The 121,896-nt window shown below is 46.2% G+C and overlaps 1 protein-coding gene, 1 long non-coding RNA gene and 1 pseudogene across 3 annotated transcripts; 1 reads left to right on the top strand and 2 right to left on the bottom strand.

Annotated features, from left to right (window-relative positions):
* The first annotated feature begins 1,762 nt into the window (after positions 1 to 1,762).
* ITIH5 (inter-alpha-trypsin inhibitor heavy chain 5) lies at positions 1,763 to 87,539 on the top strand. The gene is made up of 14 exons (XM_004014177.6): positions 1,763 to 1,911; positions 13,903 to 13,947; positions 27,613 to 27,776; positions 29,000 to 29,101; positions 31,479 to 31,729; positions 48,132 to 48,301; positions 49,019 to 49,135; positions 66,175 to 66,343; positions 70,693 to 71,002; positions 71,812 to 72,377; positions 76,059 to 76,112; positions 78,110 to 78,226; positions 80,001 to 80,378; positions 82,683 to 87,539. Exons 1-14 carry the CDS (start codon positions 1,822 to 1,824, stop codon positions 82,970 to 82,972), a joined length of 2,823 nt encoding a protein of 940 aa, XP_004014226.3. The 5' UTR covers positions 1,763 to 1,821; the 3' UTR covers positions 82,973 to 87,539.
* On the bottom strand, positions 44,188 to 45,349 carry LOC105616774 (dynein light chain 1, cytoplasmic-like; annotated as a pseudogene).
* Positions 85,081 to 107,284, bottom strand: LOC114117549 (uncharacterized). Of its 2 annotated transcripts, XR_003591168.3 has the most exons (3): positions 101,643 to 107,284; positions 100,870 to 101,000; positions 85,081 to 98,111 (listed from the first exon to the last, which is right to left on the bottom strand). It is a non-coding gene; the product is annotated as an uncharacterized LOC114117549 (long non-coding RNA). The 2 variants fall into 2 exon arrangements; XR_009595900.1 differs by having other exon boundaries at positions 85,081 to 101,000.
* Between the last annotated feature and the right edge of the window lie 14,612 nt (positions 107,285 to 121,896).

Raw genomic sequence — 121,896 nt, 5'->3', positions numbered from 1 at the left:
CTCTTCTCATTCTTCCCTAGTTCTGATGTCCATTCATATGTATTTTTACCCAATTAAACTCATACTTTTGATATGGTTATGTGATCTGATTTTTCCTTTAAATTATGCTGTAAACATTTTTTCTGTTTCCATGCACTTTATGGTTGTTTTTTAACAGCTGTGTAATATTCCACAGGACTGATGTTCTGTCTTTTGAGTTAACCATTTCCGTTTTTGGCCACTGAGATAGATGCCAACTTATTACTCAGTGTATTAATTTAGAGGGAATTTTTACAGAGACATAAAAAAATGTCTTAAGGTGAAAAATTCAGGAGATGCATGATGGTAAAAGTTGCATGATAATGTGAACGTACTTAGTGTCACCAAATTGTACAGGTAAATAGGGTTAAAATAGTACTTTTAATTTTATGTGATTTTTATCACGACAAGGAGAAGGCAATGGCAACCCACTCCAGTACTCTTGCCTGGAAAATCCCATAGACGAAGGAGTCTGGTAGGCTGCAGTCCATGGAGTCTGGAAGAGTCAGACATGACTGAGCGACTTCACTTTCACTTTTCACTTTCATGCATTGAGAAGGAAATGGCAACCCACTCCAGTGTTCTTGCCTGGAGAATCCCAGCGATGGGGGAGCCTGGGGGGCTGCCGTCTATGGGGTCGCACAGAGTAGGACACGACTGAAGCAACTTTGCAGCAGCAGTATCACGACAAAAAACATTTTTAAGTGTCTTTGAGGTGATTGCCTTTTGGAAACAAGCAGCTCCAGATCACTGTGCGTCTGCCAGGTACAAAGATGGAGCCCAGACTCTAAAAGGTGGGTGAATGGTTGGCAGATTATTAATAGTTCTTCCTATGACAGGACAGAAATATGACCAATAGTCTGTAACTATAACAGTGACATTCATTTTTATGATTAATAACCAAAAAAATCGGAAGTACTACGGCGTGGTGCCAACTCTAGCTTCCTCTCCGTTCTCTTATGCCAGAGCCATATAAAAGCGGACCACGTTGCTGGTACTTTCCGCGTTAGACCACTTAGCATTCCCTCAACTGGGCTTGTAGGCATCAGTGCTGGATGTCACGGGGAACGCACTATTTCCCCAGAAGAAGGTCTCCTGATGCCTCAGGCGGCAGGTGTGGGAATGGTGGTGGTATATACCGGGTGGGAGGTGGTACGTATTGGAAGTGGGCTGGCGGTATACATGCAGCGCGGGAGCGAGGTCTGTATAGCAGGTGAAGGGGCGGACTGTATATGGAGGGTCAGGTTGGCCCTTACAGTGTCCTCCTGAGACAGGAATGGCGTGAGTTCACGAAGGAGCGGGAGAGGGGCATGCAGGTGGTAGCAGGTGCCCCCGGCGCAGGTTGGAGAAGGCGAGGGAGGGGCGGGGCAGGAGGGGGGTTGCTGAAGGTACTGGCGGGAAGGCGGCGAGCGATGGGGCGCGAACCGTGCGCTCTGGGCTGGGGGCACCCGTTGTGGATGCAGCGGACCGGGGGCGGGCCTCGCGGGAGTGAGGAGTCTGAACCCGCGAGGGGTGAGAAGCCGCGGCGGGGCGCCGCGGGCAGGGCCGGAGGGGCGCAGGGGCCGGAGGGGCGCGGGGGCGGGGCCGGAGGGGCTAAGGGGCGGGGCCGGAAGGAGCGGGGGGCGGGACCCGAGTAGGCTTGGGGGCGGGACCGGAGGGGCTGAGGGGCGGGGCCGGAGGGCTCAGGGGGCGGGGCGGAGCGCGAGGCAGGGCCGCGCGAGTCTGCAGTCCGGACCGCTGCCCTGAGTCCTGCGCTGTATCCGCGCGTCCCGCAGCGTCTTGGTGCAGCCGCCCGGCCTCACCATGCTCCCGCTGCTCGGGCTGTACTTTGCGCTGCCGCTCTGCGCCGGGTTGCTGGAAGAGGCGAGGAGCTGGGGAGACACATCGGATCAAGTAAGTGGAGTTCTAGGGGGCCCCGGGCGAGCCCCGGGCGCCGGCTGCAGTCTCTTACCACCGCCGCCTTCGGGCGCGTGGCTGCGGGACAGGCTACTGGACGCGAGGGCGGGTGGGATCACCCCCATGTCCTGGCACATCGTCCCCCCTTCACTTCTCCGTCCCCAGTGTTCTGCTTGGGAGCTTCCCCATCTGCTGTTCCGTCGAGGAGAGAGTCTGGCTGACAAAGTTTCTTGCAGAATTGTGTCTGCACTTCAAAGTCCTGCGGAACCAAACCTCTTCGGCTCCTGTTACCTGCGCGGTTTCTGCTGGTTTTGTTCATTTCTGAGCCAGAACCCTAAGCTAACTGCAAGGTTCTTTCAGATGCGCCTGTGGGGTAGTCTTGGCAGGTTGCTGTTGGCTTCCAGTTGTTCTAGAGAGAGAGCACGTCTAGGAAATGTTCTAAACTCGTGGAAGCCTCCGCTTTTCTCATCTGAAAACCGGGAGAACAGAGTTTTCATCTCTTATTGCTTTAGCAGCTTAAAGGTGGCCAAATGATGGGCGGAGGAGGAAGAACCAAAGGTCTCAGTTCCCCTGGTTAATACTCTGTGTATCTGTCAGGATTTTTTAAATGGCTTAACCTCACAAGTGAATGAAACCTGCAAATATGAACTCTCAATACAATGTCTTATGGATAGGAAGGCTCTTGAAAGAATATCAAACAGGTTCCCACAGATATCAATGCATAGACCTTATAGGGAGAAAGGGCTCTGTCCTGATTAACGAAGGCGGTGCATTTCTGCATCTCCTGGTGCTCTTTGCACACATGTATTTAAATTGTTTAGCCGAAAACATGCTTTTGCAGGATGAGAGGAAGAGATAAGCAGGTATACCTTCTGACCCCTTTCCCAGAGCCTTGGTTTGAAGGCAGATCTGGAAAACAGAATCTGCCTAAACATCCCATAGTTACTTTCACGTCAACTCTGCCTTAAGGATGTGCTTATCTACCAAATGGAACGATTCTTCTCTTGTAGGACTGCCATGAGGAATAACCCATAAAAATTCCAGGAGGCTGTGTGGTGGAGGAGGAATGTGCAAGCTTGGCATCCAGAGAGCGAGGCTGGTCTCCCCTTTGCTCTTTACTACTGTGTGGCCTGGACGAGCTCCCCTATGCCTCTCTGTGCCTCCCTTTCCTATCCCTCACAGCAGGGCACACACCTACTCTTGAGCATACTTGTAAGGATCCAGCTGCTAGTTTGTGTAAAGGACCTCATATACTGTGGTATATGAAATGGCAGATGTTTTGGTTAAGGATAGGGGTTTGATGCCTGCTACCGGGGCTCAATTCCAGATTCAGGCGCTTTTCAGCTCTGTGATGCTGAGCACAGTCCTGAGTGCTTCAATCTCCAATTTTGTACAAAGTGGGAAAGAACGGAGTAGTGAGGGTTGGGTAGGTAATACATCTAAAAGTGCTGGGGATGGTCAGCACTTGATGTTGGCGCCACTGAAGTGCTGAAGGAAGGAATTTAGGGTAAAGATCCAAAAACTTTTTAGAGGGCGGAGGGAGAAGATGTGGGAAGCACTGAAACAAAGATTCTGTTTATGAGCTAAGAGGCGGGATTAAAGCTCTGACATCTGCAAGTCCAAGTAGGCTTAACACTGAACTTCCCTGCTTGTAAGAACATGGGTTTGGCCCATGTTAGTGAGTGCTTGCTGTCGTCAGCCCATGGCACCGTTTATTCTTCTGGAAAATGACTAGATCAGGAAAAAACTCTGAATATAAAGTTTTGTGAAAATTTGTGATTTTACCTTTTTATCCCTACCCTCTTAAAATAAAATTTTGTGTGTATAAGATGTGGAATTGAGAGCACAGCCTCTAGAACCAGACTTCTGTGTTCGAATCCTGTCTCTGCACTTATTGGAGAGTTAGTTCACATCTGTGTGAGTGCTAAGTCGCTTCAGTCATGTCTGACTCTGCGACCCTATGCACCGTAGACCACCAGGCTTCTCAGTCCATGGGATTCTTCAGGTTTGCATAGTGGAGTGAGTTGCCATGCCATCCGACCCAGGGATCGAACCTGTGTCTCCTGCATTGTCAGGCAGTTTCTTTATCACTAATGCCACCTGGGAAGCCCTAATTCACATCTACGAGCCTCTATTTACCCATCTCGAGGATGGGGGTGACTAGATTACTTAATTAAAGGATTCTGAAGATTAATTAATATACTTTGAACAATGCCTGGCAATGCAGTTAATGCTGTGGTCTCAATAATTATGGCCTTCAAAATTATATGTGTACCATTTTTTACAATTTGTTTTTATTGAATTTTAGTTGAATTACAATACAGTTGTATTAGTTTCTGCTGTATAGCAAAGTGATTCAGTTATATATATGTACTTTCTTTTTTATTATATAATTTGATTGGGTCACTGTACTGTGACTTGTGTTTTACTTTTTTTTTTTTAAATCTTTTGGCCACACCACAAGGATCTTAGCTCCCCAACCAGGGGATCGAACCCACACCCCCTGCATTGGCAACACAGTCTTAACCTCTGGACTCGCAAGGAAGTCCCGTATTCTTTTCCCTTATGGTTTGTCACGGGGTGTTGAATATAGTTCCCTGTGCTATACAGTAAGACCCGTTGTGTATCCATTCTGTAGCTAATAGTTGGCATCTGCTAACCCCAAACTCCCAATCCAACCCTCTCCCACCCCCCTCCTCCTTGACAACCATCAGTCTATTCTCTATGTCCCTGACTCTGTTGGTGTTTCATATAGACAGGTTCATTTGTCATATTTTAATTCCACATGTGGTATTTGGTGAACAGCTTTCAGAGCTTTCCAGGTGGCTTGATGGTAAAGAATCTGCCTGCCAAAGTAGGAGATGCAGGAGACTCGGGTTCGATCCCTGAATTGGGAAGGTCCCCTGGAGTAGGAAATGGGGTAGGAATGGCAACCCATTCCAGTATTCTTGCCTGGAGAATCCCATGGACAGAGGAGCCTGTTGAGCTACAGTCCATGGGATTGCAGAGTCAGACATGACTGAGCAACTGAGCACAAACAATTTTTAGATGTCAGTGAACTTGTGAATTTTAATGTACCTGAATTTGCCTGTTAGCCTGCATTGTAATCCTATTACTTGTCTTTAACTGAAAATATTACTAATATATGCTAGATTCAAGATGCTTCTTCCGCCACACCTCATCTATAAACAGTATTACCCGTAGTGTAATAAACCCGCTATCTGCAGTGGTTTTCAAACTTCATCTTGCAGAAAGACACTCAGGGGCTCTTTAAGAATTCAGATTCCTAAGCCTTACTCCCATCAATTTCCATCCACTAGGTTTGGGTGGGACCCCGATGGTCCTGATGTGGGCAATGCATGGACCACATTGAGACTGATACAGCTTTGAAAGCATCTTTCAGGAAATTAATATTAAAAAGCAAGTCTTGGTCTTCCCTGGTGACTCAGTGGTAAAGGATCCACCTGCCGATGCTGGAGATGAGGGTTCCACCCCTGATCCGGGAAGATCGCACGTGCTTTGGGCCACAGCTACTGAGCCTGTGCGCCACAGCCCGAAAGTTACAAATACTGAGCCCATGTTCTGAAACTAGTGAAGCCCACACTCGCTAGAGCCCGTGCTCTACCACAAGGGAAGCCGACACAATGAGAAGCCTGCGTACTGCAACTAGAGTCGCCCCGCTTGCTGAAACTAGAGGAGGGAGCTTGTGCAGCAATGAAGACCCGGCGCAACCGTAAAAAAATAATTTTTTAAAATAAAAGTAACTGCATTTTAAAAAAAAGCAAATGTCTTATATAAAATCAGTCTGCTTTCAAATTGATATGCTTTCTTTAAATAAGGATGGAACTGCATCCCCATTATTGCAAAAACAGTTTTTAATTTACAGAGTAATAGTAGCTACCAGGTATTGAGTTTCACGGAGAGTTTTCTAGGAGCTCTATATAAAAATTATAAGAAGTAATAAAGTATATAGTTAACAACATTCCAAGTGGAACCAGGCTGCCTGGGTTCAAATCTGGATCCCACTGCCTACTGGCTGTGTGTACTTGGGCAAGTAACTTAACATCTCTGGGTCTCTTTCATCATCTGGAAGCTAGCATTGTTAATGGTTCCTACCTCATAGGCAGGGATGGATCTAAATTTTTGAGAGGGGAATCAAGTTTACATAATTGGCAAAGCCTTCTTGACAAAATTCTGTGTTAAAATGAACAGTTATTTATTTTTAAAAATTAATTAATTTGTTTTAATTGGAGGCTAATTACCTTACAGTATTGCAGTGGTTTTTGCCATCCACTGACATGAAGCAGCCATGGGTGTACATGTGTCCCCCATCCTTAACCCCCTCCCACCTCCCTCCCCATCCCATCCGTCAGGGTTGTCACAGTACACTGGCTTGGAGTGCCCTTGAACAGTTATTTAGAATGATAAATCACAACAAACGACACATTTTGACAGACTGACAAGCAACATACTTTTAGAATAACTGTTTTTTTCTCATACTTTTTTTTTTTTTGTAATTTATTTATTTATTTTCGGCTTCTCCAGGTCTTCACTGCTGCTCAGGATTTTCCCTAGCTTGGTGCAAGGGCTTCTCACTGTGGCGGCTTCTCTTGCAGAGCATGGGCCCCAGAGAACAGGCTCAGTAGCAGTGGCGAACCGGCTTAGTTGCCCTGTGGCATGTGGGATTTTCCTGGACCAGGGATCAATCCCGTGTTTCCTGCACTGGCAGGCGGATTCTTTACTACTGAGCCACTAAGGAAACCCAGTATCATCATTGTTAAGGGACTGTGCAAGTGAGGGATCCTGATGCTTACCTTTCATCAGCTTCTAAGTAATAATAAACTATTAAATAAAAAATAATCACCCCACTCTGTCAGGTAAAGCACTTACATGTAGTAAGACTCAGGTCTCATGAGACATTTTTATTATTTATGAACAGCCTGGTTGAATCCCTACCACTGCAAGGAAAGCCTCAGCAAGCTTCCTCTCCAAGGAGAACCTTGGAAATCCCCCCAGGGGCAGTGATGCGCCTAAGGGGATATTTCAGAGCCTGAATTAGAACCCAAGTGCCCTGACTACCAACCTGTGCTTTCAGTGACTCCTCCAAAGACGGCACCACTTTCGTATTTACAACTTGATGTGGTCTGTTTAAGGATGACTTTTAACTTTTATCTCCTGGCACACAGATAGTGTTGAGCCTCTGCTTCCAGTAACACATTTATTGTGGTGATCTGTTTGTAAGTCCCTGAACTGAGCATTTCTGCACTTTTAACTTTTGTAATCTACCACTTTGCATTTGGGAAAACAGAAAATCAAGACAATTTTTTTTAAATTCTTCGAAAAATAAAGTCAAGGCAAGATCTTGTGAGCCCCAGACCACTCAATCATATCTCCTTTATGTGCACGGCTGTGATTGTTTCAGTGGAGTTGTAAGGCTGGTTGGGGAAGAAGGATATTGTGGGAGAGATTCCAGAGATTGGCTCACTTCTGAACTAGCCGTGTCTGGTTTCTCTGGGGGTGGGATTGAGGAGAAGAGGGGGGAGTCCTAAGAGCTGAGTGATGAGTCCTGTGTGACCTTGTGTTTCTAACACACACTCCCCCAAAGTCCTGGATGCTCTAAGGTAAAGGAGCCCTGCCCACATGCTGTCAGAGGTCCAGCTGGGAGTCCTGCAAGCTTTCTCTTTTTTATTTTTTATTGACTTTATTACCATATTGCTTCTGTTTTATGTTTTGGTTTTTTGGCAACGAGGCACGTGGGATCTCAGCTCCCCAACCAGGGATTGAACCCACACCTCCTGCATTGGAGGTCTTAACTCCTGGACCACCAGGGAAGTCCCCTGCAAGCTTTCAGTATCTAAGGAACAGATGGTCGGTTTAGGAAGATGGAGCCATCGGATGGAGACCTGAGCTTTTTTTTGTTTCCTGCTGGGAGGGTCCCCGACCTCTTCATTATCTTCCCACAAGCCAGGTCCATGTCCCTTGTTTCTCACAGATTGAAAGCAACAGGGTGATTCACCTAAGGCTGGTTGGTTTGGGTTTTGTTACTGTTTTCCCGGCTGCCTGGAAATTGTTTGAAATTTCAACCCATCCAACCCCCCACCCAACCCCAGATAAAGTTTCTTCTCCCATTGCTGAGGTTATGGGTAGCCCACATGGCGCGCGGCACATAGCTGAACAACGTGCAGCCCCATTTCTCCGAAAGAAGACTTTTGTGTCAGTGATAGAGAATTCCCAGAATGAGGCTCTTCGAAGACTGAGTGTCCTCAGCCCAGGTGATGGGTGGCATCTCCCGTGCCGTCCAGCATGTCACCCTGGGGTCGGTGTCAGGTCCTGGCCAGGTCTCTGAGGCAGCTGAGTTCCTGGTCTTGGCTTCAGAATGTCCTTGGGAGATGCAGGCCAATGGGTAGATAAGGAGCTCATGTCTTCAGCCATTTGATGGTGTGTGGCTGAGACTGGCCTCAATGCAGCCACTCCTGGCTCTGTGATGGAACCTAGGGCGACAGAGCTGGTGGCAGAGCTCGGAAGGAATGAGGGCTTGAATCCGGCCTTTCTGTCTCTCATTCAGTGAACCCAGGTCATGAAAGCACCCATCCCTAAAGGGAATGTGTATACGGTGTGTATTTCGAATACCCCTCACTCCTCTCCTCCCTTCCCACGCTCTTCCCCATCTGTGGACTTTCTGGAATGCTTTCTCTTCCCTCCTGGTCCTGATCCAACCCTGTGATTGATCCTGGGGGGAAAATACCATCTCTTTTATCCAGATGATGAACATTAAGCTGTTTTTCACCTGCAGTTGGACCGTCTGATGGTGGGATAGATGGGGATTCCAGTCCCCCAGCTCTGATGGGGTTATTGCTACATTCTTGGTGCAAAGGCGGTCTTCAGCCACCCATGCTCGTTCTGGTGGTAAATGCTGCTTGGTCCATGTGAGTTGAAGAGGCAGATAATGAGTGATTTCTCGCATGGTTCTCATGTTGAACCTGATTCTCTTTAAATTTGTCTTCCCCCTTTATTCCACTCCAACCAACATCCTGCACACCGACTTCAAGCCATCCCTCCATCGTAGAGCCTCTCGTGGTCACTTGAGAGTGTAGTGAACTCTTCTTTTTCCCCCATTTTCTTTGTAACTTATAAGAATTACCTCATCTGGTAAGTTTTACTGAGTGTATTTTCTTTGACGTTAGGTAGTATGGTCTGTCCTTCATGGCAAAGATTGTGACTGATACTTCTTATTAAATACTGTGGTCTGCACATCTGTTCTGGCGCTGGAGAAGTAAGCTCAGCTTGGAAGGAGTAGAAATTCCTATCTGAGCCATCTCATAAACCTGTGATTTGGGGCCCATGCTCTGAGGTTATTTATTATTCAGAACACTCCTTGCCTTTAAGCTGGATTCGGTCACCTGTCCTTAACCTCCACTTCCAGGTTCTTATAGGGGAACAGGAAAGCTCTCAAACAATAAAAGGGGTCAGGAATTCCTAACTAAAAACAATGAAGATGACATTAGTGTCATTTCCACTTCTAATCCTAGCTGGCACCAGGAATCTCTGTGCACCAGGAAGTTTTGATTCTGGTTTGGTCTGTGTCTAAATCTGGACTCAAGTGTTGCCATGGTGATCGCCTGAGATATCAGATAGCCACCTCAAAAATGAAAAACCAACTTCTCTTGTTCTCCTGAACACTTGTTTATTTTCTTGGAAAACCTATTCTTCAAAGGAGGAGACTTCAAAGAGAATAGTTTAGATCAACCAGAGAACATAATACCTGAGCAGGGCCAGGCTTCCCTTCTGACCATGATTAGTTATTTTAAGTGGCCCCCAGCCGATTCCACAATTTTAGGAAGGGAGAGGCCTGAGACGAACCTGCAGAACTGGCGGACACCTTGCCCAGGACACTGATTCTGGTTTCCTTCGGACCGTTCAAATCATTCCACCTCATTTTAGAAGTAGAAAGCAGCAGCCTCCTGGTGACTGGTTCTCATTTGGCATCAGAGCACATGTCAACTGAAATCCTATACTAACTCTTCCTATTCCATGTTCTGTAGAATAGGAGACTCTACGATGGCTTACAATTGTAGTTTACAGTAGCACATATCTATTTTCAGAAGGGATCAGAGGAGGATCATGATTAAACCAGTTTTTTAGTTTACAGAATGGAAATCTCTTTATTGTTTTTTCTGTTTGCAAGTGATACAAAACTAAGGTACTACAAAAGAGTTTAAAGAAAAAAAATTCAGACATCCAGAGGGAATTGCCATTAAAATTTTGGGTGCATTCTGCACATACAGACATTTATACTTAAAAAATGAGATCAGTAAAGATAGCATTTTGTTACCTGATTCAATCATTCAAAGTGTGTCTGACTGTATCAGTGAGGACAGGCCAGGCTGAAACTGGGGTAAGAACCCCCAAACTGCAATAATTTAAATGACAAACATTTCCTTTTTAAAAAACTTTTTGTTTTATATTGGGATATAGCCGATTACGGAGAAGGCAATGCCACCCCACTCCAGTACTCTTGCCTGGAAAATCCCATGGATGGAGGAGCCTGGTAGGCTGCAGTCCATGGTGTTGTGAAGAGTCAGACACGACTGAGCGACTTCCCTTTCACTTTTCACTTTCATGCATTGGAGAAGGAAATGGCAACCCACTCCAGTGTTCTCACCTGGAGAACCCCAGGGATGGGGGAGCCTGGTGGGCTACTGTCTGTGGGGTCTACAGAGTCGGACACAACTGAAACGACTTAGCAGCAGCAGCAGCAGCATAGCCAATGAACAATGTTGTAATAGTTTCAGGTGGACAGCAAAGGGACTCAGCCATACATATACATGTATCTATCCTCCCCAAGAACCCCCTCCCGTCCAGGCTGCCACATGACATTGAGCAGAGTCCCCTGTGCTATACAGTAGGTCCTTGCTGGTTCTCCATTTTAAATACAGCAGTGTGTATATGTCCATCCCAAAGGCCCTAACCATCCCTTCCCTGCATCCTTCTCCCCACTACCTGGCAACCATAAATTAGATGAACGTTTCTTTCTTGCTTGTATGACGTCCATCTTGGGGTGTCATTGGAGCAAGTGAGACCTTAGGCTTGATGGAGCAGCAACCTCTCAAATGTTACTACTTACTGTGCAGGTGAGAAAAGGCAGTTCTGGAGAATCTCATACCTTCCATTGAGTCCTTGGTGGAGAAGTGACAAGGCCGCTTACATTTGTAAGTTATTGGCCAGAACCAGTCATGTGGCTGTCTTTCCACCAAGGGCCAGGAAATGCAATCCTTCCAGCAGGCAGCTAGAGAAATATTTGGTGAACAGCTCAGAAGTCCAGTAAAACTAACATTTGTCGTAAGTAAATATAGGCCCATACCATTATTTTTAATAGCCGTATTCTGATGAATCACTATATCGTAAAATATTTAACCAAACCACATTTAAATAATATGTTAAGCTATTTCCAGCAATCAAAAATTGTTTCAAAAGTTGCAAAGAAGTCTTTTCCTGCTTTCATTTTTTTTTGTATTGACATCCCCCCCCCCAAATTGATACATTTCTGAAAGTATGATTTCTAAATTAAAAGACATGCATACTGGTGGGAATGTAAAATGTTACAGCTACTTTGAAAACTGGTGTATCTATTTCTCAAAAGTTAAATTTACCATATGACCCAGGAATTCCACTTATAAAGGTAATAAACACAGAGACATCTATGTGAATATCCATGCAAGTTCCACAGTATAAATAATAGCCAAAAGGTGGAAGTAACGTTAGAGTCCAACAACTGGGAAGTGGATAAACACAATGTGATGTATCCACACAATAGACTATTATTCAGACATAAAAAAGAATGAAGTACTAATAAATACACAAGATTATGCTAAGTGGAAAGGGCCGGTAAAAAATGACCACACTAGTACAATAGTATGATTCTATTTATTTGAAATCCCCAGGATGAGTAAATCCATAGAGACAAAGTAGATTAAAGGGTTCCTAGGGCCTTATTTAACTTATATGCAGAGTACATCATGAGAAACGCCGGACTGGAAGAAACACAAGCTGGAATCAAGATTGCCGGGAGAAATATCAATAACCTCAGATATGCAGATGACACCACCCTTATGGCAGAAAGTGAAGAGGAACTCAAAAGCCTCTTGATGAAAGTGAAAGAGGAGAGTGAAAAGGTTGGCTTAAAGCTCAACATTCAGAAAACAAAGATCATGGCATCTGGTCCCATTACTTCGTGGGAAATAGATGGGGAAACAGTGGAAACAGTATCAGACTTTATTTTTTTGGGCTCCAAAATCACTGCAGATGGTGACTGCAGCCATGAAATTAAAAGACGCTTACTCCTTGGAAGAAAAGTTATGACCAACCTAGATAGCATATTGAAAAGTAGAGACATTACATTGCCTACAAACATCTGTCTAGTCAAGGCTATGGTTTTTCCTGTGGTCATGTATGGATGTGAGAGTTGGGCTGTGAAGAAGGCTGAGCGCCGAAGAATTGATGCTTTTGAACTGTGGTGTTGGAGAAGACTCTTGAGAGTCCTGTGGACTGCAAGGAGATCCAACCAGTCCATTCTGAAGGAGATCAGCCCTGAGATTTCTTTGGAAGGAATGATGCTGAAGCTGAAACTTCAGTACTTTGGCCACCTCATTCGAAGAGTTGACTCATTGGAAAAGACTCTGATGCTGGGAGGGATTGGGGGCAGGAGGAGAAGGGGACGACCGAGGATGAGATGGCTGGATGGCATCACTGACTTGATGGACGTAAGTTTGAGTAAACTTAAAGAGAGATGGTGATGGACAGGGAGGCCTGGCGTGCTGCGATTCATGGGGTCACAAAGAGTCGGATACGACTGAGCGACTGAACTGAACTGAACTGAACTGAGGGCCAGGGAAAAGCTGGAGTTTGGAAGTGACAGGTAAAGCAAGGTTTCTTTGGGGATAAAAATGTTCTGAATTGATTGTGGCGATGGTTTGCCCAGCTCTGTGAATATATTATAAAAAATTGAATTGTGCACGTTAAAAGAGCGAATTTTATTGTTTGTAAGTTATATCTTACAAAGCTGTTAAAAAAGGTTTATGCAAAGTCTAAGCATATTTTCCAAGGTTTTGATCGACATTGTCATACTGCCCTCCAGGAAGGCCAACTTATTACTCACAGCAGTGGAGTCCACACTTCTGTTCTTTAAACAGTGATTTATCTTGAGAAATGGTTGGCAACCAGCTGGGATTTCTGCATGAGTCCGGAGGGGCTGGTTAATTATTAGATGATTTTAAAAACTAAGGATGCTATCACTTCCCCGTGCCCCTCCTCTGCTGGTGGGAAAGTATAGCAAATCATCCAGAAAAAACACAGTAAGAAAGTTCAAGGCAAGTTCAGTTTTGCCTTCAGAACTTCCTGGGGTTTTGACCGGAATGAATGAACCCATCAGAGGCAAGTGGACATGTTTACTCATTGTAACAGACACAACAGCGAAGAGTTGATTTTCAAGCCAAAAATAAATGGAAACCAAATACAAGTACTTTTTTTTTTAAATAGATTTTTCTTTTGATGTGGACCATTTTTCAGGCCTTTGTTGAATTTGTTACAGTATTGTTTCTGATTTATGTTTTGCTTTTTTGGCTGCAAGGCATGTGGAACCCAGCTCCCCGACCCGGGATTGAACCCCAGCTCCCTGCATTGGAAGGTGAAGTCTTGCCCACTGGATGGCCAGGGAAGTCCCTGAATTCTGGTCATTTCATCTGCTCCCTTAATAGATGTAAGACCCCTCAGATGAGGAGGTGGTGTGATATTGTGGGTTAAGCAGCCAGCCAGGTCTGAGAAGCATGAATTCTAATCTTGTTCTGGGTGCTTCCTGATTCAAAGTCAAAACTGCTTTTCAGGTGGTGGATAACCCTTCGTGTGTCTTCATGGGCCTTAACCCTCTTCGTGTAACTAACTCACATGAGAATGACCTCACAATCGTATTTCATGTCTCTTTCTTCCTTCTAGGTTGGACTCAGGATCCCAAGGCAAGTCAGGCTGTTGCAAAGGCTGGTAGGTATATTCACATAAATTCTCTTAAAAGTCTGTACCCTTCACGAGTCTGTGTATTTGGAACCAAGTAACAGCTATGCTCGCAGCTACTCCAAACCTTACAGTTGCATGTAGAAGAAATTGAACATGAAACAGCATAGCTTTTTAAAAAATGTTTATTATGATGATATTGTCATGTTCTCTATTTTTTTTTTTGGCTTCACAACATGGGGGATCTTAGTTCTACAACCAGGGATCAAACCCTCACCCCTTGCATTGCAAGCATGGAGTCTTATCCAGTCGACCACCACGAAGTCCCCAGCATAGGTTTTATAAATCTTTCTTTGATAAACTTTTTCTTTAAGTAGACGTTTTTCGGAAAAGAGACCTGATTATTCCAGTAAAAGTATAAGGACCAAGTGTGAAATTTTCAAAGACCTTCTTAGAAAAAAGCTAACACCTAAGTGAACCTTTCCTTTTTTTAATAATGTTCTTACACAAGAAATAAAGATGGTGTTAGGAAGCAAACAGTGAAAGCAAGCAGAGGATTCCCACTTGTAGATTGAAGCTTCGTGTGATAGAAGTTGGGCCAGGCTCTCGGTGTATGCTGCAAGCTCCCAGATGGAACTTGGGAAGACGTTCAGGATTCTGTTTATTTGAAATGACCTCAGTCCTTCCTTCCCACGATGTGTACAGTGATGTATCCAAGTGTGGGGACACGCCTTCAGGCTCTGAGGCTACGGAATCCTCTGCACACCCTCAGGGATAAGCCATAAGCCCAAGCCGTTTACCCCCTGCTCCTGGCTGCTATCTGAATTCCTGCTGAATTGCTCATGACCAAGGTCACAATCATTCCCACCTTTTTTTGGACCTGGACTTTGTATTCTCCTCATTTTCTGCATGGCTTCCTCCTCCCCATCCACTCCCATCCTCCCAATCCTGTCGCCCCAAATGTATTACCCTCAGTCTTTTTCTGTTTTTCTGCATATTCACATAATCATAGACAGACATACGCTTAAGGTATAGTTCGGGCCGAGGCAGAAAAGAAGGAGAGACGACCTCAACGGAAGTAGGTTACCTTTATTCAGGCAAGGAGGGGCGACAGTCATCCTAACGACCAGGCTGAGTGCCAAGAGGCATCAGGGAGGCTCCATATTTATAAGGAGGTTTGTGGAAGCAATAATGGAAACGTTAATCAGGTGGGATGTTTTGGGTATTGGTGCTCAGATGGTAAAGCATCTGCCCGCAATGTGGGAGACCTGGGTTCGATCCCTGGGTTGGGAAGATCTCCTGGAGAAGGAAATAGCAACTCACTCCAGTACTCTTGCCTGGAGAATCCCATGGACAGAGGAGACTGGTAGGCTACAGTCCATGGGGTCGCAAAGAGTTGGACATGACTGAGCGACTTCGCTTTCACTTTCACTTAGTTGAGATGGCATTTGTAGTCGGGCAGGGGTGATAAGTCTTCTGAGCAGGTGTAGGGGGTGGGAGGTTTCTGGACAGGGGGTGATAAGTCCCAGATAGATGCAACTGGCCTGGAGCATCAGGGCAGGACCTAAAGTTCGGTTTTGTTTTCTCCAAAGTTAGATGATTCAAAGGCCTTTGAGACTGTTGTTTTCTTTTCTAGGCCCAAAGACTCCTTCAATATGTGAACATAAATGGCGGGGGCGGGGGGGGGGGTGCGTGCCACAACACCTACACACCTGATACCTGGTTGGTTTGACCACAAGAGGAGTACTGAATACTGAGGGGGTCGCCAACCTCTAGGATCTAATGTCTGATGATCTGAGGTGGAGCCGATATAATAATAATAGAAATAAACTGCACAATAAATATAACGCACTTGAGTCATCCTGAAACCATCCCTCAGCCTCCTGGTCCATGGAAGAACTGTCTGCCATGAAACAGGTTCCTGGTGCCTAAAAGGTTGGAGACTGCTGCGGTATAGCACAGGGAACTCTACTCAGTACTCTGTAATGACCTGTATGGGAATAGAATCTGAAAAGGAGTATGTATGTGTATAACAGCAGAAACTAGCACATCATTGTGAACCAAGCATACTTCAGTTCCATTCAGTCGCTCAGTCATGTCTGACTCTGCGACCCCATGGACTGCAGCACCCCAGGCTTCCCTGTCCATCACCAGCTCCTGGAACTTGCTCAAACTCATGTTCATCAAGTCGATGATGCCATCCAACCATCTCATCCCCTGTCGTCCCCTTCTCCTCCTGCCTTCAATCTTTCCCAGCATCAGGGTCTTTTCCAATGAGTCAGTTCTTCACATCAGGTGGCCAAAATATTGGAGCTTCAGCATCAGTTCTTCCAATGAATATTCAGGACTCATTTCCTTTAGGATTGACTGGTTGGATCTCCTTGCAGTCCAAGGGACTCTCAAGAGTCTTCTCTAATACCACAGTTCAAAGCATCAATTCTTCAGTAAAAATTCATAAAAAAGGGAGGAGCCCTTGCTCCCAGCAAGACATAGACGCACATATTCGTTCATTCAAGGATTTTGTTGAGTCCTCACTGTCTGCCCAGCACTGTTCAAGACATTGGGAATCCAGCAATGAACAAACAGGAAAAGACACTGTCTTTCATGGGCTTGAATTCTAAAGAGGGGCAGAGATAGGCAAAGTCTATAAATGAATGGTTAAATGTGTTAGGAATGGAGAAGATAAGTACCACTGAGGGAAAAAAAAAAAAAAAACAGCAGAGGAAGGTGGGGACCCTTGTATACATTTTGAGATTTTGAGATTTTTCATATTTGCTGTCAGACAGTGGGACTATGTAAATACAGCTGCTGTTCCCTGCATGCTGACCACAGGCCAGGTGTTGTCCTAAGTATCTCTTGTGTTCTAGCTCAGCCAAATACAGACACATTTTACAGACAAGAAAACAGTCACTTATCCAGGATTACACTTTCCATAAGAGGTGATAGAATAAGGGTTTTGAGTCCCAACAGCCTGGCTTCTGAGTTTGTGCTCATCACTAATACACCCAACTGCCTTCTCACCTGAATGTATTTCTTTCTTATTATTTTCTCTCAACAGTGCCTCAGCTGGCCTAAATCTGTCCCTTCTTCTAGGTGATTATAAATACACCATGTCGTTGGCACACCATAGTTTATCAAGCATTCTACTATTGAGCCTTCAGTATGGTTTCAATTTTTTGGCCTCTGTAAACGCTGCTGCAAAAACCTTTTTGCTTTTTTCTAGTAAGTGGATGCTTTTACTTTCAGTAGGAGGGTTGCTGGATCAAAGTGCACATACATTTTTAAAAAATGTGATAGATACAGTCAGACTAGTTTTTGAATACTCCTAGTCCTTTCTGTCTTAATTCCGTTCTATCTGCAATGATGACGATGCACATTTCCGCCAGCAACAGTGAAATAAGTCTCTTTGCTTTGTCAGTCTCTGAAATATACAGTGACATCAGTCCTTCAGTGTGTATTCCCCTGACTTCTGAGTTTGGACTTTTCTCCATGCAGAGGCGTTCCTCCGTGAATTGTTTTTCAGGTCCTGCAGCCATTTTTCAATTGTGATTTCTTTTCAGATTTTTCTTGTTGCTTAGTCATGTCCAATTCTCTGCGACCGCATGCACTGTAGCCCACCAGGCTCCTCTGTCCATGGGATTTCCTAGATAAGGATACTGGAATGGGTTGCAATTTCCTTCTCCAGGGGATCTTCTCGCCCAGGAATAGAACCCACGTCTCCTGCATTGGTAGGTGGATTCTTTATGGCTAACCCACCAGAGAATCCCTCTTTTGTGATTTTTATCTCCTGATTGTCAATATGGGCTTTCCAAGTGGTGTTAGTGGTAAAGAACCCATCTGCCAATGCAGGAGACAAAGAGAAATAGATTCGATCCTGGGTCGGGAAGATTCCCTGAAGGAGGACATGGCAACCCATTCCAATATTCTTGCCTGAGAAATCCTGTGGACAGAGGAAGGATCCTAGCAGGCTACAGTCCATAGAGTCGCAAAGAGTCGGACATGACTGAAATGACTTAGCATGCACGCATGCACTTATCAGTATGTGGGAAATCTCTGTGTGTTTTGGATACTCTGTATTCTGAATTGGAAGAGTTCTTCCCTAAATCTGTCATTTGTCTATTAACTTTGTTTATGAAATATTTGTCATTATAAAGGCTTTAAGTTCCTGAGTAATAAATTTATCTTTTCTTATTTTCATTCATAGTTACAAAGATTTTCTTGACCCTTTGACTGTTTCATATAATCTCAGATTTTTTTCTAGAAATCTAGGAATGTTGAAAGCCTCTCTTTAATAAGTATCATATAAATTTGTTAATGTTGACTTCATTTACCCATCCAGACAGTACCAGAATGATCTTTCCAGCATGGGTCTGGCGCATCATTCTCTTTTACAAATGTCTTCAGAGGCCTTGTGGCTTCCCTGGTTTGGCTCAGTGGTAAAGAAGCTGCCTGCCAATGCAGGAGACTTGGGTTTGATCCCCTGGGGCAGGAACATCCCCTGGAAGAGGAAATGACAACCCACTCCAGTATTCCTGCCTGGAAAATTCCATGGACGGAGGAGCCTGGCAGGCTACAGGCCATAGGCTTGCAAAACAGTTGGACACAACTTAGTGTCCAACTAAAAGGAAAGAAAGACTCAGTGACTTTGTATCACCTGTCAGATTAACTCTGAGGATGTCTAAGCCCACCCCCCACCCCACACCCGCTCCATGATCTGGCTCCTGCCTGCCTCTGTAGCCTTAGTTTACCCAAAGTTTCCTTGTATTTCACGTTCTAGCTGTACCACACTAATCTGAACGTTCTCTACTCTGATTAATGAAGAGGATATGGTGGCAACAGCTGAGATCTTCCTATCACTCCCAGCTCATGGACCCCCCGGGACATGCTTTGATTTTATTCTGAATTAATTAGATACCCTTTTAAGGAAGCGCTCTGCTATCACAGATACCAACAGTGTTTACCTTTTGAAAAGCAGGAGTATTTTTTTTGTCGGAGTCTCCCTGGTGCTTGACAACTACTGGCCCGGTTTTCCTAGAATAATTTGCTGTCATACTTTAACCTCCTGATGGCGGAGCCTCGTCTTGGCATCCCCTTTGTAGCCGAGATTCTAAGATTTGCAGCCAAGACTTGTTTTGAGCGGATGTGGTGAGGCACGAAGACACAGAAATGACCATCACGAAGGAGGAGGTTCACACGCACAGGTCCCCAGGGACGAGTGGCATGCAGGGCCACGTGCAGAAGCACCAGGTCAGAGGGGCAGCAGGGTCAGAGGGGAGAGCATGGCCAGGAGCCTTTATGGGAGTTTTTGCAGGAAGGAATTGATGAGTCAGGTTAGGTGTGCCGAGTAACCATAGGACGGGGTGGTGGTTTAGTCATTCAGTTGTGTCCAACTCTTTGTGACCCCGTGGGCTGTAGGACTGGATAGCTGAAATAGTCTTGGCAGGCTCTGGGCTACAGTGTCTGACCATGGAGTGATTTGGGGCAGGGGGAATATTGGCTGGTGTGCAAGGCCTTGGCAAAGTAGGCGGCTGGGATGGGGATGGTGCTGTTACTGACTGGTTCTATCTTGAAGCTGTGCTCACAGGACAACGTTTGCTCTCTCCAGGAATCAGCTGACCCTGGAAGGGGCAGAGCAGCCTCTCCAAGGTCAAATCCCCAGATGCCGGAGCATCAAGAATATAGAAAATACTATGACAACGTAAAATTCATGTCCTGTGAATTAGGCACACAATCCCTACTCCTACCCCAGAAGACAAATGGAAAGGACATACAAAGGACCCACCCCACCCCTACTGCCACCGGCATAACTCAATAACATACTCAGCAGAAACCTACCTCTTCTACTGTATCACGTTATTTTTTAAAAAACATTTATTTATTTGGCTGCATTGGCACCTGGGAGTTTTCATTGCAGTGCACCAGGCTCAGTTGCCCCTTGGCATGTGGGATCTTGGTTCCCTGACCAGGGACTGAACCCACATCCCCTGCGTTGGAAGGTGGATTCTTAACCACAGGACCACCGGGGAAGTCCCTGTCTTATTAATCTTTAAAATTACACTCAGCCTAAACATTCACTTTTTTTCTTTAGAAGGTAATGTCAATATAGGGCTTCCCTGATGGCTAAGTGGTAAGAATCTGCCTGCAGTACAGGCGATGTGAGTTTGATCCCTGGGCCAGCAAGATCCCCTGGAGAAGGAGATGGCAACCCACTCCAGTATTCTTGCCTGCAGAATCCCATGGACAGAGGAGCCTAGTGGGCTATAGTCAATGGGGTCGCAAAGAGTCAGACACAACTTACTGACTAAACAACAGCAACTCTGTCAGTATACTCTGTCAGCTAATAAAATGTAGTAACAAGCACTTTACAATCTATAAAAATGACCTATAGATTAATATTTGTATGCTGACTACAATCCCAGTTTTCAGTAATTTAATTTTTCTGTAGTATTTCTAAGTATTAAAACATGACTCTTTTTCTTGGTGCTAAGGAAAAGGGATATAGAGAAGAAGAAAATACAGTCAATTCAGCGGGTAGCATGGGGCTGGCACTGTTACTTCACTGAGAGCTAGTAATGTATGTATCTCCCTACTCCCAACATCTTGGCTCATCTTTAAATTTTTACTTTATTTTTTGGCCACAAAAAAGTGAGTGAGTCCTCTATGTTTTTAAACGACTCATGCAGGCGTGCAGGATCTTAGTCCCCCGATCAGGGACTGAACCCACATCCCCTGCACTGGAAGCTCAGAGTCTTAACCACCAGACCACCAGGAGAGTTCCATCATGGTTTATCTTAAGAGATAATAGGATTTTCTTTTTCTGAATATAGGTGATAATTGCCTGCTGTGTTTCCTCTCCAAACAAAATGAAATATCACGCCATAGAATGTATTACTGTAAATAGGCAACTCAGAGCTGATGACACCCTCTGTCTACAGAGGGGCAATTATTTCCCCAAGGTGGTAAATACAGTCCTCAGGGAGGTGCCATGTCTGGAGGGCTTCTGCTTCATGTAATAGCAGCATGAACTTTTTCTAGATAAGAAGAAGCATTAAAAAAAGAAGAAGCAGCACTGAGGTTTATTAATAGTTAAGGTCTCTGGACTTGGGGCTTCCCCGGTGGCTCAGATGGTAAAGCGTCTGCCTGCAGTGCTGGAGACCCAGATTCAATCCCTGGGCTGGGAAGATCCCCTGGAGAAGGAGATGGCAACCCACTCCAGTATTCTTGCCTGCAGAATTCCATGAACAGAGAGGCCTGATGGGCTATAGTCCATGGGGTCGAAAAGAGTCAAAAACAGCTGAGCAACCTCAGTTTCCTCTCTGGACTTGGAGCCAGCCAACTGCCAAGCTCCATCAAGTGGGGGAGCGGGTGAGGTGGTTTCTGAGGTTCTCTTCCACCTCTGAGATGATTTGTTCTAGTGGCTGAGGAACAATTGTTAGCCCAGAATAAAACAGCAGGAGGATAATCCTCTGGGAAGTGGCCTGGCTTCTGGCACTGCCCGTGGCAGACACTCCCGGTCACCTTTCCAGTTGGCATTGTGGGTGATTCGGGATGTCTTCTGTGTGGCTTGATCTTGAACGGCTCACATGAGTCACACGGAAACCTCTGATCGCTGACTAATTAAGACCCTCCCGGCCTCAAAACACTTTTCCATCTGTTTAGCTTTTGTAGGGAAAAATAATGAAGAAATAATTATGTCGCAGGAAGGCTTGGTTTCTCCCCACGTCCCTAAACAAAATACTGAGTCGAATACAAATATGGAAAGCATGTTGGATTTTTCAGCACTGTGCTCTGGCAGAGGTTGAGGCCACCGTTTTATATCCGTTCTTCTACGACACATTTTTGTCAACCTCTGCCATTCCAGGTTCTGAGCTTGTCCTTGGGGTGGTTCATCTCCTCACGATTTTATGTACCCGGCCAATATTCTTCACCCCACGCGCCCTCCTCTAACTAAACTGCTCTGTTCTCATGCCAGGAATGGGCTCTGGTTTATTCTTGTTTCTGTGTCTCTTATGTTTCTAGAATTTTGTTTTGTTCTCTTTCACTCCATACAAATTCTATCTCTTTAAAAAGCTTGTTCTTACTCCTACGGTCTTCGCTGTTTTTCTCTTCCTTCTGGACTGTGGGAAGTCTTCTAACCGGTAAATAAATACATATGCCTCCTTGTATCTGCCTGTGTTTTCTCCCTCTTTTTTTGCACTTTCTTCCCACCGCACCTTGAGAGAACAGATTGTATGTTAATGTTTCTTCCCAACCCATCCTAGAATGTAGAGTTGCACTTAACTAAATACTACTTATTACCATTTCCTTTTGGGGAGGATATATATTTTTCTTTAATTGGTCGAGATTCAGAAAACTCAGTTTTACAATTGGTTTTGATTTTGACTCCATGCTGAGAGCTGTGCATGAGAAAAAAAAATAAGTCACGAGCCCTCTTTTCCACGTGTTTGCAGTCCAAGAGGGGCACGGGAAGGGAGGGAAAGCTTTCGGGGATGGGGATACAGGAGTGCATAATTGATGTTAATAGATTTTCAGCAGACAGTGCCATCACGGCCAGACAAGGGGTGTTCGTGTCAATAACACAGCCTCCTGTGGGAAACCAGTAACAAGGCAGGCGCAGTAACACTGAAGTAGTTTCTTGAAACTTTTCTCAGCCCGTCTCTTGGGGCCATGAGCCATGAACTGTGCGTTGTCACATTTTAGTCGCAGTGAAATTCTAACTGATCATTATCTCATAAATGAGACCAAATCAGAGTGACATCAAAGATAGTCTCAAGGGTACCGAGTGTAGCCGATCTTTCATTACATCAGAAACAGTACAGGGCAGAGACCCTCTACAAAAGAAGCTCAGCTTTGTTCAGAATGCTAGAACTGTCCTCTCTGTTTATCAAAGATGTAAACTTAACAAGATTTTTTTCTACGTTAGTACTCAGCTTTTGTGTAAAGAAGTGATAAATTGATAAGAAAAAACTGGGGGGAAATGTCAGAAGATGACACCAGTGTAGAAAGCATTCACCTCCCTGCTTTGTCTGGAGTGTTCGTGATTTGATGGGGTGATAACTCTGAGGTTCACAGGTAACTTTTAAATCAGCGTTGTACTTAGGATGTTTTGGCAGCTTTGTATTTTACTGGCTGTCTAACAGTGACCGCTGTGAAAGCCTTGACCGGCCCGCTTCTGCAATCCTTTAACAAAGAGGCAGGATTGGAAGTTAGGGACTCCCGATTCTTACGCTGGGTCTTGTTTAAAGTATCGTTAAGACTTTGACTTTATTTTTTAGAGCAGCTTCAGGTTTAAACTGAAGTTGAGAGAAAAGTGCAGATTTCCTATATATTACCCTGACACAGGCATCACCTCTGCTATTGGCAACATCATTCTCTAGAATGGGCCATTTTATCCAAAGATGAACCTGTATTGGCCCATCATAATCACTCAAAGTTTATAGTTTACCTTAGGGTTCACTCTTGGTGGTGTACATTCTATGGGATTGAACAAGTGTTTAATGACATGTATCCATCATTATCGGAGCTTCCCAACTGGCACTAGTGGTAAAGAACCCACCTGCCCACGCAGGAGACGAGGGACATGTAGGTTCTATCCCCGGGTTGGGAGGATCCCCTGGAGGAGGGCATGGCAACCCACTCTGGTATTCTTGTCTGGAGTATCCCATGGACAGAGGAGCCTGGCGGTCTACAGTTGATAGGGTCGAACAGAGTCGGACACGACTGAAACGACTTGGCATGCATCCATCATTATCATATCAAAGGAGAAGGGGGCGGCAGAGGATGAGATGGTTAGATAGCATCGCTGACTCATGGACATGAATTTGATATTCCCTGGTGGCTCAGATGGTAAAGAATCCACCTGCAATGAAGGAGACCAGGGTTCGATCCCTGGCTTGGGAAGATTCCCTGGAGAAGGGAGTGGCTCCCCATTCCAGTATTCTTGCCTGGGGAGTTCCATGGACAGAGGAGACTGGTGGGCTATAATCCACGGGGTCACAAAGAGTTGGGACATGACTTAGCAACTAAACAACAACAACAAAACTGAGTATTTTCACTGCCCTAGAAATCCTGGGCTCAACGGTTCATAGACTGCCCCTCCCTGCAACAGCCGTACTTTTGCCCTTTCCAGAACGTTGTAGGGGTGGAGTCAGACAGTATGTAGCCTTTGCATATGGACTTCTTTCATTAGGAATATGCATTGTATGGTTCTTCCGTGTCTTATTATGGCTTGATAGCTCATTTCTTTTTACTCTGGATTTCTTAGCTCCCGCTGTGTGACTGGAGGCAAGTACCTTATCCTGATCTTACATTGGTTAAGCGACGGGATTGAACTTGAGTTTCTTTTTCTTCATGTTTGTCTTTGCAGCTTACACTAAAACTTCTTCATTTCAGGAATGTTTCTAATATGCAGAAGTCTAGTTCCCGAAACAAAACCAGTAAAATGTGTCATGATCAGACAGAGCGTAGAGTTTGGAATAATTAACCCAATATCTAAATGCAGCTCAAGGGCAACTCCCAACGAAAGCAGGGTTGTAAACTCAAACATCTAAAGAGACGAAGAGGGTGTGCAGTTTTTACTGTGTGTCAAATTCTCTCCAGACACCGTAGCGTCATGCAACAGGTTTTGCCCTAAAGAGACCAGATGTACATAAAGAATATTTTGTCGTCAGCTATTCCTGATTTCAGGAATAATTTCCTAAAATCCAAAGCTTTATTCCTTACTTTTGGCTTTGCTTTATATTCTTGGATCTCAAAAGAAGACATAACTTTGGTGATTTATTCAAGCCCTCTCTATTTATATTGTTATGTAGTTGCTAGGTCGTGTCCAACTCTTTGCAACCCCATGGACTATATATGGCCCACCAGGCTTCTCCGTCCATGGGATTTACCAGGCAAGAATACTGGAGTGGGTCACCATTTCCTTCTCCAGGGGATCTTCCCGACCCAGTGGTCAAACCTGTGTCTCATTCTTGACAGGCAGTTTCTTCACTACGGAGCAACCTGGGAAGCCCTCTCAATTTAGAGATATTATAAAGTGAGTGAAGTCACTCAGTCGTGTCCAACCCTCAACGACCCCATGGACTGCAGCCTTCCAGGCTCCTTCATCCATGAGATTTTCCAGGCAAGAGTACTGGAGTGGGGTGCCATTGCCTTCTCTGGATATTATAGGGCTATAGCAGAAATACATGAAGTGTCATCTAGTGATATTAATTTTAAAAAGTGTTTCTCAAACATCAGAGTCCCTTAGAGGGCATGTTGAAACATAGATTGCTGGCCTGGCTCCCTGAGATTCTTGCTCTGTGAGTTTGGGATGGAGTCCGAGAAACTACATTTCTTCTTCTAAAATATTTTATATTTTAATCAGAGGATAATTGCTTTACAGTGTTAGTTTCTGTTGTACAAGAATGTGAATCAGCTGTATGTATACATATATCCCCTCCCTCTTGAGACTCCCTCCCACCCTCCCCTCCCACCCTTCTAGTCATCACAGAGTACCAAACTGAGCATCCCGTGCTATTCAGCTGCTTCCCACTCGCTGTCTGTTTCATGCCTGGCAGTGTATATGTGCAGGCTAAGTCGCTTCAATCGTGTCCGACTCTTTGGGACCCTGTGGACTGTAGCCCATCAGGCTCTTCTGTCCATGGGGATTCTCCAGGCAAGAATACTGGAGTCAACTGCCATTTCCTCCTCCAAGGGATCTTCCCAACCCAGGGATCAAACTTGCTTCTCCTGAGTCTCCTGCATTGGCAGGCGGATTCTTGACAGCTGAGCCACCAGGGAAGCCCAGTACGGTATATAGGTCAATGCTAATCTCTCAGTTCGTCCCACCTTCCTCTTTACCCACTGTGTCTACAAGTCCCTTCTCTGTGTCTGCGTCTCCATTCCTGCCCTGCAGATAGATCATCAGTACCGTTTTTATAGATTCCACGTATATGTGTTAAAGTTTCTGCATTTTTAACAAAAGTTTCTGGGTGATACTGTTGTTGCTGATTTGTGGACCACATCTTGAGAACCATTGTTTTGAAATAATTCCTTCTCAGACCAAATGAGAGAACTTCTTTTCTTTTTAGGTGAAAATCTTCCAAATGCAGTTAGATTTTTTTTTTTTTCTACTTGAAGTTCAGCCACCGGATGGATAGTCTCTAAAACTCTGCCTTCAACCCCGCCCCTACTCTGGCTTGGCTCAATGCCTGTGATGAAGACACTTTGCTGAAATTACAATACAATGAGACAGAAGCATATACACATATTATGGATGCACAGAGAACAGTGAATAGTTTTAACCAGCTTTTAAATTTGCCCTTTCTAGCTACTGCCCTTTATCAGAAGCTTTAGGGATAAATGTAGTTAGCATACACTTTCCTTTTTGGGGGTTCTAATTCCCCAAATACTTTCTTGAGCTCAGTGTTGATTCTCATTGGATAATAGTGGGATTGTCATCTGGATGGAAAAACCCCACAGTATAGTTTCTCTAAGTGGATATTGAAATTAATTTGGAAGTATGAGAATTTCTTTAGGCATACTCTGATCTTGTGATCAATTCAGTGATCCTAGAAATGTGATCTAAAAATTTATAAAAGTGTTCTGTGCTTCACATACTTATAACATCCCAATAACTTATTAAATTCTTTAAGCAAAATTAACTCTGTTAAATTGGAAAACTTGCATGTGTCTGGTTTTTTTTTTTTTTTTTACAGTTAAAAAAATTTTTTTGAAGTAGATTTACAATGTTGTGTTAGTTACAGGTGTACAGCAAAGTGATTCAGTTATATCCATGCATATATCCATTCTTTCTCAGATTCTTTTCCCATATAGATTATTAGAGGGTATTGAGTAGAGTTCCCTGTACTCTACAGTAGGTCCTTGTTGATTATCTCTTATACGTGTGTGTGTGTGTGTGCTAAGTCTCTCAGTCGTGTCTGACTCTTTGTGATCCCATGGACTGTACCCCTTCAGATTCCTCTGTTCATGGGATTCTCTAGGCAAAAATACCAGAGTGGGTTGCATGCCCTCCTCCAAGAGAATCTTCCCGACCCCGGAATCAAACCCAGGTCTCCTGCATTGGCAGGCAGGTTTTTACCACTAGTGCCACCTGGGAATCCCTATTTTACACATAATAGTGTGTATGTGTTGGGTTTTGCTCAGCTGGTGAAGAATCTGCCTACAAAGCAGGAGACCTGGATTCGATCCGTGGCTTGGGAAGGTCCCCCTGGAGAAGGGAAAGGCTACCCACTTCAGTATTCTGCTCTGGAGAGTTTCATGGACTGTATCGTCCATGGGGTCACAAAGAGTCGGACACGGCTGAGCGCCTTTCACTTTCATTTTCATATATGTGTTAATCCCAGTCTCTAATGTGTCCGTCCCTGCTGCGTTCATTTCTTAAAGCTGGGCTAAGCAGGTTGTTCTCTGTCATGTACTTGTTCAGCTGTGGTTTTCTTACAAGTGAAAGGGAAGATCACAGGAACTCAGAACAAGACAAAGAAAGAAAACAATCACAAGTTCAAGGACTCCCACATTGAAGATGATTTTCTCTTACAGAAAATAAAGACCACCCCTAACCCCAAATGGTTGAATCATGCTTTTGTGGGCTGTGTGTGTGGAAAATACTGTTTTTTAAAAATTGAAAGTACAGTTGATTTACGGTGTTGTGATAGTTTCCAGTGCCCAGCATACTGTGTGTTTTGATTCCAACAGAAAGCCAAACCCTTGATGACGGAGTTCTTGGTGAAGTCTACCATCATCTCCCGTTACGCCTTCACCACAGTTGCGTGTAGGATGCTCAACAGAGGGTCTGGGGACCAGGAAGTCACGTTTCAGATGCAGATTCCAGCTGCAGCTTTCATCACCAACTTCACTGTGTAGGTGAACCCTGGAATGAAGATTTCTCTGTAGAGTGGTCAGGGGGAGCCTGAGATGCTGTGAGGACCACAGTCTTTGACCCTGAGAATATATACATTCTCAACCCACAGGACTGTCCCTGGGAAAGAAGGTGGATTCCCTCCCCTGTGCCTTCTTCTTTGCATCCCCATTTCCCCTTTCCTCCTTTTTATTGTCTCTTCTTTCGTCCCATTCCTCTCTTCTTTCCTTCCCTTCATTTCCTCTTTCTTTCCCTCCAACAGATGGCTCCCCACCCCAGGCCAGGCACACTTCAAGGTGATTGGTCTACTTCTTTGAAAAAGATGAGTGTTGCTCTGCTCTAGAAATTCCTCTGGGGAGAAACAAATAAGCAAACAGATGAATAATGAGATTGCCTTCAGACAGTAGTGAGTGCCATAGAGACGACAAGTAGGATTGAGGGGCTCTTTTAGGTCGGGGAGTTGGGGAGGTGGCTCAGGGGAGTCAGTGTTGAAGCTGACATCTGAAGGACCAGCCAGCATGATAAGCCTTTGATAACTAGATACCATACATTTCTTCTTTTCACCTGAACTAAGAGGTAAAGAGATGCAAAATAGGTGTGTGGGTTTAATGTTAGGTCTGGGCAGGATTCCAGTTGGTGCATCTTCTTGGAAGTTTGTTTGAGCAGGTCTTTTGTGTTCCTCCTGGAGAATCAGAGACACCATGGGTTGGCTCTTAACACGTGGACCTGTTGAAATTTGCCCCAGAACGAAATGAGTGATGCAAGGGTAGTGCCCTAGTCTGGAATGCATTCCCAGTGCATATCCAAGAGGCAAACAAAAATATTTTCTAGGGTTGTCATGGTTATGAGATCCGTGCTTGAGTTTGTCTTGGCAAGCTGGCAGCACAGCTGTCTCTCTTTTTTTCTTTTCAATTAAAGATTTTATTTTGTATTGTGGTATAGCTGGTTAACAATGCTGTGATAGTTTCAGGAGAACAGTGAAGGGACTCAGCCATATATATGCATGTATCCATTTTCCCCCAAACTTTCCTCGCATCCAGGCTGCAAAATAACGTTGAACAGAGTCCCCGGTGCTATACACTAGGTCCTTGTTGGTTATCCAGTTTTAATACAGCAGCATGTACATGTCCCCTCCAAACTCCCTAACTTCCTCCTCCCATCTCTCCCCCCCGACGTCTGTAAGTTCATTCTCTTAAGTCAACACAGCTGTCTCTTGTGTTTCAGGCTTATTGGAGACACTGTGTATCAGGGAGAAATTACAGAGAGAGAAAAGAGAAATGGTGATAAGGTAAAAGAGAAGAGGAATAAAACCATAGAAGATAATGGGTAAGTACCATTGAATTCCCTTGTGGCTCAGACGGTAAAGCGTCTGCCTACAATGCAGGAGACCCGGGCTCCAGTCCCTGGGTGGGGAAGATCCCCTGGAGAAGGCAATGGCACCCCACTCCAGTATTCTTGCCTGGAAAACCCCATGGACGGAGGAGCCTGGTGGGCTGCAGTCCAAGGGGTCGCAAAGAGTCGGACACGACTGAGCGACACATTTCACGTCACTTCACCACTGAATTCAGGAATTAAAAGTCCACTACAGCCAAGTGTCAAGTTTTCTACCTCTTCGACTTCTCATCTTGTTTTCACCCTGTTTCAAGGATTTATCTTTTTATTTTTACCATATTAATAATCTATAATATAACTGGTTAACAATACAGTAGCTAAGGGTTTATGATCAAAAGTCCACTCACCCCCATTCCGCAGTTCTCATGTCCTAGAAAGATCCACTTCTGATATTTCTGTAATTTTATGGTGGTTACCTCCCTTATTCTAAATATCATGGTTGTTGCTCTTGTTCAGTCACTTAAGTCATGTCCAACTCTTCGTGACCCCATGAACTTCAGCACACCAGGCTTCCCTGTCCTTCACTATCTCCCAGAGTTTGCTCAGACTCACGTTAATTGAGTCAGTAGTGCCGTTCAACTGTCTCATCCTCTGTTGCGCCCTTCTCCTCTTGCCCTCAATCTTTGCCAGCTTCAGGGTCTTTTCCAGTGAGTCAGCTCTTCTCATCAGGTGGCCAAAGTATTGGAGCTTTATCTTCAGCATCAGTCTTTCCAATGAATATTTCCTTTAGTATTGTCTGTTTTGATCTCCCTGCTCTCTGAGCGACTCTCAAAAGTCTTCCCCAGCACCACAATTTGAAAGCATCAATACTTCAGCACTCAGCCTTCTTTATGGCCCAACTTTCACATCTGTACATGACTGTTGGAAAAACCATAACTTTGACTATAGTCTTGCTTTTTAAAAATTTTCTTGATAAAAATCAGATGTTTATTGTTGATTCTCTGCTGTGAAGACAGAGGATTCAGCAGATTTATAATCCTCCCACTTCCTCTCTGCATTCCAAATTTTTGTATTATTTCTTTTTCTTCTTCAGTATAAGCAGAATTATACCATCCTGGATGAGCTCTGTTATCTTCAATGGTAGTATTCTCTCTCCTGCATGTCACCCGAGCTTTTCTTTTCCTACTTAATCTTTTACTTTTGTGTTGTCAGAATTATCAACATTTAAATTCAGATCTGTCATGGTATTTGAATTCTTTGTCTATAAACTGAATCCAAACATTGAAGACCAATAAGTCAATTCACTTTGAATGACTGTAAATAACATTAACTGCAGAGCCACCTAGTATACTGAGATTTGTTTCCTTCTCTGCTAGACCAGTTGAAAAAATTATCTGTTCCTTTTGAAGAAAAACGATCACAGGATCTAGAGAAAATGGTGTGGGCTTTATGAGGATTATTATTATTGTTTTTTACACTTCACAGATTGTTCAGAATCATGCCATGTTATGTTTAGTTGGATCACAGATTTATTTTGGCCACGCCTCGTGTGGTATGTGGGATCTCAGTTCCTGGACCAGGGATCAGACCGGCAGCCCTGCATTGGCAGTGCGGAGTATTAACCACTGGGCCGCCAGGGAAGGCCCTGTGTGTTTTTCTTTGAGGTCACCTGTGTCAGTCCTCTTCCCCTCTGCCCCCTCAGGTCTGCGTCAGGGAGAAAGAAATAGAAGAGTTCCATGGTCTTTGAAGTCTCTGCTCTTCAGGATTCATAGGACCCATGTAGCCTTCCTCTAGTGCAGGCGTTTGCTTCTCCTCCCAAAGCTAAATTCTAGTTTTTCTTTCTAATGTCGACTGAAAAAGTCATGCACAACCTGGAAGCTGAGGATTATGTTTTCTTGGAGGCATTTTTGAGGACTATAGCCCTGGAGACCATCTCTCAGGCAGCTCTGAGGGACTGTTCCAGAGAGATAAGGGAGGACTAGGATACGGAGGAGGTTCTACCGAAAAAATAAATGTAGTCGAACATCAGAACATGACTGCTAATCAGAAAAAAATCCAGATGTCTCAGGTGAATGGTTTTAGTGCTTTTCTGCGTATGGGAAGGTATGAGAGTCTGGGCTCATTGAAACGAGTCCTTAGGTATGCACCTTAAGTACCTAGAACTAGAACCTATAACTAACTATAGGTCAGGCTCCCATTTCCCTCCATCCTGAAGCCCCTCAGGGTGCATCGTGGGGACGGCTGCAGTGGCTGGTGGCTTGCTGGTAGGGAATGCTGAGGGTTCTCACTCACAGCACTTGGCTGGGACCGTCTTGGACTTGAGGGCACCTGGCTTTCTCCAATCCCCCGTCACCTTTTCTCTTCCTTCCAGGGAGAAGGGGACAGAGACATTCAGAGCTTCTGCGGTGCTTCCCAGCAAGGACAAGGCTGCCTTCCTCCTGAGTTACGAGGAGCTCCTGCAGAGACGGCTGGGGAAGTACGAGCACGTGGTCAGCGTGCGACCCCAGCAGCTGGTGGGGCGGCTGACGGTGGAGGTGACCGTGCTGGAGAGGTCAGGCATCGCGGAGCTGGAGGTGCTGGGGCTGCAGAACAGCCGGCAGAGGGGCAGTGGCCGGGGCCCAGGTGAGAGGTGCTGGCGGGTGCGCTCAGGTGTCCCGGCGTTAGAGCAGATGGTGCCCCCGCCGTCCAGGCCCAGGGTGAAGCAAGGGTCTGAAGGACAGCAGCCAAGCAGACACAGTGCCCTGTGCATTTTCAAAGACAATTTATTCCTTTGGCTGCATCGGGTCTTGATTGCAGTTCAGGGGATCTTTTGCGGTGGCACACAGACTCTCTAGTTGTCCTGAGGCATGTGGGATCTTAGTTTCCTGACCAGGGAGCAAACCCATGTCCTCTGCATTGCAAGGCAGATACTTTACCATTGGACCAGCAGTAAAGTCCCAATAATGCCTTTTTTTTAAGCCATGCTCTATCAGGAGATTTTACAATGTTCTAATCATCTCTCACGGTTGTGTCATTTCTGGGAATCTACCCTTGGTGAGACATCTAAAATGTTGGGATGGTTATATATACGAATGTGTTTGATAATGTTTGTAGTAGCAAAAGCATTCCTTCATCCTAAATATTCAAGTACATGGATGTGATTAGTAAATTGGGGTTGTAAAAATAATTCGTCATATAATAAGGAAAAAAGAGACACATTTGTGTGTACACTTTAATGTTAAATGGTAACTGTGAAGCTGGCCAAAGACCAGGAAGTCATATAAAATCATCATTTATGGGTGAGGGATGACGGGTCATTTTCTAATACTGTTTTATTTTACCTTATTTTTAAATACTGTATTATCAAATCAAACATTTAACATTAACATAAACATCTAAATAATGTGCTATATTCTTTCTAAAATTAGAGAAAAATATGTACTGGAAATTTGATTTAGACACAGACATTTGTGTTCATCAGCAGGATCTCTTAATTTGAGTTTTTCTTAGTTTTAATTTTTTAAAGTTAACTAATTAATTAATTTTGGACTGTGCTAGGTCTTCATTGCTTCGTGTGGGCTTTATCTAGTTGTGGTACTTGGATTTCTCTTGTAGATGGTAAACTCTAGGGTGAGCGGACTTCAGTAGTTGCTCCTTGAGGGTTTAGTTGCCCCAGGGAATGTAGAATCTTCATTCCGGGTCCAGGTATTGAACCCATGTCCTCTGGATTGGCAGGCGGGTTCTTAACCACTGGACCACCAGGGAAGTCCCCTCATATTTTAATTTTTTAAGTAGCACTCTTTGCTGAGATGATCATGAAAAATTCGATCTAATTTAATTGCTATATTAACGTCAACTAATAGTTCACTTGCATTTGGCCTCATCCTAAATATATCTGTAAGGTCTAATGTCAAGTTGGATAACGAAAGAGATGTGCCCCCCAAATTGCACCAGGGTTAAAATGACAAGACTTTGGGTACCTGTGATGCTGAGGTCAGGGAAAGGCTGAGTGATAAGAGATCACAGAAAACGCAGAACCTGAGTTCAACCTCTGTGACTGCAAGGAGGGTGCCGAGTCGCCCAAGAAGCCTTCTTGAACGAGAATATTTACGGGTGAGTTTGCAAGGAAGCAAGAGAAATGAGTTGACACAAGGAATGAGAGAATGTCGTTTATCTTACTTGAGGCGAAAATAGTGAAGACCTGGAGCTGTTGGTGGGAAGAGTAAACGGTATGGAACCTAGTTGTGCCCCCGGCACGCAGTTCAGTGAACGATTCTGGATGAGAGAGGTAGTTTGCTCTCAAAGACTGGAACATGGATGCAGGTCTTTGTTAGTCTGTCCAGATCTCATCAAAAAGTTAAAGATATTGTCAAGAGACCTGACATTCAGAAATGATATGAGATAAAAGACATCATTCTTAGATCATTGAGGTCACCATGGGTAGGGTTAATGGATTTGTGATCAGTTAAGAGTTAATATCCTTGAAAAAGATGCCTTGGGCCCTGTGAGACTCAGCTTACACATCTGTAAATAAGGATTATAACCGTCTCTCAGGGTCATTGAGAAGCTTTCGTGCCGAGTAAAATCTCAATCATCATCATTATTACAGTTCCCTTCTGTTTAGTTTTTCCTCTGCAAATCGTATCTCTCCTATTAGATCATAAATGATTTTGAAACAGGATTTTGTCAGATTAACCTTTGTCGCCTTGTAATAGTTTTTTAAAAAAATATTTATCATTTATTTATTTAGCTTCATCCAGTCTTAATTGTGGCATGTGGGATCTTAGTTCCCAGACCGGGGATGGAACCAAGGCCCCCTATATTGGAAGCATGGAGTCTTAGCCACTGGACCACCAGGAAAGTCCCTCCGTACTGTATTAAACACTATGCCTTTTAAAGAGTAGATAGCTGATTAGGTGTCTGCAAAGTAGAGAAGAAAGGGGAAAAAAGAAACGAAAAAAATACACACCTAAACTAATAACAAAGAATGTTTTAAAATTTCATTTTTTCCTAATCATAATTGATCAGGAAATTATCCCGCATGGGAAGGATGGTCATCTTGCTGTAGAAATGAAGTGCCTTGTGTCCTGCTGGGTTCAGAACCACCATGCCTCTTCCGAGATGTGTCTGTGTGGTGGTGTGTGGGTCGTCCTGTAAGGGGTAGGTCTGAATCCTGATGGTTGTTTGTAAAGTTTCTCACTGCTTATCAGCAGGGCCTGTGGGAATCTCTGCAGAATGTTTCCAGACCATTGATCTCCTGGGAATTTGTTTATTTTTAAGAAAATTGTTTTCCTGGCTCTTTGCACCAGACCAGATATCTGGCCTTACAGAGCAAGAGATCTCACAGGCCGTTCCCTGGGCCAGGTGCGGTGGACTGGGGCCCTTTTTGCTCCTCAGTCAGTCCAGAGCTCAGCTGCCTCTGTTCCTGCAAAATAGCCGCTTCAGGAAGGAGCCAGAGGCACAGGATACTGTGATTGTGCCTGGATGTTGTTGCGTGTGTTCTGAAAGCACCCGGGCAGAGACGCAGCTAGAATAGAACTGAGACCAGGACGTGGGCTGCAAGCGACTGGAGCCAGCACAGGCCTCTGAGGTCAGACTTCTGGATGCTCTCTGAGCAAACCTCTATCCACTGGACCTGCTGATATCGTTAGGGAAGCAGTTCTAGATAAGAATGACCGTGTGCTAGCTACTAGACTCAGCTTGTGCACACCAGACTTCTAGGACAGCCCTCCCTGGGAGCTTTTGTAAAATACTTAGGGTGTGAATTCAGATTCCATGTCTCCCCCTAGGTCCATAAAAAGAAGAAAAAGCCTAAAAGCTGTGGAACCTACTTTTGCCTCAGTTTCCCTGTCTGATGTGTTGGGCCCATGGCTATTGAACCATAAATGAATGAACTTTGTCTCAGTGTGAAAGCCAATGCTGTGAGATGTAATTTGCAAGTCTACTTTCTGGATTCTACTTTCTGGATTATTAAAGCAGTTAACTTGTGTGTGTGGTTCAAACTCTAACAGGTTACAAATTGGTGTTCCGTGCAAGACCACACTCTCTCTGTCTCCCGTCACCCTGCTTCCTGCTCTCTCAGTAACTTGATGATTTGGAGGCTCAATGGAACAGGAGTATTTCAAATTAATTCTTTTCTGGAACATCCCTGGATGTCTGACGATCTTAAGTTATAACCTGGATAAATATTCCACCTATGTGATTGGTTTAAAGCTGTTTACTTCACTCTCTAGGTTAAAATCTCAAACTTCTTGTGGTCCTATGGCACCTGAATCACTGCCCTTTCCATGATTAAAAAAAAAAAAAAAAACACCAAAAAAACAAAGCAAAACAAAAAACTAGTTGGAGCCATAAAATTTTCTTTTATGATCAGATCCCTGATGGCTCAGAGTAAAATAAAATGAGATAAACAATATTAGAAATAAGGTACCTTGCCTTTTTCACCTCCTTTAGCTTTATATCAGTGATGCTCAAATCTGGCTATACCCTAGAGTCTCCTGGAGAGGTTAAAAAAAAAAAAAAAAAAAACAGATGACTGAATCCTCACTCAAACACTTGAATTAGAATTTACCCGGGTTGAGGCCTTGATAACTGTATTTTGAGGTGTGATATTCTGAGTCTATTCTACGAGAAACTGAAAATTTTATGAATGCTTTTAAGTTATTTATTTGTAATGCTCGAGAATAATGCTCAGAATTTTTCCTACCACTAAACAGATGTGGCTCTGTGACTTGCATAGTCTATCCTTTATATTCTTTGCCTATTTCTTTTTAAAATTTTTGCTTATTTACTTTTGGCTTTGCTAAACCTTCATGGCTGTGTTTGGCTTTCTCTGGTTGTGGTGAATGGGGTCTAGTGGTGGTGTCCGGGTTTCTCGTTGCTGTGGCTTCTCTTGTTGTGGAGCATGGGCTTTAGGCATGCGGTTTGCAATAGCTGCGGCTCACCAGCTTAGTCGTTCCGGGGCATGTGGGATCTTCCCAGACCAGAGATTGCACCCTTGTTCCCTGCATTGGCAGGCAAATTCTTAACCACTGGACCACCAGGGAAGTCCTGTTCTTTGCTCTTTTAAAAAAGCAGTTTTATTGAGGCTGAGCATAAGATTGACTCATTTTAAGTCTTGTAACTCAGTGGTTTTTGTACACTTGCAAAGTTGCGCAACCATCAGCCCAATCCAAGTTTAGAACATTCCTATCACCCCGAAAAGATGTTTGTGCCTCTTTGCAGTCACTCCCTGTTCCAACCTCAGCCCCAGGCAACCACTAATCCACTTTCTGTCTCTCTTCAGACAGCTGCATTTTTCAAAGCACCCCAGGTGGTTTTGACAGTTGGTAAATGTTAGGAGCCTTACTTTGGGCCTCCCAGCAGAATGTATGGACATGAACTCTGTTAGGATCCTGACCTATAGAAGCAGCTTTTTTAGATGAATTACTGTTATTCATTAATTTTTAACCATTTAAAAAAGTTGGAGTATGGTTAATTTACCACGTTGTGTCACTCCGGTGCACAATGAAGTGACTCAGTTACACGCACACGTGTATCTATTTTTTCAGACCCTTTTCCCTTATGTACTGTGTGAGCTTAGCCGCTCAGTCGTGTCTGACTCTTTGCGACCCCACGGACTTTAGCCAGCCAGGCTCCTCTGTCCATTGAATTCTCCAGGAAATAACACTGGAATGGGTTGCCATTCCCTTCTCCAGGAGATCTTCCTGGCCCAGGGATCAAACTGGGGTCTCCTGTATTGCTGGCAAGTTTTTTACTGTCTGAGCCACCAGGGAAGCCCGTATATAGTAGTATATGTTAATCCCAGACTTCTAATTTATTTCTTCCTTTATGTCTTCTTACCCCACCTTTCCCCCTTTGGTAACCCTGAATTTGTTTTCCATGTCTGTGGGTATATTTCTGGTTTGTATGTAAGTTCACTTGTATCTTTTCTGGGGAAAAAAAAATGATGCTTTAGGTTTTTAGAACCCATACCCAAGCCCCCCCACCCCCACTCCCAGCCCCCACCGAGTGCTCTGCAAGCAGTGTGTGCTCTTTATCCTTTACCTGCCCAGGAACTCAGCCTACAGCTTGCTTTTTAATTGTATCACTCCTAGGTCAGCTTCCCATAAAATAATTCTAAGAACCAAGAAAGCGTCATTAGAAAGAAAAGAACCACTCAAAATACAGTTTCATTACCTTTGATGTTGGAAGATGAGATTGTTGACTCTGGCGGGGTCTTTGAGGATAAATTAATGACCAGTCTTGAGTCCTGCAAGCTCAAGTCACCTTTGACTGTCGGCTAGACTTGTATGTGTCTACAGTGTCTTGTGTATCCGTAGACACCAGTGAGGAGTTGGTTGAATCTGTTTAAAAATCAAATTTTTCTTTCCCTTTGTTTGGTCTGTTAACCTCCTGACCCTGCCGTTTGCTGTGATGGCTCTCAGGATTGAAATGGAGGCACCTAGCATGGTGCCTGCCATAGAATGGGTGCTCAGTAAGTATTTGTTAAAAGAATTTAAGAATAAATAACTGTTAGCCATGAAGATGCCACTGAGTTTTCAACACCTTCCTGGTTTGTTGTTGCTCAGTTGCTAAGTTGTGTCCGACTCTTTGCAACCCCCTGGACTGACTGTATGTAGCATGCCAAGCTTCTCTGTCCTTCACCACCTCTTGGAGATTGCTCAAACTCATGTTCCTTGAGTCAGTGATGCCATCCAACCACCTCATCCTCTGTTGCCCCCTTCCTGGTTTAAGTTGGTTAAGTTCTCCAGATCTTGGGTGTGGCTCTTATTCTGTTGTGAAGGAGGGATTCGGAGGCAGAGTTTGGTTCCAGAAGACTCGTTACAAGAATGTAGATCCCTCCCTTTTCCAGAATTGTCAGATGAAAGAGGGGATGCTGGGTTTAAATTTGAAACTCTAGGTAAACAATGTGTCCCATACAGTATCTGAGATATGCTTATCCTAGAAAGTCACTGCTGGTGTATCTGAAATTCAGATGTGACAGGGCATCCTTTTTCTTCGCTGAATCTGGCCACCCTGCGCTATTAAAGGCTGCATTGTGACTAACGGTTCACCCCCAGCTCCGGTTCCCCGCTGGTGTGTGTCCCTCCCCGGGACCCAGTCTCCAGGCTGCAGCTGGAAGGGTATGGCCCCGCGTGGCCTCTGCACCTTTGCCAGGAAGCAATCTGGCTGTTATGCGAGGGTTTCCAACATTGTTCAGTGCAGAAATCACTGACGTATGAATCATTTGGCTCCACAGAAGGATCTGTTTTGTTTTGTTTTTAATGCTAATAGGAGGGGACCCATACTGTCTCGTCTGTTTGGTTGTCGGCTGTAGCTGGGTGGGGGTCGGCTGTGAACAGGATGGCTCGGAGCCACCCAGGAGGGTGACCTTCTCTCTTTCACTTAATACTGGTGAGCATCCTCCTCTTCTTCAGGAAACCTCACTCTGCTTCTTCCTTTTCCCCGCTGTGTTAGTTTGCTAAACGAGGTGGGATGTTGTCCAGGCAAATGGCGCTGTCTGCCACAGGTGTGACTGAAACCAGAGGTGGAAGCATGTGCCCTGTTTCAGCTAGAGCACTGCCACACCCATCAAAACACTTCCAAGATGACCCTCTTGAAGGGTCCCTCCGTCCACCTGCCCGAGTATGTGCCGACCTGTTGAGCCATGTCCACGTTAAACGTTCCAAGAGCTCACAGGGAGTCCTCACCGTGTTCCTGCTCTGTGCTACAGATGTCCACCGCCATCGTCACTGCCCTGGGAGAACTTAGAGTGGGCAGTTTTTAACAATTGACAACAGTGTTTTTCTTTAATTGACATGTATTTGACTTGCACCTGTGTTAGTTTCAGGTGTACGACAGAGTGATTCAGTTTACATATACGCATATCTGTCCTTTCTCAGGGACTTGCCCCGTGGCTCAGTGGTAAAGAATCCACCTGTCATGCGGGAACCGTAGGAGATACGGGCTTGATCCCCGAGTCGGGAAGATCCCCTGGAGGAGGACATGGCAACCCACTCCGGTATTCCTGCCATGGACAGAGAAGCCTGGCGGGCTCCGGTCCACGGGGTCACAAAGAGTCGGACGTGACTGAAGTGACTTAGCACGCACACATGTTCTTTTCCAGATTTTTTTCCATATAGTTTATTATAGAATATTAAGTATAGAGATCCTTTTTGATGATTTATTATTTATATATTGTTTCTATTTAGTCATTAAGTTGCATTCAACTCTTTTGTAACCCTCTGGACTGCAGCCTGCCAGGCTCCTCTGTCTGTGGGATTTCCCAGGCAAGAATACTGGAGTGGGTTGCTATTTCCTCCTCCAGGGGAAGCTTCCTGAACCAGGGATCAAACTCACATCTCCTGCATTGCAAGCAAATTCTTTACTGTTGAGCCATCGGAGACACCCCATTTTATAGTATATGTGTTCATCTCAGACGCCTGATTTATCCCTCTCCCCTTTCCTTTTCGGTAACCATAAGTTTGTTTTCTGTGTCTGATTTGATATTTGTATATGACGCAAAATGATGATCGCAGTGAACCTAGGTGACATCCCTCACCATACACAGTTACAGAATGTGTGTGTGTGTGTGAGATGAGAACTTTTAAGATCGGCTCCCTTAGCAACTCTTAAATATGCACTACTGTATTATTAACCATAGTCGCCATGGTGTAATTATATCCCCATCACTTTTTCCGTTAACACTCTGTCGATTGGCCTGAATTTGTCTTTTTGTCGATGACAGGAGGGTAGTTGCCCAATTATTCATTCCCTCTGTTGAAGAAATCTCCCCACTGGAGCCCAGGTGAGCAGGTGACATAAACAAACACAGGCAGTTTAACCTCTTTTCCAAGGGGAAATGAGACAGTGTTTGGAAATGCTTTTGTAAAATCACCAGGTGTTGGCTGCTTTTCCCTGACAGTGGGCAAACCCAAGGCCCACAGGAAACAGAGGCCAGGAAATCCCCCATCAGTTGACCGAAAGGGGAGTAGCGTTCAGCTGATGACCTTGACTGTGGTTCTTTGCTCTTAAATTCTTTCACCTTTAGACACTGTACATAGCAACTGGCTTTCCTTTCCCCCCATGTGGTTGTCTAGGAGGGGAATGTTTGTCTGTAAATAACATCCTGTACTTTTCACCCTTTATGCAAAATAAACAATGTCTTATCATACAAGATAGAATCGATGGGGAAAATAGGAATTTTTAAAAATTATTTATTTGTTTATGTGGCTGTGCTAGGTTTTAGTTGTGGCACATGGAAGCTTTAGCTGCAGCTCTCAGACTATTAGCTGTAGCATGTGGGATCCAGTTCCCCAACCAGGACGCGAACCCCAGGCCCCATGCATTGGGAGTCTTTGTCCCTGGACCGCCAGGGAAGTCCCAAGGATAGGAGTTCTTCATAGCACTTGTGTGTGTGGTTCTTAACCTTAAGAGGCTCCTTGGAGAATCTGGCGAAAGCTACAGACATCTGTCCAGAGAAAAGTATGCATGTACGGTTTCATGCCAAATTCTGTATATAATTTCAGGGAACTCTTGAGGAAGAGTTGTTCCCTGTATGTGAAGTGAAAGTGAAGGTCGCTCAGTCGTGTCTGTGTCCATGGAATTTTCCAGGCCAGAATACTGGAGTGGGCGGCTTTTCTCTTCTCCAGAGGATCTTTCCAACCCAGGGGTCAAACCCAGATCTCCCGCATTGCAGGCAGATTCTTTACCAGCTGAGCCACAAGGGAAGCCCAAGAATACTGGAGTGGGAAGCCTATCCCTTCTCCAGGGGATCTTCCTGACCCAGGAATCGAACCCAGGGTCTCCTGCATTGCAGGCAGATTCTTTACCAACTGAGCCAGACATTGTTGGATTCCCTGTTATGAATGTTTTACACGATGTGCCTTTTTTCCCTCCCAATAATGAATATTTGTTTTTACTAAGTTTTCAGTGGTACAGAGAAACCTGCTACTTACTGGAAAATGTAAACTATATGTTAACAAATTGTCTTTGTTTTCTCATGAGTTGCCTTTCATCCTAGACAGAATAACAAGGTGCTTCTTGAGGGAAGGAAGCTGGGGGCTAGTACGTATTGAGCATTTATTGTGTGTCTGGTGAGACTTCCTTGGTGGCTCAGACAGTAAAGAATTCACCCGCAATGCAGGAGCCACGGGCTCGATCTGTGAGTCAGGAAGATCCCCTGGAGAAGGGAATGGCAACTCACTCCAGTATTCTTGCCTGGGAAACCCCATGGACAGAGGAGCCTGGCAGGCTACAGTCCAGGGGGTCGCAAAGAGTCTGACACGATTTAGCAACAGCACCATCCTTAGTTCCTTTTATATGTGATGTCATTTAATTCTGACCATGATTCTATGATGTGGATTTAAAAGACATGGAACTAAGGCTCAGAGATGTTAAGTCAGTCTTTTGAGTCTTATCAAACCCTGGAGCCCACTTCCCTTGATATTGTATGGGTTCTAAAAAACACGTATTTTCCAGTTAAAAAATATGGGACTTCAGACAGGAAGAAGGCCTTGTGGGGATGCTGATGATCTGAGAAGCAGGGCAGAGTGGGTGGAGACAGACCAGTCGGTGCATCTTCAGGGGTTGCCCTAGAGGCAGTCCTGTGCCCGTGAAGGTCATCTTGCAGGAGACCACTCTTGCTTGGGTGAAAACAGGGAGATGGCATGAAAAGACACAGCTTCCTCCAATTCAGAGGAATCATGAAGTTCACTGCTAGCCCTGACCAAGTGGGTGTGAAGCAGGGCAAGCCAGGATATGTGGGTTCTCCTTAGAAAAGTAGGTCAGATTCTCATTCTCTTGGTCTGCTCCCAACCTGTTCCCTTGCACTCTTCATTATGTTTAGGACACATCCCGTGACTGCTGAGGGCCCTGCTAATAAATTAGCTCATTGTGCTTCCGATTTTGCAGCAGGCAGCAGGACCCCTGTTCACACGCAAGAAAAGCTAAATAGTACTATTCTGCTTTTCGATCTTGGTCAGTCATTAGGGGCAGCCTCATTGATTTTTTTTTCTTTCTCTAATAAAAAGAGGATTTTATGTTCTAGAAATACTTCTCTGGAATTTTTCCCAGTGGACCTTTATTTATTTTTTTTTTTTGATAGGTAGTGGAAAATTCTTTGAGTCACATTGACTGTCTGATACTTAGTGGGTGGAGGTCAACCTCAGGAACTGGGCTTCTTGGTGAACAACCCGGTTGGGAATCAACCCACTCTTTGAGCACATAAAAGAAGCCCATTTAGAGGAATCTCATGAATTTTCATCACGCACAGCAAACATCAGAGGTCAGTAGGAAACTAAAATAATAATACACTATCCTTTCTCATGGCTTATATCAAAGAGGCTAGTCAAATTGATTATGAAGAGAGAAATTATACTTTTTAATCCTTGGTGCTTTCATTCAACTATGAATGGTATTAATTCAGGGTAATTGTAAAGACCATTTCAACAAGAAAGACTTGGAACATGAAATGGTAGGTATGTCCTGACAGCGTTGTTCGGTCGTGTCCGACTCTTTGCCACCCCATGGACTGTGCATGCCAGGCTTCCCTGTCCTTCACGTCTCCTGGAGCTTGCTCAAACTCATGTGCATCGAGTCAGTGATGCCATCTAGCTATCTCATCCTCTGTCGCCCCCTTCTTCTGCCTTCAGTGTTTCCCAGCATCAGGGTCTTTTCTAATGAGTTGGCTCTTTGTATCAGGTGGCCAAAGTATTGGAGCTTCAGCTTCAACATTGGTCCTTCCAGTGAGTATTCAGGTTTGGTTTCCTTTAGGGTTGACTGGCTTGTTCCCCTTGACAGTGTAAAGAGAGTAAAATCTCTTTTGTGTCAACTTGGAAGGTTAGAGAGAATCTAGTGCCGCCCACTCATATACGTCAAAGGCACACTGCCATTGTCTGTGCAGGAACCAGAATCACCTGGGAAGCCTTGTGAAAACACGGACCCCTGGGTCCCACCTGCAGCGTTTCTGACTCCAGGTTTCTGGGACGAGCCCAAGAACTTGTGTTTCTAGCAAGTTCCCAGGTGATGGCTGCTGGTCCAAAGCCACAGTAGAGCTGGTCTGTGTCACCTGGCGGATGATGAACTCATCTGGGGCTTGCTGGAGCACTGCTAGAGAGACGAGTGTGAAAGTACCTCTGCCAACAGGACACCTTTCTCAGAGCTGAGGGGCACGGAGGGCTTCCCTGGTGGCTCAGTTGGTAAAGAATCTGCCTGCCAAGCCGCAGACTGCCTGCAGTGCAGGAGACCTAGTTTCAGATCCCTGGTCAGGAAGATTCCCTGGAGAAGGAAATGGCAGCTCACTCCAGTATTCTTGCCTGGAAAATTCCATGGACTGAGGAGTCTGGCGGCTACAGTCCATGGGCTTACAAAGTCGGATACAACTGAGCATGCATACTTAGGGACGCTGCACAAGAAATTGTTTCCCTGGACCTCTGTCCCTGGACCTGGTTCTGCCAGCTATTACACTGTGTAATGCCACCAAGTATTACCGTGAATGTATAAATGCCCACAGAAAAAGATTTACCTAAGACAGAGGTCCACTTGACAAATAATACTATGTTCCATCCTGGGAGTTACTTATTCAGGCTCTTGTGCTATGCAACTTTCAACAAGTTTAAATTTTTTAAAAAATAGGGGTATGCATACAATCAAGTATATAAACCTTATGTGTGTAGCTTAAGGAAGTTTTACATATATACATATATATATACACACACACCCAGCAGTTACTTTCAAGTCAAGCTGTATTTTCAGCACCCCAAAATGTCCCTTTATCCTCTTTCCTGGTCAGTGTTTACCCTCCCCAAAGGAAACAGTATGCTCTTTCTTTTTTTTTCTCCAACAGATTTCTTTCTTTAAAGGAATGGATTTTGAAAAGAAAAAACATGGGGCAGACAGGTGTGAAATAGAAAATAAATACAGATGTAAGCTGTTTTGCTCATTGCTTTGTAATCACAGCAACCTAGTACAGAGAATGCCCTCTACAAAACACAATAAAGGTTCAAAGGTGGAGGGGTTCCCTTAGGCAAGGCTGAAGACTTCAGTCTCTGGAATTCGGAGTTGAGGCTGCAGTCCTGCTTTTTGGATGGATCGCTGGGTGTGTGGCATGGTCCATGCTTTTAACCAGATTTGGACAGAACGGGCGCTTGGCCCGGGGAGAAGTGCATGGAGTGTTTGGCGTCATGTGTCACTTGACTTGTTCCTCCCCACGATGCAGCGCTGGGTGGGGTTGTGCTTCTTGCCACACTCCTTAACACGGGCCGCGATGCCCTTCTGCATATTATATTACCCAGTGCCTGAGTAGCACACCCCACTGAGTCCTGTCGCATCTCCTCTGACATAGCAGCATTCTTGATCACAGCCTTTGGGTCACCAAGAAGCAGGGGCTGGCCGGCTGCAACAGTCTCCTGCGGGAGGGGTTGGCGAGGCTCACACCCGTGGAGAGGGGCCCCAGTACGCTCTTTCGATTGCTGTGAGTTTTGCCTGCTCCGGAGCTTCGTGTAAATGGAAATAGTGACTACTTTCTTCTGTATCTTATGTTTTCACTCAGAATGACTCTGATTCAACCATGTTGCCAGCAGCAGTTCTTTCCTCTTCCTCGCATAGAGTGTCCCAAGTTTGACACGATGTATTGCTTCACGTCTAATTCACCGGCACTTCTATTTTGTACCTGTTTCTGGTTGATGATAACATTAGCAAGCATGATTGCTCCCCATGAATCAGAATGGTGCTAAGTACATCACATCACAACCATGTCAAGAGTGTGTCTGCTGCCTGCCAAGTTGCTCCAGTCATGTCCGACTCTGTGCGACCCCATAGACGGCAGCCCACCAGGCTCCGCCGTCCCTGAGATTCTCCAGGCAAGAACACTGGAGTTGGCTGCCATTTCCTTCTCCAATGCATGAAAGTGAAAAGTGAAAAGTGAAAGTGACGTCGCTTAGTCATGTCCGACTCTTAGCGACCCAGTGGACTGCAGCCCACTAGGCTCCTCCATCCATGGGATTTTCCAGGCAAGAGTACTGGAGTGGGGTGCCATTGCCTTCTCCCAAGAGTGTGTTTGGTAGACCACTAATCCATTTTACAGATGAGATAACTAGGGCTCAGTAACCTGCCCCGAATCTCATAGATAACAGGTGGACCCAGTTTCAAGCGCAGGTCCTTGTGACTCACCTGTGATCTCAAGTCCTTAGCTGGGGTATTTTCATACCTCTCACTCTTAGTGCCTGAGCAGTAATCATCAGTGAGAGACGACTCTAGAGAGCACAGGCTGGCACTCTTCATGGTCCCCTGGAGGTTTTCCCAGTACCTTTTTCACGTGAGCAGGTCTGTTGGAGGTATTCTCTTACCTACAACTGACTTTCTGCAAGAACAGACTTCCCTGTTTGCTACCTCTCTAGTCAGTCCTGAAATTCCTGCCCTTGGTAAGTATAAATAATAGAAGAATCAGTTCTGCCTTGTGGTTCCTGTTAAGGTTACACCTAAATGGTCTCTTAAAATTAATTGTCTCTTTTGGTGAGGGAAATGTTTAAAGTTCCTTTGACTTTTGTCTAATAAGCCCTTAGCAGGAGGAAGTTTATTCTTAGACACAAATTACCATGGGCAAATGATGCCTCATTTCCTTTTTTGTTTTGCTAATTAAGGATGGAAAATTGTTGGTCAGCTTACTCCATGGTATCAACTTGAATAGATTTAAAAAGAGAATCTGATGCTTTGCAGCAATTTCAAGCCAGCTTTTGATTCAGTATCTGGGTTAAAAGTCTCCACATACTGATGTTTAGGAATTCCTCATTTTCCTATTCTTCATAATGCATGCAAATCTCAAAAAGCTAGTTGCTCAACATATAGACACAGTATTGATTGGATTTACAGAGGTGGGTAGTCTGTGAAATAATTCTCCGTAGTGTGTCTTACTGAAGGACATGAAAGTCAGGAGTAAATGAGCTTGTTCTTTGCTTAATATATATATCATCTCACTCATTTTACTTAAATCACAGAAAAAAAATCATTTATCTCTTCCTCTTTCTGGAATTTTAATTTACATCCTAAGTTTCGTGCTGGGGAAGGCTTTGGGTGATGTTTTTTTAGAGTCATAAACCTTCTGGACAAGCAGCACATTATGAGAACCAAATGACTGACGGAGGAGACGCGCTCCTTATGGAAGGGCTGCGTGTGGAAGGAGTGAGAGCCTCAGAAACCGCCCTTCTGCGACTCTGATGAAACAGTGAACAAACATCATCAGTGACTGATAAATGTGCTAAGGGAGAGACTGATGAGGAACTTCCTCCTGGGTGATCAGAACCGCCCAGCGCTCTTACTGAAACTGCTGCTGCTAAGTCGCTTCAGTCGTGTCCAACCCTGTGCGACCCTACAGACGGCAGCCCATCAGGCTCCCCCGTCCCTGGGATTCTCCAGGCAAGAACACTGCAGTGGGTTGCCATTTCCTTCTCCAATGTGTGAAAGTGAAAAGTGAAAGTGAAGTCGCTCAGTCGTGTCCAACCCCTAGCGACCCCAGGGACTGCAGCCCACCAGGCTCCTCCGTCCATGGGATTTTCCAGGCAAGAGCACTGGAGTGGGGTGCCATCGCCTTCTTACTGAAACTAGAAGCAGACAACTAGATGTCGCGTACTACCTGATGGGATAAGGAAGTAAGGACTCAGCATCACCAGGAAGTACTCTTGTCCACAGCACTGAACCTGAATCTAACCCGCCTCTAGCTCTGCCCACCGAACACAAGGAGGTGCAGGGGACTGAGCTGGGAGCCTCAAGCTTGACTGAGCGTTAGATCACGGGGGGAACTGAAAAGACCCGACCCCCCGACTATGTCCCAGAACAGTTAAATGAGCGCTTGGCCTGGGCATTGGTACGTTTTCTGCTCCCTGTGACGCTACGTTCAAGCCATATTTGGGGACCAGGAGAGCAGGGGACCAAAAGACAGGACAGGAAAACCATCATGACATACGGAATGTGAGAAACTCCATGGAAGAGAGAACCGGCGTTTCACAAGATGTATATGTAGCATTAGTAAAAGGGTAGAGAGAGGGGACATTTGTGGATTAAGAGAGAAATATCGTCAGATGTGATGTGGGGACTTTGTGATGATCCTGAGTCAAAAAAAGCTGCCATTCTAGGACATTTTCCAGAGAATCAGGAAACTTTAAATACAAGCTGAGTATTTGATGATGTTAAAGCACAAAGCATTGATTTTGTTACTTGTCATGCCAGTTTTGTGGTTACGCTGAAAAAAGTTCTTGTAGAGATACATAAAGAAGTATTTTGGGCTTCCCAGGTGGCCCTCGTGGTAAAGAACCCATCTGCCAATGCAGGAGACTTAAGAGGTGCGGGTTCAGTCCCTGGGTCAGGAAGATCCCCTGGAGGAGGAAATGGCAACCCACTCCAGTATTCTTGCCTGGAGAATCCCATGGACAGAGGAGCCTGGTGGGCTACAGTCCATTGGGTCGCAAAGAGTCGGACACGGCTGAAGTATTTATGCACTTCACAAATGCACTCATGCACAAAGAAGCATTTATAGATGAAATATGATGCCTCAGATTTGTTTTAAAATTCTAGCAAAAACAAAAATGGTGAGAGGGAGATTTCCCTGGTAGTCCACTGACTTATGACTCTGTGTTGCCAATACAGGGGGTACAGGTTCCATCCCTGGTCAGGAAACCAAGATCCCACATGCCATGTGGCACATTCAAAGGATTAAAAACACATGGTGAGAGGATCCATAAAAACAGATAAAATAAGACTGGTGAAATGTTGATAATTGTTGGGTCAGATGATGGTTCCATGAGAGTTCACTTTACTATTTTCTCTCCTTTTGTGTGTTTTTAAAATTCTTGCAAGAAAGGATTTAGAAGAAGACAGAGAGATGAAATGCAAGCTAACATATCTCATGCATTGAGATTTATTACCAGTACAAAGTTTTGGGAGTTCATCTGAAATGCAAACCTGAAATAAAATAAAGGCTAACTTTCTGTGTCCATGCAAAATAGATCTTGTTTCTTTTCAGAAAAATTTATGTGTTCAGTCATTTGTTACGTTTCTATCTTGCCTACAGATGATTCTGGGCCACCTCCTTCTACTGTTATCAACCAAAATGAAACTTTTGCCAAAGTTGTTTTTAAGCCTAGTGTGGTCCAGCAAGCCAAGATCGCCCAGAATGGCATTTTGGGAGATTTCATCGTTAGATATGATGTCAGTAGGGAACAGAGCATTGGGGACATCCAGGTAACGGGTTTGTTGTTGCTGTCTCTCATTAGTCGCATGACACTTTTAGTTAGACCCAGAATCAGGGATTTCAGTACTCACCTGAGAGAGTGAGAACTCCCGATTCTTAGGAAATCTGTTTTAACCCCAATGTGTCTCTGAGACCACCAGTGATGTTCCCTTGCTAGAGGCTGGGGATATCTATTTCCTGCTTCAGTAATCTAGAGGCAAATGAAACCTATAACCTAATTTTCCCTGAGATGCTTTAGATGAAATTAGAACTTAGTTCATCTTTTTAATTTAGAGAAACTGGCCCGTGACTCAATTTCCTGTAGGTCATATTTCTCCAGAGACAGGGTAGGATTATCAAAATGTATTAATGTGCATCCAGCATTTAGGCAGTCTTTATGTCGGAACATGAAAGATGCTTAGGAAAAGAAACAGATGATGCAGGAAGCAGGATTCTCAAGGGACAAGGGTCTAGAGGAGATGAATGATTCAAGTGGAGTCAGTGTAATCGATGTATTTTTAAGGAATGCTTTTGCCCATATCCCAGTTAAGTTAGCAAGTAGCTGGAGGGTCAGGACCACAGACGCCTCTGCTCTGGATGCGGCATCTGGCCCGAGGCCCTGTTCCATGCTGTCTGTGACTTTTAGACGTTCCATGGAATCTCCATTTTGGTTTGTTTTGCTACCTAATCTGGGCACTATCAATTTTACTTTCTCTTCCCTCCACCAGGTTCTAGACGGCTATTTTGTGCACTATTTTGCCCCCAAAGACCTTCCGCCTTTACCCAAGAACGTGGTATTTGTGCTTGACAGCAGTGCTTCCATGGTGGGAACCAAACTCCGCCAGGTGAGTCTGGGCTACTTTTTCCTCTTTCACGTTTGTCGAGGATAGTGATATTCTCAGTGAACAGGATTCAGCTGATGTGAAATGTCCGCTTTACCATTCATCTGTTCCTGCCTGCGGGGAACATTCCTGAACAGATTCAGGGAAGCCACTGACATGAACTGTCATTTCAGCATGGGGGTTTTAGGAGAGCAGAGGGCTGCAGAAACACCTTGAAATAAGGGGAACTGGGGGATAATGTGAGTGAGATAAGAATACAATGAGGAGGCCACTGAAGAGCACCATTGTGGACGGAATAATTCTGTTCAGTGATGGTATCCATTGAGAATAAGAGAATAAAGTCATTGGCAGCCCCTTGGCCTGTGGTTAGAACCAAAGACTTGATTCTCAATAATTCAGGACTCCCTGGTAGCTTAGCTGGTAAAGAATCCTCCTGCAATGCAGGAGACCCCGGTTCTATTCCTGGGTCGGGAAGATCCAGGAATAGGCTACCCATTCCAGTATTCTTGAGCTTCCTGGTGGCTCAGACAGTAAAAGAATTCACCTGCAATGTGGGAGACCTGGGTTCGATCCCTGGGTTGGGAAGATCCCCTGGAGGAGGGCATGACAACCCACTCCAGTGTTCTTACCTGGAGATTCCCTATGGACAGAGGAGCCTGGTGGGCTACAGTCCATGGGTTCACAGAGTTGGACACGACTGAGTGACTAAGTATAGCACAGCACAATTCAGGACTCATATTCTCACAGTACTTAGGAAGAACCTTAGCATTCTAGGGATGGGGGACATTACGGGGACACGTAATCTATGCTGAAAAGTTAAGTTATCACCCAAATGTAGCCATCTACTTTTTTTTTTTTTCAAAAACCACAGGAAAAGGCTATTCCTTGTCTTACTCTGGTATCGGAAATGTCATAAATTTGCATTTCTATTTCCAACTTACAGAATGGAAAACAGAAAGAACTGCAGGTTGCCATACCAACAAATATCTCAACGTTCAACAAAAAATTAGGCCTCTTAGATTTTCTTTCTTAATTCATTATCCATTTTTATCAATTAACAATAAATATGTGGTCTAATGAGTAAAATAGCATCTCATACCTCCTAGAGACCCCGTGTCCCCTGTTCTCCCCTTGAAGTGCCCCTCCGCATAGACTTGAACTTGATCTTAGCTCGTAAATCATTGCAGATATTTTCTCTCAGTTATCGCGTTGTAGGTACTTTGGCCATTCATATGTAAATGTTTAGTTCACACGTTTTCGTAACGTGTCATGTATGTATATATATGTACTTTGTTTCAGTGTGTTGCATGGTTCTTCAGACCTTAGTTCTCCAGCCGCAGATTGAACCTGGGCCCCCTGAATTGGAAGCCCAGAGTCTTAACCACTGGACCACCAAGGAATTTCCAGTATAACATACTGATCTTTTTTCCATGATGTCTGATTTTGCCCTACCCCAAAATAGTGAAAACTACATTCCAAAATCTGATGCAAGGATTTGCTTTAGCCTTTTTTTTTTTTTTTGAAGGATAGGTAAGTATAATTTCTAACTGGTATCAGAGGAGGATACCCCCTAAGCCAGATTCTCGTTGTTCTTCAGCACTGCGTTCTTGTATCGGCCTGCCAACTCCTTCGTCTCCTGTTCTTCTTGCCTGTGCTGGGTCTTGGTTGCTGCGCTCAGGCTTTCTCTAGTTGCGGTGATGCAGGCTGCTCTTTGCTGTGGTGTGCGGGCTTCTCATTGCAGCGGCTCCTCTTGTTGGAGAGCACAGGCTCAGCAGCTGTGGCCCGTGGGCTCCGTTGCTCTGCAGCATGGGTTGCCTTCCCGGAGCAGGGACCACAGCTGTGTCCCCTGCACTGGCAGGCAGATGCTCCTCCACTGAACCACCAGGGAGGTCCCTAGAGCATCTTCAGTATGCTGAGGCGTTTCGCTAAGGGTATTACATGGATTGTTGAATTAAGGGATATTTAATCTTTATAATAATTTAGCTGTCATCCCCATTTTACTGATGGAGAGACTGGCGCTTTGCAGGAGCAGATAACAGCTAGTACATGGCAGGGCCAGGCTTTCAAGCCAGGTCTGACCCTGAAGGCCATGAATCAAACCAAGATACTATGGGGTCTCAGGGCGAGTAACGCAGTGATGAGGCAGCCTCCTCGTGTGCAGTGATAGGCGTGCAGGTGCCTTCAAGGTCAGTGCCTTGACGTTTCAAGACTCCATGGCAAAAGCTGCATCTCAGGAGGAGGGATTTCCTTGCCAAGAGCAGAGGAAGGATGGATGTCACCCTATTTGTTATCCTCCCCTCTCCCTTCGTTCTTGGATTCGGTGTTGTTTAGTCACTAAGTCGTGTCTGACTCTTTGCCACCCCGTGGACTGTAGCCTACCAGGCTCCTCTGTCCATGGCATTTTCCAGGCAAGAACACTGCAGTGGGGCTTCATTCCTGGGTAGGAAACTCCAGGAAACTCCTTGCTAGGCGCTGAGCATCTGGCCTGCAGTCTTGCTGGCTTTTAAACCACAGCATGGCCTCTTTCCAAGGAGAACCGCCTTAGACCAGCCAAACACGTCAGAAGCCTCCAGGAAATTTCTAAAGCCTGTGGCTACCTTAAGTGGTTTTGAAAACCACTGAGTCTTTAAGCAGCTCTCAGCTTCTCTAAGGCCACAGCCCTGAGTGAGCAGCTTAGCTGGCTCTCAGTGGAGTCTGTACACAGTATCACGTTCCCTGGTGAAGAGGAAAATTTGCCCCAAGCAAAAGGCTTTGGTGATGTGTCTATGGGCTTGGCAACACCAGACATTTGGAATGGGTCCCTTGAATGCTGTGAAGACCACAAAGCGTCTTTCTTGCGTTCTTATCCAAATGTTCTTGGCTCCTTTCGGGATGGGCCTGAGATGTTTCACTGTAGTTATCAGAATCTCAGGCACATAGTTGCTACTGAGTAAGTTCTTGAACAATTGATCTATAAGGAATTATAAGGATCATTTGAGTTGAAAATGTGGGGGTTTTTTTTCAATTTTAAAAAAAATGTATTTGGTTGCATCAAATCTTAGTTGTGACACAGGGCTTTGCTTGCCCCATGGCATGTGGGATCTTAGTTCCCCGAGCAGGGGTTGAACCAGCATCCCCTACATTGGAAGGCAGATTCTTTACCACTGGACTATCTGGGAAGTCCCCTGAAAATGTGCTCTTACCCAAGGGTCTGTCAGTACCCGGGAGCAACCAAAGCTGTGGGCGTTTGGCATCTTCCGGTTCTGTCCTGATCCTGGTAGGAATGTGAGCCTGGAAGCCAGGACTTCACCAGCCTGGGGGCAGCTTCGGCCTACGCTACAGCCGTCGATGCCGGGCTCGGCTCTGTGTTCTCTCCACTTGCTCTTCTGCTGAGTCAGGCAGGGTTTCTGCCTCCCAGCTTGAGTTTGTAAAACTTAGTGAGACAGGGGATCTGAAGAGAGACAAAAACATGGTGAGCAGGGGCAAACATATGTGTCCTTTGGAGTGTGAAGGCTTCTTGCTGTTCAGCCTCTCAGTCACTTCTGACTCTTTGTGACCCCATGGCACGCCAGGCCTCCCTGTCCATCACCAGCTCCCAGAGCTTGCTCAAACTCATATCCATTGAGTCGGTGATGCCATCCAACCATCTCATCCTCTGTTGTCCCCTTCTCTTCCCGCCTTCAATCTTTCCCAGCATCAGGGTCTTTTCCAACGACTCGGTTCTTTGCATCAGGTGGCCAAAGTATTGAAACTTCACCTTCAGCATCAGTCTTTCCAATGAATATTCAGGGTTGATTTCCTTTAGGATTGACTGGTTTGATCTCCTTGCCGTCCAAGGGACTCTCAAGAGTCTTCTCCAACACCACAATTTGAAAGCATCAATTCTTTGGCGCTCAGCCTTCTTTATGGTCCAACTCTCATATCCATACATGACTACTGGAAAACCATAGCTTTGACTAGATGGACCTTTAAGTGATGTCTCTGCTTTTTAGTACGCTGCCCAGGTTTGTCATAGGTTTTTTTCCAAGGAACAAGTCTTAATTTCATGGCTTCAGTCACCGTCAGCCCAAGAAAATAAAATCTGTCACTGTTTCCTTTTTTTCCCCATCTATTTGCCATGAAGTGATGGACTGGATGCCATGATCTTAGTTTTTTGAATGTTGAGTTTTAAGCCAACTTTTTCACTCTCCTCTTTTACTTTTACCAAGAGGCACTTTATTTCCTCTTTGTTTTCTGCCATTGAGTGGGGGTGTCATCTGCATATCTGAGGTTATTGAAATTTCCCCCAGCTAACAGATGTCTGTTAAATACAGTTTCCATTGACAGGGTCTAGACATTCTTTTCTTTCTTTCCCCTAATCTCTATAATTTCCTCGATGGCTCAGCAGGTAAAGAATCCACCTGTAGTGCAGGAGACGCAAAAGATGCAGGTTCAATCATTGGATTGGGAAGATCCCCTGGGGTAGGAAATGGCAACCCACTCCAGTATTCTTGCCTGGGAAATCGCACGGACAGAGGAGCCTGGCGGGCTACAGTCCACAGGGTTTCAAAGAGTCGGACACGACTGAGTACTTGGGACATTCAGTATAATTTCTATCACTTTTGCCCTAGCGTTTGCTGTTGGCTAAGGGACCCGCCTTGGTGGCCAAGCAGTGGCTGATATACCAGTTTCCAGATGTCTTCAGTGATGCAACTTTCTGCGGCCCTGTTCCCGGGTTTGTTCCCGTAACCAGTGCCATTCTGTGCCAATCCTCAACTCCAGTGTGGCTTTGGAAGCTTGGCATCCTTTTTCTGCTCAATTTAGTCAACAGTTTTAGAGGCTAAAGAACAAGCATAGGGATTCCTTTTGTATTGAAGCATAGGTGATTTACAGTGTTGTGCCAGTCTCTGCTCTACGGCAAAGCAGCTCGGTTATACACATGCAGACCTTCTTATATCTTTTCATCATGGTTTATCACAGGATATTGACTATAGTTCCCTGTGCTATACAGTAGGACCTTGTTGCTTATCCATTCTAAATGTAATAGCTTGCATCTACCAACCCCAATCTCCCAGTTCAAGCACAGTGTTTCTTATCTGTAATTCTCAAACTCAAATGAGGGCAAATGTGAGCTAGTGGATTAGAGAACCAGCATCTGAATTTCATTTGCACTTCCTTCGTGGGCTTACCTCACCCTCCAAAACCTCACTTTCTACTTCTCTGTGCAAAATTGGGCTTCCAAGTGCTATTTGCGACTGAGCGACTGAACTGAACTGAACTGAATGTGTAACCTTACAGGCACGTAGTCCACGAGCTCCATGAATTTGGGAACCAACTTGGTTTTGATCATTAAAGTGCACATTTCCAGCTCCTAGCACTGTACCTGCTAATGATTTTTGCCGAAAAACCCACGAGCCCATAAATTATGAAATGTAGCTTTTAAAGGCATGTAGCTGTAGCCCCTGAGTGACCAGCGCATACCCAGCACTCTAAGCGTTTTGCAAACATCTGTTCATTTCAGCTGCCAGCCAGCGGAATCGTCATGGTTATCCCTGCTCCATAGATGAGATGGTGAGGGGCAGAAAGGTGATAATAGTGCACTGAAATACATCAAGTTTCAAGTAGAAAAGTCTCGAGTCGAGCTCAGTCCACCCCACTCTGAAGCTCTTCACTGCATTATCAGATATAACCTCAGACCAGCTCTCAAGCTTTTAAGCTTTACCTGTTCTCTTCCTTTCTTCTTTTTATAAATTATAGTTCATTTGCAACGTTGGGTTAGTTTCAGATGTACAGCAAAGTAGTTCAGTTATACGCACACCTCCACACGTACACTGGAGAAGGGCATGGCAACCCACTCCAGGAATCTTGCCTGGAGAATCCCATGGACAGAGAGCCTGGTGAACTACAACCCATGGGGTTGCAAAGAGCTGGACACGACTAGCTGCTGAGCACACGTGTGTGCACTAATGCACATATGCACGTGTATACCTTTCCTCAGATTCTTTAGCCTTTAAGGGTGTTATGAGCTATCCAGTGTAGTTCCCTGTCCTCACTGTTTATTTTCTTTATTGTACCTGTTCCTTTTATTTGTTGATTTGGCTGTGCTGAATCTTAGCTGCGGTGCATGGAATCTTTAGTTGCAGCGTGTGAACTCTTAGTTGCGGCATGTGGGGTCTAGTTCCCTGACCAGGGATCAAACTGGAGCCCTCTGCATTGGGAGCACAGAGTCGTAGCCACTGGACCACCAGGGAAGTCGCTATAGTACCTGTTCTTAAGCCAAGTGAGGAGATCTCTTGAATGCTGCGCACCGCCGGTGACATGGTTGGGAGAGAGAACTCCCTGCACAAATGCAGGCAGGGCTGCAGAACAGGAGGGAGGCAAGCACACGTGCCAGAGGAGATCTCGTCTAAGAACCTTGAAGAGCCTCAGGAGCAGGCACTGTGTGGCTGTCCTGCAGATGAAAAATGGACGATATAAGGTTTGGATCCTCCCGCCTCTGAAAGCATAGCTTCAGTTCATAACACAGTGTCCAGCTTCCCTCTTTGCAGTTTTCCAGGACAGGGGTCAGCAAACATTTTCTAAAAAATGACAGGTCAGTGAATATGTTAAGCTTTGCAGCCTGAAAGGTCTCTGTCGTGATGACTCAACCCTGCTGTTGTAGCACAAAGGCGGCTGCTGCAACGTGCAAAGACATGGGTGTGTCCTGTTCCCATAAAACAACACTTATTAAAAGCAGGGAGCAGCCTGGATTTGGCTGCCAGGCCATGGCTGGTGGGCTCCTGGCCTATAGTGATGGCTAATTGGTGCTGGCTAGAAATACTGTTTCAGTTGATAAATACTATTTATTCTCATCCCCTGAGCTGCCCTTGTCCAAACAGTACCTCTAGCAAGCATGCATCTTAGAAATACATTGCAAAACAAAAGTCTGGGCCTTGGGGCCATGGACAGAAGGCAGCAGGGGAATCTGGTGTCTTTTGGCTCAAACTCAGAAAAATGAGAAAAGAAATGATGGACAAAGGGCAAAATATTTTTACCCTGGGCCACTCATGAAAACTTGGACATTTCAAAAAATTTTTTTGCTCTTCAACAAAATCATAAAGAAAATTTTAAATACTTTGGAGGTACCCATTTTTAAAAAAGGGCTTCCCTGGTAGCTGGTAAAGAATCCACCTGCAATGTAGGAGACCCTGGTTCGATTCCTGGGTTGGGAAGATCCCTTGGAGAAGGGATAGGCTACCCACTCCAGTATTCTTGGGCTTCCCTCGTGGCTCAGCTGGTAAAGAATCCGCCAGCAATGCAATAGACCTGGGTTTGATCCCTGGGTTGGGAGGATCCCCTGGAGAGGGGAACAGCTATCCACTCCAGTATTCTGGCTTGGAGAATCCCCATGGATAGAGGAGCCTGGCGGGCTGTAGTCCATGGGTCACAAAGAGTCGGACACAACTGAGCACATTTTAAAAAAATGTTGAAACGGTGAAGATTGAGCCAAATGAGGTCATGTTTAAAAACTTTTGAGGGGAATTTCCCTGGTGGCTCAGTGGTAAAGAATCTGCCTGCCAATGCAGGGGACACGGGTTCGATCCCTGGTCGGGGAGGAACCCACATGTTGTGGAGCAACTGAGCCCATGAGCCACAACTGTTGAGCCAAGCTCTAGAGCCTGTGCTCTGCAACAGGAGAAGCCACAGCAGCGAGCAGCCTGTGCACCTCAACCAGAGAGCAGCCCCCTCTGGCTGCAGCTGGAGAAAGCCCACGCACAGCAGCGAACCCAGCGCAGGTAAAAATAAAAGTGAGTTTTGCGGATCTCTAAATGAAGGCACTGTGTGGTGATCGTGGGAAGGGAAAATGAACAACACAGAGCTTTGAGTTCTCTTGCATTGTCTGTTCAGAGTGCAGGCCTGGCAGAAGGCGTCTGGAAGCATGGGCCTCCCATAACCAAGAACCTTACTTGCCCTTCCTGGTGTCCTGACCTTGCCCTTAAGTTTCTCCAGTGGGCATTGCCATCAGCCACCTTTCTCTGTAAAGGGCTAGAAGTTTAGGCTACAAGTCAAAATGAGATAACCTCTGTTGGTCAAAGAGGATTGACTGAGATGAGAAATGTGGAAGCGGTTATCAGAGTGCCTGCGAGTGTTATTGTTGGACTGCAGCTGTTTGGTGGCTGCTGGAAGCTGCAAAGGGGGTGCAGTTCCTAAGAGCTGCCTGGGCCTGACGTCACAGTCACCTCACTCTCTTGCTTAGGACCCCACACTCGCCCAGGCTGGCATCTGGGCTTTGACTCCGGACTTTCAATTCTCCAAAATTGAACGTCACGTTGATTATGCACTGTGGGAGAGGTACAAGCTGTGGGGATACAAAGATAAGCAAGACAGAACCTTTTTTCCCAAGCGGTCCAGAGAAAAAGAACAAGTCATGGAGGAAACTGTAAGCAAGGTGCTCCCTGTGATAGAAGTGAATGTAGGATCCGGTCACAGAGAAGCAGGGGTGCTGGTCAGATTTTTCAGGGTGGAGCAGAGGCAACCAGGGCTTCCTAGGGGAAGGGAGAGTGATTGAGTCTTTCAGAAATTAATTCAGTGGATGGGGCAAGAAGGGAGACCAAGAACATTCTTGTTTTGGCCACCCCTCGGCATGTGGGATCTTAGTTGGGAACGAACCTATGTCTCCTGCAGTGAAAGCAGGAGAATATATTTTTAATATTTTTATAATAAGGAGGTTAGAGGTGGACCCCTAACCTCCAGACCGCCAAGGAAGCCCCTCTATTTTCCTGCATGATCCTCCCATGCTGAAGAGCTGTGTGTGCAAGCAAGAGAAATAGATGTCCTTAATACATGATAAAGAATCAAAGAAACATTGTTGGCAAAGAACTTTTTACAAACATGTTCCATGACATTATTAGATAAATACTTGGTACATTTGTCAGAGCAAAGTCAAAACATTTGGTGATAGATTGTAACAATAACCAGAGCCTTCATATGAGAGAGACTTTGCTTCTCTAGTTAGAATAACATTAATCCAAACACAAAGACTAATAAAATATACTTATGTTTATATTGCAAAAGATGCTCTAATGTCTAACTATATTCAGACTTTTTTATTTAGCCAAAATTTAGTTAGAAATTATTCTCTTTTGGAACCAGTCCTAAAGTATTACTTGCATTTTTGTGTGTGTGCCACTGAAATCTATAGTATTTTATTTATTTGTTTTGGACTCTCCATGCAGCATGTGGGATCCTACTTCCCCGACCAGGGATAGAACCTGAGTCCCTGGCAGTGGAAGTGCAGTCTTAACCTGCACTGCCAGGAAAGTCCCAATGCTGGCATTTAGATCTGAATTCGTACTAGAGCAGTGCTTTTCTCTCACTATGAAGCAGCACCCAGTTAATATTAGTTTTGCACAGATTGGGTGATCAGAACTAGAGTTATAATCTAGCACAGTACTGCATTGAAGGAGCATTTGAAATTAGAATTCAAACAATAAATAAAATTATAATAGCTTATAATAATGTGTTTTAAAATACAGGAGCCCTATGATTTTGTTTAATTTCAAAAATAATGCTCTTTGTGACAGTTTGAACAGTGTAGAGACCTAAGAAATACTATTACTTTCTATTTCCTTCTAGGTGAAATTTCAAGTTAATGTTTAGTTTTACTAAACTGTTTAAGGGGAGAAGGCAATGGCACCCCACTCCAGTACTCTTGCCTGGAAAATCCCATGGATGGAGGAGCCTGGTAGGCTGCAGTCCATGGAGTCGCTAGGAGTCAGACACGACTGAGCGACTTCACTTTCACTTTTCACCTTCATGCACTGGAGAAGGAAATGGCAACCCACTCCAGTGTTCTTGCCTGGAGAATCCCAGGGATGGGGGAGCCTGGTGGGCTGCCGTCTCTGGGGTTGCACAGTAGGACACGACTGAAGTGACTTAGCAGCAGCAGCAGCAGCAAACTGTTTTAGGGCTTACCAGGTGGCAGTAGTGGTAAAGAACCCTCCTGCAAATGCAGAAGATGTAAGAAACACAGGTTCGATCCCTGGGTCAGGAAGATCCCCCAGAGAAGGGCATGGCAACCCACTCCAGTATTCTTGCCTGAAGAATCCCATGGACAGAGGAGCCTGGTAGGTTACAGTCCATGGGATCGCAAAGAGCTGGACACAATTGAAGCAGCTTAGCACACACACACGCACAGTTCAGTTCAGTTCAGTCGCTCAGTCGTGTCTGACTCTTTGCAACCCCATGGACTGCAGCAACAGGCCTCCCTGTCCATCACCAACTCCCGGAGCCTGCTCAAACTCATGTCCATAGAGTTGGTGGACATCCAACAATCCAATCATCTCATCCTCTGTCCTCCCCTTCTCCTCCCGTCTTCAATCTTTCCCAGCATCAGGGTCTTTTCTAAGGAATCAGTTCATCGCATCAGGTGGCCAAAGTATTGAAGTTTCAGCTTCAGCATCAGTCCTTCCAATGAATATTCAGGACTGATTTCCTTTAGGATTGACTGGTTTGATCTTGCCATCCAAGGGACTCTCAAGAGTCTTCTCCAACACCACAGTTCAAAAGCATCAATTCTTTGGCACTCAGCTTTCTTTATAGTCCAACTCTGACATCCATACATGACTACTGGAAAAACCATAGCTTTGACTAGATGGACCTTTGTTGGGAAAGTAATGTCTCTGCTTTTTAATATGCTGTCTAGGTTGGTCATAGCTTTTTTTTCATGAAGCAAGTGTCTTTTAATTTCATGGCTGCAGTCACAATCTACAGTGATTTTGGAGCCCCACACCCCCAAATCTGTTACTGTTTCCATTGTTTCCCCATCTAATTGCCACGAAGTGATGGGACGGGATGCCATGATGTTAATGTTTTGAATGCTGAGTTTTAAGTCAGCTTTTTCACTCTCCTCTTTCACTTTCATCAAGAGGCTCTTAAGTTCTTCTTCACTTTCTTCTATAAGGGTGCATGCAAACTTTTTTAAAATATTGGAAGATCTGATGACTTCTAGCCCCAATTTTCCAGTGATGTAAAGAAAGCTTCTGAATTTCTGCTTTTTCTCTAAAACGAACCCTTTGGCCAATAGAAAAATAGTTTTTGTTTTTTGCAACCAGCTCCTTGTATTGAACATAGACACCTTTTGATGTTTAATGTTTCTTGTATTACAGGTTTCACTTTTTATTTTTAAATAAATTATATAATGTGATTCACTTTGGGAGTCATTCATTACACAGGCGACAGTGGGCACCAGGCTTTGTGCAATCAATGTTTTCCTTTATGAGTCTGTATAACCTCTTGAACTGTGCTTACTTTGTCATCGGTAGGGTGATATTTTTTAATGTTTGAGGTTCTTTGAAACCAATCTGTTGCTAGATTTTTCTGGAAAACAGTGATATAGACATGAATACATTATGGAGAAATGGGCTTTCTCACTCAATTTATTGCCTTGCTGGTAAAGATGGAATTTTTTAAAAAATTACTTGGCGGGTCAGTCTGGATATGATTTCAAAAAACTTCAAACCTGTAGCGTGTCCAAGTACAGTTGTGTTGCCTTTTATGGAATCCATGTTTGTGCCCTTGAAATGCCACGGTCTTGGAATACTCCCACTGAAGCATCATGGGCGCCCAGGGCCTGCTCAGAATGGCTGCTCTGGTTTTAGCCGCAATGGTGCCTGCAGGGTGACGTGGGTGAATGTCTGTGGAGGGCGCAGAGAGAGGCCGAGGTGCTGGACATCTCCATCCTTCTCAGTGACGGCTTAGATGGGTAGTTTGAGGTTGCAAGGAGGGCCTGACGTTGCAAACTTTGATGGGATCACAGACTCTTTTGGTCTGTCCTTCCAGTAGCGGGACTCCATTGCCAGTCCTGGGGGTAGAGCGCTCCCCCTGCTGGCCGCAAGAGGGACTGCACCGCACGGAGGCCAGTCACACACCTCTTTGTGGTCCCCGCCCGGGCCCCTTATCTCCACCCGCCTGAGAAGGGAGAAGGCCGGCTTGTGTCCAGTTGCCGATGGGTGTATTCCACTTCCCGGTATTACCTCTCAGAAACTGAGGGCGTTCTAGGGTACTTCTCTGTTGGGCACAATTCTGTCTTGGCTCGAGCTGGACTTTTAGAAGTTCTTAGCTTTCTTTTGCTTTTGATGAGAGGATTCACAGAGGATTTTCTCTTGGGTTCATCCAGAAGGAATGTGTGGAAAGGGAAAATGTCAGCTCCTCAGCAAACATTTTAGAATGGGGTGAGCGCGAGGACTGCTTCAGAGCACAGCAGGGCTGTTCTGCTGAAAGTTTGGCATGTCTGGTGTCTAAGACCCTTGACCTTGGACTTCCTCTATGATGTCATGGGCTCGTAACCACCCAGGGACTGGGGTACAAAAACCTTTTGTGTCAGACTTGGTTGCTGGTGCGGGTGGTTCGGCGGGGACACAGAAAGATTTGAGGAGAGGCAGCGGGGACCCCGATGGAGTGGGTGGGCAGCTGGGTTTTCCATAGGTTCCACTGATGGGTCACCCTAAGGGTCTTCTCTCCTTGGGGAACGTCCTAGAGTGAGTGGTTCAAAGCGTGTGTAGTTGGAACACTCACCGCCTCGAGGGCTGAGCCAAGAGCCTGCAGCTGCTCGGGCTCAGTTTTGTAGGGAAGGGAAAGGAAGGTCCATCTTGTCTGTAGGCTGGCTTAACACAGGGGCTCTAAGCCTGCCAGACAGAGCAGTTCTCAGAAACTCCCCGCCCTGGGAGCAGCCCTAACAAGGAGACAATAAGCGTGTAAAAAGGGCTGCACCTCCCAGGGCCCAGCCCTGCCCCTTCCCTGACAGACACCGCCAGGAAAGGGTGCACAGTTCCCTTCCCTGAAGACCCGCTAGACCAAGAGGGACCATCACCAGCCAAGTTGGATGAACAGAGAATCTGAAACCGAGAGCTCCTCTTTGTTTATTTACGTTCTCCTTGCTTCTGAAAGAACTTAAGTGGACAGAGATGAAAAGGCTTACTTAATAATAAACCAGAGGCAGAGCTGGAATTAACCTCTAAGACATTGTTTTCAGAGGAAATACTTTTCCCCCCTCCTTTTAACCCAAGGGAGGTACCTACAAGCAGAAGGATTCCTCACTACGGAACTGTTTCAAGGAGCCAGTCATCCCTATTCTCTTTGTTTCTACAAGGCTCGGATTAAAGGGAATCTCGTCTGAATGCTTCCTGCAGGCCAGGGTGCTTCTTCACTATCTGAATAATGAGAAGTATTTCCTTTTCCTCTCTCCATTGTATTGTGTACCTTTCATACCTTCCATCAGTTCAGACACAACTTGGAACATCGTAAGGAGCCCTTCTGGTGACACGTAGAGGCTGGTGTTTGCCGAGTGCCCTTTGGGATCACCAAGGAGTGGATATGACCAGTCAGTTGCCTCCAGGGTAGCTCAGGCCTTTGAACCAGCTTGCACCATCCATTCTGATCTTTCTGGGCTTCCTCTGATCTTTCTAGAATGTGCTTACCTTGGTCTCTAGGGTATACTCTTGGGAAAAGCCTGCCTAGGTTTCTGTCTGTCTTTAGCATATAAACGCAGGGTGCAGAAACACCAGCTGAAGCCACCTCACATTCTCTCTTCTATCTTGGCAAACACCTTCCTCCTGCCTTTTCAGCCTTCTGCAGAACACAGAGCTCCCCAGATCGCGCTGGTCGGAGCTCAGGAAGGGTTAATGGGCGGCAGTGGCTCCAGGCAGTGTCCGCCCCTGCCCCTTGGAATAAGGACCTGGAGACCAGTGCAAAGGTCCCGAGGCAACTGGAAGTGGAACTCCCTGGAGCCCGTGGGCCTGCCTGCCCGCCCCAGTGCTCCTGAGGACAAGTCAGAGCTGTGGCCTTACACGGTCATCAGAAGCCCTTCATTGCTGAACTCAGGGGAGGAGGGTGGAGAGACTTGAAGGACTGCTCCTAAAGCAGAGAATCCTTTACGAGGGGGGGAAACAGCAGCCAAGAAGCCAGGCCAGCCCCTCTCGAGGGCTTGAGCTCGCTATTTAAGGATCCCTAGGGATGACAGCTGCTAAACAAACAGCAGCCTTCTGAGGAGATTCCCCAGGCCCCAGCCTGAACCCTGGGGGGCCCTGCCAGCTCTGAGCCCCAGCAGCGGAAACATGTCCAAGTGGCTGCCTTAGCAGCGGGCCCCCGCCTGTACTGTCCCTGGGACTGCCTCGGCTTGCCGGTCCTGTCTGTCACCGCCCAGCTGTGGACCTTCAGGCTTCCCAGAGGTCCAGCCTGTCGGATGGGGAGCGATGCTGAGCCTGTCTTTGCTCAAGCTGGGGTCGTGCTGGCTCTGAGCGGGTGGAAGGGTGAGGGGTCAAGGTGGGGCCAGCTTCCCGGAGTTCCGTCAGCAGCGCGCTCAGGGCCCTCCACCCACATCTGTTCGTTGTCGCGATCTGATCCGTTCACTCTTGCTTTAATGCTGTCCGTCACTCAGCCGTGTTTCGTGCACATCACCCTTCTGAGTGTTCTGTCTTAGCTTCTCAAGGGTGGGGGCTGTGTCTCTCCTCCCTTCGTATTCACTTAGTGGAATTCTCCCTCTCTCTCTCTCTCCCTCTTTTTCTCTCAATTGCTCATTCAGCAGCTATTTACTGACAGCCCACAATGTGCCAACTGTTGTGTTGGGAGGGCAGGGAGGAAACAAGGGGACAGCTGTTTTGAGGAGTCTGGTGTCACAGATGGACAGTCTTCCCAGCACTCACTTTTTTCTGCAAGCCTGTTTCAAGAATCTGCCATGCGGGCAGGCCCAGCTGGGTATGACCCAAGAGTGACGGAACAGAAAAAGTTCCTGCACTCGGAGATGTGAGGCTGAGTTGGACCATCCAGTAAATGCACAAATATGTCATCGAATTCTCTCTGTCAGCGCTGGGAAGGGGCCAGGGTGCTGGCTTGAAAGGACAGAGGAGCGAGTGAACCCAGAACCGAAGGACGAGGAGGGGGCAGCGGGCACGCCGACTGTGGAACAGAGCATCCATCACAGGGAACGGCAGACGCAGAGGTCCTGGCAAGGGGAAGGGCTGGGAGAAATAACGACGCTGCCATGTCATGATTGCCAGAAAAGATGTGTGTGTCGCGTGAGAGAGCATCTCAGAGAAGGGGGCTGGGTTTTTTTGTCCCTTGATGTCCCCCGAGTTGTACTGAGGTACAGTTGATACACAGCGCTGTAAGTTTAAGGTGTGCAGTGCTCAGTTCTGTTCAGTTGCTCAGTCGTGTCCGACTCTCTGCGACCCCATGAATCGAATCGCAGCACGCCAGGCCTCCCTGTCCATCACCAACTCCCGGAGTTCACTCAGACTCATGTCCATCGAGTCGGTGATGCCATCCAGCCATCTCATCCTCATCTCTCATCCCCTTTCTCTTCCTGTCCCCAGTCCCTCCCAGCATCAGGGTCTTTTCCAGTGAGTCAACTCTTCGCATGAGGTGGCCAAAGTACTGGAGTTTCAGCTTCAGCATCAGTCCTTCCAAAGGACACCCAGGACTGATTTCCCTTAGGATGGACTGGTTGGATCTTCTTGCAGTCCAAGGGACTCTCAAGAGTCTTCTCCAACACCACAGTTCAAAAGCATCAATTCTTCGGCACTCAGCCTTCTTCACAGTCCAACTCTCACATCCATACATGACTACTGGAAAAACCATAGCCTTGACTAGACGGACCTTTGTTGACAAAGTAATGGTAATGGTTTTAAAATATTTATTTAAATTTTATTTTGTTTTTAATCAGACGGTGATTGCAATGTTGTGACGGTTTCTGCTGTGCATCCACATGGATCGGCCGGAAGTACATCCCCTCCCTCTTGAGCCCACCTCCCACCCCATCCCACCCTTCTCAATTGTCCCAGGGGACCGGCTTTGGGTTCCCTGTGTTGGATACAGCAAATTCCCACTAGCAATCTGTGTTACGTGTGGTAACATATGACCTTCTTGGCTTCTTTCCAGGATGTCCTCCCTTGTATTTCAAGTTACCCAGGTCCTTCGGGCCTCATCCTCAGATCCCCTCTGTTCTCTGAAATGCCTTCTCACGTCACTCCAGCCCACGCTGCTTCATTCTCTCTTAAAACCCAGTGGTAGTTCTGATTCGTACCCTTCCTCTGTAATTCATGAATCGTCCTCGTGTTCTTTCATCCTCTGAACTTCTCTCTAGTGCGTGTCAGGAGTGCTCTGCTCTGGGAGATAACAAAATAGACAGAGGGACGTCCCTGGTGGTTCAGTGGATAAGAGTCCACCCTCCAATGCAAGGGGCACATGTTCAGTCCCTGTTCAGGGAACTGGGATCCCACGTGCTTCAGGGCAACCAGGTCCTTGCTCCTCAACTAGAGAAAGCCCAAGTGCCACAACGAAGACCCAGTACAGCCAAAAAAAAAAAAAAAGATGGAACCTGCCTTCACTGGAGGAAGGGGAAGAGACAGAGCAGACTGTAGTCGTGACGAGTGATGCACGTTACTCTATAAGTACGTTGAGGGCAGTGCTAGCCTAGAGGAGAGAAGGTCCACTCTCTTTAGAGGAGCTAGAAAATGTTTCAAATACAGAATATAGCACATTGGCTGGGTTTTGAAGAATGACTAAGGACTTGTCAGATGAAACAGGGGCATAAGGCAGCTGGAAGGACACTCCAGGTCTCGAGAACAGCAGTCGTGAAGTTCCAGAGACTTGAGGCTTGATGTATGTGGATCAGAGCAGACAGAACATTTCGTATATGAAAAACATTCGTGTCTTATATGAAGTTGTAACATGTTGTTGTTTAGCTGCCCAGTCTTGTCCGACTCATTTGTGACCCAATGAATCGTAGCCCGCCAGGCTCCTCTGTCCATGGGATTCTCGAGGCAAGAATACTGGAGTGGGTTGCTGTTTCTTCTTCCAGGGGATCTTCCTAATCCAGGGATCAAACTCAAGTCTCCTGCATTGCAGGCAAATTCTTTCCCACTGAGCCTTTTTTTTTTTTTTTTCCTGGCTAGGTGATAAAGTTCCTTGACATTTATCCAAGTCCCTTTACAGAGCAGGCAGTCTATTATAACCCTGGGATAGTCCCCAGCGTGCAGTTTCCAAGCCAGGGGATGTGTAGACTCATGCAGTGGGACATGACTGGCCTTGCTTTTGTGTTTGCCTAGACCAAGGATGCCCTTTTCACAATTCTGCATGACCTGCGACCCCAGGACCATTTCAATATCGTTGGGTTTTCCAACCGGATCAAAGTGTGGAAGGACCATTTGGTGTCAGTTACTCCCAACAGCATCAGAGATGGCAAAGTCTACATCCACCACATGTCGCCGAGCGGAGGTAAGTACGTCCTGCTTTGCCTGTTTGCTGAGACCCGATACAGGGATTTGAAAGTTGACGCTGATCACAGGAAAGGAGATAACAGGTGAGCACTTTCCCCAGGAGCTTGCTTCTCTTTTTCTGGGCACTGAACTAAGATGGTCAAATAAGTTACAGGGGAAATACCTGATAGGTTTTGGAGCCTTTCCTGGTTTATCTCACAGATCCCAAACAATGCAGCTCTTTTTGTAAATCGGTTTTCGGGGCCAGGAGTGAAAGCCAAGTGGCTGATTCAGTGTTTTGTGTGTTTGAGTGTGAGAACCTTAAGGCAGCAGATGGAGCCGCCCCCCTGAGCTGTCGGTCCTCCTGGACTACAGGTGGCCTGGGAGATGCTCTAGGTGGAAAGGTGATGGAGCCTTTGCACCCTCGCCTGGGGGTAGTCTCTAGGTAAGGACGCAGATGAGGGGAAAGGCCAGAAAGAGCTCTGAGATGATCTGAGACTCAGGACAGTGTGCTAACAACTGTGCTGGCTATCAGCACCATCAACCCTTGACCCAGATCTTACTCCCGCTGTCAACTCGTCCTGAGGACAGTGGGCGCCTGGTGGAAGCTCAGTATTGGCATGTTTACTGGACCTTCACCATCCTTCCTAAAGGCCCGGAGAGACGCTGTCTCCTGGGGGATTCAGGCGATTCTGCTTTCGCGATCTGGAGACGCAAAACACCCAGTTCTGTCCATCCTCTTCCATCTGAGTTTCTCATCACTCATATGTTGGTTATTTTCCGTCCAAGGCAAAGCTCTGGTTTCCCAAATGAACTTCGGAACTTGATCTTGTGTGAATGGAATTTTGATTTATGGATACAATGGGATTTCCTAACAGTTTCCACAACAGTGTGATCTAGGAATTGTTTTACTGGTTGAAGCAAGAAATGAAAGTTTAGAGTTAACATTTGAGTGATGATCCTCGGAAGGAAGTTGGGAAGTCTCTGAGGAAAGAGACTTCCCTTCATCGTTGCTTAGCCTGTAGTTCCTGGAGCCAAATCAATGGGAAAGACCCTGACGCTGGGAAAGATTGAAGGTGGGAGGAGAAGGGGACGATAGGGTCATATGGTGGACGGCATCACTGACTCAAAGGACATGAGTTTGAGCAAACTTCAGGAGATGGTGAAGGACAGGGAAGCCCGGCGTGCTGCAGTCCATGGGATTGCAAAGAGTTGGACACGACTTAGTGACTGAGCAACAACTTGGCATAGCTCCTGACATACAGTATCTACTTAAAGAATATGCATTAAAATGAGTTTATTCAGATGCTTCTTACTATTAGAATGCTATGTGTGTGTAGGGGGGAGCAGGATAAAGCTTTAGAAAACAGATAATGTGTGTTATGCCCTTTTGGAATCTAAACCTCAGAAACCACACTGGTTTCCTTTTTTATTTTTATTTTTTTTGATCTCAGCTGTTCATTGACCCAACCTCTGCAGAGGAACAGAAAGTTAATCTCTCCTCATCAGGAGATGAGCATGGGTTCTGAAGCCAGACTGCCTGGATTTGAATCCAGCCCCACCAGCTATGAGGCATTTAACTCTACCTCCTTCTCTTCATCTGTAGAATGAGGATATAATGGACTTTTTTTAGGATGAGTTAAGATATTTAAAGTGCTTAGAACAGTGGCCGCACACAGGAAGTCTTCTCCAGCTGTCAGACATGGCCACTTGGGGGCTTCCCTGGTAGCTCAGCTGGTCAAGGATCCGCCTGCAATGTGGGAGACCTGGGTTCAGTCCCTGGGTTGGGAAGACCTCCCCCGCCCACCCGAGGAGGGCATGGCAACCCACTCCAGCATTCTTGCCTGAGAATCCCCATGGACAGACTGGCAGGTTTTGCAAAGAGTTGGACATGACTGAGTGACTAAGCACACACAGACATGGCCATTTTTACCCAAATAGACCCTCTTGCTGGTGCACTGTGGTCCTTTAATATCCCTGGGGGAGCTCTCAGTGGAATGGTTGGGACTTCTCAACTCTCCATGGGAACTCTCCCATTGTTTTTCCATTTTTTGTTTTTATTTGGCTGCACCAGGACTCACTCACATCACGAGGCATTGTTTAGTTGTGGTATGCCAACTCTTAGTGTTGGCATGTGGGATCTAAATCACTGACCAGAGATTAAAGCGGGCCTCCTGCCTTGGGAGCCTGGAGACTTAGCCTCTGGACCACCAGGGAAGTCCCAGCCCCCGCTGCCCACCCCCGTTGTTAAGTGTGCAGGAGATGCCTCAACTTAACAGAGATTCAATGCCAAGCCCTGCTGTGCCTGGCATGAGAAAAGCTAAGCACATCCTTTGCCTGGGGCTGTCCCTGGCTTTAAAGTGCAATGAGAGATTTGGCATCATCGCTTAAGTTCTGGATCAAAGAGGAAATAAACACCTGCCTTCTGGTCCATGTCCACACCTTCAGAGGCAATGAAGCTAGGTGAGGCTTTCAGAGAGGCAAGCGGGCGAACCCAGGGAAGTGCTGCGTGCTGTCTCAGCTGTAAGTTCCCCTTCCATGTGGACCATGTGTGCATCTTAGAACGAATTAGTGATGTGTTTGCACAGCCACCGACATCTATATTTTCAGCCAGAAATTCTGCAGGACGTGAAGCAACAGGGGAAATTTTATGGTTCAATCAAATACGGTAGATTTTGCAGGGAGATGAAAAAGCACGCCAGTGAGGTGGCAGGATGGTGGTAATGGGAACACAGCTTTATACATTTACTAAAAATCATTAACTGTGTACTTAAAATGAGTGAAATATTTGGTTTGTCAAGAAGGACACTTAAAAAAATAACCACTGGGGTCAGAAAAAGGAAATGGGTGTTCACGTCAGCTGTCAGAATGAAACTCTTAGAATCTAGAAGCCTCGTGTTGGCTGGTAGATTTAACTTCCACCCGCCACCCATCTCACCCTACCCCAAGCAAAATACCTGTCCAGCATCCACGGCAGACAGTGTCCCCTGACTTCAATCAGAGCTGCTAGTGACAAGCGTGTCTGAATTAGAAATGGCAGGGGTGGTGGGAGGTGTAAACTGGACAGCCTTCGCTTGGTGGAGTCCTTATGAACAGGGGAGACCCTGAAGAGGCAGGAAGCCAGAAAGGCGATACCAGCAATAATAATAATAAAAAAAAAAACGAGTGAGCTCTCTAATCCTCGTCCTCCAGCCCTAGGCCACACGGGGCATCCCCGCGAAGGTCTCCACATTCCCACCTCCACGCTCGGTGCTCCCTGCTTCCCTCCGGGGTGCTTCTTTCTCCAAGTCCCTGCACCCAACACCCTCCTGCCCTTTCAAAGCGATTCTCCAAAAGAGGTGCAGATCGGTCATGCTAAGGGAATGGAGACGCCTAAGCTGAGGCCCCCATCAGAGGCCCCCTCGTCTGTACTCTGTGACCCCGTGGACTGTAGCCCACCAGGCTCCTCTGTCCATGGAATTCTCCAGGCAAGAATACTGGAGTGGGCTGCCATTTCCTCCTTCAGGGGATCTTCCTGACTCAGGGATCGAACCCATGTCTCCTGCATTCTTTTTTTTTTTTCAATTAGAGGCTAATTACTCTACAATATTGTAGTGGTTTTGCCATACACCGACATGAATCAGCCATGGGTGTACATGAGTTCTCCATCCTGAACCCCCCTCCCACCTCCCTCCCTGTCCCACCCCTCAGGGTCATCTCAGTGCACGGGCGCTGAGCACCCCATCTCATGCCTCGAACCTGGACTGGTGATCTGTTTCACATATTATAATATACATGCTTCAGTGCCACTCTCTCAAATCATCCCACCCTCGCCTTCTCCCACAGAGTCCAAAAGCCTGTTCTTTACATCTGTGTCTCTTTTGCTGTTTCATGTATAGGGTCATTGTTACCATCTTTCTAAATTCCATATATATGCGTTAATATACTGTATTGCTGTTTTTCTTTCTTACTTCACTCTGTATAATCGGCTCCAGTTTCATCCACCTCATTAGAACTGATTCAAATGCATTCTTTTTAATGGCCGAGTAATATTCCATGGTGTATATGTACCACAGCTTTCTTATCCGTTTGTCTGCTGATGGACATCTAGGTTGCTTCCATGTCCCGGTTATTGTAAAGAGTGTGCAGGCGGATTCTTTACCCACTGAGCCACCTGGGACGCCCATCAGACACCTTCAGGACGAGGTTATATAACTCTGCACCATTCCTATGCATCTGCGGAGTTTCTAGGCTGCCTGTGTGACCTGGAGAGAGTGCAGGGGGCTGCTCTCCCCACCTGTCACTCCTGCAGGTGCATGGGAGGGGTGTGAAGATGTGTCCAGGTGAGGGAGGCAGCGAGCCTCCAGCATCGTGTTCTGTGTCCCGCAGGCACGGACATCAACGGGGCCCTGCAGAGGGGCATCCAGCTGCTCAACGACTATGTGGCCCACAACGACATCGAGGACCGTAGCGTGTCCCTCGTGGTCTTCCTGACGGACGGGAAGCCCACCGTCGGGGAGACCCACACCCTTAAGATCCTCAACAACACCCGGGAGGCCACCCGGGGCCGGATCTGCATCTTCACCGTGGGCATCGGGGCCGACGTGGACTTCAAGCTGCTGGAGAAGCTGTCCCTGGAGAACTGCGGGCTCACGCGGCGAGTCCACGAAGAACACGACGCCCGAGCCCAGCTCATCGGGTCTGTGGTCTGCCTGTGTCCTCAGGGCGAGGGGAGGGCAGGGGCGGGCTCAGCGGGAGGCCTGGACGTGAGGCTGGACCCCAAGTCTGCCTGTGTCCTTGGGGTGGGGAGGGCAGGCTCAGCAGGCCTGGACATGAGGCTGGACCCCGAATCTGATCTATGCGTCTTAAAATCAGGCTGATCTGGGTTCACATTCTGGCCCTGCCTTATGACTTTAGGCCTTAAGACCCTCTATGCCTCAGCCTTCTCACCTGTGACAGGAGGATTCTGGCCGGATGATAGAATTTAATGAGAAAAACCACGTGAAGTATTGGCAGGACTGTTAGGGATTCTTGAAATTATATTCTGTGAAGACTTGTTAAGATTAATTAGGCTAGGTAAGAAGGAGTATGCATATTCACGGAATATGCAGCAGTGTCTATACCCGTCTGAAGGTCAGTGTCTTCCAGCATCTAAATACTGAAGGTGGATTACCCTCATTCACACTGTGTTACTCCAGAAGCAAAAGTGAGACCAGTGGGGGGAGCTTGCAGGAAGGAAAATGGTCATTTACTGCCAGGAGCTCCCTGGTTCTCCTCAGCTCAGTGGACAAGAGACGAGGGAGCTTGGGGGGCAGTGAGTTCCCCATCACCAGTGGCATTCAAGCCTCTGCTGCACGGCCTCCTGTCTGAGATGTTCTGGGTGGAATGTTGGACTTGGCTGCTGCTAAGATCAGAACTGCCTCCCCAGCGGCCCATGGTTTCCTCTAAGCCCTGTCCTGCTTGCTGCCCTGGCAGGCCCTGATTCTCCCCTCCATTCCTCCTCCCCAGGTTCTACGATGAGATCAGGACCCCGCTCCTCTCCGACATCCGCGTGGATTACCCTCCCGGCTTGGTGGAGCGTGCCACCAGGACCCTGTTCCCCAACTACTTCAACGGCTCGGAGATCGTAATCGCAGGGAAGCTGGTGGACAGGGCAATGGACCGGCTGCACGTGGAGGTCACGGCCAGCAACAGTAAGAAGTTTGTGGTGCTCAAGAAGGACGTGCCCGTGGAGCCCCGGAAGGTGGGGATCGACGTCCCGCAGAGCCCCAGGCCCAGGGGGCGTGGCCAGGAGGAGCCCAACCACCTGGAACGTCTCTGGAGCTACCTGACCCTGAAGGAGCTGCTGAGTGCCTGGCTGCAGAGCTTCGAGGAGCCAGAAAGGGAGCGGCTGAGGCAGGAGGCCCAGGCGCTGGCCGTGAACCACCGCTTCCTCATCCCTTTCACATCCATGACGCTGAAGTCAGCACCGCGGACAGAGACCCCAGAGGCCGCCTACGGCATGTCCGGCGCATCCGTGGCCACTGGACCCGAAACGGTGATGCAGAGCCTTCGAGGCACACACCTGCAACCAGGTGAGCGTATACGTGGTTCAGTGTGGGGACCCACACGGCCCTTTCTGGCTGCTTTTTCAGGCCAAGGTCCTCTCTTATTTTCTTGTATCATAATTTTTATAAACAACGTTCTATTCCTGCAGCTCCTAGCCAACAGTGGGTTCGCTTGTGTTTGTATTGTTATTATAAACTGTGGATTGCTATAGAGAAGTTCAAGAAGGTAAAGTCAGTCTATCGCTAAATCATCAATATTGAGTGCCTGCCACGAGCCACAGGAATGAACAGACAAGTAAACAAATGTTCGTTTATAAGTGCCTTTCTATATATTTTTTAAAGATTTATTTATTTTATTTTTCTGGCTGTGCTGGGTCTTCATTGCTGCACGTGGGTTTTCTCCAATTGGGGAGGGGGGGCTCCTCTCTAGTCGCAGCGTGCAGGCTTGTTTGCAGTGGTTTCTCTTGTGGAGCGCAGGCTCTGGGGCACACAGGCTTCAGTACTTGCTGCACGTGGGCTCAGCTGTTGCGGCTCCCGGGCTCTGGAGCACAGGCTCAGTAGTTTGACACATGAACTTAGTTGCTGCACGGCCTGTGGGATCCTTCCAAGTCAGGGCTCAAAGTGCTTTCCCCTGCATTTCAAGTCTAATTTTTATCCAGTGGACCTCCAGGGAAGCCCACCTTTCTATATTTTTAAACACTTCATTTATGTCATTTGATGCTTATGCTTGATTTTATATAAATAAAAATAAAATTTATATGATAAAATTTAATAGGTAAAATAAAATGAAATTTTACTACATATTATATTTTATTGTTCAGTCACTCAGTTGTGCCCAGCTCTTTGTGAGCCCATAGACTGCAGCACGCCAGGCTTCCCTGTCCTTCACTATCTCCCAGAGTTTGCTCAAACTCATGTTCATTGAGCCGATGATGCCATCCAACCATCTCATCCTCTGCTACCCCCTTCTCCTCCTGCCCTCAATCTTTCCCAGCATCAGGGTCTTTTCCAATGAGTCAGCTCTTCACATCAGGTGGCCAAAGTATTGGAGCTTCAGCATCAGTCCTTCCCATGAATGTTCAGGGTTGATTTCCTTTAGGATTGACTGGTTTGATCTCTTTGCTGTCCAGGGGACTCTCAAGAGTCTTCTCCAACACCACAATTTGAAAGCATCAATTCTTTGGCGTTCAGCCTTCTTTATGGTACAACTCTCTCATCTATACATGACTACTGGAAAAACCATAGCTTTGATTATACAGACCTTTTTCAACAAAGTGATGTCTGCTTTTTAATATGCTATCTAGGTTTATCATAGCCCATGTCTTGTATATTTTATGAATTTTACTGCTCATGTTTTTATTAAAATTGTATTTTTAATGATTTTGTTTACAATGAAATAAATGAAATTTTATTTTATTATAGATATTATTTAAATTATATAGAATAAATTAAGTTCTATATAAGAGGATTCAGAGTTGAAACAGAAATTTTTTATTATCTGTCCCCATGCTATTTTTCAGGGGAAATTAGTAGAAACAAGAATGAGAGGGACTTCCTTGGTGCTCCAGTGATTAAAAATCTGCTTTCCAATGCGAAGAGCACAGATTCAGTCCCTGGTCAGGAAACTAAGATTCCCACATGCCTCAAGGTGCAGCCAAAAAAAAAAAAAAAAAGAATGGGAAAAAGGCAGGAAAAGTAATTCAACCAAAGCAAAGGGTTATATTCTCAGTAATATCTGCTTGTGGAAAACAGCACTTTTTTCATATGTGATGTTTTTATTAGCTTCCTGCCAGGTTCACATGTCCTAAGGTGAGGGAACTGACATGAACCCAGGCCTCGCACGATCCTCAGATTCTAAACTCTGAGAATCACCTGGGCGTGGTGGAGAGAGCACAACCTTAGGATCCAGACTGTTTCAGCTCATGGCATCTCCTCGCCAGCTGTGGCCTGGGGCAGGCTTCTGAACCTCTCTGAGCTTCTGTTCTCTCACCTGTAAAATGCAGATGGTGGTGTCTTTCCTGAAGGGCTGTTGCAAGGATTAATGTGCAGCATCTTAGGTACAGAATGAGGGTTCTGCACATGTTAGATACCCTCTCCCATGAGGAGTGCAGAACTAGAAATTTAGCGAAAAGTCCAGACCCTAATGTAGAGACGAAAAATGCTACATCGCGTTTTTAGAAAGAGTGGAGCTTGTCTTGGCAAAACTAGGACAGTATTCATTCTGGTGAAAAGGATGAAGAATAAGTAAGTTTTGTGGTGCTATGAGTTCAGGCTGCAAGATCTGTGCCACATCCAGGGAAAATGGCTTTTTTGCGTAACATCTTGATTTGATGTTAGTAACTCAAATTTCTGCAGCTTCAGGAGATAGCAAACTCATAAACGACACAGGACTCAGAGGGTCAAGAACACAGATGAGGAATAACCAACTGATTGAGCAAAAGGCTCGTTAGATATAAAATTTTCCTGAAGCATCAGTTAGTACTCAGGACAATTTCCTCGTTTTGTTTAAAGCTCCGATGATTTTTTAATTTTAAGATTTTTTGAGGGTCTGTGACAGTTTAAGGCTCCCAAAGCAGGCATCCAGACTGAGCTACCACTTCTCCCCTGTGGTTGACCTGATTCTGTCCATGGCCTGCTTATGAGGGCTCAGTTAGAGAAGGGGGCACTTAAAAACATTCAGATACTATGATCTTCATTTTCTGGGTGCAAAGATCAATGAAGCACAAGCATAAGAGGAGCATAAGCTTGTTAATACAGACAGCTTGAAACAATATATTAATTTTATTTTATTGACAGGAAGTAATTTACTTTGGGGTTATTTTTTAATATGTATTTTTGCCACTGCTTTGTGAATTGTGTTTACACTCACGGCTCTAGACCTGGATTGCCATGATATCTTTTTCTTTTACATTTTTGTATCCTTTTGGTTGTTGTAAAGTGCTATTTTATAAAAAAAAGTTAAATAAAATTTACCATCATAACCATTTTTCCATTCTTTTTTTAAAATTGAAGCATAGTTGATTTACAATATGTTGTTGCTTTCTGCTGAACAGCAAAGTGATTCGGTCATACGTATATCAGTTCAGTTCAGTTCAGTCACACATATACATTGTTTATTTTTAGTCTTTTCCGTTATGGTTTATCATAGGATATTGAATATAGTTCTCTGTGCTATACGTTAGGGCCTTGGTGTTTATCCATTTTATTTGTAAACGCTTATATCTGCTGACCCCAGCCTCCCACTCCATCCCTCCCCCGACGCGCTCCCTCTTGGTACCCACCGTTCTGTCCTCTGCATTGTAACCATTTTTAAGTGTACAGCTCCGTAGTGTCAAGTATATTCACATCATTGTGAAACAGATCTCCAAAACTTTTTCATCTTGCAAATCTAATACTCTGTTCCCATTAAACAATTCTGCTTTCCCCCTCCTCCACAACTATAGAATATTTTCTGTATTTTTTCCTATCATATACACAGAAATCACAGCCAAGAATATGATTTTAATTTATAAGGAATAAAATAATTACCCCTCCTATGTTACACCTTCATTTTGTGTTGGGAGGCCAAGCTCCTCCTGTAAAACAAATGTTTTTAAATTGTCACAAATGTATCTGAAAGCTGTATTTGACTCATCTCAACTCTCTATACCTCTCACTTCCTCCTCTTTAATAGATAACAATGGTGGGTCTCTTCTTTCTCCTCTCTAGGACCTGCTGTCAAGAAACCATACAACCCAAGGATTAAAATCTCCAAAACATCAGGTAAAGGAAAGAAATATGCTTGTGTGTGATTGAGAGTTGAGATATTTAGGACTAAGATGACCAGAAATTCCCTGAAGCCAGTTAGATCAGCTCATAGAACAAGATGTGAGGATCTACATTTATGTAGCTCCAGTCTGCAGCGTGGGGGCAGTTCTCAAAACCCCGACTGTCATTACGCCATCACCTGAACTCCGCAGGTAACACAGCCCTTAGGACCCTAGCAGGAGCCCTGGTAGAAGGATGGGTTGGACAGAGGCACGCGTTCACCATGACTGACTTGAAAAGACATTTGTCTTTAGAGATCTGAAGTATGCTCGCTTCCGGCTTCTGGTGTTGCAGTTACCTGCCACAGTGCACACTTTGTAAACATTATTATTCTATTATTTTCGTAATCCTTGGCTTTAGAAGGGAAGAACAGATAAGGATACCATAAAATTTCTCTTGGCCAGCTTCCTGGGATTATAATAAAAATCTAGATGGAATAATGACCCAAGCCCTGCATTTTATTCTTCAAATGTACACATCTGCCTTTGTAAGCCTTCCTTACTGCCTTGCTGATGATGTACTGGGCATGCGGGTTCACGTAGCCAGGGACATTCTGGAGATTAGCTCTGGGCAGAGGAAGCACATCGTCCCCAGTGGGTAGGGTGTCATTCCTTTGAGCACACACGCATTATGGAGTGCAAGAAAACTTTCCTCTTGGATACTGAGCGGAGTAATGACTTCCAGACCGCTGCTCTCTTTTTTTGGAGCAAGCAGCATCTTCCCTTGTAAAGGAATTTGGTAGATTGAGTACAAATGATGTGGAGTGAGCACAAGACGCTCTCAGAGAACTGCCACGCAGTTATATGCGTGCCCACAGAGCGCCAAAAATATGCACTTTCATCTTCAGTGGTTGTCATTTTCTCATCTACAAAAGACCAGTACCTTGTATGTCTTCATTACATTGTCCTTCACGGGATGCTTGAGGCAGTTTACAGTGAGATCAACCAGATTCTTCCAGAGGCCCCTCTGAGTCAGGCTGGGGACAGAAGGGGTTTCTCAGCAGTTCCTCCAAGACCCTTAACTGGCTCACAGCTTGAAAACGCTGAACTCCTGGTCCAGCACCCCTCACCGTATACAAATGGTGGAACGTGAACATAGACAGGAAGATCAGTCCTGTGCACGCATATGTGTGTACACACGAAGCAGAGGGGAATTCGGGAACAGGCTGTGCTTGGTGTATAGAGAGAAACGAACCCTCCAGTCTTGTGGGAAAAGAGAGCTGGTGTAGACTCTCGGGAAATATTTTGTCTGTACGGTGAGAGGCAAGGCCATCCATCTTTAGCAGAGGTGAAAACGAGGGGAACAGGCGAGGAGCGGGGGTCAGCCAAGCTTTGGGGTCTTATCTGCGGACAGAATTTTGAGAGCAGGACAGTCAGTGGGACCCAGAGGATGAGCTGCCACGGTCGCTGCTGTCTGGCCTCCTGCTGACTCTGTGTCCTTCACTTGTCACCAGCTCTAAACTGGGCTCAGTCATTGCCACTCACGCGAGGGCTGTGTCCAACTGGCGCTGGGAATGTCTCTAGGGCCGGGGCTCTCCAGAGACAGGGCAGGAAGTTCTCATCCACATCACTTAACTAGGCTGGCCTAAGCGTGACAGAAGGGGTTAGGAGCAGCCACAGAGGGAACTGAAGAATGTGGGCCCAGTTGTCGTGGGGGTGTAGGGTGAAGCCCCGCTTACCTCTGCAGCTCAGCTGACTGCAGTGTTGTCACAGGAGCATTGGATTTGAATTTAGGGACCTGCATTCAAATATTTACTTTCCACAAGCACCTGTATAGCCACTGCATCGCTTCATCTCCCAGGCATCTTCCTCGTGTGGACACGGAGGACCTGCCGTTGACAGGATTAAGTCAACAACACAAGAGAAAATAGGACAAGAAGTGCTTACACAGGAAGGTGCCCAATAAATGTCTCTTCTTTCTTTTTCTCTCCTGTTCTTGCCCTGGCCTGGCAGCGGATGGAGACCCCCACTTTGTTGTGGATTTCCCCTTGAGCAACCTCACTGTCTGTTTCAACATCGACGGAGAACCCGGGCACATCCTGAGGCTGGTCTCTGATCACGCAGGCTCTGGTGAGTTCTGCCTGGAAAGTAGAAGATCTTGCATTTGCAGACTAGAAATAAGTAAGTCCTAATCGTTGCATTTTACCCCACTCCTCATGGTGTCATGGCATCTGGTCCCATCGATTTATGGCAAATAGATGGGGAAACAGTGGAAACAGTGACAAACTTTGTTTTGGGGGGCTTCCAAATCATTGCAGATGGTGACTGCAGCCATGAAATTAAAAGACACTTGCTCCTTGGAAGAAAAGCTACAACCAACCAAGACAATATATTAAAAAGCAGAGACATTATTTTGCCAACAAAGGTCCGTCTAGTCAAAGCTATGGTTTTTCCAGTAGTTATGTATGGATGCAAGAGTTGGACTATAAAGAAAGCTGAGCACCGAAGAATTGATGCTTTTGAACTGTGTTGTTGGAGAAGACTCTTGAGAGTCCCTTGGATGGCAAGGAGATCAAACCAGTCCATCCTAAAGGAAATGAGTCCTGAATATTCATTGGAAGGACTGATGCTGAAGCTGGAACTCCAATACTTTGGCCACCTGATGGGAAGAACTGACTCATGTGAAAAGACCCTGATGCTGGGAAAGATTGAGGGCAGGAGGAGAAGGGGACAACAGAGGATGAGATGGTTGGAGGGAATCACCGACTCAATGGACATGAGTGTGAGTAAACTCTGGGAGTTGGTGATGGACAGGGAGGCCTGGCGTGCTGCAGTCCATGCTGTCGCAAAGAGTCGGACATGGCTGAGTGACTGAACTGAACCGAATCTTTGCATTTTACCCCACTGCTCATGGTGTCCTGGGGTCTTCAAATCAGGAGTAGTGGAAACTAGTGGATCAGAAATACTGTGTCAGGGCCACATGAGAGTTTTTGGAACAAAAGCAGACAAACATGTCAACCCCCTTTTATTTTCTATTTTTTAACTTTTTTTTTCACTTTTAAATTTTTATCAGAGTATAGTTGATTTACAATGCTGTTTTAGTTCAAGTGTACAGCAAAATGAATCAGTTCTACATATACATATATCCACTCTTTTTTTTTTTTTTTAGGATGCTTTTCCCATATGTTGTTGTTCAGCTGCTAAGTCTTGTCTGACTCCTTGCAACCCCATGGAGTGCAGCATGCCAGGCTTCCCTGTCCTTCATTATTCCCGGATCTTGCTCAAACTCATGTCCATTGAGTCGGTGATGCCATCCAACCATCTCGTGCTCTGTCATCCCCTTCTCCTCCTGCCCTCAATCTTTCCCAGCATCAGGGCCTTTTCCAGTGAGTCAGCTCTTCCCATCAGGTGGCCAAAGTATCGGAGCTTCAGCTTTAGCAGCAGTCCTTCCAATGAATATTCAGGGTTGATTTGCTTTCTGACTACTGGTTGGATCTCCTTGCAGTCCAAGGGACTCTCAAGAGTCTTCTCCAGCACCACAGTTCAAAAGCATCAGTTCTTTGGTGCCCAGCCTACTTTGGGCTCCTTTTCCCGTATGGGTTATTACCGATTATTGAGCAGAGTTCCCTGTGCTCTACAGTAGGTCCTGTTGATTACTGTTTTATATATAGTTGTGTGTATCTTTTCCGGAAACCTACATCAGCTGCTTCTACCCAGGACACTGGTCACACATCACGTACGCCTTCACACAGTCATTCATTCACTGTGCAGAGTGGTCCCTGCGTGAGAGCAGAAGTTCTCGGTTCTAGAAACACAAGGGCAGACGGAAATTCTAATGAGATCCCTTCGTGTGGCAGTGGGGGCAGTTTGTCTAACCGCTGCTCTCCTCCCCTTCGCCTTTGAGGTGTGACGGTGAACGGAGAATTGATTGGGGCCCCTGCTCCTCCAAACGGCCACAAGAAACAGCGCACGTACTTCCGTACCATCACCATCCTCGTCAACAAGCCGGAGAGATCTTACCTGGAGATCACCCCCAGCAGGGTCATCGTGGATGGTGGGGACAGGCTGGTCCTCCCCTGCAACCAGAGTGCGGTCGTGGGGCGCCGGGGGCTGGAGGTGTCCGTGTCCGCCAATGCCAACGTCACCGTCAGCATCCAGGGCACCATGGCCTTTGTCGTCCTCCTCCACCTGTACAAAAAGCCAGCCCCTTACCAGCGCAACCACCTGGGCTTCTACATTGCCGACGGCCAAGGCCTCTCCGGCAACTGCCATGGCCTGCTAGGTAGGTGGCTGATTCCCATGCCCGTCACAGCACAGAGTTCAGTTTCGCACGGTGAACCTGATGCTGCCCGTGCCTTGCATGGCTGAGAAATTCCCCAGAAGTGTGGTCTCCTTTCCACATTTTTGTTTTGGCTCTGCTGGGTCTGCAGGCTTTTCTCTAGTTGCGGCGACACTCAGGCTTCTCACTGTGCGGACTTCCCTCGTTGTGGAGCACAGGCCCTGGGCGCGTGGGCTTCAGTGGTTGTGGTGCATGGACTTGGTTGTACCGAGGAATGTGGGATCTTCCCAGACCACGGATCAAACCCGTGTTGCCTGCGTTGGCAGGAGGATGTTTAACTACTGGAGCACTAGGGAAGTCCAGGAATGTGGTCTTTATGTAGCTTGCTGCTAAGTCTCTTCAGTCGTGTCCGACTCTGTGCGACCCCGTAGGCGGCAGCCCACCAGGCTCCCCCGTCCCTGGGATTCTCCAGGCAAGAACACTGGAGTGGGTTGCCATTTCCTTCTCCAGTGCATGAGAGTGAAAAGTGAAAGTGAAGTCGCTCAGTCGTGTCCGACTCTTAGTGACCCCATGGACTGCAGCCCACCAGATTCCTGCATCCATGGGATTTTCCAGGCAAGAGTACTGGAGTGCGGCGCCATTGCCTTCTCTATTATGTAGCTTATGAAAAGTCTATTTCTTTCTCTCTTTTTTTCTTTTTAACAATTTTTTTGTGACTTGCCTGGTGGCTCAGACGGTAAAGAATCTGCCTGCAATGCAGGAGACCCGGGTTCAGTCCCTGGATCGGGAAGATCCCCTGGAGAAGGCAGTGGCTTCCCACTCCAGTAGTCTCGCCTGGAGAATTCCATGGACAGAGTTGCTGCAAATGGCAAAATTTTGTTCTTTTTCACGGCTGAGTCGTATTCCATTGTATACACACCACATCTTCTTTATCCATTCATCAGGTGATGGATACTCAAGTCGCTTCTCTATCTTGGCAGTTGCAAATGGTACTGCTGTGAACTTTGGGGTGCATGTATCTTTTCAAATTAGTGTGAAAAGTGTATTTCTTGCTTCATGACTACTTTCTCGAGTAGGAATGAACTTTACTAATTTTCACTCACCTTCAGGGAGAGGGAGCAAAGAAGTGGGGCATCCTTCTCTTCATCCCTCTCTGGTTCTTTACTCTCAGGGAGACCATGCAAACACAGGGCAGCCCACAGCTCAGCACCCAGTGGGCCCCCTCTGCCTAGCTTCCCTCCGAGTGCCATTGCATGTGGGCCCTTTGACCACAAGTAAGGAGGGAGCCACTGCCAGGGCTGGGTTTAGAAAGCAGGATTTCCTGGCCCTCGCACTGGAAGTCTCAGTGCAGCCTGCCTGACAAGTGCGAGCTCCTCTCGTGGACGCAGAGCTCGGGTCCTTCGGCCTTTGTGATGTCCTGGCTTGACCTGGAGAATTCTGACACTGCTTCCCACACCTGCTAAGTGCATGCACGGACGAGGTCCCTGGGCGGGAGGAGGGCGGGGAAGACTGGACCCTCCTCTATTTATCCACCCCCATCTCATCCTCCTGCCTCAGTAGGAGACTGGGTATCTGTGTTTTTATTTTGTAATTTTTTAATGTTCATTTTTGGCTGCATTGGGTCTTTGTTGCTGCTTGGGCTACTCTTTAGTTGCTCAGGCTTCTGATCGCAATGGTCTCCCTTGTGGCCAAGCGCAGGCGGCAGGGTGAGTGGGCTGCAGGAGATGTGGCTCCCAGGCTTTAGAGCACAGGCTCAGTAGTTGTGGAGCACGGGCTCACTTGGTCTGAGGTATGCGGGATCTTCCTGGATCCAGGATTAAACCAATGTCTCCTGCATTGGCAGGCAGATTCCTTACCACTGAGCCACCAGGGAAGCGCCTGGTTTAGTTTATTTAAATATTTACTTAGCTGCACCAGGTCTTAATGGCAGCATTTGGGATCTAGTTCCCTGACCAGGGATGGAACCCAGGCTCCCTGCATTGGGAGCTCGGAGTCTTAGCTGCTGGACCACCAGGGATACCCCCTGGGGAATCTCTGTTTGCAGGCAGGGCATCTTTCCTGTGTTGGCTTCCAGAAGTGGAGGCTGTAGGTCTCCCCTCCCTACACCCCTCCAGACACTGATACAGGTGCCTCTGGGGGGGTCCAGCCCAGGATCGCAGGCATCACCTTGACAATGATGTCATACTCCCCTTCCTGTGGGTCCCACCTGGGCATATGTTGGTCACCAGCACCCGAATCGAAGTTAGACGTTGTTCAACTGCATTGCTTGCACTTGACCTAGACCTGATGTCTTTTGTGCCCTCTCAGGTCAATTCCTGAACCAGGAGGCCAGACTCATAGGGCTCAGCAAGCGCCCTACGCATCCTCCGGTTCCCGAGGCAGGAGAGAGGTCTGAGGCCGTCCTTGAGGTTAAAGGTCGCCAGGTCCCGGTGGTCTGGAAGCAGAGGAGGATCTACAATGGGGAGGAGCAGGTGGACTGCTGGTTTGCCCGGAACAACGCTGCCGGCCTGCTCGACGGGGAGTACCAGGGCTACCTGGCGGCCCATCCTTTTGACTCCGAGACCGCCTTCGGCCCGGGCCCCTCCCGGGGACTCTGACAGCAGCAGCCGCATGCAAGAGTGCGTGGCAGGGGACCGCGTGGTCTGGTTCTTGGCTGGTTCAGTCTGGTAGCCACCGCCCTGACCTCAGCCCTAGTGGTGGGGAGGTCTGCCATCTGCTTGAAAAGAGAGTGGGATCAGGACCTTGAAGGGAGGAGGGGATTTTTCCCCCTCTCCTCCCCCTCCCTCATCTCCAGCAGCAAAAGATGGTGGCACCAAGGGGCCAGTCACAGCTAAAAACAAGTCTCTGTCTTGTCCCAGCTGGCCTGTCCATCTCACCGCCGACCCTAAGGTGACTGATGAAGGAAGGTCGGGTCTGTTTTCTTTGTGGAAATGGCCAAGTTCAGGCACTCTGCTCTGCGCCTCATACTAATGCTTAGGGATCTCTCTTCCTAGCCTGGCTGTGTCCTCCAGACATGCGGCCAACCTCTGCCTCAGGGGAGCCTTTCCCTGGCCTCAGCCCCCCACCCTCACCCCCTGGTATTGCACACAGCATGCAGACTGGATCACTGTAAACCACTCGGCCTGGCTTTAGCGGAGGATTTTCTTCTGCCGTGATGTCTCGCCCTTGAAAATTTGTTTTCACTTTAAAAAAAAAATCAATTCAAAATAGAAACGCTGCATTCCAGATACCAACATTCTTCTAACAGGCTCTGTAAACCCCTTGTCTTTCGCTGGTGAGATTCTGTTTACTCCGGAAAGCTGATAATACACAGGGCGGCCCACGTGGGAGTATTTCACTGGCCTGTCTCGGAGCTGGAGTGCCGTCCAGCTGTACGATGAATCTTCCATTTGGCTCTTCCAGCCTGGTTCTGCTTCCAGCCTGGTTCACTCGAGGTCCCCAGGAGGTGCTGAGGCAGGCTCTTGCAGAACTGTGATGGGGAGGGATTGGATCAGCACAGAGCCGACCTACAGGGATCAAACTCTCAGCAGAAAGCATGGACAATGGGGCCCACATCCCAGACCCAGAGGCCGGAAGTCAGTATGAGCGAGAGGCTGGGGACAGATCTGATTCCGTCAGGACAGGTTACAGTCAGGGGTCGGGGGTGATATCAGAAGTCAGTGACGTCACCCTCCTTCTTGCGGGAGCTGTGAAGCCTGCTGCGTCATCAAGGCGATGGGGGGCGGGCAGTGGCCTCGGGACCTCTTTTCTTGCCCCCAGCTTGTGCTCCGCTTGGTCTTCTCTGGACCACAGAGGTCATCCTGTAAGTCTGACCCTCACAGCAGTCGGAGCGCACATGGACACAGAGGGCCCGAACAGCCAACAGTGGGGGAGGAAAGACTTGGGTCAGAGAAATGGAATATTTTAAGGGCAGACTGAATAGAATAAAGGCTTTTGTGCTGGTTTCATGGAGGTCCCGTCCAGGACGGAGTGACTCTAGAACTTCCATGCCATGTGGAAGCCGGAGCACTAGGAGAGAAATCAGAGTTAAGAAAATTGCTTATCATCTTGGCCCTCCCGTATGTGAGCAGCAAATTGACCTGCTGGTGTTTCTGTGGACCAGGCGACTGCAGGAGGTGAAGGTAGTGCCGGGACTGAGCCGGGGGCTGGGGGCTGGGGGCGGTGGTCGGTTCTGTCTGAGTCTCCGTGCCTCTCCACTCTGGGAACCCAACAGACCAGAGCTGGCAGCTATGTTATTTTTGACTCAACTCAGATGCCTATTGTGCCCGTGGTGTGAGCGCACCAGTCCAGGCTGCTGACAGCTGAGTCCATATTTCAGAGGGAGAGGAGGAGCGGTAGGCAGGCCAGCAGGGGCCTGGGCAGGCTCTGCAGGGTCCTTCCTGTTCCGTAGACCTCGGCCCCAGCTGGGCAGACGACCCTGTGGCCGTGGGGTTGTGTTCCAGGCTGTGTGTTCCAGGCGTGGCCCCAGCTGCAGACAAGACGAGAAGCTATTCCTACAGGACTAGCTACTTCCCTTACTCTCCTATTCAAGGGGGGAAAAAAAATCCATTTTGTAAAAGTATGAGGTTGAACTTTCATTTTAACGTTTTTACTTAAGACACATCCCACTTTTCTTTCTCCTTCTCTTCCATTGTATATCTTTTTTTTTTTTTTTTTTTTTTGCAAAAGTATGTACCAGGACATTTTCTGTTTCAGCCAGAGACTATGAGATTTGTGGGCCCCAAACTTCACACCAAAGTCATACTTCAGGTTTTTTTTTTTAAACTTGATTGAAAAATTGTTATATTTTCTGTTGGTCACGTGTGTGGTGAAGAGCAAGATCTTTTCAAATAAACGTTAAGTCCCCTGTATACAAACGAGTTCCATTCTGAGAGCGCATTTGTAAGTCCAGTTTGTTCAGCAGCCCAGGTGACTCCAACAAAGTTAGCCCAGGTACCCAACTAACACAGTCGGCTGTATGGGACTGTACTGTAATAGATTTATAATGCTTTTCATGCAAATAATGCATTAAAAAAAAACAAAAAATAAAGCAACTATACTCCAATAAAATTAATTTTAAAAATAATTTTTTAAGAAATGAGACATGTTTAATCTTGTAGTATAGTACCTTGAAAAGCACAGTAGTACAGCTGGCATACAGAAGCACATATAAATCTTTGAAAGCACACAAGCTCACATCTTGAAGGTCTGTATGTAGAGGACTTACTGTAAATGCAGTGGCAAGGAGGGATTCTGTTCTGGGGGGTACATGGAGGCAGGGGCAGGTGGACGATTTCCCCTACATCGTATGAGACCTAGAGCAGGGCCGGGCTGAGTCTCCAGAATCCATTCATTAGCTTTGACACAATGTCGTCATCTGGACAATCATTTATTTTCCTTGAGTATTTAAAAATAAGGTGGGGTCAGGGATACTCAATGAGCAGTTCAATGAGCTTGAGAAGTCCGTTGCGATAATGAGGGTTTACACCTCAAGTTACGACATCACTAATGTCGACAAGTCCTAACTGTTGCTAGGCTGGGCTCTAGAAAGTCTCCACCCCTGGGTTCCTAATCCCCTCCCTCGTCTAAAACAGAGAGGCATCTCCATGTGTTCTCTTTAAGGGTCTCCAGATGTAGTTTCACATTCCCTGAATAAAATGGACTGAAGTTCTGTCCTCATACTAGATGCTTTATCTTCTGTTTGCCTTTTCGCTGGTTTACTAGTTTAGGATGCAGGGCATATGTGTTGGGAGGACAACCCTTCCTGAACCTCCATCACCCTGGGGAGCGTGGTGCTGGTCTCTGGAAAGGGAGAGATATCACCTCTGTTTCTATCAGATGAAACATTAGATCTTTAGTTGAATCATGTGTCCCCTCAGGTGGACTAGGGACAGGTTTCATTTTCTTTACATTTATATCTTGGCTGTGCTGAATGCTGTGACCTCCAAATTCATGTGCTGAAGCCTAAATCAAACCCCTAAGGTGATGGCGCTAGGAGGTGGGACCCTGGGGAAGGGATGAGAGTGTGAGGATGGGGCCCTTGTGATGCAATTGGTGGTTGGTGGTTTAGTCACTCAGTCGAGCCCGACTCTTGTGATCCCATAGACTGTAGCCCACCAGGCTCCCCCTGTCCATGGGATTCTGCAGCCAAGGATACTGGAGTGGGTTGCCATTTCCTTCTCCAGGGGATCTTCCTCACCAAGGGATCGAACCTGAGTCTCCTGCATTGCAGACAGATTTTTCACCAGAGCCACCAGGGAAGCCCTTTGTGATGGGATTAGTGCCCTTCTAAGAAGAGACATGAGATGATTTTTCTATTCTCCACCCTGTGAGCACTAGAAGGAACACCTTCTAAAATCGAGAATTGGGCTCTCATCAGACACCAAGTCAGCTGGCACCTTAATCTTGGATTTCCCAGCCTCCAAAATTGGGAGAAATAAACATCAGTTGTAGAAGCCACATTGTCTATGGCATTTTTTTTTAAAGATGTATTTGTTTGTTTTGGCTATGCATGTTCCTCATTGCTGCGAGCAGGCTTTCTCTAGTTGTGGCAAGCGGGTTCTCCCTTCACAGTGGTGTGCAGGCTTCTCGCCGTGGTGGTTTCCCTTGTTGCAGAGCACAGGGTCTGGGGTGTGTGGGCTTCAGAAGCTGCAGCTTGAGAGCTCTAGAGCCCAGGCTCAGAAGTTGTGGTGCACAGGCTTAGTTGCTCCGAGGCATGTGGGATCTCCCCAGATCAGGGATCGGACCTGTGTCATCTGCATCGCAGGTGGATCTTCCACCACTAGGGAAGCCCCTATGGTATTCTTGATAGAGCAACCTGAGCTGACTGAGCCGCTGACTCTTTTAAGATGCGAATTCCTTTTCTTCCCTTCAAGCTACCCCGAATGTATACAAACAATGTTATTACTAAATCCACAGGACTCTTGGAACCATTCATGCATGATCCAACTAAAGTAAACAGCAAAAAAAAGAATAACACAGCTCAGCAAACACTTAGAATTGTGACTTTAAATATTTATTCTGTTCAGTTTAAAATAACAAGTAGGGCACGAGCTAGTTCACCTTCAAGAAGCATTTTCCCTCCACAAAAAATTTGTAAAAGCATAACATCTGAAAACAAACAACACCCTGGTGTATTTGTTTTGAGGGGAAATGACGAGAGAGAATAAAACGTGTTGATTCTAACTACACTGTTTGTAGCATTTCTGAATTCCATAGAAATATATGTACATCGAGCAAGTGACTTGACACTGGAAGAATCATGTGGAAACGGCAAATTGCTATATGGAACAGCCAATATACATCAGCCATCTCTGACCTTTTATAAAGCAGTCAGATTCATAGAGAAGTGCCTTAAGCGCCAGTCCCTTACCTTCCAGGGGTGAGGGCATCCCAACCCTTCTATCGCCTTCTTCTTGGGTCATTCGCCTGCCCAAACTGCCCATCACCTTGCTCAGGACTTCTTCCACTGGCTCAGGGCATTTGTCGATGGTGGTTCTGGCATTTCTACCTCCAGTTCCTGCGGTCCTGCCAGATCCTGCTTCGAGGTTGGATTCTGAACCAGAACCAGAGCAGACCTACAGAAGGAATGAGACATCGCTGGGAGGCTGTGCTAAAAGAAAACAGGCCAACTCCGTATCCCAAGGGGATGAAATCAGCCTCTCCCGGCTTTGGCTTCGGCTTTGCCTCTAATGAAGGGGCTGAACAAGGTAATGTGCTCAGATCCCATGATCTTTATTTTCTGATGGCATGGAAATCCTACCAGAGAACTCTGCAGAGGCCTAGCTGTGAAGGGAGGAAGGAGGTGGGGAAAACATTCCAAAGATGGAGTGTATTTAGCTGCAAGGAAGAAGTGTATATTCAGAGGCTCCCACAGGAAATATCTTTTCTGTAATGTTAAGCAGCTGGGGACAGCTTATGACTTGAAGTCATCTTCGTGCTCCGTTCAGTTTCAGTCAGTTTTGACCGGTGCCCTGTAGATTCGGGGGTCACTGAGACCCCACGGTGGTTGATGCTGGGCGGGCCTGCAGACTCCTCTCTCCCTGCGCCCTGGCTGGGTCTGTCTCCAGCCCTGCATCCTTCACTTGTGACCCCAGGTATGGATGCACCGGGAAATCACAGAGTTCTGCCGTAGGTCCCTTCAACCAGCCGGGTTCCTGCTGGCCTTTAGCAAAACTTAATCTGTTTTCCTTGAAGTGTATCGGCCTCCATGGCACCTGTGTTCTGCTTCAACTTTCTAGACTACCTCACTCCACAGCTCTCCACAGAAATTCGCCTCCTTTTACACCGAAGACACTGGCGCGGGAGCTGCCTCCGTTATTACTGTGTCTCATCACGTCTCCGTCTCCATCTCCTTCTTCTGGGCTCCATTCTTCTCGCTCTCCACGCACTTGTCTCATTGATTCCTTGTCTTTCTAGATACCCTTCCAGAAGTCTCCTCCAGTGCTCATCGCTGGCCAGGCTCCACGGGGCTTCCTGCTGGTCTTTTATTTCACTGTCAAGCTTGTGTTAGTGGTCGGTGTTTGAACCCTCTTTTATTAAGATTTCTTTTTTTACAGGGATCATTTTTAAAGTCTTTATTTAATTTGTTACAATATTCTGTTTTGTGTTTTGGTTTTTCGGCCACGGGGCGTGTGGGATCTTAGCCCTCCGACCAGGGATCCGACCTGCACCCCCTTGTGCTGGAAGACGAGGTCTTAACCACTGGACCACCAGGAAGTCCTGAACCCCCGTTTTTTCACCTTCTAGCCTGTTGCTTAAGTCATCAAATTTAGCTTCTGTCTTCACCACATTCATTACACCTTGTCTTAGCTTCTGATGTCCAGTTCCTGTGATGGGTGTCTCCAGCCTCCACCACGTGACCATGCCGACCTCGTCCTCTTTTTAAAAATGTTGGATCCCATTGTTTCTCTCAGCTGATTAGAATTTCTTCCTAGTCTCCTTTGCTACTTGTCTTTCCTCCTACAACCTGTGGATGTTCCCCAAGGTTGTACTGGTCCTTTAAAATTTTTTTTTCTTCTTTTTTGGCCAAGCCATGTGGCTTTCCCTGACTGGTGGCCCTGCAGTAGACGTGCGGAGTCCTAACCCCAGGACCACCAGGCAAGTCCCCATACTGGTCCTTTATAGTCTCCGCTCCCCCCTCCACAGTCTCACTTCTTGGTCTCAGCATCTGACTCAGCGTGGACTTGAGAACACTTCCCTTCTGTTATTCTGGCATCAGCTCAAACTCAGGAGTAAAAACAAACTTTCCATGTTCAAAGTGGTTGGTCGTTGAGTCACTAAGTCGTATCTGACTGTTTTCAACCTGATGGACTGTAGCCCACCAGGCCCCTCTGTCCATGGGATTTCCCAGGCAAGAATACTGGAGTGGGTTGCCATTTCCTCCTCCAAGGGAGCTTCCCAACCCAGGGATCGAACCCACATCTCCTGCATTGCAGGCAGATTCTTTATCAACTGGGCCATCAGGGAAGCCATATTCAAAGTGTCTGTATATATATTAGAGAGATTTGAGATTTGGGAGGAAAGGAAGAAGTTTTGGCACAATATTTTAAAATTTTGATTGTTGCAAATAAAGGTGGAAATGTCTATGTGTGTGCATGTGTGTGTGTGTGTGTGCGTGTGTGTGTTTGTGTGTTTGGTACATTTCCTAGACCAATTCAACATTTATTTTTATTGACACAGAGTTCTTTCTGAAAATTCTCTGTTAATCATATTATTTTTTCAAAACAACAGCTGTGTTTGTGTAAGTGAAGACTCCATGTCCTGATTGCTCGCTGGGAATGTCTACTTATAAAAAAATGAAAATCGCAGGTCCTAAGTTTATCAATGCATCAATTAAGTCACTTCATTGTAGCGCAAGTACGAAATGCATCCTAAATGTGTGTGGTTTTTTGAAATGAATACACTTTGTTTGAAATGTATGGGGCGATGTAGAAAATACAGCATTGCAGATAACTTGAGTGTGGATAAATGTCTGTATGGTAGACACACACTGCTCCATCTGGGACATTTCCTGCCCAAAGTCTTCTCAGGCGCTAGGATCCTTCCTCCTGAAGATAACACAACCCGTCTACCTGTTATGGAATGCTATAAAGAAACAAACTTCCCAGGGGAAAGCAGAAACAGTATGTCTGAAGGCTTAGCTCCAACCTGAAGTGTATTTACTTTTGAAAAAGGCTGGATTCTAGGAATATCCTAGAAACTAAATGTTCTCCTAAGTTCTTCCTAAATTGGAAGTAACTATTTATCCTTTTGATCTCGTCATTGGCCTGGCCTGGAAAACTGAATAAGACTTTAAGACCTTGTGATGAAAATATAGGATAAAATTGTGTATATTATTGAAAGACAATAACACTTTAAATTATTCCTGCAAATTTCCCAGAAGAGAAAATGCTTCAAAGCAAGTCCATTTACTTATTCATTCACTGGACTCATGGAAGTGGGCGCTAACCATATGGAGGGGATAGAGGGCCTTCCCTAGCCTGCCCTAGAGATAACTTTGTGTGTAATTAGTTACAAACACCTTAAAAGATTCAGGGAAAAAACGTGGGTGGGAAGGGGTTTTAAAAAGAAGATCCCTGGGTAGAAGAGGTGCTGGTATTTGATCTGGGTTGTACAGAACAGGTGAGGAAAGAAGGGGGAAACATCTAGGAGTATTATATACAATAACATTCATAATGAAAACATTATAAAGGCAAGGAAGTAAATTGTGTAAAGGAACTAAAATTTCAGGGAGATGGCCTGACCAGCCCTCATCACAGAGCTAATATCTGGGCTTAGCCTGGATGCAGGAACTCTGCTCTTCTCATGATCCTGAGATGCTCTGGACCAATCAGGAGCAGCTTCCACAGACAGCCAGGATGCTGGACCACAGGGGCAGGATCCCACCTGTGTGTATCAGCTGAGCATCACAGGGCAAGAAGTAAGGCTGGGGAAGGGGGGTTGTTTTACACGTCTCTGAATGCACTGGTTTCGAGATTGCTCTTTCTCTCTAAAAGCCGGTGTCCCTTTCATGGAATGTTGGACTGCTTTTTGCCCCCAGTCTGGGCTTGAAGTGGGCCAGGAATTCTATGGGCTGGAGATACAGGGTTGCTCCAAGTTCATCTTTCTCTCTGTTTTTTAGAAACGACATCTTAGAAAACATCTCACAGTCAAGTAGCTCCCTGAAACAAACTGCCCTCTGTGGGAAGGACATAGACACACCGCTGGGGAGTTGGGGCAGGGAGAGCCCTCTGGAGAAGGGGATCCCACCCCACCCCCCAGGCGCTTAAATTCACAGAAATGGAGACAGGACTCAAGTGTACATCCGGTGGCTGTTAAATGTCACTCGTCTTCCTTGGGAGAGGCGCAGACAATGCGGCCCTTGACTTGATTATCGAGCCTCTGGCCGCACCTGGCCGAGAGAGATGCAGGCTGAGGCGGTGGAAGCACGGAGCCTCCCTTTTCTCTGTCAGACACTCAGCAGCGTGCCCACGGAGGCGCTAAGGGAGGCTGACAGGCAGAGGAAGAAACCAAAGAGCCGACACAGACTCAGATCAGGGTCTGGGGGCTGGAGAAGCGGACTGTGGGAGCTGCTCTGCTGGAGTATCCCCCTGGCCCGGAGGTCAAAGACCTGGGAAGGAAGTCTCCAGGGTCCCTGCCCAGCCTCACGTGCACATCCTTCATCGGGCGGATCACGTGGGCCATGCACAATTGGATGCGGCTCTCCCCAGGTCCTGCTGGCAAGCGCTGGCTTCTCTTTCCACCCCGCCCCCTCTTGCTTCCCTGCCCTTTGCCTGCCCCCACCCACCCCACCCCACGGCCTGAGACCCATGAGGGCGTTTAGGTCCTATCACCACTGCCTGATCTGCTTGCCCGTGCCCATCGCCACCCACAGCTGTTTCTGCTCCAGGCACCTCCGTCCTACAGTCCAGAGGACGAGTCAGTGGGGAAAGGCTGGAGAAGCATGGCTGCGACTTGCCACTCATTAGAGAACCAAAGACATCTTGACAGGTCACAACAGCTGGATTTTTCTTTCATTTTACTTTTATGAATTTATTTCATGTATTCACAGAAATTCAAAGTTGCATGTACAGGATGTTACCGCTTTCTAATAACAATAAACACAAAGATACTAAGAAATGGCTATCTTTTCTTTAGATACTACTAGACGAAGAGTCGGACACGACTAAGCGACTTCACTTTCACTTTTCACTTTCATGCACTGGAGAAGGAAATGGCAAGCCACTCCAGTGTTCTTGCCTGGAGAATCCCAGGGATGGGAGAGCCTGCTGGGCTGCCGTCTCTGGGGTCACACAGAGTCAGACACGACTGAAGCGACTTAGTGGCAGCAGCAACAGCAGCAGCAGCAGCAGCAGCAGCAGCAGACGACGACGACCATCAGAGGACTTCCAGTGGCTTGAGATTTTGCCTTTCAGTGCAGGGGGTAAGGGTTCAATCCCTGATCAGGAAGCTAAGATCCCACATGCCTCGAGGCCAAAACACCAAAACATGAAACAAGCAATATTGTAAGAAATTCAATAAAGACTTTTAAAATGGTCCACATCGGGGTGGGGGGGGCAAAGACCTAAAAAAAGAAAACAGCCACCAAGGGCATATTAATTAATACCTCAGTTTATAGCTGTTTTAATAAAATGAGCAATGTATTATGTCATGTATATTCACATAGAAAGCTATCTAACATACATGCAATTAAAAACCAGCATCTTCATGTTTAACATCTTTGGAGTCAAGGGCACTTCTGAGCACGTGATCAAATAGGAAAGCTAAAATATGAAATCTGTTTCCCTCCCCCTCTCCAAAAAAAAAAAAAAGCGCACTTCTAGGTTAACGTTTTACTAAAGCTCTTCAAAGCAGAAGACCACTTGCAGTCATGTTCAAGTGTTAAACTCCAGTCAAGCCTGAGTGCCTGGTGCTCTGATTTCACCCTGATTCATCCAGGACAGGTCCTTAAATGACCCTCCCTACCCTACCCTGGTCTGCTCCCAACTGCCGGTCCCTTTGAGGGAGCAGTGCCTAATTCTAGAGAAAAAAAAAGTACCAAATATAACTACTGATGCTCAAAGGAAATAATACAAGTTTTGAATCACAAAATCCAGTTTTTATATTATGAAAACTCTTTCACTGTTCTGGTTAACAGCAGTTACTGTTTATTAGTCGGAGCTGATACTGAGCCAAGATGCGCCAGGATGACAAAGCCCTGCTGCTGGGGGCACTGAAGCGACTGATAAGTAATGGATATCAAGGATTTTGAATGTCAGATTGTACTAGCAGACCCTTTTGTTGTACTCTCTTTCCCCTACAATGTTAAGTTGTTCAGCCGCTAAGTCATCCCCGACTCCTTGCCACCCCATGAACTGCAGCACGCCAAGCTTCCCTGTCCTTCACTACCTCCCAGAGTTTGCTCAGACTCATGTCCACTGAGTCACTGATGCCATCCAACCATCTCATCCTCTGTTGCCCCCTTCTCCTCTTGCCTTCAATCTTTCCCAGCATCAGGGCCTTTTCCAATGAGCTGGATCTTCGCATCAGGTGGCCCAACTATTGGAGCTTCAGCTTCAGCATCAGTCCTTCCAGTGAATATTCAGGGTTGATTTCCTTTAGGACGGACTGGTTTGATCCCCTTGCTGTCCAAGGGTCCATTACAATGTCATAACTGACTAAAAATAAATTGAATAAATAAACATATCAAAGGGAAAAAAAAACAAAAACAAAGAAAAATACTTAGAATTGTTGTGTTTTCCCACCAGCTCTGCAACCCCTTTTCTCCGTGGGACTTTCACATTTAGACTAAAGGTTCCCAAGCCCTCTCTGCAAGGTCAAGAGAGGGGAGCCTGTTCTTTCTTGCTTCTGGGGTCACGGTGGAAGCTGAGACCCGCCGACCCGCCCTTGGCCACAGAGTCTGGGAGGCCCGGCGGCGTTCTCACCCCCCGGCAGGAGCCAGGCTGGGCTCCCCTCGGCCCGACGGCTCAGGTTTCCGATGAACGGACTGCAGAAAGGCGAGAAGAGCCGTGAGCAGGTCCCGCAGAGCCGGGGTCCCCGCGCGGGAGGTCCCGGGGGCCGCTGCTGTGGAAAGAATGAGGCTTATTATGCGCGGAGGCGAGGGGGCGGCGAGGTGTCCAGTGGAGCAAACGGTTGAAACCCAAGTCGCGCGGATGCTGGCAGCGCGGCGCCTGCTGTGAGACAGTCAGATGAACCCTGATAAACCCCGGGCACTTTCCCCACCCCCGCCTGCTCCCCGCCTGGCCCGGAAACTTCAGCATCACACGGAGAGCAGAGGGCGGGGAGGGGTGGGCGAGGTGGGCTGCTGGGGGTCCAGGGAGGGGCCTTCTGGATTTCCAGAGGGGCAGCGAGAGGCTGACTGTGCTCAGGCCAGGCTGCTCAGCTTTGGCCTGATGACAAATGGGGTCTGCGGGGCGGATGGGAGTGGGGGGAGAGTGCATGGCCAGGAGGGACCCCGCTGGGCTCCCAGCAGGGGCTCAGTGAAGACGGAGGGAGAGCAGAGGGCCAGAGTCCAGAAGGGCTGCACTGGAACCACAGTGGGTGACTAGAGGCTGGAAGGGAGGCCAGTGAGAAGCCCGCCTAAGAAACACCCCAGGGTTCTCTTTCTAAGCCTGGAGATGGGGCGGCCTCCCTGCTGGGTAAAACCGGTACTTGTGTGCTTGATCCCCAAATCTTCAGTATCTATGCGCAACAAGGTGACTGTACCTAATACCACTGAATTATACATTTAAAAATGGGCAAACGTAGAAGAACTACCAAGTTATCCAGAGATCCCACTTCTGGGTTTGTAGAGGTGAGTGGATAAAGAAAATATGGTACTTTCTCTCTCTGTCTCTCTCTCTCTCTCTCTCTCACACACACACACACACACACACACACAGTATTATTCTTCTGTCCTGAACAAGAAGGAAATCTTGTATTTGCAACAACAACATGGTCAAACCTGGAGAGCTAAGTGAAATGAGCCAGGCAAAGAAAGACAAATACTGCATGGGATCATTTACATGTGGAATTGAAAAAAAAAAGCTTTCATAGAAACAGAAAGTAGAAAAGTGGTTGCCAGGGACAGGGGTGGCTGGGGGCCGGAGGCAGAGAATTGGGAAAGTTTGGTAAAGGTACAAATTTTCAGCTATAAGATGAATAAAGTCTGGGGATCCAATGTGTAAAATGGTGACTATAGTTGATAACATTGTATCATATTGAAATTTGCTGAAAAGTAAAATTTGTGCTAAAAAGTGATCAAAACAGAGACTTGAAGAGATATTAGTACTCTAAAGCATTATTTACAATTAGCCAGAGCTGGAAGCCACCCGAGTGTTCATTGATGGATAAATGGATGAGCAAAATGTGGCCCGCCCATTTCCTAGAATAAGATTCAGCCTTTGAAAAGGACATCCCAACACTGGCTGCAACTCGGATGAACCTTGAGGGCCTTAGTGAAAGTGAAAGTGAAGTGGCTCAGTCATGTCCGACTCTTTGTGACCCCATGAACTGTAGCCCGCCAGGCTCCTCTGTCCATGGGATTCTCCAGGCAAGAATACTGGAGTGGGTTACCATTTCCTTCTCCAGGGGATCTTCCCAACCCAGGGATCGAACCCAGGTCTCCCGAATTGGAGGCAGATGCTTTAACCTCTGAGCCACCTAGGCCAAGTGAAATAAAACAGCCAGAAGACAAATACTATAGAGTCCACCTATATGAAAATAAAATCATACGAAGAGAAAGTAGCTTGGTGGTTACCAGGGTCTGGGAAAGGGGAAGAGGGGAAGGAGACTGCTGTTTAATCGTCCAGAGTGTCCTAATGCGTACAGAAAGCCCTGGAGATAGGCACCACAACAATGTACATGCATTCAACGCTGCGGAACTACGCACTTAAGGGTGATTAAGGTGGCCAATTGCATGTCGTGTGTTTTTTAATAGGCTAGGCTTAGAGCAATTTTAGGTTCACAGCCAAGTGGAGAGAAGGTTCAGGGATTCCCCACAGACTTGCTACCGCCTGTACCATCGCCTCCCCCACAATCAGCGCCCCCACCAGCGCGGGACACTTGTTACAACCGCTGACTCCTCACCAATATATCGTCACCCAAAGTGCTGTGTGGTTTTTGCTGCAATTAAAAAAAAAAAACGTGAGCGCAACATTGATAGAAAAACCTGACAAATTGCCCAATGAGAGAACTATAGACAAAACATTTGTAGACACAGATGTAAAACTTTTCAGTAACGTTGGCTGAGAGACTCTAACTACTTTAAAAGGATAATATATAAATTAATGGTAAATGTTATGTTCTCTGTACTTTACCACAATTAAAAAAAAAAAAAAAAAACTGCCTTGAGTGGGTTACTTTCCAACCTGAAGAACAAAACCCTGTGGGGCTCCAAAGTGAAGAGGGGAGGCCGGCTGGGCATCAAGGCCAGGCCACAACTGTGGGAAGTCCCACGGGCGCCAGGACGCACTGGATCCCGGTCAGCGGCACAGCCGGCTGGGGACGGGGTGAGGCCCGGGGGCTCACAGGCTCCTAGATATCTGTGACTCGGGGTTTAGCTCGGCCAATCACTGGCGAATACCTGCAGGTGAAAGGGTAGCCCAGGTCCCTCAGGACGGGGCCTTGGGTACCAACAAGAGAGTTGGGTACCAACGAAAAGATTCTTGAGAAGAAGGAAGCAAAGAGAAAAAGCACAAATGGAATACAGAGGCCAAAATATGTTAGTTTTAATTATCAAAATCAATGCCTAGCTTCTCTGTAGGGTGGGATAGGGTTAACTGATCCCTCTCTCTTCCCGCCTTTCTTCCTTCCTTCTTCTGTCTCCTCTTCTCCTCCTGCTATTCACCACATGTATCCTTTATATCTGCTCCCATGTTTCTTCATGTCACAAAAGTGTTTATACATTAGCCATACAGCATATATATAAATTCAATATATACACACAGATATTTAATTTCTTATCTGAAGACATGCTCAGGTTGACACACTCCAGGGATCATGTGACTGATCACAGGATGGACTGTGTTGATGCAAGGCCGGCGCTGTGTCCATCACCTCCTTTTCCCATCTACACACCCAGGACACCTACTGGCCTCTCTCACGGCAAGAAGATAAATCCTAAAGACAGAAACCTTTTTAAAATGACCAGAATTTATTGTAATTCAAAGTAATCAAAATGGACCACTGTTCATACCATTGCTTCAACAATTTTACATCATTTTTTTTTTTCAGAGAAAGAGGAAGGTACTAGGTTGAGGTGGGTTTGTGAGATGAGTACTAGAACACTCCAAAATTACTTCTGAAATTATTGCAAGGGACATCCCTGGTGGTCCAGTGGTTAAGATCTGAGCTTCCAATGCAGAGGGCACAAGTTCGATTCCTAGTCAAGGAACTAAGATCCTACATGCTGCATGATATGGCTTATAAACAAACTAAAATAAATGCAAATATATTCAGCTTTCTAGTCTTTTATTAAAGCTGCCAACTGTCGAGAAGGACTTTGCTTCGCTTGTGGGTAGCTGGCAATAGATAATGCGTGTAAAAGTGCTTTGTTCTTCGGGAGACATTGCATTAACCTCCTCACTGGAAGAGCGTTGAAAGGAACACTCCATAAAACAAGTTCTCCAAGAGGCGGAGTGGGATGGGAGAGAGATTTGAGAGGACATGGTGCAAAATGCCCCTCTGTGCTCCCGTTGGCCTTCGGGCTGGAAGTCCTCCATTTTCAATCACAAACAAGGCACAGCTATTATCTGATTGCAAAATAATACACATTCACTGTTAAAAAAAAAAAAAGAGAGAGAGAACACCTTGGAAAATAAGACCACAAAGGATCCATTTCTTTTTGATTCTAAAAATCTTTTTGGGGTCCTTTAAGGGGAAAATGCTTTCAAAAGAGATTTTTCCCCAGGAGTTTATCTAGAAGGAATGAAACACCTCTTCTGACAGTTTAGGTACTCCATGCCAGTAAAAAACAGAAAGTGTATTCTCTAAAGTAAGATTTGGGCTCTTTAGCCAGAATTGAGAAAAAGGATTGGGTCTCCATAGTCCTGTATTATTGCATTTTTTTGGTTGTGACAAAGTGTGGGAGGGATCCTGTCCCTCTCCTATGAATGTCTCTCTGACCCTCAAGAAAGACGAGGTGACAATTTGAGAAGAGCAATCAGCGAGCACCAAAAGACCTGATCCTTCAGGGCTGTAACTGACCACATGGCCTCAGGAAGATCCACAAAGATCCTCTAAAGTTTCCTCCTGTGTAAAATGGAGATCTTAGTGACTGCCTCCCAGTGGTTAGGAAGAGTCAAGGAGCTGATGCACAGAGAGAATCTGGGGCTGTAGGTGGCATGTACTAAATATTCAAAAAGGATGGTTACATATCCAATAAATAGCCAAGCACCTGGATTTTTCTACAAAGCAACCCCCCTTGAAATTATGATGCTGAAGTTCCAATATTTTGGCCACCTGATGCAAAGCCCCAACTCATCGGAAAAGACCCTGATTCTGGGAAATATTGAGGGTGGGAGGACAAGGGGACGACAGAGGATGAGACGGTTAGAATATCATCACTGACTCAATAAACATGAATCTGAGCAAACTCTGGGAGACAGGGAAGGACATGGGAGCCTGGCATGCCGCAGTTCATGGGGTTGCAAAGAGTCAGACACAACTTAGCGACTGAACAATGACAACAAAGTTAGAATACCGGTTCTGAACTAGTTTTTCTAAATAAGACAACAAAGACTTGGGTTTACCCAAGAAGTGGCCTTAGGATGGTTAGGACTTCTCTGTAGCTCAAATGGTAAAAAATCTGCCTGCAATTCAGGAGACCAGAGTTCAGTCTCTAGGTCGGGAAGATCCTCTGGTGAAGGGAATGGCAATCCACTCCAGTATTCTTGCCTGGAGAATCCCATGGACAGAGGAGCCTGGTGGGCTACAGTTCATGGGGTCGCAAAGAGTTGGGCACGACTGAGCGACTAACACACACGTAAGGAGTGGCCAGCTCTCTCCTAAGTGGTTTACTTGGCTTCTGATGCCATGAGCCTGCCTGGTTGCCGTGAGACTCTCGGGTTTGGCAGGGTGTGCGGGAAATCTCATCATGTCTCTGTCTTTCTGCTCTGCTGGGAGTGAAAAGTGGGCAGTGTCCTGGACTGTATGGCAGAGAGTTCGAAGGTGCCTCTCTAAGGATGCGCATGAATAGTGCACTCCCGCCCTGAATTGTAGGGCAGACACTGTATCCCCACACATTGTTCAAGAGGCGGCTCCTGCCAGCGGGAGAGCACAAGACTGCGGTAACAGGCCTGAGCTGACCCTTTGTCTCCTAATCGGCGGCTGAAACCAATCCCGTCTGACGCTGTAATTGACAAGAGTGGAATGGATAGGACCCCTGCCACCCGTGCTGAACTTGCCCCTGACCTCACCCTTTCTATCGTGTAAGCAACGACACTGAGCCCCGATCTCGGTTTTGTTCTTATGGTGGTGGTGATTTAGTCGCTGAGTCGTGTCTGATTCTTTTGAGACCCCCATGGACTGTAGCCTGCCAGGCTCCCCTGTCCATGAGATTTCCCAGGTAAGAATATTGGAGTGGGATTCTTTACCCCTGAGCCACCAGGGAAGCCTCTGTTCTTATAGTTGTAATGCCTCCATGAAACCCCTGCTTATTTCTCATATGCAGCCCTGAGACTTCCTGATTTTGTTGTATGGTGTCTTTGTCAGCTCTGGCCATCATTACAAACTACAGCAGACTAAGAGGCTTAACCAGCAGGCACTTATTTCTCTCAGTTCTGGAGGCTGGGACTCCCAGATGGAGATGCTGGCCGATTTGGACCCTAGGGAACACCCACTTCCTGGCTTGCAGACTGCCGCCTCCTTGCTGTGTCTTCAAATGAAGGAGAGAGAGCGAGAGAGAGCTCTCTAGGGCGTTAATCCAATTAAATCAAGTCTCCAGCCTCATGACATTAAATCCTTCTTTACTTCAAAGGCTGGAGGCGAGGGCTTCAGCATTGGAAATCTGTGCAGACACAATTCAGTCCATTGCGTTTCGTTATTACTTAGTCTCTACATTCCTAGATCCATGCCATTCATGGAAAAGGTAACCAGACAACATTCTAGGCAACTAACCATGGGAAGAAAGTCTTCAGGAAAGAATGAGGAAGCTTGGGTTCCTGTCTTGTGCACCAAAACTAGAAAACCTTTAGGCAGGTCTTAGACACAGGGTCCACTAGATTTCCTTAATCTTGGATGGAGACCACTAGTGCAGCAATTAATGTTTTAAGAGTTCTTCAAGCTGGCAACACTATTAAGGTTTGACCCTGTTTGTTAAGAGGGATGCGTACATGCTCAGTCATATCTGACTCTTTACAACCCCATGGACTGTAGCCCGCCAGTCTCCTTTGTCCATGGAACTTCCCAGGCAAGAATATTGGAGTGGGTTGCCATTTCCTACTCCAGGGATCTTCCCAACCCAGGGATCAAACCCACATCTTTTTCGTCTCTTGCATTGGACTGTAGCACTGAGTCACCTGGGGGCGGAATGTACCTTATGAAGTGGTCAGGACTCTAAGCAAGCCTTGGTCAAGAGCCATCAAGCTGACCTGGCTTTTCCCGCAGAGCTGTGAACTTAGCTTGGGCAGCTGCTGAACACTGGGGACCCACTTGTGCTTCTCCTCACTATTAGGAAACATAAAGGAAAACCGTTATTAGCATATGGTTGACAATTATACGGGCTTCCCTGGTAGCTCAGATGGTAAAGAGTCAGCCTGGTATGCAGGAGACCCCGGTTTGATTCCTGGGTTGGGAAGATCCCCTGGAGGAGGGCATGGCAACCCACTCCAGTGTTCTTGCCTGGAGAATCCCCATGGACAAGGGAGCCCGGCAGGCTACAGTTCACGGGGTCACAAAGAGTCGAACATGAGTGAGCACGTAAACACAATTATATAGGGCAAAGGGAGGAGGGATACTGTGGGGACAGTTGATTGAAATCAACTCTCAATTTTTCAAGGCAGTGGAGATCACAGAGCTAAGTCATGAATCTGTAAAATCCTCCCAGCCTCAAGGGGACTCTGCTGAGGTTTATTTTCTGCCCAGTAAGTGTTTGGCCAAAGCTGCTTTAAGATGCAAGCAGAGGGCCAGGTTCTGTTCCCCTGGAGGACCAGAGAAATGGCTCAGGTGTGAGAGGCAGGTTGGATAACTGTCATCAGTGCTTGAAGAGCCTAGAGTCGGCCAGACCAAAACCTGACCCTGGCCCCTGACCTCGCCACTCCTGTGAACAGCACCCCACAGGACTGCCAGGAATGTCCCCCGAATTCTTACCTTGGTCCAGCCCAGGAAGAGTAGAACCAGGCTGGTGGCCACCTGCTCAAACACCATGGTCTGCAAGCCTCGCTCGGATAGAGTCACCTGAAGGACAGGATGAGCCCAACGGGAGCCACTAATACCCACACAGGGGACATCCGCGGGAATCACACTGGGCAGGCTGTTCAGCGAAACTTTTGGTGAGTCCTAAGGCGATGGCACCCTACTCCAGTACTCTTGCCTGGAAAATCCCATGGATGGAGGAGCCTGGTGGGCTGCAGTCCATAGGGTCACGAAGAGTCAGACATGACTGAGTGACTTCCCTTTCACTTTTCACTTTCATGCATTGGAGAAGGCAATGGCAACCCACTCCAGTGTTCTTGCCTGGAGAATCCCAGGGATGGGGGAGCCTGGTGGGCTGCAGTCCATGGGGTTGCGAAGAGTCAGACACGACTGAGCGACTTCACTTTCACTTTTCACTTTCATGCATTGGAGAAGGCAATGGCAACCCACTCCAGTGTTCTTGCCTGGAGAATCCCAGGGACGGGGGAGCCTGGTGGGCTGCTGTCTATGGGGTCGCACAGAGTCAGACACGACTGAAGCGACTTAGCAGCAGCAGCAGCAAGTTCGACTTTTTCTTTTTTAAATTGGAGTACAGTTGCTTTACAATATTGTGTTAGTTTCTGCTGTTCAGTGAAGTGAATTAGCTACTGATATATGTGTACATATATTCCCTATATCTGCCCTCTCTTTTGGGTGTCCTTCCGATGGAGATCGCCACAAAGTGTTGAGGAGAGTTCCCTGTACTATACCGCATGTTCTCATTAGTTATCTGTTTTCTGCATAGTGTCTGTAGCGTCATATCCCTTTGCCTTTTCATAGTGTTTAAGGCATTCGCAAGGCAAGAATACTGAAATGGTTTGCCAATCCCTTCTCCAGTGGACCACATTTTGTCAAAAGACTGAAGGCTGAAGAATTGATGCTTTTGAACTGTGGTGCTGGAGAAGACTCTTGAGAGTCCCTTGGACTGCAAGGAGATCCAACCAGTCCATCCTAAAGGAGATCAGTCCTGGGTGTTCATTGGAAGGACTGATGCTGAAGCTGAAGCTCTAATACTTTGGTCACCTGATGCGAAGAGCTGACTCACTGGACAAGACCCTGATGCTGGGAAAGATTGAAGGCAGGAGGAGAAGGGGATGACAGAGGATGAGATGGCTGGATGGCATCACCGAGTCAATGGACATGAGTTTGGGTGGACTCCGGGAGTTGGTGATGGACAGGGAGGCCTGGCGTGCTGCGGTTCATGGGGTCTCGAAGAGTCGGACACGACTGAGCGACTGAACGACATCCAGTATGTGTCAGTCCCAGTCTCCCAGTTCGTCCCACCCTCCCCTGTTGTTGTCCATTCGTTTGCTCTCCGTGTCTCTATTTCTGCTTTGCAGATAGGTTCATCTATACCATTTTTTTAGTTTCCATATGTATGCATTGATATACGAATTTGTTTCTGTCTTCCTGACTTCCTTCATTCTGCATGACAGTGTCTAAGTCCATCCACGTCTCTGCAGATGCCTGAGCCACCACTGCTTCTGAGCTTTGGAAATGTAATGGCCACTGGCACCTGGTGTCCAGCACCGATGCTCCCCCTTCTACAGTCAGCAGACCATAGTGCAGCAGGAACAATACCTTCCCACTGACCCAGAAAGTCAGGAGGCCCAAACCGCCGTGACATTGCGTTCTATTTTCCCAAATGCGCTGGTTTGGCTGGGATTACTTTCTGTTGTCCTCGATGTTAGAATACTACAACAGGGCGACACACCAGGGACCTCCTTCTCACCATTGCTGTTGCAGGTCCCCAGAATCTGAGGCAGGTGGCTTCCTAGTAGCTGCCACAGCTCTGCACACACCCGTCTGTTTCCTGCGGAACTGAGTCCCGCATGACATCGGGTTTTGTTCTCATGGAGTACACGGCACAGTGACTGGTACACGGGAGGTGATTAATACACATGGATTGCGTGAAAGAACACAGAGGGACTGTGGGTAAGACTGACTTTAAATCTGATCATTTTCCTTTCCATCACTGTGTTTCTCTACTAGTGGAAAGAAGCCAGAGCCTGCATGCGTTTGCTTTTTCTTGGCTCCTTTCTTTCCCCCTGCCTCCAGTTTCCCTCCGCATCATCTTCCAATCTGATCTGCACATAATCATGAATGCATTCTACCATCATTTCCCAGATGGACACATGCCACGATTCTTTTAGGTCTTATACACATAAAGCAATAATGCAGTGTTGAAGGGTGAGAAAGTTATTCCCCATCCAATTCTCTTCCAATCTTTTTGATTCTGACAATCAAAAAGAGAAGGAACTAGATCACATTACTCTGCCATTAACACCTCTGAGATATCCATGTTAACAAAGAAATCACAGGCAACCATCACAAGGAAAACCAACAGCAGGCAATAATATCCTTCTATAACTGAAAAAGTTCTGTTGACAAACGCAGAAGACTAATCTGTTTTCAATATTGATGTTCTTCGCAAAGTAAGTCCATAAAGTTTTCTGAGTCAACTTAAGGGAAAATATTAAGTAAATCATTGTAAAGACAGTACCAGTTTATGGCAAGAAAAACAGGACGGTGGTATATGGTATGAGCATGACTTAAGTTTGGAAACCAGATAACCAGGTATCTCATCCTTCCTCTTGCTGCCTTTCTGCACATCCGCTCCTGGTGTGCCTTTCAGGGATTGCTCAGCCATTTCAGAAAAGGTTAGGATACCAGTGGGAAGGTCTACGCAGAGGTAGGCCTCACTCAGATGAATGGTTTCCCCATCAATACATGATTTCTGCCCAGCATCTTGTATCCATGAGGCCAGCCTGTGGACCACAGTGAAAAATTCAACCCCTCTTTAGTTTTCCCTGGGGCTCGCTCATTTTGCAGCAAAACGCGTGAGCCAGGCTCAGCTTTGTAGAATCTCATTCATCAGAATCACTTTAAGGCTAACAAGCTGGCCCCTCTGCCAGGGCCCCATGTGGGCAGATCAGATGTCTAGGGGCTGGCGATGCCAGCGAGATCGACGGAGGAACATGTGGTGACTAAAGGTCTCAGGAAAGAACCAGGGGTTTCCATTATCCTTGGCTTTCGGGGTAATGCAATCTGAAAATCAATTCTCATTAAAAACAAGTGATACTAAGACCTCTGACAGGTTACATCTTAAGTGATAATTAAAAGCATATTTCCTGACGCTTAGCTGCGATGAAATGCATCCCTATTTATGTCACAGAGGGGGTCTCAGGCTAAGGCCCTGTGGACAGTCACTCACTGCCCCAGGAAGCCTCACAGTTCCTGGAGTGTCATTCATTATTTTAATCTGATTTTCTTTGCTTAAGTGAAATGGAATCTGGCACTGGAACTTTCTCTCCAGTTTCACCAACAATCCTTAAAAAGCAATTGAGATCGTGCTAAACCAAGGAAGGAAGACTTATTTTGCACAAATAAAGTCTTTAGTGCAACGAGTGGATGGACTTTATGAATTACCAACAGCACTCTGCTAAGCTTTATTCTTGTTGTTCAGTTGCTAAGTCAAGACTGGCTCTTTGCAACCCCATGGACACCAGGCTTTCCTGTCCTTCACCATCTCCCAGAGCTTGCTCAAACTCGTGTCCATTGAGTCGGTGATGCCATCCAACCATCTCATTTTCTGTCGCCCCCTTCTCCTCTTGCCTTCAGCTATTCCCAGCATCAGGGTCTTTTCCAAAGGGCTGGCTCTTCTCATCAGATGGTCAAAGTATTGGAGCTTCAGCTTCAGCATCAGGCCTTCCAGTGAATATTCAGAGTTGATTTCCTTTAAGCTTTATAAACCTTCCTCAATTAATAAAAGGCGACATGGCGACTGAAACGCAAAACTCTTTATTTGTGGGATCTCAGCATCGAAGACCCTGAAGTGAGCAGTGGTGTGACAGGGGGCTCAGACTTTCAGGCAAGTAGGAGAATATTTACTGCTGATAATAGTTACTGACTTGGCCCTTTTGGTATCAAGATACTGAGTTTTATCTCAAAAACTTGTGAAAAATGGGAATGTTTACAATCTATTTCTTCTGAACTGGATTTGCAGGTTATCAAAACATATCGTGAAGCCACGGGAATAAGCCACCATGTCAAAAGAACAAAAATATGTCCATCATACGTGGCTGCAAAGCAAGGGACTTCCTGGCAGTCCCACGGTTAAGACTGTGCCTTCCGATGCAGGAGGTGCAGGCTTGTTCCCTGGTCAGGGACCTATAAGATCACATGTGCCTCACAGCCAAAACACCGAAACATACAGCAGGAGCAGTATGGCAGCAAATTCACTAAAGACTTTAGAAAAGGGTCCACATTAACAAAGTGTCTTAAGCAGAACCACAGTGAGAGACTATCTCACACCTATTGGAATGGCTATTATCAAAACCACCACCACCACCACAAAAAGCAAGTGTTGGCAGGGGTGTGGGGATTTGGAACCTTCACACACAGTGGGAATGCAGGATGGTATAGCCTCTACGGAAAACAGTATGGAGGCTCCTCAAAAACAGCCTGAGAAGGGGGTGCCTGTCCCTGGTGGCTCAGATGGTAAAGAATCCACAGGCAATGCGGGAGACCTGGGTTTGATCCCTGGGTCGGGAAGATCCCCTGGAGGAGGGCATGGCAACCCACTCCAGTATTCTGGCCTGGAGAATCCCACGGACAGAGGAGCCTGGTGCCCTGCAGTCCATGAGGTCACAAAGAGTCGGACAGGACTGAGCGACTAAGCGCAGCCAGTGACAGCCGCGGTGGAAGTGGCCGCAGGGTGACCTGTCTTCACAGACGCCCCTTGGTCTGCTGAGTCACCAGCAGGAGGACCCCTCTCAGCCCAAGCCCATGTTGTTTCTGGTTTTGAGCAAACGCATTTAGTGAGTGTTGTTGCCTGGAGACTTGCTACTCCGATAAAACTGGTGATTTAAGTAAGATCTGAGCCCACATGCAAATTCCAAGCTGCCTCACCATGCTCCAGTTACGACAGGAGGAATCCTCTTTTCAGTGACATAGACAAGCCCCAGATGGCGGTGTTTTGCCATTGCCAAGAAATAGAAAGCTCTCCTTAAACTTGAGTTTGGATTACATTCCCTTATACCTCCCTGTGTAAAATAGATAGCTAGTGGGACAGCTGGGTGCCCTGTGATGACCCAGAGAGGTGGGATGGGGTGGGTGGGGGGGAGGCTCAAGCCGCAGGGGATATATGTATACAGATAGCTGATTCCTGTTGCTGTACAGCAGACGTTAACACGACACTGTAAAGCAATTATCCTCCAATTAAGCAAATAGAAATGGTAATAAAATTAAAGAACAAACTATGTACCTGAAATCCTTTTTGTTCTTTTGTAGAAAAGCCTAAACCTTTGAGCTGCGGAAGTTAGCCGTTGCCTGCCCTCTGGCCATCAACTCCCTGCCTGCTTCTCATTTCTTCTTTTCTCACCCTGCTCTCTGCAGCTGCCTGGATCTCCTGGACACGCAAACCCTGCACCTGAGACACTCAGCCCTCCCCACAAAGAAAAGGAAAGAAGGGAGAGAGTCAATGCATTCAATACCTTCCGTTCAACCCCGTGTCTTCCTCCATGATCTTCCCCTTTCGATCCTGAGCCTGTGCTTCTGTACAAGCCTGGCTTGAGCAGGACTTAAACTTTCACACACAAAACTCAGCATAGCAATCCCCAAGGGCCCTTGAGCCCCTTCCAGCCTGACTAGCATCATGCAGGGAAAATCGTCCAAATCGGCTTGCCCAGAAAGCAGGAAGGCTGTGTTATGGAAACACTGCCTGCTGTCATGGCAACGGAATGGACAGCATCCTCCACGCCAGCCTCCGTGGCCGGCAGGATGTGTGTCTAAGATAGGAGGGCAGAGGACCAGCCATATTCAGAATCAATCTTATTTTAGGGAGGAATTAAGTCTCCATATCCTTTGGATGATGAATGACTGCAACCTCAAGGGCCATATCTATAGAGATAATCATGGGCCATAAAGAAAAAATACTTGATTCAGTTCAGCGTGCATCTGAATATAATATACAGTTTTATCCTTACACAAGGAGAACTTATGTCAGACTTTCATCCTGTTCTTTCTATATGATCTTTTTGAGTGCTCACCACCAGCTACCCACGCATAGACTATTTGCACAGGGTCATAGGACACGCCATGTGGGTCTCTCCCAAGAGAGCAACTGTCTCAGCACTCAGGTGTTATCCTCAAAAGTGAAGTTCAATCTTTGCTTTAAAAATATAGAAGGAGTGAAATGGTTGTCTAGCCTACTAGCATAAACAGTTTCTCACTGTTTAATCAATCACATAGCTGTTAATTGTCAACGAAAGGATGCAAAAAAAAAAATGTTATCCATGAATAGATAATTGGTATAAACTTGCATCATCTGTGAACCTAATGTGCTTCCAGGACGAATTTCCCAGCCACAAACTGGCATGTGCTTCAGGCAATACACAGACATTGTGGAATTAAACAAATGCTTGTCCCGATTAAACAAGCAACTGGGACAGTGAAATGGCACAAAAGCAACGCAGTATATTCCAAGCCAGAAAGAGCTGGATTGTGGACGATCCGCTGTTGGGTAAGTAGCGTGATCATTCCGTTGCTATACAACTCATTCGAGACCTTCCCCCGCTTCTTGCCTCCAGGGTGCCCATCACGGGAGACACAGACACATCTCACTTCTAACCAGGACAAACCCTCCGGGCCCCAAGGAGGGCGGTCCTGCTTGCCCCTCCGCCAAGAATGTTACTGAAGACAGCTGGGAGCAGGGTTATTAAGCAAACAGATGGGAGGAGAACAAATATAAATTCTCTCCCCTCGGGCTTTCCGATTAAGAATGATGCATAGCCTCCCATTGGTAGAAGAAACTAAGCCTCAATAAATCCTTGGAAATTACTTGAGAAATTTCATAGGCGTGGCCTCAGGTGGAGCTGGACGATTTTGCTGGAAGAATTTTAAACTTCTAAGGAGAAGGCTCTTTAGAATGCCGAGGCTCACCATCACTGACTTCCCTAACTCCAACCAGCGCGCACTTGACCTGACAGTGACTCGAATCCCACCCACTCCTGGTTTTTGGAGCAACTTGAAGTAGTCATGTCTTCCACCCTCTCGCCATCTGGTCTCCTCCTGCACAAAGGGAGTCAGTGAGGAGCGCTGCCCCCCCACCCCCAGATTCCATTAATTCTGACCCCTCCCAGCTTCTTTCTACCACCCCCAGAATTACACGCCTAGTGCTTTTCATGCTTAATTCTAAGCAGTCGTGAAACATCAGCCTTCCCAGCCCCCAAAGTACAAAGCCAGGACTGCACGAAAATCAGAGAAGCTAGAAGACAAATTTGACATTTGTTTTCTTTCTTTGAAGGACAACCCAGCACTCAGACGAGATGTCACATTTTTCAATAGGTCATGGGGCTGCGGTTTTCTTCCATGTTGTGTGTAGCCCACGGAGACCAACTTTGGAGTGAGCTAACAAATGTGTAATTTAACCAAGGACCAACTGTTGCATGCCCGCTCTGTGTTCCTCAGTGTAAGAGGTGCCACAGTGTGTGTATGTAGTTGAGAGGTACATGCACACACGGGGGCATCAGCTTATCACGAAACAAGTCTATGCAGGGGTCTGTCGGTGAATGAGAGGGCACACAGTTGTTCAGAAAGGCAGGGGAGGTGGTGTGGCATTTTCCCACGTCTTTGTAACTTTCTAGGAGCCCACTTTCACAGCCAGCTGAACCAGTGTGACAAAGACTGAGTGGGTATCCACTGAGCTCAGGGAGACGACCAGAAATTAGTTGAGCCCTGGTCAGGGATAAAGCTGGAAATGCTGTCTGAAAAGTGCTCCCTCCATAGGGAGTAAAATTAAAGATAGATTCGTCTCTCTCAGTGCAAATCTTATCACAAAGAAGGACCAGACTGACGTAGGGGGAGAGCAGGGTGCAATGCATGCCTCGTGCTGTGGTGGACAGAGCTGAACTCGCGGACTCCTCGCTGAGACGGCAGGTGGCTTTCTGATGATGACAGCCCTACAGAGCCTCGGTGGCCATTTCTGCACTGTGACTTTGGGAGAAGTTCCTGGAGTTTCTTCAATGTCAGCTCAGCCTAGAACTTCTTCAATTTCTTCAGTCCCACTGAGGATGCTGGGAGTCATGTAACCTAGGTGATAAACCCTCTGCTTAAACTCACCAGAGCGGACTTTGCTCTTTGCCAGGGAACCCTGTCCGATGTGGAAACTCCCCAAACTCCTGTTGTTAATGGGACACTGGAGTCTCAGGGATCCCACAGAGAACTTTCTGTGAAGGCCCACAGTAGGAGGGAAAAGAAGCTCTGAGCAAACAGCAAGCTGACCCCAGGGGCTCTCTCTCTGTTGCAGAGACTAAACCCCCCTGAGCTGGATTTCTTCTGCTTCTCACTGTGTTCTCCAAACACCGATAGGAATAATCCTGATATCCCACTAGCCAGAACACTAATCTCACTCTAGCCCCGATGAGTTGCATTCCCACAGTGGCCCCTAAGACAAAATTTACTGCGTAATTAAGCAAAGAGGAAAGGAAAGGAAAGGAAATAAGAGATGCTAAAGCCCACTCTGTAGGCGCTAACCATCACGAAAGGCCCATATGTGGGAAACATGGTTTTCCTTTCACTGACTTAAAAAAGAAAAAATCCAAGGCTTTCCAGTTCTGCTATGACAATCCCATTTTATTGAAATGATCCTGCTTTTCCCCACAGTTCTTTGGCTTAAAAAAACACAAACACCACCCTTTCCAGGCGACAGAAGCTTGGTCTCTGCCCTTGTGGACGATTCTTTGCCGGACACTGGTCTTCCCTAATGAGGTGTGAGCTCCACCAACAGGAATCAGGGCGGGCATTGCAGCTTGCTCTATTCCCAGGACCCGGCGCAGTGCCTGCACGTGGTAGAGACGAGGCAGAGATGAGTCGAAAGGACGAATGAATGAAGGAAAGCACTTAGAGAGAGAGGAGGGCCAAGTCACTGATACACTAGGGACAGACAGAAAAGGAGGGGGCCCTGCGTCCAACACGGCCGGAGAACAAGCTGTCTGTGCTTCTCAGAAATCCATCAGCCAAGGGTAGAGACTAATGAACTTCTGTTCGGCTCCGGCCCCAGCACAGGGTCTCATGGGCAGTGATAGGCACCAGGCAGTGATCAGTCCGATCAAGGGCTGCCGTGCTATCCTATCTCATTTCTAACAACCACCATCTCTCCAACAATTTTCAAAGAAACTGACCAACCCAGTGTCATAGATCAGAGGCAAAATGCGATGCAGCCGATCAGTAAAAATGCACTGAGCTGTTTTCCCAGAGACGTGTTCATGGAATATGAAATGTTATCAGTCGAAGAAACAGGATGGAAGACAAGGAGATGCTCATTACCATGACATCAGGTTTGCCTGCTGAAAAAGTGCCCTGATTGGCTCAGAAAGACTGAATGTCCATCCTGGAGTCACTCGGCATGGCTCATTGCCCACCAGAGCCCATTTTCAGGTATGCAGCAATGTGTGATGATTACATGTGTTATGCATATTTATTTGCAGACAAAATTCAATTAATTACGGTTGCAAAGACAATGGAACATTTTAGAGCACCCTGTATGTGCACAGAGATTAGGGTCTTGTTCTACAAGATGTTACAGGGAGATGTTGGTGAGGTACATGAAAAAGGCTCCTATTATTTGTTTTCATGTTTCACAGAACAGAGGAATAGGTTTCTTCATACACTACCATTTATTATATGATTATGGTCTATTCTGTACTGTTTCATATACTTTTGCAAATGTATTTGCTTCTATGATATTCACGTGGGTGAATTTTAGAAATGAATAAGATGGACATGAAATACAAATATTTACAGTTCTTCATACATTATAATGTTTGCCTCAATTACTTCAATGAAAGAATTCAATGACAGCATTAATATTTTATTTATGTTCACAATAACTCTGACCATAAGTCATCTTGATTTTTGCATAATGAGGAAATTATGGAGACTTTAAGAAACATCCTCAGACTAATCAGCTGGATAAACAAGAAATCCAGAAAACATCCATATACCCAGACCCATGGCGTTTTCGAAAAGGGCTGAAGTTAAAGTCAAATGTACTTCTGAAGTAATTTTATGCTTTTGGGGTAAATATTTAGGTTTATCTCATTTGACTCTCACGTGTGGTAGGTAAAAGGAATAGCAACATATTTTGTGCAGGAGGTTATTATATAAACTAAGAAAAAATACCCCCAAATGGGTCCTGTTTGGAATATCCAGGAGGAAAAAGCAGTATGATGACAAGTTAACGCTAGGGAAAACTCTCTGGGCACTGGGCGCTTCCACGTTCTTTAGAGAGACATTAAAAGTGGTCAGATCAGAGCAGAGTCTCCAAGAGTGTCTTTCATCCTTTGGTTCCTTAAAGTGTTCCACTAGAAGTGAAGGCAGAAGAAAAATCAGAATTCCACCACAATATTTTCAGACTCACCAAGACAGGAAAAGTTGTAAACAAGGATATAAAAAAGAGAGACCTAAGCCTACCCTGTAACTGTGTGAAGTCTTTTTTCTTATTGCTATCAATCACGAGACCTAAACCTTTGAAGCCATCTCCGCATCTCCCCTGAGGAGCATTTGCATAAACCTCCCCTGTCACTGAGGGTCCCCCTGGGGCCTGATCAGTTTCAGCAAAAATATTTGAAGCATGTGGCATTGTAATCAAGCGAGCCCATTGTATGTACAGCGGTCCATAAAACAACAAAGCTGTTATTTGGCGGAATCTTTTTAAAAAGCAGAAGCACTAGGTGGACCTGGTCTTAATTAATCATTCTCATTTTTAAAGTGGCTTCTTCAGGGTACTTAGGCAGACTTGAGGGTTGCATAAGTCATTGACTATACATCTAAGACCTCTAGAGAAGACAAGAGCATTTTCTACTGTGACCTCAAGCTGAATATTTTAATTTATGGATGGAAGGGCCAAAACACTATCAGTTATGCCCTCCCATCAAAGTAGCCTGTCTTCCTCCAAGAGTTCACCCTGCAGAGCACGCTTGGATCAGAGAACAGTGCTCACAGGACCACACCAGCTCCGCACCCCGAGACAATGCCCTTACAGTGGAGACACACCCCCCCCACCCCACCCCCCACCCCCCACCCCCCACCCCCGCCGAGGAAGTGCCCTAGGACCTTGGCCATTTCCAGGCAGGACAAGCGCTGTGTTTATTCTTTTGCTTCTGAATTCTTACTCGGCTTTGTTGCTGCAGAGAAAGGCCCTCCTGCTCCCCCACCGCTGCCCACCTTCTCTGTGGACAGAGCTTACAGCCATGCCAACTCTGACGTGTTCCTTCAGTATCCAGCCAGGGTATCCCAAACCAGAGGAGGATCCACAGCTCATTTTACCAAAAATACGCAAAAAGGATTTCTCTATGACGTCAATTAAAAAGTTACTTGTTCCTTTCCCTTGGATTACCTTTGTAATAAGGTAAAGTAGACTGAAGTATAAAGTCTCTCTAACCGTCTTCCACGTACCCATCCACCAGTCATATCTATCATCTCTCTACTGATCTCTGTGTCCCTAGTCTGTCCATCCATCCATCAATCCATCTATCAGATCTGCTGTGTGTGTGAGCTCACTTGTTTCCTACTCTTTTGCAACCCTGTGGATTGTAGCCTCTCAGGTTCTTCTGTCCGTAGGATTCTCCAGGCAAGAATACTGCAGTGGGGTGCCATGCCCTCCTCCAGGGGATCCTCCCCAATCTATCAATATCAATCATCTCTTGCTCTCCCTGTCTCTTTTTTACCTCTTTGGTTAAATAAAATGGACACTGTCAACTCTTCCAATGATTCCACAGAGGGTAGAAATCTCACCCCCACCTCCCCACACCCTTCCTCCTCCTTCAACTTCAAAAATAAAATCAGTTTTGGAAAGCACCCTGGACGAGTGCTTTTAGACAGCTTGGACCAACTCTGCCCAACAAATAACAAATACGGTAAAGGCACCTTGGATGGAGGAAGGCGGGGAGCAGAGGAGGGGACCCCAGGCAGTGGACTAACATCGTGAGTCCGCACAGGATGGGGGCCACAGCCTGTTTGCCCGAATTCTTCCCCAAACGTGTCCCAGGCGCCTTCCTGAGAAGCTAAGAGGTGACAGGTCACAATGTTGATGTTAATGCAAGTGGACGCACCACGGGGTGGTCTGGGCAGAGCTGTTGCCCCGCATCTCATCAGCCTGGTGGTCCAGTAGCAGGGCGCACCCCCCTCCCCACCTCGGGGACCCCTGCCCCCACTTCCAGGTGGAGAGGTGGTCCTGAGCTTGGAGGTAATCACAGCCCGCCAAGGACAAGTCCGGTTCTTTGTGAATCTGAAATAATCAGATCATTATTTTTTAATAATAATAATAAAAACTTTTTAGGCAGAAATCAAACCAACATTGTAAAGCAATTATCCTTTAATTAAAAATAAATTTAAAAAAACTTTGAGATGAAACTTTGAAAAGAAAAAAAAAGAAATAAAGTAGCAAACTGTTCTGGTGGGCAGTCACAGAAAAACCAGAGCCTAATTAGAGAAAATGGACAGAGAGAAGCAGAAGGGAGGTGAGACAAGAGCTGGGCAGCCAACGTCGAGGCAGGGACTGGACAGAAGGCCCAGCTCAGCCTGCGGTTGGAGCTGCCAAGACACCTCCACGTGGAAATGTCCGTTCCACATGCCAATGTGCCCTCGGAGCTCAAACCCAGGGAAAGACCTGGAAACATGAGCGCCGTTCACAGGCGAGGCATAAAATGTTTCTCAAAGTGGCTTGATGACTTCCAGATGAGGATAGGCTCACGGGAGGAGTCACTGCTCTCACCCAGCATGGGAATCCAACCCTCCAGGCCCTGTGGGCAGTCAGGGAAGTAAACACTGGGCGGCCCTTTCCAGGCAACTGCAATATTTATTGAAAATGAGAGAGGGTGTCCCATGCACTCTCCCATCCTTGGTGCCTTCTGTCCATTTGCATCGTCTGGGCTTTGTTACAAAATCCCCTCACATCAGTTGCTTAGCACACTGAGCCTTGCAGCTGGGAGACTGGGACCTTCATAGGCACTTTATATTCAAAGCGAGCTTTATTTAATTTACTTTTTAATGAATATGGTGTTTCTAAGGAAATCTTGCCCTCTAGCTTTCTAGTCTCAAAACTGGATTCAACCCCTGGAAGGGCTGCAGGCTGGTGGATAAACAGACGGATGGGGCCATCTAGTGGATGATTGTCATGAGGCTCCCTGAGCCCAAGGAAAAATTGAGTATAAGAGGAGGAAGCAGTGACAGACTACTTTCTTGGGCTCCAAGACCACTGCAGATGGTGACTGCAGCCATGAAATTAAAAGACGCTTGCTCCTTAAAAGAAAAGCTATGACAAACCTAGACAGCATATTAAAAAGCAGAGATATCACTTTGCCAACAAGGGTCCGTCTAGTCAAGGCTATGGTTTTTCCAGTGGTCATGTATGGATGTGAGAGTTGGACTGTGAGGAAAGCTGAATGCCAAAGAACTGATACTTTTGAACTGTGGTGTTGGAGAAGATTCTTGAGAGTTCCTTGGACTGCAAGGAGATCAAACCAGTCAATCCAAAAATAAATCAACCCTGAATATTTATTGGAAGGAATGATGCTGAAGTTGAAGCTGTACTCCTTTAGCCACCTGATGCAAAGAGCCGACTCACTGGAAAAGACCCTGATGCTGGGAAAGATTGAAGGCAGGAGAAGAAGGGGGTGACAGAGGACGAGATGGTTGGATGGCATCACTGACTCAACGGATATGAATTTGAGCACGCTCTAGGAGATGGTGAAGGGCAGGGAAGCCTGGAGTGCTGCAGACCATGGGTTCACAACAAGTTGGACACGGCTTAGCAACTGAACTACAACAGCAGCAAAGAGGAAGAAAGGATGATATATTTTCTCTCGTGGCAGAAAATGACGTTCACGGCTGTATTTTTTTCACTGTGAATAGACTTCCCATTTCATTTCTCTGAGGTACAGTTATATTCTTCAGATCATTTATAGGTACAACTTCTCTCCATAAAAGACGAGGACTCACAGGTCAGCCCATTGTCACAGTAAGGTGACGTGAATAGCTCCAGTGGACTTTAATCCACTTGTTACAAAACTAGGAAGCAGGCAATTCTAACCTTCTCCATCATTACCACGGGGGAACGTGGGAGGCTGGAGAGCAGAGAAAGGGTCCACACTCCTGACACAGATCCTGTGGTCTCTCCTTTGGGCTAAGAAAGGATTTTTGAGGGTAACAGTGCAGTGGTCTTTCCAGACTTGGAAGCATAGAAGCAGAGTTTATCATGTTTTTATTAACATTATAAACTGATCAAATTCTTAAGACCGTAACTTGGAAAATACCTGTGACCAATGACTCGATTTTGTGTCTTCCCCCAAAATAAGAGAAATCCATGTGCCCGGATGAAAACCAACCTTTTATTCAAGGTGTGTGTCTGAGATTCATTTCCAAATCACAGAAATAGCCCTGACAAGATGGAAAGTCTTGCCTGAGATGTTGCCTCTGAAGTTCATTTATAGAAGCAGGCTCAGAATGAGCTCCAAAGAGAATAAATAAACAGAGCCCCAGAGCTCACTCTCTCACCCCCAAAATGGTTTGACAGTGAAAACAGTGGAACCTTGGTCTGGGGCTGAAAAACAACCGAAAGAAGTAGATTTTGATAGCACCTCGACTCCGTATGAATTTATGCCCTGACTCATTTCAAAAGCAGACTGAAGGGCGCTATCTTACTTTCTTCTTCCAGGCTGATGTGGCTTGGCAACATATGTACCAATTAACTCATGTAGTTTTGTAGACAACCCACAGCAGTATGTTATTCGGGATAAGGAATAAGAGAGGTGAAAGGGTTTGCCTGAAGCCACTCGGCACCAGCTCAGCAAGACTGACTCCACATCTTTTGACTAAACCCCATGCTCAGTGCAAAACTTCTCCCTGTTACTTTCAGGGGCTTTGCTCTTTTTTTGGCCACGCCTCAGAGCTAGTGGGATCTTAGTTCCTAGTCCAGGCACTGAGCTCCCCACCCTCGGCAGTGAAAGCAAAGAATCTTAACCACCGCACTGCCAGGGAATACCCTTCAGAGGCTTTTGAGATAAAACATTACACTTCCTGGGAGCAGAGGATAATAAAGTTGAAAGTGTTAGTCACTCAGTCTTGTCTGACTCTTTTCGATCCAATGGACTATAGCACTCCAGGCTTCTCTGTCCATGGAACTTTCCAGGCAAGAATACTGGAGTGGGTAGCCATTCCCTTCTCCAGGGGATCTTCCCAACCTAGGGACTGAACCTGGGTCTCCTGCACTGCAGGCAGATTCTTTACTGTCTGAGCCGCCAGGGAAGCCCAGGACCTCCCCTAAAGATCTTATTGCCTGGTTAGTGGAAAAAGGATTTGTCTGAGAGGTTCCTGCAACCTGGTTTGTGGGTGGGATAAAATACAGGATTGTAAGTGGTCCTGGAAGGCTATTAAGCACCAGTGCTAAGTGACCTCACACTGTTCTGCCAATGGCAAATGGCCGGTTAGCACCTGACTGGTGAGGCAGTGATGGAGGGCACAATATGACCCAGAAGCTAACGATGCATCGTCTTGTGAAGCAGAGCTGGCCACACCTCATTAGAGTAAAAAGTGTTATCAAGACACAGTAATTATCAGAGACAGTAAAACTGCTGTATTAAGATGAAAAAGCCAGTATCAAAGGGAAATAATTAACTGCTTACCAGGGCATCTGATGAGCTACTTGGTCCAGGAATCAGACCCCGAGAAACTGCACAGGGGGGCCCTTCTGCTGGGTGGGGCTTCAGGCAACATTAGTCATTTTAGGCCGGACCTTTTTTTTTTTCTTTCAATTGTTTTTTATGGTGGTAAAATGCACATAACGGGAAATTTGCCATCTTAACCGTTTTTGAGTGTACACGTCAGTGGCAATAAGTACATTCATAATGTTGTACAGTCATCACCACCATCCTTCTCAAGAAGGCTGTCATCTTGCAAAACTGAAACTTTTCCCTGTTGAAACATAGCTCCTCATCTTCCTCCCCAGCCCCTGGCCACCACACGGTGCTTTCAGTCCCTGAAGCTGACTCTGCTGCTGTTGCTTTTCAATCACCAAGTCATGCCTGACTCTTTGTGACCCCATGGACTGCAGCAGATCAGGCTTCCCTGTCCTTCACTATCTCCCGGAGTTTGCCACGTTCATGTCCATTGAATTGGTGATGCGCTAGGAACTGCGTGTGAATGGAAGCATGCAGCATTTGTTTTTGTCTTTTTGTCCCTGTCTTACTTCACTTATTTCAAGATTCATCTGTGTTGTAAGACTCATCAGATCTTCTTTCCTTTCTAAGGCTGAATCATATTCCCTGGTATGGAAGGACCATGTTTTGTCCACCCTTTTATCTATTGATGGACATCTGGGTTGCTTCCATCTATTGCCTGGATAATGTGTACAAATATCTGTTTAAGACTGTGCTTTCATACCCAATATCCTGTGATAAGCCTCATCAAAAAGAATATAAAAAAAGAATCTATATATATTCATAAATGAATCACTTTGCTGTACAGCAGAAATGAACACAATATTGTACATCAGCTCTACTTGAGTCAAAAAAAATTAGCAAGAGAATCAGGAAAAAGAAGACATTGCTTTCAATTCTTTTGGCTTCCTATCTGGAAATAGGTTTGCAGGGTCACATGGTAGTTCTGTTTTTGATATTTTGAGGAACCACCAAACTATAGGATTGGCCAAAATGTTCCCCTGGTGTTGGTCATTCAGGAGGTGACCAGCAAATACATTAATTAAATGGGATTGAAGTTTCTGCCACTACAGGAAGACCTTGATTTTTTTTTATGTGAATTTGTTCCTTTAGATTGTTGGAGTGCAGTTGGAGTCCATTTAAATGGGTATGATTCAGTGACTACTGCAGCTATAGTAATGTGATTCATTTTGCAGATGGGGGAGACAAAAGGAAATGTTTCGGCATATACTATAATTTGCCTTATTTTCTACGGGTCAGATGTACTCAATCTCTGTATTTATTCAATTTCTGCCAGTATTTTTCCTGGAGACATTTTATACACTTAATCTCAGTCAAAATTCAAAACTGGTGAACAGAAAGGGGAAAAGGAGGAAAAGGGGAGGAAAAGGCGGTGTAAAGTTGCACTAGGGCCACCTGACTTGGTAGCTTAACTGTAGAGCAAAAAAGAGGGTTTATAACATCTTTTGTTTGCTTGGTAAAGAGAGAAAAGAGAGACCTATAATCACCTTCCCCAGAGAGAAGCAATTTTTAAAAGATTGCAGGCCCCAGGATATTCATGATCGTGTGTGAATTCATTTCACAAAAGGATTTTCTTAAGACCAGTAATTGTAGCATGTTAACTCTGTACCGAAGGAGTCACAAAGAGATGTTCAGGAGGAGAGCAGGTAGGTAGACGTCTCCATCTCCCCAGACAGGAAGAATTTTTTTTACCTTTTTATTTTATACTGGGGTATAGCCAAATAACAAAAAATGTTGTGATCGTTTCAGGTGGACAGCAAAGGGACTCAGCCATACATATACACATATCCGTTCTCCCCCAGACTCCCCTCCCATCCAGGCTACCACATAATATTGAGCAGAGTCCCCTGTGCTATATAGTAGGTGACTGTCCGTTTAAAATATAGCAGTGTATACATCAGACCGGTAGAGGTTTTGGTCTACAGAGGTGGCAGTTCAGAAATTTGAATATTTTTAAAACCTAGGTCCTCACTATTTCAAATGAAGGCCTTAGTTTAATTCAAGTCATCTAGCTACTATCAGCTAAGAAAGCGGAAAAACAAACAAATTCTTTTATTGTCAACAAGTCAAATCTTTTAAATTAATATTTAGAGCAGTGACTCTTATCCTTTTGGAATTCTGGCTTCCTTTTAAGTATGAGAGGAAAACTTTGATATTTTCCCCCAGGTTAACAAAATTACAAGTATAGACAGACATCGCTCAGACAGTAAAGAATCTGCCTGCAGTGCAGGAGACCCGGATTCGATTCCTGGGTTGGGAAGATCCCCTGGAGAAGGGAAAGACTGCCCACTCCAGTATTCTCGCCTGGAGAATTCCATAGGTAGAAGAGCCTGGGGGATACAGTCCATGAGGTCACAAAGAGTGACTAACACTTTCACTTTTTCAGTTTCATAGACAGACACATGGAGTCTTTTAAACACTATTCAGAGGATTCAGAACCATTTTATACTATTCTGAAGGGAAAGCTCCTTAAATGGGGTCCATTCTCTCCAGGTTACAAAATGCTCATCTAGAAATATCCAGAAAGAAGACACCTAAGGAATTTATATTTCATTCTATTGTTTGAAATATATCAGGAGTTGATTACAAATAAAGAGAGGTAAGGTTTCATGCAAAGCAAAATGCATTTAACGTAATATATTTATTCTAAGACTTGTGTGCAAAATTTTCATCTTTGGGTGAATAAAATAATTTGATGTTCGAAGCAGAACAAATGAATAGAGTATGTATCTCATAAACACTGAAGAGAAAACCAAGCAGCTTTGAATTTAACACTGTATGCTCAACGTTTTAGAAAAATCAGCTTGAAAATTCGGAACCACTGTTGCTAAAAAAAAAAAAAAAAAAAAGGAACTTCAGAAAATGATCCTCTTCATCCCTTACATGAGACAAGTCAAGGGGTAACACTCCCCACGTAGGAAAGGCATGAAATATAAAGTTTGAAGAGCTATAGTTTGCTGGTGACTCCCATGCAGTTTTCCTTACGAATTTCCTCAGCCTATATATTTTCCCCTGTTACAAATTACAATGTAGCTTCAGCCATCTCTGACTCTTTGTGAACCTATGGATGGTACAGAGGAATATTGCTCAGCTATAAAAAAGAACGAAATAATGCCATTCGCAGCAAGTCCACCTAGAGATGATCGTACTAAATAAGTCAGAAACAGGCAAACAACGTAGGCTATAACGTATATGTAGAATCCAAAATATGACGCAAATGACTTACTACACAGAAATAGACTCACAGACATAGAAAACAAACTTACAGTTACCAAAGGGGAAAAGATGGGGGGAGGGAGAAATTAGGAGTTTGGGATGAATAGATGCCGGGGTCCAGCCCCGGTGGATCCAGGGTGATTCGAAGGTGGGGACGGAGTCGGCATCTTTGGAAAAATACATATTTAATCACAGATATAGAGAGATTAGAAATGGATAGTGTAGTAGGAAGATCAGTGGAGAAAAAGAGGCTGAATAACTTGGATTACGTGGAATAGCATCCATGCTCCAGATGGGAATTCAGCCAGAAAAATGGTAGCAAGAAAGAAGCGACATGGGGGAATCAGTCTTTCCGGAAACTGATCCAATTTCTTTATTTTGGGGTTTGCTTATATACCTTTTGTTACACATAGGGATGAATACAGAGTCACGTGGGGGTCAGCAGTCCTGACCTTTATCAAAATCAGGTGCTTCACATAAATGTAAAAAAAAAAGGTCTTAGGGATATTACATCATCTTCTGGCCATGAGTGAGACCTGCTGACATTTTACGATCCTTTCTTTCTGATAACCAAAAAACTTATTTCTTCCAAGGGTATTTTTTCTTAAACCAGGCACTACCCTCCAAATAAAGTTACATTCCTATAGGGTGAGGGTGTAGTGAGTTACAATCAAGAAAGGAATTTATTTAACCCAAGGTTAACATGATTAGTCTTAAAGGTTAATACTTATTTCTCCTATATGCTTAAAGGTTAATACTTATTTCTTCCTATATGCTAGTTATATTCATTATAAGGATAGGGAACATGGAGATTTAGCAGCAAACATCAGCCCAACAAATGAAAACCCTTTCACCAATGCTTCTCTTAAGATCTGTTTAGTCTTAAGATATGATAAAGTTACATTCTTACATAGCAAGGACACAGTGATTTATAACAAAGTACAGTGATCTATTACAAAAGAGAAAATCCATTAACTCAAAAAGTCTAGTATTGCTAACATCAAAAACTATTATATTTCCTTTGCTATATTCCAAGTACATTGATTAATATATTCCCAGGTGCCTAAGGATATAGAGGCCTGGCGGCAATCATTGACTCAACAAGAAGAAAAAGTCCTATGCTAATTAAGACTCTCAAAATACTCCAAAACTCTCTGTGCTGTTTACAGTTGAGAGGTAGTAAACAATCATGTGGCAGGAGTATGGATAATCCTATC

This window comes from Ovis aries, chromosome 13, assembly GCF_016772045.2.
Source record: "Ovis aries strain OAR_USU_Benz2616 breed Rambouillet chromosome 13, ARS-UI_Ramb_v3.0, whole genome shotgun sequence".
Taxonomy (NCBI): Eukaryota; Metazoa; Chordata; class Mammalia; order Artiodactyla; family Bovidae; genus Ovis; species Ovis aries.
Note: the sequence above shows the minus strand (reverse complement) of the source record. Positions and strands in the feature narration are given on the sequence as shown.

Bases quoted from the DNA above. Each gene is read 5' to 3' on its own strand.
- ITIH5 (XM_004014177.6), top strand. From the start codon at position 1,822: ATGCTCCCGCTGCTCGGGCTGTACTTTGCGCTGCCGCTCTGCGCCGGG. The intron at 13,948-27,612 runs GTAGGTATATTC...TGATTCCAACAG, and splicing joins TCAGGCTGTTGCAAAGGCTG to AAAGCCAAACCCTTGATGAC. The intron at 80,379-82,682 runs GTAGGTGGCTGA...GTGCCCTCTCAG, and splicing joins CAACTGCCATGGCCTGCTAG to GTCAATTCCTGAACCAGGAG.